Source organism: Anser cygnoides, chromosome 5 (assembly GCF_040182565.1).
Source record: "Anser cygnoides isolate HZ-2024a breed goose chromosome 5, Taihu_goose_T2T_genome, whole genome shotgun sequence".
Taxonomy (NCBI): domain Eukaryota; kingdom Metazoa; phylum Chordata; class Aves; order Anseriformes; family Anatidae; genus Anser; species Anser cygnoides.
This window is the reverse complement of record NC_089877.1, coordinates 58070184-58214362: the sequence shown is the minus strand read 5'-3', so window position 1 is coordinate 58214362 and position 144179 is coordinate 58070184. Positions and strand designations below refer to the sequence as shown.

Sequence of the window (144179 nt, the reverse complement as noted above, 5' to 3'; positions counted from 1 at the left end):
CAGACGTGTGGGGCACTGCTATGGGTTTCTGTGTGCACGCTGATGTTTGCTGGTATTCGCTATTAGGTTCCTATTCGATGTATTCTCCATGCTAAGCAGCTGTAGAGGCATGAGAGTGGTCCCCCAAACTCCACAGTATTGGCCAGACCTATGTTTTCATATTCTAGGCAATCATTTCTGACAACAATGCCATTTTTTTTTTGTGAGACTCCTCCAACTTGCTCTGCCGTACCTGTTACGTACAGCCAGCTTTGACTTTGGCAAGATTTCACACTCTAAAATAAACGAATGTTTTTTGCTACAGCACAGACAGCTCTTGCTGAAACAAGCAGCTGTGAGTGTGGCTCTCAGCCCGCTGTTCAGGACTGCCTCACCTGCGTGCACACCAGCAAGGGCTGACACCTGAGCCTGAAATCCCCAAAACCCCTGACCCTGTTGCTCTCATCCACACTTCTCAACGCAGAGAAGATAAAGAGCCCAAAGAAGGAGAAAAAGGCCATGAGCACTTTGTTTTCTGAACACAGACCTGTTCAAAAGAGATGTCTTTTTTTAGATGTTTTATAGCTTTGGATGCGACACCCTCTCAGTTGTCTCAGCTCCTCTTTCCAGAGACTTTACCTGCTTTTTTGTTCTTCCTAATCCAGCTTTTCCATCACATCTTCTATCACCTGAAGATCTCAGCCCCCACAAATAACAGAGAGAAGGGAAATCAGATATATACCTAACACAACTGGCTTGCTTTCCGTTTACCAGACCAGCTTCCAGAACTCCGTTTCCTTGTCTGCTGCCCCATGGTGAGCATCCACAGGGCACCTGACACAAATGGGGCGATCTGCAAGCAAAGTCCCCCTGATGAGCAGGGAAGGACCAGGTCGCCTGGTCCCTTCCAGAAAGGAGGACAGAAATCTTGGTAGGACGGGACAGGACACTGAGCACCATAATCTGCCCGAGCCCCCCTGTGTGAGCATCATTCAGGCTGTGCAAAACGATCCAGTGTATTTGCACATTGGCTGGACCCAGCGGTGGGTCAGAGGAAGCATCTGTTTTGGCATCTTCTTCTGACTCCCTTGGAGCAGAAAGAAATGAGGGAGAGGACACATGAGCATCACAAGGGGACCACATTCCTAGCAGTTCTTGCTGCATTTCCCTCAGTAGCACTACAGAAAACAGAGTACACTTCACGAGAAGCCACTCTGTTTCTCTGTAATTAGTCGGGCCATGATGATGAAAGTGAAATCAGTTTAAAGAAGCCAAACCAATCCTCTTAGCCACACGGTTATGAATGTCCTGCCTTCCCATCATCTCATCGTCAATAGTTTCATTAAAATAATGACTCCTACCACCCCCCAGCCCTCACCGCAGGTCCTCCTCTCCCAGGCTGGCGACTGTGCTGGGATGTGCCCCCGATAATCTTCTGCTATCCTGAGAGCCCGGGGAGGCCGGGGGCCATGGAAAGAATCCCAGCGCTCCCATCTGTCGAATTCCCGGGCGGCAGTAACCCGAGCCCGGCCAGGGAGACGCGCTGCCCTACCGTGCTCCTGGTCATGCATTATTAAGTGAGCTCCGAGAGAGGGAAAGGCACCAGCGAGAGGGCGAGTGAGCCCGAAAAGTGGAAAAGTCAAAAATCCAACCCTGAACAGCCTCAGCAGCTGCTTTCGTGGGCAGAGCCGACTGGACATGAGACGAAGATGTGACAGCCATGCTGATGGCTTGGTGCAATAATGTGCTTTTTTGTATTTTTTTTTTTTCACCCCAAGATTTTAGCAATTTCCTAGAAAGGGAAAGAGCCTGTGGAATGAGCCACCATGGGAACAGAGTGCCTAAGCCATCAGCTAAGGCCACCCCGTGCTCCACATCTGGCCACGCAGGTGCATCCTGCACCCAGCCAAACTGCTGCACTGTGAAACTGCAAGGAGTGAAATGCTTCAGAGGTGGCTGAAATGGGTGCATGGTCTGTCCTCTGGGGCTCCGTCACCCGTGGAGGTGTATGGGATTTGGGGTGGGGAAGGAAGGTGGTCACCAGATGTGTCCATGGTGGGGGGGTGTGGAATTAGGTGATCTTTAATGTCCCTTCCAACCCAAGCCATTCTATGATTCGAGGTCTCCTGCCTCTGCCCAGCTGCTGAATGTCACAGCAACACATGGAAATGACCCTGAGCTCACCTGTGGGGAAATGCCACCCAGCAGTGGGGTCCTGGCCTGGAGCTGCCAACCTGACCGGGCACGCAACCCCTATGCTTTTCCTGAGCCTGTTTGCAGACGCTTTTATGGATGTTTTGGCCAACTTTCCAGCCCAGGAGCAACAATTCCTTATATGGAGAAACAGGAGCACAGAGGATCTTAATGTATTTCTAGCATTTCTAGCATTTAATGTATTTCTATGTTTCTATTTAATAAAATATAATAATTTTAGCAGAACCAGCCCAGTGGGACCAACAAATCCCTTGTGAACCCAGGGCCCGTAACCAGACAGCCTGGCTTGGGCAGAGCAAAAATGGCCACTCCTGTTATTTGCAGAGGAGGCAAAATTGCAAAGGGCCAAGTATTGCAAAACCCCAGGCTGTGCAGAAGGCTTTGCAGGGTGATTTATAGTTACCTGCAAAGACGTGACTCAGGAGCTCAGGAATCCCGAGCCGAACAAGAGCCCATTGATAAGCCCCACAACACTGCCGGCCAAACTCTTGGCTCCCTCCCAGCTGACCCCTGGCAGTGTCCTGAGCTCGCCCCAAAGGGCAACGTGCAGGGGAGAGGCACCCGGGAGCACAACGGGCTCTGCTGGGGCTCCACGTACACCGGCTTCCATCGGCGGTGGATGGACCAAGTCCACGGCTGGAGGCAAGCGGCTTCATCACTGGGCAAGGGGCTGGTAGGAAAAAACAGAGTAGAACGCAGGTAGAAAACAAAGGCCCTGCTGAAGGTCTTCTTTCAGGGTTGCTTTCTTTCTGCTTGTGCTCCTGGAAATGCAGAGGCACACAAATGGAAGAGGACAAATCAATAGGCGTTTATGAGCCTCGGAGAAGCTTTCTTCTCGCTCAGGTAAAGTCTGAGTTCTGCTCTTTGTGTGGCTGGAATGATTCATTGTGCCTCCCTCTCCCCCAGAGGCGAGCAGAAATAAACAGGAATACTTTCCAGATTCCGCCAGGACACCCTCCCTGCCTGCCTCGTTTCCCTAGCATTAGTACGATTTTCTCCAGGCAGCTCAAATTTTTCTCTCTGAATATGCAAACTCCTGCTCGTGCTTGGTTTGCTGCAGCACAGCCTGGCACACAGGCTGTGTTCCTGCCCATCAATACATGCGTGATAGACAGCTCATTTCCCCGTGTGCCAAAAAAACCCTCCCCAGGTCCCCCAAACTCGGCTTTTGCTGTCCCTGGAGCCGGAGGCTCCAGCGGGAGCAGGAGCCCATTTCATGCCACAAGCCCAAGCGTGTCACCATATGCTGTCTTCTCTCCCCGTCCGGCTTTCCTCCCGTCCCTATCTGCTTCATCGCAGACAGGGAGTGGATCACGGCAGCCATGCGGGCTGTTTGCACAAAGGCAGAGGTAATTCAAGCCCCGGCGTGAGCTGTTTTGGCAGCGTAGCCTAGGCACCGCTTGTTGTTTCAGCTGACCTCTTCCTCCGTGCCTGCCCCAGCCTCGCTGGCTGCAGGTGGCTCTTGTTGCCACTTCCCCCCTGCCGCATTTATTTAAAGCCATTTTCCTGTGACTTCCTTGGGGATGGAGCATCTCCTGGCCTTACCAGGACATCTGAGGTGCCCGCAAAGGTCCTCCCAGTTTGCACTCAGGGTTATTTTTGAGTCCCTGCGTGGCCAAGGCGTGCTGGGTGATGTAGGAGATGCTCCCAGGCATGCTGCTGCACAGGATGCATCCATCACGGCTATCGGTGCCTCCACCCTCTCACGCTGAGGATGGGCACCGTGCTTCAAAGGAGATTTTGACTTTCTTTCACCTAACCATCCCCTTCAGAGGCGAATCCTCGCAGGGAGGCACCCAACGTGTTCTGCCTATCCTTCACATGCCCCAGGCAGGCGCTCTCCAGCTCTTCCTTTCTAGGGACTTTATTCCAGAACTGCTGCCATCAGCCAAAGTCCTCGCAGGGAGGTTGCCGGGCCCCTGACGGGTTTAGGGAAAGTGCGGGGTGAAATTCCCTTTCACTGCATGCCTGGGTTCGGTCTCCCCGCTGCGAGAAATTCCAGGATGGAAAGCAGTCAGATCAAAGGCAGACGATCCCAGCTGAAACATGCACGATTTGCATATTCCATTAAAAAAAAATCAAAGGGGAGGGTGTGTAAAATATTTGCGCCCTGGAGCATATACAATGTATGCCCCAACAAGATGCTCCATGTAGGGCTTATGCTTATTTACTCTGATGCCTAATAACAAAAAAAAAAAAAAAAAGAAAAAAAAAAAAGAACAAGAGACTGTTGTAATTTTCACATCCCAAAAGATTCTGGCTCTCATATGCAGACCATCTCCTTGAAAGAAACACAGATACCCCTAAAAGGCTCGGGCTGACATTTGGCAAATTGCTTACTTTTGAAGGTCAAACTAAATACATTCCTTGTGCAGTGGGAGGTCCCCCATTGATAGAAATCTTTATTGCTCTCGCTCTGCCGTTGCATTTACATTCGATAGGCCCCAAACCCAGGGGAGGTGAGTAGAGGATACATGCGCCTTTCTCTGCCAGATTTTAGAATGGCATTATGAAGAGCCAAAATGCCAAAGCTGAGTTTGTTTTAGGCTGATTAAAACACAGGTTGTGAATTTAATTCTGCTGCTGGCTCCGCCGCCAGCCAGCTGGATGATGGTGACAAGGTCACGGCTCTGTGACGTGGTTTCTTCATCTATAAAAAACGTTATTGATCCCTCTTTGGAGTATTTTGAGATTGGCTGGTGGAAAGATTGCTGCCTGAACTATATATCATCATTGTGAGCATTAATACTCTTTTTGCCTTATATGATTGACGTGGTGGTCATTGACATTGCTGGCCCATGTTGTGCCATGCTGATATTTGAACACAAATGTACCCTACTGCAAAAGTGGGGAGCTGGGACCCGTGTTGCTTGTCCTGAGCCCAGCAACTGGTCTGTCCTCCTTCCCTACCATTTCCAGCTTCTGTGTGAGATGGGAAGTAAGAGACTGGCAGGTCTGTGCTCCTTGTGGGTCATGGGGATGCTCTGCTGACCTGCTCCCTGATGTTCTTCCAGCAGTGGCTAGAGGCGAGAAAAGGAGAGGAGAGGAGAGGAGAGGAGAGGAGAGGAGAGGAGAGGAGAGGAGAGGAGAGGAGAGGAGAGGAGAGGAGAGGAGAGGAGAGGAGAGGAGAGGAGAGGAGAGGAGAGGAGAGGAGAGGAGAGGAGAGGAGAGGAGAGGAGAGGAGAGGAGAGGAGAGGAGAGGAGAGGAGAGGAGAGGAGAGGAGAGGAGAGGAGAGGAGAGGAGAGGAGAGGAGAGGAGAGGAGAGGAGAGGAGAGGAGAGGAGAGGAGAGGAGAGGAGAGGAGAGGATGAAGGGCGATGCCTTTCATGCACACGGCTGGATGGGAAAGCACCACTGGCAAGGGCAGAGCATCTCCTCCTGCCCCAACCCTCCCTGGGCTGCCCTGACCCTCCCTGGGTAGGGGCACAGCCGTCGCTCTGCTCCTCCTCCCCGCAGAGGTTTTCCCTCAGAAAGACGCTGGCTTTCTTCCATCGCACTCCCCTGGCTGCAGCAGCGCTGTATTGATTTGCTTAAAGGCAACGGCTCAGTCCCTCATCATTTATTGAAAACCAGCAGGGTGGTTTTTGCTGACTCCCACTCCTTATGCAGCTCACATTAACAGCAATCGAGTGCCAGCAACGAGACGTTTTTGAGAATACAATCCCTCTCACAGAGCATCTTCCAAGAAAAAAAATAATGCGCAGGAAGAATGCACCTTGAGACATCAAGCGTTTTAGCTTTGGTTTGTTTGCTTTTTCCCAACAGCCTGCCTTTAAGGTACATCATTTCTGGCATCAGGTTTCCTCACGTAGAGACCATTTAAGTACTTAAGGTGTTCTCTATGTACTCAGCCAAATGTTTTGCCAAGAAACCTAGAATTTCTTTGCTTTAAAGGCATAAAGTCTTCCATCTGAGTCTTAATTATAGGGTTGAATACACAATGAAACTGCAGCTAAGCCCCTACATGCATGGAATGTAACACCACTTCACTGCGCCTCACCTGAAAGACAACTGGGAGAAAAAAAAAAGCCACAGATGAGTAATAAACTGGAAGGACACTAACAAGAAAAAAGATTAAAAAAAAAATAATAACCCTCCAGTAAATAATTAGCCTTTTTCAGATTATGCTCCTGCTGATAAAAGACAAAGAGCTCCATCAGGAAGTGACTCCGTCTGAGGAGCCTGCTTCCAGAAAGCGCGGTTTTGGTGGTTGAGACCATCTGCTCGTAGCTTTGGGAAGGGGGGGTCTGAACCCGTCTGCATTTGAACTACTCCGATGTCAGCGCTGCACCTCTCCCGAACGGCATCCTGCATGTCCCCAGGGAGGTTTGGGGAAGGATGGAGCCCCCAGCCTCCCCCAGGAGGAGGAAGCCTGGAAGCCTTCACTGCCAGGACACAGCCCCGGTGCTGCTGAAGATCCTGCAGTGCTGGAGGTGGTGGGAATTGTTCCTGGGTTTCCGCAGGGGTCATGGTGGCTCTGGGGACATGGCAAAGCTTGATGTTCCTCCAGGGCTGCCCCGGGGCACGGCAGAGCCGTGGGCAGTGCTCATGGCCACGCTGAGGACAGCCCGGAGCATGGTGGCACCGTGCCCACCCAGTTCCCTGCCGCACCATTGCTGCTGTCGGGGTTGTGCCATGCTGTCCTGGTGGGACAGCACACCAAGGGTGAAAGGGATTGCTCAGCCCCAGGGAAGAGGACAGGGGGTCTGTGCTCTCCTTCCTGGCAAGGAGAGGGGAGAGGCATGGGGCGCAAAGCCCTGGAGAGGTGGGGTTGCTCTCTGCACATTGGCCACAGCGGCCAGCTTTGGATTCCCCACCCGATGGACAACAGAGAGCCAACCGGAGGAGCAGAGCTCCCCTGACACATCCCCACCGTGACTGGGTCACCATGGGCAGGTCCCAAAGGACAACGAACAGGGGGTTTGAGAGAAACGTGCACTGCATTTCTTTGCAGGGGAAGAAGCCTCATCAAAGCATACCTGAAAGGAGGGAGCATTCTTCACCCAGAGTGTATAACCTTCATTTTTAACCTGTAAATTTTTTTTTTCCCAATGAAAGATCAAATTAGCTGCTTTAGCTCCTTCTCTAATTAAAAATTTCTCTTTTTTCCTTTTTCCAAATGGCAAATTCCTGCAAATTCAAACAAGTTATATCACCTGGCAGAATTAATTTTAGGTCAGGACATGCCTGTCATTCCAAACAAATTAGATATCTGAAGAGGTGGGTTTAGCCGCATTTCTGTGCACCAACAATACCAAGCGGTTACGATCTGCGCCGGGCCAAAAGTGGTGCTCTGCAGGCGACAGCAACCCCTGTGCATACCAGCACCTGACTGAATCAAAGAGTAAACACCCATTGTACCAGAGCCCGGGCATCTGCTGCCATGGGTCTCTGAACCGGTGTTTAATGACCTTGTCAGGGAATGTGTGTGCTGTGCTCTTACATTTTTAAGAAAGCATAATAGTGCTTTTGTCTTCTGTTTTTTCCTGTGCGGCAAGTTGCAGCTAGTCTTCAAACTGAGCTTAAAAACTTCACTTATTACCTCTGGACAGTTGTCTTGCCAGTTCTGTGCTGTTATTATTCTTTTTTTCCTCTTCAGCTGCGTGTCTCAGAGATATTTTTTTTTTTTTTTTTTTTTTCCTGCAGTAATTGATAGTTTGCAAACCAGCTGCATGCCTCTGTGTGTGTGTATCTGCAGGCTCACAGCCTTCAGTTCATTGAACAACCACACGGCAGGGGTGTAACTTCTGCTTGGAGACCTAAAATGAGTGGCAATGCTCCTTGCAGAAATAAGTGGTGTTTAGCATCCCCTTGTTCAGCCAGGAAGTTCACTAGGTGGCTGCCTCTTGGCATGTGCCAAAGTCCAGCTAAATGAAAGACCGAGCATAGAAGTGAAGCTTTTACAGACAGGGAGAACAGTGAAAATGCAAAATTCAAGACCAAGGCCTTTCTGCCCTCCCCAGCTGGAGGCTCAGGAGAACTTAGGGCTCGCTTTGGCTGTGTTTGTCTCGGTGTGCAGAGGACATGAAAAGGGATGTCACAGCTACAAGACAGGAAAGACGATGTTTCCAGCACCTGCACCTGCCGTTCAGTTGCAGAAAGGGACACTTCACTGCAGATAAGATAACAAGCTGTGCACATACACCCAGGAAGGTGATACAGAAGCTTCATATACATTTATTGGGATCTGTCATTAGGATTTGGTGCTACAAGTGGATGGTTGGGATTAAGAGGTAATAGGAATTGTTCATTTGGAGCAGTTAGGAAGCAATCGGGTGTTTTGATGACTTTTTTCAGTGCAGATTTTTCATAATTCCGTACTTCCTTTTAACCAGTTTTAAATACTGGAAAACTATGTTCTAGGCACAAGAGTAGGATTCATCTCACCATGCTTTAGACCTTCATATGGCTGCTGTCTTAACATTGCTCCCTCACAGTCATGTAATCCATTTTAGAGAAGGATGCATCTAATTGATTTTAGGCATTAATTTCAGGATGAGATGAATCCTGTTTGAAGCCATTGATTCTAAAGAGACAACAGCAGACTAGATGGTAACCAGCTAGGGGGAGGTGTCTGGAGCTAGGGAGATGAAACCCTAGGTGCCATTTAAGTGTGGAACAAGTTTACCAGCCAACTGCTTTTGCTGCAAAATTTGTAGGAAAATTAGTCAGGGAGCTGGAGGAATCTGGCTCTGGGCAAGGAACATTATCATCTCCTGGCAAGAAGAGAAGGCTCTGGGAAGTGAACAATTAGGAAATGGTATGAATGTTAAAATCCTAATGGCTCCTAAGGTGCCTGTTCTGCTGATACCTGAACGGAATGGAAGATACGCAATGGGCCTCCCTAGAGGAGATGAGTAGGAGGAATTAGCGAGCCTCTGATAAGCTGACTTCCCTTCAAGCTCTCAAATGCCTCTCAGAAGCCATCATCCTGCTGGTGGGTTCCTCTTCCAAAACCACCTGAGAGCATCCTCAAGTGTGTGGTGTGAGGGGGCTCCCGGGTAAACCTGAGGGTTGTGAGATTTGTTGCAACGAAGTCTCAAAGAGTCACACACTCAGATGGTACAAGGAGGCAGACCCGCTTGCAGAATTCTGCTCTGGCTGCCAGATAACCAGTGCTGTAGGACACCATTGGTATCACGTCAGAGCATTAAGGCCAGCAGCTCAGGCCCTGCACAAGTGAAGATAACACTTCCTATCCCACGGCGCTTGCAATCGAAACATAAGAGCAGGGGCAACAGGTGGACACAGACGGCCAGGCTGGAGGGAAGCACATGGCAAAAAAGGAAACCAAGAAATGCATGCAGTGCTGATGGAACTGCCCAACCCTTTTGCTGGGATTGGTTTTGCCCATTTCTTTTGAAGCATTGCATGAAAAAGTTCACATGCTCCATGTTTTCTATAGATAAGGCTGGAGGCAAAAAATGGATCACCTATAACCACAGATTCTGGTGTGGACAAACACTGGCCATGCGTAAGGGCCTGCGTCCTGTACAGGAGATCCCAAATTAGATATTTTTGTTTAAATGACACTACTGCCCTTACAGCTTTTCTCACCAGCTGTCCTATGGAGGACTCTGTTCTATATCCGTTTGTTTACCTACTCTGCTGTAGGAACCGTTCCTACGACAGCTCCTGCTAGAGAGAGGACCTGCAAGGCTGAAACCCCGCGCTCCTTGGTTCGGAAGTTAATCATTCATCTTGATGGGCTAAAGCCTGAATTGTTTTAAAAAAGGCACAAGCAAGAGCTTCCAGAGAGCATATGGGGGGCTGCCTGAAGAAGATGGCAGCTTTGGATAACGATTTACAAAATTCCCCTGCCTGCCAGCACGTTGTGTGATGGATTTGAAATGGAAGCATACAGTTGCTTTCCTTTGTTAGCTACCTGTCTGATGATAAGTCGCTGGGACCCCTGGGCTTGCTGTAGCAGGCACTATGCAAACATACAGACAGGAGACAGCCCAGATTTTACAGTAACATCACAGGCTGGGCTTTTTATTTTATATTTTGTTGGCTGTTCATGGATAAGAGCTGGGGAAAGGTTGCTTGCAGCTTCTTGCAACTCAGAATTGAAGGGCAAGGCCAAATGCAGGAGAATAAATCTCCCACTCAGATGCTCCTCCTTCTGCAATGCTGAAATTAAGTTGGTGTCCTATATGAAGTTCAAATTTTGGCAGACATTATAAAGGCAATGAAAGATTGCTGCAGCAGCACATGCTCTAACAGTGGGATCTAATGCTGGTGTAACATCTTTGGCCAGCAGACAGATGCCCATGGACTGCACCATGGAGACCAGCCAGATTCAAGAGTGACACAAGACTTCCCTTCAGCCCTACTGCCCTATAAAAGCCACCTCAGGGAAATGATACTCACGTGTAAGAATCAAAATCACGTCTGGATGCAAATGCTGGCCCAGCAAGCTGCTAAAGCAAATGCTCTTAGGACTGATACTTTGCAGTTCCATCACCCAAGGAACCACTGGAGTCTGCTGGCAAATTAATTCTGGAGGGAATTACCCAGGGGCCAAAGGGCACAGGGCTACAAGGAACAACCCCCATCTCCATTAAAAATATAATGCTATGTTGCACTTTGCTGTGTGAACCACCCGTGAAAGCTGTGATATTTTAGGTGTGCAAGTTGTGGATGCCCCATCGCTGGAAGTGTCCAAGGGCAGGTTGGATGGGGCTTTGAGCTACCTGGTCTGTTGGGAGGTGTCCCTGCCCATGGCAGGGGGTGGGATTAGATGATCTTTAAGTCCCTTCCAACCCAAACCCTTCTGTGATCCCAAGTTGCCCCAGCTCTTAGCTGGGTAGCACTCAAAGCTGCTTGCCTGGGTCCCTCTGCAGAGGCGCTGAGAAGGCACCCCAGAGGACCATGCACCCCATAGCCCCAGCTGTCTGGGTAAGGTCCCTCCCAGGGAGCCCAAGAGATGAAAGGACGCCCAAAATCATGCTTCCTGCCTATAGACAGAAAGAATCCGCTCTGCTCAGATAGCTCCGTGTTTTCAATTTGCAGTATTTTATTGGCACCTACTCCTCGAGAGACTTCTCCATCAGGTCTGAGGCTTCGAAGCCTGTGCAGTAAAGTCTTGGGGATCTTGCAGCCCCGGGATGACAGCCCAGGGCTCAGATGGGACCAGCATGGTGCATACGTCGTGGCTAGCTGCCCCTTTTCAGCCTCTCACAGGCTGCCACCTCACCGGGGTTATATTTAGCGAGGCATCTGCGGTGACAGTCATTTTTTCAGTATTTAGGAAATGCTAGTGCTCTCTTCTGGTTGGCTGCCAGGTGCTACTGGGAAACATTTGTTGGGATTATTTTCGGCGCTCCCACCACCAGAGCACCCATCAATCACGCCTGTGGAGCTGCTTCTTGTCCGCCTGGACCACGGCAGCCTCGCAAAGCCCTCTTGCCTCCCCGGGGCGGGGGGAGCGCGAGCACAAGGAGGCTCAAGGCAGGCATGCAGATCATTTTTTAAAGAAATTCCTGTCGTGCCAGGCTCAGCTGAGCCCACCCGGTCCCTCTGCAGAGCCTGGGGAAAAGAGTGACGTTTAAAAGGAGAGGGCCCAGGCTGGCTGAGCTCTGTGGCTTCGTGATGGAGGCTTCCTCCAAAATGGTTCCCGGGAGGAGAAGCGGGGCGGATGATTGAGGCACTCCCCTTCCTCCTGGGATGGCTCACAGTGAGGTTTTAGCAAGAGGGCTGCTCTTTGATTCAGATCAGCTTCTTCCGAGGAGCAGCTCCCAATTGGCTTCCTGCAGGGGAAAGCAAAATACACTAAATAATTGCTCGTAGCTACACGAGGCTTTGGAGGCCAGCAGAGAGCGGCGAGCTTTACGAGCGCTGTTATTACCAAATTGATATGCTCTGCTAAACCCCTTATTTTCTTTGAAATGGGATTAGATTTATTTTCAATTAGACTTTTTTGGCTGCCACAGCATAAAAGAAGCATGGCTTGAGCAAACCCTCCCGCTAGGTGTTGACTGGCTTTCTCCCGGATTGCAACAGCCTCCCGCGTTTGCAGAATCTGGCCCTGCCTCCGCACCAAGGTCAGCCCGGGAATGTGCCTCCAGGGAGGATTTTTGCCCTCACCAGAGGGCTCGGAGCTGACGGCGAGTCCCAGCAGGCTGGGACTGGGGGTGCCAAGCCCAGGCAGCCCATGGTGACCTGGCCAAAATCGCTCCTGGACTTGCATCTTCCCTGCAGCCTCCTGGGGGATGCTCTGGGGACACATTGTAGGCATGAAAGATTGTTTCAGGAAAATCCACACCTGGGGAAATGGGGGAGGTTTTCTGGGTGGCCAAAATCAGCACAGCCCCTTCCCAGCCCGGCATCTCCCGCAGGGAATACAGCCGCGGCACGCTCCAAAGCAACCGCTGAGGTTTTCTCTCTTTCTCCCAGCAAGGCTTTCCCCTTTCTGACCACACTGTGCCTCAGTATTCTTAAAACTGCATGTAATCTCTGTGCTTTGGTCTGCCTCACAATTATTTTTTCACTGGTTTATATACATCTATACCAAACTGCCGGTGACTATAACAGTACCTTGTGAATAACTTCGTTAACAGTTACAGAGTGATGGCTGCAAATTAAAAATGATTTACGGAGAAAATCTGGACACTATTTAGAAGAACTGATAAGATAGGGAGTTTTGCAATTGGTGTGTGAGGCAGAAAAAGACCTGAAATTTCCCAGTTATATTGCTGGTGATGGATGGGTTCATCACGCTCCTGTGCTGTATCTCCTGTTTCAGTTTCTGCCACGTGTGGGCTCAGAGAGCATCTTCTCATTAAATTGCTTACAGAAGTTTTTAGATTTCCTTGATGGAGATTTGTTCATCATCCTAGTTTACATCTTATGGCGAAAGCAGACAGGGAACCGCCGGTTCAGTTGCTGGGGACGAGGGGTCCTGTTTGTGCCAAGAAAGACATTAGATGCAAATCCCCCACAGCTGAAGTGTTTATGATTCAGTTGGGCTCGCGATGTCCCTTTAGCCACGTGTGGTGTATGCTATTGTCACAAGCCAATCACACCATGCCTGCTCCTGACCAAAACTGCTGAATCACCCGGTCACTCTCGAAAACATCCGTGCAAGGGTCTGAGCAGTACCCACATCATCTTTCCACACCTAGCACTGACTTCATCACCTCACTTTTATTCCATTCTTAAGTGGAAAGAAGGAAACAATTCTCACCTCTGTCCTGGGCACAGAGAGTTGGAGGGGTTTTAATAGGTGGAAATGTCCCTGCTGAGCCATATCCCATTAGCCTCAGACTGCCCCTCCATAGCTATCGTTCCCCCTGGGATAGATTGGCTATTATCTGGCTGGATTATCAAGAAAGCAGTTTCTTATCAGTCTCTCTCCGCCCCTCCTTGAATGCAGGGTTATGGAGATAGCCAGCTTTCTTCCCAAGGTCTCCAGAAATAAGGGCTCTGCAGCTCACGTGCACTCTCACACAGGGACACGCAGCATGCTGACAGCATCCCCAGATCCCACAGGCTGGCTTCAGCCACCATCAAGCTGCATATGCAATGTGTGCTGAATGTGTTCAGTGCACCGTGGACGCCTGGGAGCTGCCATGCACACACGGTGCAGGATATCTACACCTGATCAGGAAGCCCAGTGTGTGCTGGAGGCCTCAGAGCTCCTGCACGGTGCTGGCTCCTGGGGCAGCCAACACCATGGCCGTACCCTGCCTGCGGTACACACCGTGTCATGCCCACTGCCGCGTGTCCTCAGCCGGGGGAAACCCACTGCCCCGCTGGAGCTGCAGGCTTTGAGTAGCCCCAGCCAAAGGACCTCTGAAGTGAACCTTTAAAATCCCAGGAGATTTATCCTGTTCTTGCAATGGAATCATAGGATCATTAAGGTTGGAAAAGCCCTCCAAGATCACCTGGTGCAACCACCACCCTACCACCAATGTCACCCACTAAACCATGTCCCTGAGCACCACGTCCAACCTCTCCTTGAAAACCCCCAGGGATGGTGACTCCACCACCTCCCTGGACAACCCATCCCAACACCTGACTGCTCTTTCTGAGAAGAAATGTTTCATAATTTCCATCCTGAACCTCCCCTGGCACAACTTGAGGCCATTCCCTCTGGTCCTATCACTAGTTACCTGTGAGGAGAGGCCGACCCCCAGCTCCCCACACTTTCCTTTCAGGTAGCTGCAGAGAGCAATAGGGTCTCCCCTGAGCCTCCTCTTCTCCAGACTAGGAGCATTTCCTAAATTAAACAATCCTAACTAACTAAAATTAAATGAAATATTTTGGCTTACAGGCATTTCAGTGTTGCATTCAAAGCAAAGTGCTCTGTGCCTTTTTCAGCGGGGCCCCCTTCTTCAGTGTTGTCCTGTGAGAGGAAGCAGGGGCACAGGGACATGGCAAACTCCAAACCCGCTTCTCTCAGCCATGGGGACAGCAGTGCCCCTTACATCGTCTGTCCCTGTGTGATGCATACATGGGACTCGTAAGAAACTCTGTCATGAATTTTCCCCTGAGTGGATTTTTACATCGCTGACAAGTCCCTCAACACAAAGCCTATTATTGAAAATGTTCAGCTAAAATATACCTGTATCAGGGAAAAATTCTCCGCCTTCCTGCATGTGAACTCTTCACTATCATGGCTGCTCAGCAAAGGCAAGACGTGGGTTTGCACAAGTTTCCCTATTCAAGGGAACCTCCCCATAGACGTCAGTGGGACTTTCACATGGGTAAAAGTACAGGATTCATCCATCGTGGTGAAAGAGGTGAAACTTGTATTTAGTTCTCCATGCATGTTTCATAAGGAAAAAGGGGATTTTTTTTATATATATTTTTTCCCACGTTAAATGACTTTCACTTCAGATCTACTGAGCTAATTTCAGGGAAATCTCTGTGTGTACGTGTGCGTGTGTGTGTTGTGTGTGTTGTGTGTAACCCTGGTGACTGACTGCTCTGGAGCCTATACATACGAAGACTTCAATCAAGATTAGTTAAAATGTAATAAATCTAAGTAGGCAGACGTGGTCTGCCCCGACTATTAATAGTAGGAGCGGGGAACTCAACAACTGCTGGTTGCTCAAAGGGCTTAAATGGATAAAATGAAACAGAAGGTATACGTTTTATTATAGGGTGTCACAGTGTTATCAGATGCATGGAAATCATCCTTGCAATGCTACTGCACCACTAAATCTTGCATGCAGGCTGAATGAAGAGGATTATTTCCAATATCCTTTTGCTCATGCTGCTGTCACAGCTTTTCCATATTTGACTCTGGGAAAAGAAGAAAAGGGGTTGCAAAATGAAGAGTCATGGCAACACCGAGTGCTAGCACCAAAGCAGATCAGTCATGAGATGCTTTTGTTGGTATGTCAGAAGAAGCTACCAAGCCATCAGAGATGGCACAAGATCCTTTGCAGGGGTCCATTGGTATTTGGTTTTATATCAGTTTCAAAGAGAAGAAGAGGTAGATAAAGATCCTTCTGGCAGGCAGGCTTATAGCACTTACAAACGTAAGAGAACAGGCAATTTGATCAAGTATGCCAGAGGGACTGTGCATTTAGACCTGGATTTTATTTTCATCTCTTTATATTGCCTGACTCCAGTCTGGATGTTTTTCTTCTTAATCCCTGCCCACCTTTAGTCTCCCTGGGGCAGTGGGGTTGCCAGTTGTTTGGCAGCAGGATTGCTTCTCAACATATGCTTACTCATTTATACCCAATGTGCCCAATCTTCAGATATCACTAGAACTGGTAGAAACAAACAATGGAAAATTAAAAATAAATAAATAAATAAATAAAAAGTCATAGCTTTGTCTTGTCTCTTTCAGTAAAATGACAAAATACACTACAATGTTAGAACTGGGACATTTTTGTTTGACTGCAGCTATACCTCTTCCAGTAATAGCTATTAGAGACTTCCAAAGCTCCCCATTTTTCTTTCAGCTTCCAAATTCATTGTATTATGAAGGATGGCAAGTCATAATCCTGACAGGGGAGTTTCCTTTTTGTTGGCACAACATTAAATCACATCTATCTGGCTTATGCTTTCCTTATGGGCCTAGGAGTCTAGTTTCTACTTAGTCTTCCAGGCCTGAATATAGATGTGTGCGTTGAGCCTTTGGTCCAGTGACCCTTTCAAATGACGCAACTCCCTGATAATCTACAGCAACCTTAGGGAAACCCAGCAGTGGGAATTAACAGAACAGTGGGAAACCCATAACAGTTGCCTTGGAGAAGAGTGGTTTGCCTTGAAAGGCTACTTGTTCACTTGACGGGCTCCATCAGACATGCTTACTGACACGATAGTGCACGCCTTGGCTGTCCTGAGGGACGACTCAAAAATAAGGAGCTATAGCTAAGCAGCTGAAGCCCAGATGGACCATGGGGCACCAGTGGTATGGACATCCCTCTAAAGTTTGTGCTGTGTGCTGCAGGGAAACCTTTCCACGGCTGCTCCATCCCCATCTATCATGGTCCCTACATCCAGGTACAACCACTGTCCAGATCTGCCAGCTGTCCAAGGTCATGCAAGGATCAGTGGTTCTTCACCCTCGAGTCTCCCATCACACAGCAGTCTGAGCGACACCAGCAAGGCAAAAACTGGTTGTCCTTCTATAGATGGATGGGGAAGCCATGCAGTGCCCACTCGGTGGTGGTGGACTGTCTTCTCTGCAGCCATCCGGACAAGGAAAAGCAGCATACAGCATGCGTGAAGGCAGGTGGCAACAGCTGAAGCTGGAACAGAGAAGCAGAGAAAGGCAGAGGAATCTGTGCCAACAGATACTGTTCTGCTAGATACAGGGGTTGCATTTATTTGGCAAAAAATGTCAGCTGTCAGAAACAACTACAAATTAGCCCCTATATGAAGAAGATAGATACATGAGAAATACTGAAATTTGTATTGGAAAAAAGTCATTAAAAATATTGATATTGATATCAAAATGCTTGAATTATAGTTTTCTTCCATATTTTTCCCCTTTTACTTGCCATTCCATGTCCCTTTGTTCCTCACTTGTCACTCAATGTCAAATAGTTTATATGATAGCCAAGGCTGCATTTTCTTTTCACTCTTCTTACAATCCTCTGTTTGCCTGTGTCTCATTTCTCTTCAGGTCACAAATCATCTGATACAATTTTAGCTATCTGAGGGTTACATCTACTTACTCTAGCCAATCTTCTGCACTCATTTTACAGTGGGCAGTGAGAGATCCAGCCGGCGATTTATCCTCTGCTCTCTAGGAAGAGGCAAAAGACAGAGCTTAGATTTCACTAGACATTTAATGCTAAGACAGCGAAGAAAGAGGGTGACAAGTGCTGTCTTCTGTGACTTCTGGATAGCAGCTTGTTATGGGACTTGAAAGGGAAGAATAAAAGATAATAATACAAAATGATCTCAAAGAAAAATGAAGTGAAACCAAATTTCTGCCAGAGAAAGAAGTTGGTTTTTTTTTTTTTTTTTTTTTTTTTTTTTAGAAATACTATATTTAGAAATACTCAAAACTTTTCCCAGAAATTCAGAGTTTAGGGGGAAAAGGGCTTTCTAAGCAGAAATTACAAATCAGATTTAGAACAATTATAAGAATTATTTCTTGAAAACATCTCAAGATTTGGTTGGATACTTTATGAAATGTTTGAAGCAAGAACAACCTCTAAGTTTGAGCAAAACCTCTAAATTAAATTCAATTCAGAGCCATAAGCCACGGAGCAGGTGTGCTGTATAGCAAGGCAACTCTGTTGCAGGCTGAGATGGCTGCAACGACAGCAGGGGAACATGACATATGGATTGGAAACATATTTTATCTAGAAACAAACAAACAAAAAAACATAAACCAAGCCAGTTCAGGTATTGAATTTAACATAAAATTGTCCAAAACTTGAAGAAAGTTCCACTATTTTCCTTTTTCGAATAAAATCAAATACGTATAATTCACCATGTGATTTTTTCAAGTGTTTCTATCTTCACTTCTCTGTCTGTCCCACACCATCACTTAGCATCTCTTCATTTCTCCCTCTTTGCCTCAGTTAAAAGATCAAATGTAATCTTCCAGATGTTTTTCCTTCCGGAAACTTCTACTTCTCTGTTTTCCAACATCCTGTTAAATATCTGTCTCTCCACACATACACACATTTTTTAATAAAACTGGGGGGAAAAAAAGGAATAACAAGGAAGTTTAGGGAAAAAAAAAATAATTTGCAAATGCTGGCTAATGAATGATTACTATTAATGCTGGGTGCATTTTGATGCCATAGGGATGCTCCACTCCCTACACCCTGCCCGGTCGCCCTGTCCATTCCAGGGACACACACAGCTTTGCACAGATATTTGCAAATGCTGTTGCAGGGAGGTGACAACCCGGCTGAGCTCAGGGCATCCTGCCGTGGGATGCTGCGGTGGGTGTGAGATGTGGCTGTAGGCGGTTCGAAGTCCCAGGGTGTTTTTCAGGGTTTTTCAGGCCAAGCACTTCTCTGCTGTCTCCCAAGCAGATCTGACCTGCAATAATCCTCAAAATTTGGAGATGAGTCCCCCAGAGTGGTGTTCGGTGTAACACCACCTCTCACACACTGTTTTGCCAGCTGAGCCCTGGTGTTAGCGTGTAATTGCACCGAGTGAGAACAACCTCCTTTCTTCTCATTTTACTAGTAATTTATTCAGCTGGAAATTACCCAGGCTGGAAAATCAGTATATCCCTGGCTTCTAGGGACATGAATGTGCAGCCCCTTCTGCACACAGGGGTTTAATTTACTTCTTGATTGCTGTGAGCTGCAGTGATATGAGCCACCCCAGTATAATCATAACTGAGGTCAGGCTTACTGTTTGCAAGCTCCTGCCCAACAAACACATCTTTTGCCAGTGATTTTGTCAGACAGGCCATGCAATGGAAGCATTTTTGTCTTCTAAAAGCACAAGCCTTGTGATGCACCAGGGACACGATTATTCCAGGCTTGTTGCCCCTTGTGCGCATTAATTGAGATGCTCAGACCTAGTCTGGAAAAAGAGGAACTCCGTTACTGAAGTTCTGCAGATGGGAAACTGAGGCACAGAGTGGCAGTGTGATGATCAACCCTCAAACTTTGAACCAAACCAAAATCTGCCAGCAGAGATTTTCCTTTGGTTGTGTTGCCCTGACATCAGAAATTGGCAGAACTGGCAATAAAACCGTAATTATGACTCCCAGGACATGTTTTCATTATCCTTTTTCCTGCACAGGGTTTCCATTGGTGCTGATGCTGGAGCTGAGGATCACACGCTGGTGACCAGCAGATACGGGTGGCAATTCAGCAAAGTGTGCTGGGTCGGGTCCTCCAGGACTTTCTGGGTATTCTCCACCACCTCTGACAACCTTTTCCCTCGCCACTGCCAACTCCAGGTCTTCTTCCTCACCTCTATGCGGGTAAATCAAGATGGTTTCCTCACTTCTAAGGGGTTTTATGTCTCAGAGTGCCTTCATAAACACATGAGGGCTATTACAAAAGTGCAAAATATGAACATATGCTAAGGTCATAAAAGAAGAAAATGGGGAAAAGAAAGTAATGATTTATCTGTATAGAAAGAATAATTTAAGCAACATTACCAAGCATAGCTTCAGGACATGTCTGATGACTCTCTTCCAGGTCTTTACCGCCACATCGAACTGCTCATAAATGATGTATGTTTTTTTCCTTACGTACTTCTCAAGCTGCAAATAATCTGCAACATCAGTGATGCCAATGTCATTTATTTGCAGCAATGTGATTTTAGTTTTCAGATAACAAGCACAGTGCAACAAAATTTGCCTACAGCTGGAATAAACATGTAAGTTGTTAGCTCCTAAATTTACCCGAAGGGAGCAGTTTAAGGTAAGGCTGTATTAGCATGGTGCTCATGGCGCAGCAGGACAGAACCCCTTGAAAATGAAAATAAAAACTACAAATCTGCCCTCTGTGTCATCTGTTACACTGAGTCTGGCCTCTAGTATTTAAACACGAAGAAAGCAGCCCTGTGTGATTTTTACTCCCAGGCTGGTCCTTTAGCTCAGCCCACAGATATTACTCTCTGTCAAATAACTCCTATGTAATTTGAACTCCACTGTCAGATTAATCCTCTTTTTTTTTTTTTTTTTGAGGACAACCTGACGGAAAGAGCCGCAGTCAGCAAGTGGGCTTGTGGTAAAGAAAAGAAAGAGCAAGGATCAGTTATAGCCTTGAACATAGCTGCTCAGCTATGTATCAGATAACCACCAATTCCCTTAAAATCTGTCACTACCCGGCAGTTGCTACGCAAGGCTGAGCGTGAGGCTGTTCATTCGTGTTCGTGACCGGGCCAGGTGGGTGATGCCTTTAAAGGAGAAGTGGGAGCAGGAATGCACGGGGAGCCAGGATGAACAGCCCGGTCATTTCTGCCAGAATAAAACGTACCTGGTGGCCCTGCAGCGCTGGTGTTGTCTGCAAAGGGTTTTTGCAAGGAGGGGTGACAGCGAAGCAGAGCCCTATCACAACCAGGTTGTGGGTGCCAACTAATTGAAGCCTTTTCCTCCCTTTCAAGTTTGCCTTTTCAAGTTGGCCTGGCTCAAAGCCCTGATGGCATGGATATTCAGGGGGCAAGGAACCTGTCTGATCTGGGAAGTGCTTGCTTTCTCCTGGACCCGGCTGCCTCCTGAGTACCACCAGCTCTTTCACTGCATCCTATGTTTCTGTGCATTTCTAAGAAGGGGGAGTGACTTCTCCCCTCCCACCAGCACAGCTGCATGGACGTCCTCCTTTCCATGCAGCCCCTAGCGGAGGGCACAGAAAGCTGAGGGCTGGCTTAATTGCTCAGTCAAAAGTATTGCAGGGAAATAATTTAAATTCCCCCTTATCTGTGAGGCTACATGAAGAGCTTTTTGATGGGAGAAAGAACATGCTGGTGCCACATCTCTTCTACTCAAAGGATCCCCTGAACATGTTTAGAAATCTGGCTGATCTGGCCACTGTGGTTATCTCATCAGATCTTTGTGTTCACCAAAGCAAACCAAACTCACGTCTTTACATCACCTCCTGCCATCTCACCTGACAGCAACTCTACGTACACCACCAAAACAGCCAATGGAAGAGACTGGTCAACATTATCGGGTATGGAAACAACACCTGGGAACATCAAAATCACAGCTGAGTTGTACATGCACAATATTTCCAACATCCCCCCACTTCATCCAACTTCTTGTGATGTTCATTTGTCAGGGCTGTACGAGAATTTTCACTGGGCTCTCAGAAGGGTCACTAAGCAGCCAGAGGAGTGCAGGGGTGGAAGGGCTGGGAGCTGAGGAGTGACATCCTTGACAATGAGAGCTTGGGCAGGAGCACCAAACCAGTGGTACTGCAGAGCCAGATGATCCTGTAAATAAATGAATAAATAAAGCAGGCAGTTGGACGAATGAAGAAAAGTTGAGCAACAGGTGGAGACAGAAAAGTGCAACTGGGCACATCCCTTACGAGGCTTTCACAGACAAAGCTGTCCTCATCCTGGGTGCTTTTCAAGTGCACTGCAATCCAAAGCTGATTCACAGTTGTTCTTCAGCAGACCTTTTTAAATCATGAAGCAAGACAAAGTCCTGCTCAGAGACCAGTGAAGAACAGAGGCAAAACAAGCGCAACAAGATAAATACATTTTAATGCCAAGAGACCATTAAATTCTTCAGTGCCAAGAAATGAAGCGGTTTTCAGAAGTCACACAAAGCCTTGAGACAAAGCAAGAGAAGGGACTTGTGGCTGCCACTATAAAATGAGACAGACAAAGTCAGAGACTGCTCCCAGCTGCTCTCTTCATGTTCCCCATCCTGGCAAGGCACCTCAACTGCAGAGGAAGCTGAACAGATGTCTGCCTGCCTCAGCCGTTGCGTTTCTAACTCCACATGAGTCAAGACCCTTAGGTTCCTTCTTTTGAAGATGGGGTGTAGGTACTTGCATCTCTTAGCTATGTATGAAAATACGTACCAAGAACCAGACATGGAGTTACAGGGCAGTGACTCACAATTGCATGTTATTTACTAAATATTTTTATGGTATACTAAGCACTTATTATGTTCTCCAGTGCCCTCCAAGGGGAATTATTGCAAACACATTTTGAGAGAAGGTGTCTGTCCCAGAGCACTTGGAGTCTGGACAGACAAGGCAGACAGAGGGCGTGGAGGAATAAACAGAGGGGCAGCGACGTGATTTGCATTAAAACTGGCACTGACTCTCCTGATGCCCCATTCCCTGTCTGGTACTTTGGCCACTCAGTTCTGATGTTGTATTATTTCTGTCCATGGAAAAAGTTAGGTAAAATACAAGGCAGAACAGAGTGTAACAACAAATGATAGGGGCTTGCAGTTGGTGCCTATTTACAGGAATAGTTACTTCAGAGACAATAATTCTCATAGTTCTCTGCTCCATGAAAATAGGTTGGTTGTCTTTGATCACATTTTTATTTTCTCTCTTCTGCCACAGAGAAATGGTAGTTTACCTGCACGAGATGGGAGATTCCTTACAGCAGTGCTATAGGTGGATCCTGTTGTGTTGGCGTGATGGATTTGAAAGCTAGATGACAAATGAGCATCAAAATCCAGCCTAAAGTGCAGCATAAACAGAGATAATTTAAACAGCTGCTGTTGCTGAAGGTACTACATGTTAGCATTGCTGTGCATGCTCTTGGGTCGGGGACAATCTTTCAAGAAAGTGTCCTACCCTTTGCATTTCAACATACTCTCCTTCAGGCAAGTCTTCTGTGTTTAGCTGAGAACTTCTCTGTGCTGGGTGCTAAGCAACCTAGTAAAAGAGATCAGTTTTAGTGTGCTGGGTGTAACTTAAGGTATGTGCTACTGACCTTCAGGTGATGGGAGGGAGTTTTTCAGGATGTTGGGATGCTCAGTCCATGGATACCCACGGACACTTTCACGGTCTTTCCCCTCTTCTGTGGCAAAGCGAGGCCAGTGCCTCAGGGATGTCCTTTAACAGCAGAAGGGGCAAAGAACAAACCCCTGTCTGCTCTCCCCAGCCCCCAGCTGTGCAATGATATTCTTAGTTCAGTCAGGGGCTGATTCTCGGGCGTGCACCCATGCCATCCGGTGAACCTGGGGTGCTCTGCATGCCTGCTGTGTCTCCATTCCCATTCTCATGTTGCAGAGGTGCTATTCTGATGTTTCCCATTTTACCAGGAGACAACCACACCACATGCTCGCAGGGCACTGTGAGACTGCGGACAGAGGGTGGAAGCGGAGGGGATTACATCTGCTGCCTAGAAACCTTGAAAGAGGCACTAGAAACACCTGAGCTATAAGCTAGAATTCAACACCTGCCTCCAAGAGCTCTCTGTTTTGTCTATAATTGGAATATTTGTCCTTGAACAGCTCAGCTATGCTCCTGAGGAAGAAGAGTACTGAGAATATTGGAGGGCACTGTAAGAGCCAGTCAGCTCCAGGAAACGAAAATTTTTGTGTCTTAGGCTTTAATGGTCCCTGTGACATTAAAATGACTGTCTAGATATTGTTAAGATAACCAAGTTTTAGGAACACCAAAGGATCCAGACACAAAGTAGGTAAGAATTTAAGCTCTTTGGAAACCACCTGCATTTTAATAGCATTTATTCCTATAGACAGGAAGCAAGGAGAAGAGGCACTGATGGCTCGTGCAGATATTCTGGCCCAGTGAATGTGCTTCCTCCAGCCTTGCCTCCTAATCTCCTAAACCCACAAAAGAGTGTGGATGGACAAAGGGGAGGGGAGCTCTTGCGGGAAAGGTGGAAGAGGAGCACGCTGGCCTGGTGGTGATGGGGAACCAGATATGTGAAAGGTTTCTTGTTCCTGGGGCTATTTTGATGTGGATACATGTATTTATGCATGCAGCCAGATGGGAATTTAAGAGAGCTATCAAACTCCAGAGGAGCTGTTCCTGGCTGTGGAGGCCATGGATACGAAAGAGGTCTCTCCTGGGGATGGGAGGCACAGTGTGTCATGGTAGGACCTCTGAATGGTCAGCAGGTGGGCTCAGTGGACAGGAAGAGATGGATCTTGAGGTTCTTCTAAACCAAAGGGAGATGGATCTAATCTCTTGAGGGATGGAGTTAGTGACTGCAGTGGTGGGGTTGAATGGGCAGCAGTCAACAGAGGCCAGAGCGGTTCAAGCTGGCTGGAGAAAGCTATCTGTTGTGAGACAGAGGGAAAACAATGTGGGAATAAAAGGCTTGAATCTCTGTCTTCAAAATCCCTCTGCTTGTGTTGATTGATGTCCTCTTTCCCTGGGGGCTGGGCAGGGAGGGACCTTGCCACTCCACATTTTCCCCCAAAGGCAACTCTCTCAAGTGCCTCCGCAACAAAGTCCTGAACCTGCAACGTCAACAGTTGGCCATCCCTTGGGTGAAGAGAAAAACGTCAGTGGTGTCCCTTGGTGCAGACCCCTGTGGATCTCCTGAGGCGCCATGTGGGTGTCCCAGCAAAGACACATTTACAGACATGGGGGAAAAAAATCTGCAGTTGTTCAGCTGAGGTCAGGGCATGTGTGGGACCTGTGCACCAGGTGAACCCCGCTCTGCCTCACGCAGGACCCCCCCTCGGTGCTGAGAAGCCATCTGAGCCCGTCACCCCTTCGCTGCCGCCAGCCGCGTGCCAGTGGGCCTGCCTGGCCTTGCAGCCGTTTTATCATTTTAATTAAGCTCTGCAAATGTGGAGCTGTTAGGGCAGGATTCATGCTTCTGGTATTCGCTCTTGGCTCTGGCGGGGACGGGCTCTCCGGGTGCCGGGGAGGGGCACTGTGGCGCTGGCGGGGCCCCGGCGCGTGCTGGCCAGCTCTGCCAATGTTCCCTGGGCCTGATTCCTTCTGGTGGAGGAATGGGTGAAAAATTAGGCCCTGTGAACCAGCACAGCACCGTGCAAAGCTGTTAAATGCCCCCCTCCAAAGAAATGTGGGGGCTGAACGTGGGGTTGCTTTGCTCTGGCATGGTGGGATGTTGTAGTGCTGCCTGTAGGGTTCCCCCTCCAGCTCCCGTGGCCCTGGTGAGGCCCTGCCTGGCATGGAGGCAGCATGCCCATGCCTGGTCTGCCTCCCCAGCCCTCTCCATAGGGGCCATGCCAGTCCTCTTGGCCTGCCCATGCTGTCTGGGGTGCCATCTGCAGGCACCAGCTGTGCCTTTGGGCAGGCTCTTACTCCTAGGACAACATGGAGCCATCCCATTAGTGCCAGAGTCACCACTTCAGCACTGGCCCAGGGTTCAAGTGGAAAGGGATCCTGCTCTGTGTTACACCTCCAGCAGCTCCTCAGGAGCATGCCTCTTTCTGTAGTTGAGAAAAGGATTTTGCTTTGTTTCACTTTTTGAAAGCAAAAGATCTCAGACAAAACATTTCAGATATAGTAGCCTGACTAAACTTTGAGTTCATGCAGTCACAAAAAGTGATGAACAGGTAGAAAACTGTTCAGGCATTACCCACACGTGCAGTTTTTTCCTTGCTTCCCTAGAGGCAGCAGGTGATTTGTTACAGCAGTGCAGCACATGCTCCTGCAAGAAAGGGGAGAAACATGCAGAAATAACAGGCCAAACTCTCTCCATCCTCATGCACAAGAAAATTTGGAGAAGCATCTCCAAAGTTAGTGGAGCTGCTCCAGCTCTGTGCCACGGCAGCCGAGATCACAGTTTTACCTAGCACGTTTCTGAGCATTCTCAGCAGCAGTGCTGCAGTGTACCTTGGCACCGTGAGGAGATGACGTATGGGAAGTGTGCCTTCTTCCCTCATGTGTCATGTTCATCCCTGCACTGCTCTGTGTAACCTCCCAGGGTTTTCTAGATACTTTGTTTGATTTTTTACTGCTGATGAAGGATTTATTTTGTACTTAGCGGCATGATTTGGCTTTTAATTGTTTTCTCTTCTAGGAAATGACTTCAAACTTGTTGTTGTTTGAAAAGTTAGAACAGTTTCTTTCCCATTGTGTTTCCTCCCTTCCTCAAAATAAATGTCATTTATAGGACACCGGTCTCTGCACCATAAATTATAATTGCTTGTACAAACCTGTCCACATCTGTCAGATGTTTTATACAAGAATCAGAAGTGTATTTAAAGAAGAAAAAAAAAAAGGATAAAAGAAAGTGAAGTGTAATAAAAAGTATAGCTGAAGGGTTTTGAGTGGTATCTCCATATCAAGAGAAGTTACATCACTTGTGAAAACATCAGATATACTCTTACAGTGCTACAGTCATTATCCTTATTAGCAGTGTTGTTATTAACACTGGAACAAGCGTCAGCTCAGGGCCATGGAAGCAGGGCCACATCCTGCAGCATGCACAGTGGGGGGCCTGACCTGGGCCAGCAAAAGTAAATAAACGCACATTGAATAGATGAAGGAACCATTTTGGTAGCTGCATTTTTGGAAGAAGTGTTTTTGAGGAATGTTTTAGAAAACCCTTTTCTTGTTTCTCTCTCTTGCCTTCACGTGCTCTGCCTGTCTTCTCACTTTCACCAGGCAAATTCTGCCCATTTATCTCAGAAATAAGACCAAACACAGTGAAACAGCTGGCATAAGGAATTACGCAGGTTCTTAGAAAAGAGGGAGGTTTATCTATAAATCTTTCTCCTAAACAGAGTCTGCTTGTAGCCTGGCAGAGCTCTGCCCAATAGCCCATGGGAGAGGGACGCACTAAGTCTAACTTGACCTTCAGCCACCAGCACCCCCTCTGCAAAGTACCATGCAATCTTCCTGCTCTCCCAGGGACCATGGAAAAATTTAAGTGCTTAGATAAGGGAGTTGCTTAGATTCTGTCTGTGGCAAAAAGGAGAGGTGGACGCCTCCAGGAGGGCATCACATCCTGAGGAGGGTATTGAAAAGAAAGTCCTGCTTCTCTTTGGAAGCTCCTGGCTTGCTCCACCACTGATAGAAAAAGACCAGTCTGACTCAACATGTTCCCTTTAAAATGGGTTACTCCAGGTGGGTTGGCAGAGCTCAATCTGACCATAGGTGGATATTTTTGTAAGCAAATTATGAAAAAGAAAAAGAAAAGAAAAAGAAAAAGAAAAAGAAAAAAGAAAAAGAAAAAGAAAAAGAAAAAGAAAAAGAAAAAGAAAAAGAAAAAGAAAAAGAAAAAGAAAAAGAAAAAGAAAAAGAAAAAGAAAAAGAAAAAGAAAAAGAAAAAGAAAAAGAAAAAGAAAAAGAAAAAGAAAAAAAAAAAAAGAAAAAGAAAAAGAAAAAGAAAAAGAAAAAGAAAAAGAAAAAGAAAAAAAAAAGAAAAAGAAAAAGAAAAAAAAGAAAAAAAAGAAAAAGAAAAAGAAAAAAAAAAGAAAAAGAAAAAGAAAAAGAAAAAGAAAAAGAAAAAGAAAAAGAAAAAGAAAAAGAAAAAGAAAAAGAAAAAGAAAAAGAAAAAGAAAAAGAAAAAGAAAAAGAAAAAGAAAAAGAAAAAGAAAAAAAAAAAGGAAAAAAAAGACCAACCCCCTTTCCTATGAAGCCACCCACTTTTTGCATGCCAGCTGCTCCATTGCCTGGAAGCTTTCCAGACAAAGTGCAAAAAAGTTTCTGGATGAGCTGCAAATTAATTCAGCAGCAGTTCATTTGTTTCCCTTAGCTGCATGTACCAATCCCAATAAAGTTAACAGATGATAGTTGCTACTTAGAATAGTTTATAAAACACTACGGGAATTATTTATACCCTCCCTACTCTGCATGCATAAAGATTTGATTTGAGTTTCAAGAAATCAAGATCTCCAGCACAACTTAAACCCACTCTTGTGAAAGTTTCATAAATTACCATCAACGGAGCACACAGTACAGCCTTCCTTATACCACGCCAGCTGGTATCCAGGAAGATGGCTTTGCCACTTCATCAGAGGAATCACACCAGTGTTCACACAGAAACAAGAAAACAGAGAGAAACTGATGTTCATATTGTTCCTCGTGGGTTGGGTACTCAGCTGATCTGTGCTGTTGGAGCTCCAATGGTATCAGCAGTGCCACTACAATCTGCCCCCAGCTGAGGATCCACTTGATGAAAAAGTAAGAAATGCATTTAACTTAAATATCAGCATTTTACAAATAAACTTCCAGACAAAATCCATGCACTTCTCAGTAGCACTATGTCTCATTTTTAGATAGATGTAACATCCCACTTATAGGCCAATCAGGAGATTAATTTACATATAAATCTGTAAGTACGTGTATGGATGTAGATGCAATTTTATGGCTAGCATGTTGACAGAAGAGGAGTACCATAAGCCCAGAATGCATTACTGGCAGACTCTTTGGCTCCACCAACTCATCACCAGAAATGTTTCTTCTCCAGATCAGCCTTCTCCTTTTAAAGCACTTTTAACCCATCACACTTCGTAGTTATGGGACAGCATTGGATTGGATCATTCCCACTTAGTAGCTGATAAGATGCAAACATAGAAAAGTCTTTCTATATGTACATTGAACTATTTTGCATTCAAAATGAGATGGACCACTTATCTGTCAGAATGGTCCAGAGTTTACCTACAGCATGAAGCGATTCAAAAATCAGCCTTTCTTCAGCCTCTGAAAGAGGACAGATGATGCTTTCATAGACTTCTGAGCAAGCTCTTTGCTGGAGAACCCCTTCGTAAAGAAAAACAACAATAACTAAAGAAAACAAACAAAAAACAACCAACCAACGAACAAAAAAGAACAGAAGTTCCTGTGCTAGCAACACCACAATTATTTCCATGGGGCCTACCTGCACTTATACTGCTGTCAGTTTAACTTTGGCCCTATGAGAAGAGCTTGCAGAAGTCTACAGCTATTGAAGGTAAACCTGGTTTGCCTTTCTCCTCCATCCTACCTGTGAATTCTGGTGACATCTCTCTCTGGGGGACCTTGCAAATGACAGGTGAGGTGACCATGAAGCCCTCAGATCAGATGCTGGAGAGGGCTGCCAACATTGCCAAAGGCATAAGCATCATCAAGCAGCAATCTTTGTGCAGGGAGCAGTGAGTACAAGTCATCCAGTACGTTTAAGTGCCAGGAAGTGCCTGGCATTTGAAGAATTTGTGTACTCATTTTTCACATGAACAGGCTCCCAGGGAGCCTGGACACCCAGAAACAGGACAAGCACTGTGGGGGTTCGCAGACCAGCCAGTATCACCACGCTGACTTTGTCAGAGTCAGATACCACTTGGTTTGAATCGAGGGTCTTTTCAGCTCGAGTGCAGAATCTTAGCTTCTCTTTTCCTCAGGTCCTCTCTAGGTTAGAACCAGGATGAGTAATTGGAGGGGTGAAGCAGGAGTTAGCTAAATAGCTCTTGAATTCTTACAAAGTCAGACAAAACAGTGCTTGTTTCTTTGCATTCTTTCAGGGAGCTCCTGTCCCACAGCAGGGGTCCATGATCTAGTTCATGCAGAGCCCCTGAGCTACTGGGTTTGTTTCAAAGACTGAACACACACTTTGTGCTTGTACCTCGTGTGGTGAAAGGCTTGGCATGATTACAGCAGTGGCAAGTGCAGAAGGCCCTGCTCAAAGGGAAAGTCCGTCTCTGCCCAGGGGGTCAATAGCAATGGCAGCACCTTACCACAAAACGGCTAGAAGAAACACACCGTGCTAGCTGCTGTTCAGGATTTGTTGTCATGGTGCAGGGGCTGCCTTGGGCATTTCAGGGCCCCAGGTGTGGGTCAGAAGTGAGACCCCAAATGATTTTGAAAAAGAAATTTTGTTTTCCACCAGCAACACCCTCAGCTCCTTCCAAGGCATCTTTTCACACCCCAAACCCTCTTCCTGTCCCAGTAGCACGCTGTCATTCAACTGCCACCTCTGTGGGTACCATCCTCACTCCCAGAGCACGAGGACTATGCCGTGAGCCCTGCCTTCCCCGTGAGCATGTGGCTGTGCCTCAGCCCGTCATAAGGTCACACCACTGAACCCTAGGCATGAGGGCAGAGGGGTGACTGGGAGGGCAGAGAAACACCATGGACCTTCAGAGGCATTTTCTGACATTTTCTGGGCCTTGCTGGCAGCTGCAGTTCCTCTGCATGAGCAGCAGGGCAATGATGTATTTGACCCCCCTCGTTACCCACAAGAGACAGATCCAATCACATGAAGAGAAGAGGACATTCTGCATTTTTTCTGCCAAAAGTGTCATCACCCTCATTTCTTTTTTCTGTGCAAGACTACCAGCCTCCAGAAGCTGTCCAAGTTTTGGTCTTAGTGATGGCAAAGACAAGATGAGCCAGAGTATCCAGTTTGTCTCAGCTTCCCCTCATCAAAACTTTCATTCTGCAGTTTCTCTCCCATTCGCTGAGGTACAGATACCTCCTCTCCTTTGCCATCCCAGTCAGCTGTGGTCTGAAGTCATCACAGCCCTTGCAGAGCACAGAGCTGAGCCCAGTGCATTGCACTCAGTCATGAAACAGGAATCGTACTGAATGAGGATTCTTACCAAGTGTGGCATTAATTAGTGGGAGACAGCAGCACATTTCTGAAAGAAACCTCCCTTAGTAGGAATTGGTGCTAACGTGTCCCCTTGAAAAGCTTCCTCTTGGTTAGAGCCTGCAAAAGTCGTGCAGACTGGATGTGATTTCCAGACAAAGGCTGCGCAACGCCCAGATACTGAAGATTGTTGATGGCTTCTAGAAAGGGTTGAAAACATCATCAGTGCAGCATAATCATTTGCAACACAGGCCAATTTCAACGCTCAGTACAATACAATTTCAAACAATACGTGATGAAAATTAATTTCCAAGTCTGCTGAGAAGCTGATAACATTCCTGGTTACATTGCTAGTCCCGCTGGTGTGCTCATTTTCAAGTAATCATATTAGAGGCAGATGTCGCACAAGAATGTGACTCTGCTAACCATTAAGAGACATTAAGCTCCTTTGTCTTCTGAAGCAAGCTTCCATGGGATTATACTGAGCACAGTAATATAAAATTAAAACAAACAAACAAAAAACAACAACAATCCTGAAATTATTTAGTGGGATATTTCTTTAATCTTCCTTGTATGGAAGAATCCAAACTAATCAGGGGTAATGGGACACTCCTCCCCAGGGGTACATGGCCATGAGGTGCTAGCTCACATCCATTTTCTGTCGGACTGGGACATTTAGTGGTTATTGGTATCTTTACAAATCTCCCTCCTAGGTGAAATCGCACTCTCCTATTCTCCTGCCAAAAAGCAGTAGTCATTTCTGGTTTTCAGGGGGGTTCTTTTCCTAGATGAGAATATCCAGATATTCTCATCACTTTAGAGATGCTTTCAAAACCCAGGTGCAGAGCTTTGGCATCAGCAACCTCCCCAGAGCACTTTATAGCACATAAATCTTGCTCCCGGTTAATCAAACACTGCTGGAGCTTGCCAAGGAGCCATGAGAAAGTAACACACGCTCCCTCCCTTCCCACTTATCAGAGGTTGCTGTTGCTTCTTCAGAGGCAGAGTGATTTTTTTTGCTCTGAACATGACTTCAGGTTTAGTAAAGATGATGACTTCATTGAACACAGTCGTTTTCTGTACAAAGAAACTTCTGTTTTTTACATTTTTTTTTCTAGAACTGCCCTTGTCCAGCTGCTCTTCTGCCTTCACCCTTCTCTGGACCAGGCCCTCTTACTCTCACCTTTGCAATGATTTACGCTGCCTTTAACCTATTTCAATCCTCAGCAAGGCTGGAACTGCTTTTCAGCTGTGGTCAGGGACAATCACACTTTTATCCCAACCAAAGACTTACCTGGGCACGTAGCTGCCTTCCTAACACTGGAGCAGAGCAAAATGCAAAGTGGTTAAATGGGATAGATAATGTGACAACCCTTCTGTTATGGGCAGTTTGGTCCTCCGTGCTCCCAGGGTAGTGTGGCATGGGACAATTCAGGGTACATAGCCTTTTGTTGATGAAACCTTTGCAAGGGTGGGAGAGGAGGTGACACCACTGAGACCAACATTTCCCACCAAAGGCTCGGCACCAAGGTTAACACTGCAGGTGCCAGACAGGTTTACAACCAGTGCTGCACTGCTGCGAGCTGAGCCATGGAGATCCAGTGGAGAAGACTGTGCCTCCAACCTGCCAGAAAATCAGGGCTAATGCCTGAAGCAGAGACTGTATAGAAGTTTATTCGATCTCCTGCTTAGCTGAAGTTCTTACTTTAATGTGTAAAGGCATCTTGTCCTGATGAAGTTATGCAAAAAAAGTTCTTCACTAAAAGGCCAACCCAGGATTTTCTTTCTCACCTGCAAAGCTGAGATCAAAAAGGACTGCCTGCAGCCTGAGAATGTGTTTCCTTAAGGAAATGGGAAGCAGAGAACAAGCCCCTAGGTTGGATGGGGCTTTGAGCAACCAGGTCTAGTGGGAGGTGTCCCTGCCCATGGCAGGGGGGTGGGAATTCGATGGGCTTTAAGGTCCCTGCCAACCCAAACCATTCTGTGATTCTCTGATTCTATGCTTATATTAATACTACATATCAAGCACCTCTGAATTCCAAGGGGTAAAAATTAGCTGCTGCGTCTAGGTTTTCACAAGCATTTTTTCCCACCCTGCTGGCTCCAAGGTCAGTCTGTTGCACTTCTGCTTGGGTCTGTCTTAATTCTGGCCCCTGAGCGCCGGTTTCTGTGTGCAAGACATGGAAGCCACACCCCAGTGTATGCTACTCCCAGGCATTAACAGCCTTGTGCTAAATAAACACACAGAGATACTTCTGCATCTGGTTTTATTGGCAGCAGAAAGAGACATTATACGTCTCTGGAAATCTGATAAAGCACTGACATATAAATCCTGGATTGCAAACATTGCCAGTTTAACTCCATTGGACTGAGTTTGCTGCAGTGCTTAAGGCTGAGAATAAGATTTCTTACTTTTTCTAAGCACTGTAAAACAATTTTAAAATTAGTATTTGGCAATATATAAAAATTTCTGCCCTGAGGCAATAACCCCCCAAATTCAGTTTCTGCAGTCTGGCATGCTACCATAGGGTAATGACTTTCCATTTCTTCTGCCTTATTTGTTGACCATTGCACAAGCCTGTCTTTACTCCGTGCATATTTAAGAAAGTTGGATATTTGCATGGTAGGGGCCTGGGCTGGTGCCTATGCATTCTGCAGTCTATGCCTTACTCTGCCACAAACTTCCTGCGGGACCCCAATAAGTGCCAGCATTTGTCCCAGTTCTCAAATTTCTATCATTACAGCTTGTGTTGCCTTTCTTCTACACTCTCTAAATTCCTTGGACTAGGAAATATCCTTCTAAATATGAAGTTCTTGGTTAAGTTTTAAGATGCTAGAAGGGATATGATTAAATTAAAAAGTATAAATAAAAATATAAACAAATCTGCTGTAGGTTTTGTCACAATGATATCTGAGATCATTTGAGCATGTTATATATACGTGTTTAGCTCTTGTTTGCAAGAGCTGTTCAGCTGGCACTGAAAAGAGCCAGCGATATGAACCAGTGCTTGGATGCAGGTAGGAGATGCAGCTGAGCCAGGGGAAGGGGAGCAATACGCCCAAATCACTTTCAAGTGAGATTTAATACTTGGAACAGCAGCCCCTTGCTAAAGAAGAGGACTGTCAGACCACGTCTCTGTTACGAGCTGCGTGCCCTGATCCAGCAGCATGTCTGGTGCCATGTCCAGGGCCCAGAAACGTGCCGTTCCCCACTCCCTGGCAGCAGTGCAGGCAGCCCCTTGTAGCTCAGCACGCCCTGTCCTGCAGGCAATGTTCCTGTCATTGTCCCTGCTGCCATCAAATCCCATGGGTAATGTTCTTGTTGTCCCCCGTGTCCCCCCAATCTCCCTCCTCCCTGCCCAGCCCACCCGCAGTCACCCTTTGAAACGAGGTGGCCAGAAGGGCTGCAGGGAGGAGGCGGCTCTGGCAGTGTATTTCACATTGGCTGGGGGAAATTAATGTGATTTGGGGAAACCTGGAGCAGGGATGGGCTTGAAGGATGAATTCATAGAACAGAAACAGCAGAGTTGGGATCTTAAGTGAAAAGAGGAAGGAAGCTTTGTCAGTGGAGCTCTAAGGATGAGGGAGATGGAGACTTTGCCAAGGAGAAAGACAGATAAAGAGTGGACTGGGAGTGAAAACAGAGTTTAACTTTGGCTATTGCTGACAGTGAGTCCTCATGAAGGAAACCATGTGAGCAAGCAGGACATGAGAATTTCCCTCCCCAAGGACCTCCCTGGCCTGGAGAACCCAGAAGGATCTGGCTGCTTTAACGGGCACACAAAGCTTGCATCTCCTTAAAACTGAATGTTTCTTCCCCTGTAGCTTCCATCCCTGCCCTTTTTAAGAACTGCAAGTGTTCTGGCAGGAAACTCACCTCCCTGCCACCAGAACGCAGACGTCACCTTTCTCAGCAGCCAGGGCAGACTAGTGCAGCAGTGGTGGAGGAAGATGCTGCTGAAATACTTGATGTAGCGTGTTTAAAGAGGCTTCATCAAAAAAAATTTAAAAGTAAAATCTGGCAAAGGGCAATCTTTTTGTTTAAGTGCACAAAATTTCATTATTGGTGGTATAGCCATTCACAGTGCTTGTATATAGGCTATGCTTAAGGAATGTATTATCTATACATTAAAAAAATCACTCGAAGCGTTATGGAAAAAGAATGTCTACTGATAACATTGACACAAGCAAAGCTGTGAGTACTTAACTGCTTATCTTTGCTTAAGTGTCCTCTTAGGAACACAGATCTTCATATGCAACTTAATTCACAGGCCTTAGGTATGAATGAAATTTGCCCCCAGCTCTTTCTTCCATTTGATTATTGTGGATACTGGCATGGATTCTTTTCTTAGCTCCTTGATTGAAGTGGATGCATCTGTCTGTCAAATCTGGACCTCTTCTGAAGAAATGTTGCTAGCACCCTCTCCCATATTTTGTTATAATTGAATAGCTTCTATGTTTTACTTTAGTGAAAGGGGAGAATTTGTCCTTTGGGTCTATGTTGCATTTATAGTTTCTAAATGGGCCTTTGTGGTTAAATCCCAGAGATCAAATTCATTGCAGAGCAATGGTATACAACCAGGCTTTGTTAAATAAGAAAATACGTGTTATACATGTGTGTAAGAAGAATTTGAGGGCAAAATTCTTCTGTCTGGGCCACACAAAATGGGGGCAAATGAGGTGCTGAAGATGTACCTTGGCCAGCATCTTGGGTGTAATTATGTGATGTGTTGGCTTTGATGGTAAAGCTAGCTTCAGATGTTCCAATGAAATAGAAACATTCCTATCATATTTAATAATTTTAATTTCCCCTAGAGGACGTATGTCCTTTAAAAAGGTGTTTTTGTTGAAACGGCTTAATCAGTGACAGATACTAGGACAAGGCATAGGAGAGGTTTCCCATGCGCTCTGTGGCCCAGAGGAGAATTTTGCCAGTCTGGGTTGGCCGAGGCAAACGGCAAGTTCACAAGAGAAAGATGAAAATAGCTTCAGAGTGTAATTATCATCCCTGAGCTCAGTGGGTTTAACACTTTACACCAGCACCACTTGAGAAACAGGGAGGGTTACTGCAGCTGAGTGTGAAGTACATGAACCTGAGCAGCGTAAATGTCACAGGAATAAGGCCAGTTTGGGAACCGATGTTTTTTCAAAAATGAGCCTCCTGTCTTTGTTTCTAGATATGACTAAAGTGCATCTACCAGTACGTTCAAGCATGATTTTTTTCCCCTCTGTCTTTCCCTTTTCTTTAGATAAGAACAGAGCACAGGTTATTCTAAGCTTGCAGGAAATGACAGTGATATTAATCACTGATTAATCAGGATCTCTAACAAAGCCCTGCTCTGCTGGATATTCACATCGCCATGGCATTACGGGTGTCAGAACTGCCATTGTTCTGCTAACAGTGACACATCCCCATGCTTCCCCCTTGGCATCTCAGGGCACTTTGCAGCCCCGATGAAAGCAAACCATGCTCTGCTGCCGCCTCTGAAGGGCTGCTCCTGCTTTCCAGATGGGAGGTAGAGGCACGGAGACATGAAATGACTTGGCCGGATCACATGGGATCCCAGGGAGAGCCAGGAAAGGAACGCAGGTCTTCTCAGTCCTGGCATGGGGAAGGAACTCTGTTTCTTATAAACAAAATAATTCACATACCTGACACGAAAGGATGTATCACGGTGATGAATGTATTTGTGCATTTATGTGCATGCAGATAATACGTATATAATACTTGTGAGATATATAATACTGGATGTGTAACTCATTCAGTCTTGGCCAGAAAGAGCTATTGTAGTGCTGGCTGAACAAATTTATGCAAATCAGTAGTGAAATTAATAAGCTTTACAATATTCTTCAGGCAAATCAAATGCTTGTGGAGCTGTTAGTCCTGGAGCCCCAACCTGGAAAAGATGTTATTATGGAAAACTGAGTCTTAACGGAGCGTGAAGGTGTACAAAGAGAGAATATCTGTTGTCTATCTCCCTGACGCCACCACCCCAGGGCTGTGCTTGTCCTAGACCACCAGCATTAGCCTGTGAGCCAGGACCTGTCTTGCACAGCTGGTAGTGGGCTTGGGAGGTTGTTGCTTTAGGAGGCTGTGGAGGCAGAGAGTGTCTGCAGGGCCAAGGGGATTAGACAAACTCATAAACAAATGGAGCAAGCAGGTATGTGACCTCTAATGTCTCAAGTTGGAACATGGAAAATTCCAGTTCAATATAAAGCAAAGTATGTTTACAATGAGGGTGGCCATACAGAACGAGTTGCCCAGAGAAGCTCAGGGATTTCCAGTCCTTGGAAGTGTACAAGACTGGACTGGAAAAGTCCCTCAGCAAGCCAATCTGAACAGACCCACTTTGAGTTGGACTGAGTGGTCTCCCCAGGTGAGAAGTCCAAACCTAAATGACCCCTTGATTCTCTACCTGTGGATGTGGGGGCAGCACGAGGGGAGCAGCCTGCAGAACGTGGTCAGGCTGTGTGCCAAAAAAAGCCCACCGAAGGCAGCAGGAACACCAATACCTGGTTGTGCAAAAGCTCTGTAAGTCAGCCCAGGAAGCAGAGGACACTGGCTTGATGGGGAGGACTCTCAAGGTCTCCACTCATGTGCCTCTGCCCAGGAGAGGGGGGGCTTCCTTTGCCTCCCAGGCACCTCGGTGATGCCCAGCAGGATGGCACGGCAGCGGGAATTGCGTTATCAGGCATGGGGGTGAACAGGAGTGCATGGGGCACACACGAGGCACGCACACACAGCAGGAAGCTGGCACCAGCTCTCGGCGAACACTTTGCTGCTGCTGCAACTTGCTCCCGAAGCGCTTTCTGCTGCTTACGGGTGTCCCATGCTGTGGGCATGGCAGCGTCGTGCACAGCCAGTATGGGGCCACAGTCCCAAAACCTCTTTGTCCTTCTTAGCAGAGGGCTACAAGCCATGCACTGTCCTTCCCAACGACTCCACCTCATTCAGGAGAAAGGCTGTGTTTTTTTTTTCTTTTTACTTCATTGCTTTCTGCTTGTCCAATGTATTTCTGATTTCTCTATTATTACCACATGCCTGCAGCCAGCAACAGTAAGATATTTTTCTGAGACACCCAACCCATCCCTTCACAGTTCCCTATTTGTTGTGACACTGGGAACACCTTGCTGGGCTACAACATGCCCATGCCCCTGGGCTGCTGGGGTCTCAACTCACTTGAGGCTATGGGTGCACTCTTGCACATCCCTTTTCCTGCCTAGCTTTAACCCTAACGCCCTCGGATCCAGATTCAGCTCTTGTGTGGTGTTTCCTCTCCTGATTACCTGTTCTTCCTTTTTGCTTCTCACTCTTTCCTCCCCATCTGTCTCACTTTCTCCCTGCATGGCTGGTCTTGCAGGAGGATGTGTTTGCTTTATGCTCTTGCCCAGCCTTGCTCAGGCGGTGGCATTCAGGACTCCCATAATACTCTCAAGCCTCATGACTTTTAGGGCCAATTTCTTTACTCTTCTCTTTGGTGAGTTTCCAGACCCAGCTCCTTGAAACAGAAGTACTGCCAGGATGCCTTACTTGGGTGGCAGATCCATGGGAACCCCTGGGGTTAAACTGGAGCTAGCCCAACCCTGCCACCAAAAGGTGATTTCCACAGTCATGGTGCACCAATTTCCTAATATTAACCACGCTTTTACCTGGATTTTTACCTATATTGCCAGCCCTACTATGGGAAGTCTAGAAGGATCTGATATTTTGGCTGGGCATTAAGTAAACATTCAAGCAAAAACAAACAAAAAAACAAACACAAACAAACACAAACAAACAAACAAAAAAAACATGTAATTAGTTTGGCCCATCACTTATAAAAGTGGAGGATGTACCCAGCTTGAATTGCTTGTGGTCTCTGCAGCTCAAATGCCTTGTGCTAGCTGGCAGGCCAATGCTCATTTATGCCTATATGAAGAGTTAATGATGACACGAGATGCATTAACGGGAAAGAAGACACTGGATTTCAAGTGTCTGTTCTGGAACTGGGAGACTGTTTTAATGTTTTGTGTGTCTTCCTGCCCTGAAGTATTCCAAACACTCACCTCTTGTTTGCTGAACACTCTGAACAATGCACGTGTAGTTACAGGTTGATTTCATAAATCACCTAAAGAACAAGATGATCTTTCAGAGCAGAAGGGACAATTTTGAGGAAGTTTATTTTTGAAATGGCAATATTTATCAGCTTAGGACTTTAGACAGAGAAAACCACCACAGACGTTGGGCCTGAAAACCACCTGGAAAATGTTGGAAAAGGCCTGTATTCATGCCTATATGTGAAATTATATGTTTCTATGTATGGGTGAATGCACATCCATATAGATATTTATGTTTATAGGTGTATAAAAACAAACAAAAAAGAAAGTGGGTAAGACCAAACTTCACAAGCCAAGTAAACTCCAAAGCTCATATTTAATTTCAGATAAATGCACATTTTGGAGACACTGCAGAGGTATGAAGCTAACCCAGAGCAGGCTGGATAAGCAGTGACAGGACGAGTTTCTCCTGCAGAGGCTTTGGTGGAACGGCTGCGTCGGCAGAGCCCCCAGGTGTGGGTTTGTATACACTAATAACAGGACCTCTGTATCTGGTCCGGTGTCGCACACAAGCTGTGTCAGCATAATAAGTCTTGAAAGTACCTGCCTAATGCTGATGTTATCTGTCAGGAAGATTTCCAGAGTTTGTCTTTGTTCTGACTGGGGCTGAATACCCCAAATTTCAAACTATTGCAAGGGAAAACTTCAGAAAAAAAAACAAGCAAAGATGAGCTATGGTTGCTTTATTTTAATTCAATCTATTGATCTGATTATTTTATATTTTTCAATCTTTCAATTTTCCATTATATTACATGAAGATTTTCTTACAGTATGATCCATGATATGGCAGAGTATCAAAATGAAAAACTGTTCTGTGGTGAAAAATGCAAATTGTTTCACTCTCCAAAAAGTGGAGCAGATTCTTTCAAAACTTACCTATACCTTTTCTACTGGATTTCCCAGATCTTCCAGATTTTAATAGAACCAATTAGTCTCACTTTGCATTGACATTTCTCTACCTGGCCCAATTTTTAAAGATTAAATATTTACAGAGTAAAAGACATACCTGATGACCAGCAGCTCCATGGAGACAAGTTCTGCTTGTAAGTTAGGTACAACTTCTCTCTTAATTGCAGAAGGCAATATACCATTGTAGGAGCTTGCCAAGAGATGCAACAGACTCCCTAATACTTGTATTCAGTATTCTGTAAATCCAGATCAGATAATATTTGAAAGGTATGCCTTGTATCAACAAGAAATTATGAGGGCAGCGCAGGAATGGTGAAATTCCATAATTTGTGTAAATGGTTGGAAAGCCCTTTCTTGCCCTATCTCAAGCTAAGATTTTCTGGTTCTGCTCTGAATTTGATAAAAGAAGACATATGCAATGATTTGTTGTACCCATTACCCTATCTGACAGACTGTTTTCTGGTTCAGAAGAAGTCTTTATCACAGATATACACAGCCTGCTTGCATGCCGTGTGTGTATATATATATATATTTATTTACTCATGTGTTATTTTTATACATTTATATGGGATCAACTTAATAACTCAAGGTGTGATAACTCTGAGTTTTGCAAGCTTGGCCACTAACCACAGGAAGGATTCAGCAGCTGGGATATGAAGTGGCTTCAGCTTAAAGGAGAGCATGACAGCTCATGCTGTTCCCACTGGGGAAGGTGATGTCCTCACACTTCACACTGCTGTTTCTGTGCAAGTGATAAATCGGTGCCCTATGTTTGGTCTCTGTCATGGAGCGAACAGAGGAAGCAATTATCATCGCTGATCTCTTGTAAATAATAATGAAAGGATCCCCTTCATTTTCACGGACTCTTTAGTGTTTGATCACCTGCCCCTCTCTAGTGAAGTGTCCTCTTGCCAGGGGCACATCATGGGATCTGCTGGCCATGTTGAGAGTTCAGCTCAGATCCAGCTCTTCTGTACCCACGGACAAGTCACCCTTGCTATGAAGAGGTCCTGACTTGTGACATCTTTGCTCTGAAAAGATTTGTTGCAAAGCAGACACCCAACAACCCTCTGACACAGAGGAGAAATGTTGCTGCTCTCCCCCTTGCTCCACCATGGATCCCCAGAATTCAAATCAGGAGCAAACCCCAAAAGTGAGGCTGCAGTCTTTCCTAATAAAGAGAGTGAGAGAGAAAAGTCTTATTTTTCTAATTTTAGCCAGCCACATCTGTCTTCAGCTCTTTCCAGCCATTGTTAGTGGTCAGTGACATTCTGAGTTTGTAAGCTGGCCCCAGCTGTGGTCCCCCTTCAGGCTGCTGGAGCTCAGTATACAAAAACACACATGGCTTGGACAGGATTTTCATGCTGATACTTCATAAAGGGGTCAACTGCTGCACTTAGTGTTTTCTCCAACCCTTTCTACACACTCCTACATTATGTCTGATCACAACAAACAAGCAGAAAAGCAAGGCAGAAACTGAAGACGGGACAGGAGACAATAGTTCACACTCATTCCCCGAAATAACAGCCTTCCCCCAAATCAGTTTCCTTCCCATTTTTATACTAAGGATTTACAGAGGCACACATTGGGGTGCAGGGCTAAAGCACTTGTCTTGTATTTGCCTGCCCCACTGCCATGTCCATCCCTGCCTTTGGGCTCTTTCCAAGCACAGTATGTCACGACCCAGGTGCAGTGATGCCCTTCAGTAATGTGCACTTTGGAAGAGGAGAATTTAAGAGTGTGGAAAAGGATGGGTTCTGACACAAGGAGGTGTGAGCTGCCCTCAAACCTCCACTGCAGGCAGAGCCCTGGCCCTGGCTCCCCCTCTTGCCCCATGCCAGCAGAGCCCAGGGCCACTGCCTGCAGCTGGTCCTCACCAAGGGAAGCAGCTGTGGCTCCAGCAGTCTCTTGCTTTCCTCCTTGCTACTGTCTCCTTTTACCTTTACTGTTTCTCTCCTTCTACCTTGAGCACTGGCACAGGTTGCCCAGAGAGGCTGTGGAGTTTCCTTCCTCAGAGATATTCAAAAGCCATCTGAAAGTACATGGGGACAGTGTGCTCTAGGTGGCCCTGCTTGAGCAGGGTTTGGACCAGATGACCTCCAGAGCTCCCCCCCCCAACCTCATCCATTCTGCGTTTCTGTGATTCTGTCATCATTTGCTAGAAACCAGTGCCAGGAGCAAATTTTCATCTGCCACCAGCTCAGCTGCCCTGCCAAGTGGGTGGTGGGAGGGAGAGGAACCCAGCCCCTCCACCCGCTCCTTGTCCCTCTGCACGGGAATGCTGCTCCCTGCCCTCACCAAAGGGACATTTTTTGCTCCTCAGGGCCTCCCAGAGGAGAGTGCGTGCATGTCTCATTGCAGTCTGGGACCGAGAAAATGTGAGAGGAGGAGAACAACAATCGGGAAGGAATAGGAATGAGAAGAGGGCAAAGAGCCACTAAACAAACAGATCCGTGGCATCCAGGCATGCGGCACTTGTATAGTTCCAACCCTGTGGCCAAATAGCTTCAGCTCTCCCAGGCTTTGGCCGTCATCAGGTTGGGGGAGAGAAGGAGGGGACAGAGGTAATAGTTTCACAAGGACGTTCTGTTCTTGAGCAACTTCTGTGCAGGTATAAACATGATTTCCTGCAGCACTGATTGGTACATAAGTCTCCCCGCACAAACAGGGCTGAATACATTTGTTTACTGTGCCTGATGCAAGGAAAACTTCTAACATATATTTTATTTATGAGGTGCAGTGATACTTTTTGTGTGCACGAGGTAGGGAGGGAATTGGATGCCTCTCCTGCACTCCTAATTTGAATGGCTGAGGACTGGGTTTATAGATGTGTATGGATAAATGACTTAAAAGCTGACTTGAGAGCTATGCAGACTTTGGCTGTGTCAGATGATCAGTAAAAGTAAAGGCAAGTGCCTACTGCTGGGTACATTCACAGACCCTACAGCTTTTCCCAGGGCTTAACTGCTTCTTGAGAGATGCCTGAATGAAAGCAAAGGTGGTCCTGAAAAAAAGAGTAATGAGTCTGAAAGATCTCAGTCTTCCTGAGCTGTTACAGCAGGAATTTGCAGAAGAAGTAAGATCAGTGGGAGGGGAAATTCCTTCCAGCAACTTCCTAAATTAAGGGAGCATGAGTACAGGAACAGCAGCATGGACAGGAGAGCCCAGTGCTCACACCAGTGCTTGGGACAGCAGAGCATGCCCACGAAGGATAGCTCTGGGCAAGCTGGGGACCAGACCTATGGCAGGACAAACCATCCTGAGTGGCTGTGAGAATTCCTCTCCTTTCATATTTTTCTCTCCCTTGTTGGCTGGGTATGGGTTGTGTGAAGGAGGAGTCACCCAACTTGAGTGCTGGGGTTGAGAGCTGCCTCTGGAAGGGGAGAGGGGAGATGTGAAGGAGAAGTTCTTCAAAACTTGAAGGTTTTACCATCCTACTCGTCAGATTCATCTTGCCCAGAAACCTCTTTCTTGGCGTTGACCTACTGGTTGTGGTGCTTATATATGGCAGCTGTGTAAGTTGCTGAAGTGTTACTAGCCTCTAGGACTGTATGGCACACTTAATTCTTGGGCTGGGACCTATAGCTATGTAGCCCTCCATAATTTCTCCTACTGTGGTCTTGCATTGACTCCATGAAAATGTCTGAGCTCTCCAAAACCCTGAGGCAAGGATTTCCAGGAGCTGTGAGGAGGGGACAGACGTGCTGGCATAGAGGCAGGGAGACCTTGGGAGAAGGGGCTGGAGGACATTTGTCCTGGCTGGGCACAGATGCTCTTTCTAGAGGCTGAGGAGAAGGTGGTTGCTTCACCAAGAAGACACCAAGAAGAATGAAACTGGGAGTAATTGTGGGCTAGATCAGAAAATAATGGGAAAGACAAGGAAAAGAGAAACCAACCAGATGAGGAGCTGGAGAAGAGCAGCTGGGGCTGTCTGGACCTGAGTACAGAGAAGGAGGTGGAGACAGTGGGATGAGTTTTGAAAAATAACGTGCACTGAGCAATGTGCTGCTCCAAAGTGAGTCATTTCAAGGCAGTTTGGGTACATCTGCCCTGCAGTTACTTCTGCGAGTGCAGCAAATGATTAGATGTGCTGGCATGGGCCGTTCTGCACAGGGCAGGTTACTATAGCAGTGTTTACCTTTATGGCAAACAAACTTATCCAGTGCGAGTTACCTTGGGGACGAGCCTCCCCGCTGAGCAATAGTGATGTTACAGCCCGGCCCATATCTGAGCCTTCCCTTAGGCCCTACTCCCAGGAGGATTTGATAGAAAAAGGGTTTAGTAATCACTTTAGGAAAGAGAAATGCATGTAGCTTTCTGCTGACTTGTACTGGAGCTGGATGGGGTTTCTGTGCAGACCAGTTCATTCAGACATGAAGTTTTGGAGAAACAGAATTTGTGAAGATAGGTGGAATTTGCCAAAATTTTGGCTAAGCCAAACACAAACAGGTGCTGTGTAGAGGTGTGGGCTGGGGAGTGGGGATGCAAGTGGTTGAGGAAGATGATGAAAAGATTTAAAATCTTCAAAATTTTGAGATTTTCCTCCTCCTTTTAACATTTTGTTTAGAAACACTTTTTTTTCTTTCATTCCAATCTCATCCTATTTCCATAGTTCCCTCCTTACAAATTTTTCTTAAGTGTTTAGATAATTTGCAAAGAAATCACTTTCTTTTCTTCAGGTCTAAATGGTCTGAGGTTTCCAAAGTTACTTTCTCTCCATCTCACAAAGACACAGGAAAAAGTATACACTATATCATGTAAGTGATGGCAATGAAGCGTGGTGCATGGTGGTCAGCCTGGAGCTGAGCCCTTGAGGTTGGAAGGTGCCTGGATTTGGCAGTGGCTGTGCTCTGTAGGAGGGGGAAGAAGCAATACACGCACATGACACTACCACAACAGGCTGGGGAAGGATGTATCCGAGGGTCTGGTCTCTCCCTGGGTCACACAGGTCCGTTGTATTACAGCTCCCTGACCTGCTGATGCATGTGCAGCAAGGGACCTAGACACAGCACGAGGCACTGGCTGGTCTGTATATACTTGCCTGCAGGAAGCATCAGACTCACTTCCCCAGCAGTGTTTCTTCTCTGACTTAGCCGAGAAACGTCAGCGGTGACGTGGCGAGGAGAAGTTCCTGGCTGCCACCGCCATGCCAAGCACAGCCAACCCAGGCTCCCCGAACAGCAAGAGCTAATTGCATCAGCTTCCTTATTGCAGAGACCTTCCTTCTCCCGGCAAGCAAATGGCCTGCTTTCATTTCCCCCCCGAACTATCCCAGTCTCTGAGTCATCCTATCCACAGAATTCAGGGCGAAATTTAGCCCGTCATATCCTGCTTTTTATTTGAAGAAAACAATGAGCAACAGGTCTGCCAACAGGGTCCTAGCGTGGTGGGGTAACCACTGCCAGCCCTGAATGAGGGCCAAGGGGATGTGGCCAACGTCACTCCAGCAATCAAAAGGGCTTCTTCGGACACAGAGATACACATGGGCTTCCAGACAGGCCTCTTATAGCAGGGCCACTAATAGCAGGGGAAGTTTGCAAGGCCATTACCACCAGCTTAGGCTATGATGATTCCTCCAGAGTTCAGCAGGATGCACTGATGCTTGCTTTTGGCTTACCACCTCTCAGACTTTGGCTTCCAAATCTCATCTAACTACTGAGTTTAATTGGTTTGGATGATGCTCTTTGTCCCTCCAGTTTTGCTCCACTGTTTCTAGGTAGCTCATTAACTGATAAAAATCACCACACATTTTCTTTTTTTCTTTTTCCTCTTTTTATTTTTTTTTCAAGGTAACATTAATAGGAAGAGGGTGGCAGACAATAGAAAACTTGCTGTACAATATGTTTCTGTCCCTGAATTCACTTGAAGGTTTGGAGACACCTCAGTACCCAGATGCAAGTATGATCTGGTACGTATTGTCCACTGCATTGTGTCCCCTTAGTTCTAGCCACAGGGATAAAAAAGAAACTTGTTGTCCATCACCATGAATATGTTCTGCAAATTCTATCAAGATGCTGCGTTGTCTTCTGAGAATAACAAATATATCTTCTTATAATGAGCCACTAAAAAATTCTCCTTTGACAGACTGATTGCTTAAGTCACAAGCACAAAGTCCAGGGCAAGGTTGTTTACCTGCTTTTTTTTTTTTCTTTTTTTTTTTTTTCCCCAAAACTCAGTTTGATTCTTGAAAGGGTATGTAAGCCATAGCTAAAATCTCTTTGAGTTAGGTAGTGGAGACTGTGGCTCCAGTAGCTGTTCAGGGATTTTGCAGCTGTTCTACAGTAGAGATGTGCAATAACCATCCGCAGCAACCTACATGTATTTTCTTTCATAGTGGATGTTAATTTATGACCTTGCTTAGAACACTAACTCTCAGCTGGTTTACACTGCACCTTTTTTTGTTACACATAGACAGCATTTCCTGAACCGGGATGGCAACTGGATATGGGATTGCCTCAAATCCCCAGTGAGGTCTGCTGCTCAGAAATTCCTCCCTATCCCCAGCTAGGTCTTTTGTGACAGAATATTATTAGTTCCCTCTAAAAGACTGGGAGAGTAACCTAAGATATAAAGAAAAAAAAAAAAACTCAGATGGGAGGGAGAAAATAGAAAAGGCAATGGGAGGTTTATTTCTGGTGAGAAGGTGCAGACTGGGCTATGCCAAAGGCATCACCTTGTTCCTGCTTCCTTGGCCCATGAGCACTGCCAAAGACCTCTTTGACACTGGCCCCTTTCCCCCAGAATTATTCTTTTGCTTTCCTGTGAAAGAAGTCTTCAAGTAGTCCCACATGAAATGGGTTATTAGGGCTGAAAGAACTGTTTTATTTGGTCTGCTTTTTCAAACCTTTACCAGTTTTCTGAAACTCCCAGCAAACCAGAAACTAAAGTCATTTCAGCATGGTTTGAGTGTCTGGTTAACTTTTTCTGGTTTCTAAAGGTACTTTCTACAATACTTGGAGGTAAGCACATGCCCAAATACTCCGCTGAATAAATTCCCCCATTCTTCAAACGCGGGGAGCAGACAACCACGATAGCAGTGTTGCAGAGACATGCCAAAGGACCTGTTCTTGGGCTTCAGTTTAGAGCAGCCTTCCAGAGCTTCATCTCAAAACCCAGACAAATCTCTGGAAGGTGTTCTGACATGTATTGTAGCAATAAATAAATAATCACATGGCATTTTATTACACCATCAGAACTCTCTTTGCATGGGATACCAGTGACTCTGAGTGAGGCCAATTCTAATTACAGATAAAAGGTTTGATGCATGAAAAGAAGCTGGTATTTACACCCAATTATCTGAGCGAGGAGAGATAGGGATGCGTTTCCTTTTATCGTTTTCATTAAATTTCTTTTGAAATTAAAAGGCTCCTTGACTTTCTGAAGATGCAACAGTCTTTTCAACTTGCCGTCAGTGAGATATAAGTTCAGACACTGGGACTTCTCCCCTCTCCCTCGGCTCCAGCGGGGCATTGCATGGTGCTTGTTCATGCAGTTGCTTGCTTACCATCTCTTCACTGAAGTTTAATCTCCAGGATTTGCATTTCATGTATTTCAGGTCTGAGGCCAGGCACCTTGTATTTGTAAACTGGCTCTGCCTTCACATCAGCTAACATAAATCACTTTGAATGAATGAAACCTCCATGCCTTTGGGCCTGGTCACAATGGGTTCAGCAGCCTGTGGGTAGATAGGGAGGGGTAACGCAGGCCCATCACATGCTAACAGAAGGCATTTGGACCTATAAATGCTATTTTTGACCCCAGAAGACCCTCTGTATTTGTCCAGAATGAGAGAACATAGTGAGGGGATAGGAATCATCCAGGTGGACATGTTATCCCAAAGAGAGCAGCTCTCTTGGATGGGGGAAAGCAGGACCGTAACAGCTCCATGTGCTTCTTGCAGTCCAGAAGACTTGATATTGGTCACCCTTCTCCTTCGCTTACCTGGTCTTGGTCACTCTTCTTCCTCCCTTCTGAGCACTCTGAGCCCAGCCTCTTGCCTTGATCTCAGAATAGGTCTTTCTTCTTTTCTTTGCTTCTCCAACTGCAAATTGGGGATGCTGTACGTAAAGCTCTCTGAAATCCTCTGCAGGGAGGTGCCACAGAAGTGGAAAGTATTAGATATCAGTATCCTTGTTAATATTCTGCTCGACTCTGAGTGAAGTCACATAATCCTGTGTTTGGGTCATCACTGTTTGTTGCTATGGCAATGTGTGTTATCAGATAGTACAAATTCAGTGTCTGAGGATATCTGAGGAGGGGGAAAATCCTTTGTTTGAATAGACATTTGTGTAGGTGGCATAAAACTTTGCCAGAAAGAGGAGAATTCACCTTTTTGTCTTGTGTTCTCTGAAATTTGCTGGAATGAGTCAATACCAGCTCCCTCGCTAACCCCCCAAAAGCCGGTATCTCTTACATGATGCACTATTCCGAAATGACTGCACATGCTGGGTGAATTTCCTGCAGTCATATGTGAGTGCATCTGGTAGGATCATTAACACTGGAGCAGAAGACAAATGCAAAGTATGTGCTTGACCATATGGGTGAACGTGAGCTGCTTAAGAGTGTGCACCGTAATGGAGATGGAAAGTCTTACGAGAGAAGATAAGTATCCCCGCATCTCTTTGGTAAGGGATTAAGGCAGTTGGTCTTGCAGGAGTATTCATAGAGCCTAAGGCCAAAAGGGGCAGTTAGGTCACCTAGGCTGACCTCCTGCATGTTACAGGTCACGGTATTTCATCCAGTGACCCCAGAGCTGAGCCCTGTAGCTTGCGTTAATGCTGCAGCAAAGCTTCCAGGCAGACCGAAGAGGCAAATGCTCCCAGCTCCCTTCCCACTTTGTTCCAGTGTTAAGCACTCTCACTGGCAAGGTGCAACTGGTAAGGGAGGGTGAGGGTCAAACCAAGCTTGCTGCAGTGGGCTCAAGCCACCAGAATGCTGATGGCATTGCACTGCCCTGCACCTCAGTCCCTCCTGGCTCCAAACCTCTGCACAGCTCTGTGTTACGCATCATATGCGAATGTGCCTTTTCCTTGGGAATATGTTTACTCACCAAGCGACCGCTCAGTCTTCCCTGAGGGAAACAGAGCAAGCTCTTCGGGCAGCTCACTCTTCGTTTCTGCTGTTCTCTGTTGCACCTTTGCAAAATCTGTCAGTATTTTTTAAATCTGTAGATGTCCAGCACATGTAGGTATTCAGCGTTGGTCCCATGCATTCACTCTTCAGATACAAATATCCCCTCCTGCTACATATTCAGCATCACTCTGATTTCTAGACCTTGCAGATTCCCTGAACAAAGGCTGCAGAAAGAGAAAACATGGTTCGGGTTTTGATAGTGTCTCTATTTGAGGTATTTCATGGCCGCGCTCTTATCTCGTGCCTAAAGATGAAACACAAGACACACCTTTATTTCCCTTTGGATCTCTGTATTGAGTGCATTCCTCTTCCTTTACTGGATTCTCAGGAAGATTTTTCTTCCCTGCTTCACAGAATGCTGATTTCAGACTGAAAGCAGGGAGAAATGAATCTAAAACCAAGCTGGCCAGCTTGATTTTTCATAATTGTGTCTTTATTTTCAGCAGTTCAGATAGGCTGTGAAAGCTTGGTAATTCTTGGGGGGAAGCAGCCACGGGCAGGCAGGGCTGATAAGAACTGTTGCCTGAACATCATGCATATACTATTTTTAGCAGTCAAACACCTGCACCCAGCACTAACAGAAGGCTCTGGCAGTGAGAAATGGCCAACTCATGAAAATATGTATGTGTCTTTGTATGTAAGCATATACATGTGCATGTATATATATATATATACACATACATGTGTATATATACACATATATTTGCCAAGATTTTGTTCTGTGACAAATATTTCATCCTGGAATGGAAAGTTCTAGTGAAAGCCTTTACCTAAAGGAAGGAATATATGTTATAGGGTAATTATATATCATACTCTAGAAATTCCCTGTCTGCTAAGAAAAATGATACAGATTTTTTCTTTCATTTTCTTTCTTTCTTTCTTTCTTTCTTTCTTTCTTTCTTTCTTTCTTTCTTTCTTTCTTTCTTTCTTTCTTTCTTTCTTTCTTTCTTTCTTTCTTTCTTTCTTTCTTTCTTTCTTTCTTTCTTTCTTTCCTTCCCTTCCTACCTTCCTTCCTTCCTTCCTTCCTTCCTTCCTTCCTTCGTTTGTTTTCTTCCTTTCTTCCTTCCTTTCTCTTTCTTTCCTTCTCTTTCTTTCTCTCTTTCTCTTTATCTCTTTCCTTCTCTCTTTCTTTCTCTCTTTCTCTCTCTCTTTCTTCTCTCTCTCTCTCTTTCTTTCTCTCTCTCTCTCTTTCTCTCTCTTTCTTTATTTTGTAATAGTTTCAGGTTTACAACTCAGACAATAAAGATCATGCTGGGAATCTGAACAGAGAGTTACTATTCCTGAATCTGTTTTACCATGGTGATTTTGCCATCAGAACTGAAACCACCAATTATGGGTCTGAATCATGAAATGAAACAGGATCTACTTTGCTTTTCCATCCAGATCAACAGAACCTGAAAATCTCTTGGTACTCTTAATTAATATTAACATACTCCAAGTCACATCTAAAAATCAAGAAGATACTCAGAACTGCCTAAGTTGTAGCTCATCAGGAGCAGAAATAGTGAGTTAAGACCTCATTTGCAGGAAGCCATTTTTGGACACTGTCCATGACCAACTCCAAACTACCCCAGTACAAGGGTCTGTCTCCGTGTCACTGGGAGTCTGCCCTCACAGACTGCCAGTATTCAGAGCGGGTATTGCAGGCACTGTTAGGAAAAATGCTGGGGTGAAAAAACAGTATCTGTTCTCCCATGTATGATGGGGCAATGAAGGTGCTACGTGTTTTCTCGCGTGACAAGCTGTTCTTTGCAGACCTCAGTTTTTTTCTTTGCTGAAGCACAGACCACAGTTCTGATGGTGCAGGATGGTTTAGCAAGCGTTATACAGACTTAATTGTCAGGGCTGTTGAAGGTTAAAACCCCAGATAAGCATAAAATAACACACAACAGAGTGCCACATAATTTTAAAAGTATTTAATACATACAAATTCTGTATGTGATAGCCACAATATACACCACTCCTTAGTAAAACTCTACCTAATTTAAAAAAAAAAAAAAAAGTTACAATTTTGTAGCTTTATTTCATGCGGTTTCCCTGTTCAGGATTTGTGAGTGTTCACATTGTCCTTTTTCCCTCTAGATCAACTTTTGATCATTTTGGCCATATGCAATGAACACTTGGCAGAAGGGGAGGGCTCTCAGGTACCCTAAACTCAGAAAAATTTTGTGAATACTTGTGTCCACGCTAAGAAGAGAGAAACCTCCTTAGCTTGCAGGGGAAAACTGCAAAATGACCTGAACCAGAGCAGGCACAATGGCTGTCTACAGGAGATGTTAGGATGACCCAGCCACATCTACATCTCATGATTTATTAGGCACGGGAGTCTCCTGTCACAGGACACCAAGCCCTGGGCAGCTCGGCTCTGCCTCTCTGCTTGTTTTCAAAGCTCTGGGCACACATTAGATGCCAACATGAGAAACTCAGCCTGCAGCCCGCAATTTATGAACCACATCAACAAGGCTGGATTCTTCTCTTACACATTTCTTCTCTGAAATCTCGCCAGTTTGCGCCAAATGGAAACCCTTTGCAGATCTGTCCCGACGTTGCTGAGTCTTAGCATCAGACATCTTCTACCAGGCATCAGATTCTTTTTGCAAGGCTCTTGACGGCAATGACTGCCAGGGACCAAGCAGAGTAAACCAAGGGGATGCCACGTGCTGGAGAGCAAAGCCCCTGGATGCTGCCAGCTCCCCTGTGGGCTGTTCCTAAATGCTGCTCTGCCCTTGGGTAAGGAGTTTATTCAATCTCCCATTGAGTAGGACATCTCTAGGGTGCATTCAAAGGGATATAGGTGTTAGGACCCAACAAGAGCTTCAATTTTCATTCCAGGGCTGGGCAGGGAGCACTGGGGTCTAGCTTGGCAGAACTGACTAGTAAAACCCATAGCCAGCATCCACCACTCCGACCCCTTTGGGGAGCCCTGCTGCCTGACTGCAACACCACAGACCTCTCCTCCTGCCCTAGAAATCTTGCCCTGGCTTTGCTCCATGACTAGCTGCTGTTGCCCTGGGGACCACGTACCCCAATGTTTTCTGGCTTGGCTTCTCCATGCAGCGAGGGCATGCCTACAGCGCATGCAGGTGACCTGCCCCATGTTCTGCTGGAGGTTTCTGGCCTGCTGCTGGCTGCGTGACTTCAGTCTGCTCTCTGTGTACAGACACGTGGGGATTTTGCAGAAAAAAAATAGACGCCCCCTCACCTGCTCTTGTGCTCCTTTTTGTTGGATCTGTATGGTGCCAGGTAAAGCTTAAGGGTTTTAACTGAGCAAAACAAAAGTGATGGTGAAATGAAGCCATGGGTATACAAAGTATGACTGACTGCATGTTTCCTGCAGATACCCGAAGGCAAAATTTTGTTTTTCATTCACCTTGTCTGCTCCAGGATGCTTCCCAGCTCACACGCATCTCAGCCTGGGCCTTTGTGGCAGCACTGCACGATGACACTTGGTCCCTAGTGACATCTTCCCTCTCTCCTCCTTCACTCACTTTTCACCCTCCAGCTCCAGTCCCTGCTTCCTGGCTCCTTTTCCACTTGGAAGCACTTCTCCACCTCCCCTAGCTCCTTCCACTAGGCTTCCTAGTCTCCCCTGCTCCTTCCACTCCCTCCAGCTCCAAACCTCTGCCTTTTCTCCCACATCCCGCAAAACCTGCATCCTCCTCCCTGCTGGGACAAGCCGCGGGGACAAGCCGTGGGGACTAGCTCCTCTCCAGCCCTCTCCGCTGCGGTCACACCAGCAGCTCACTCTCCGAGCCACTTCCTTCTGTGCACTTTTCTTAGGCTGGGCTCCCTTCTCCGGCTCCCCCCCGCCACCTCCGGGGGAAAAATCAGCGCTCGCCCTGCCTCCAGCCTTGGGAAGCAGACTTCCTCCTGTGCGAGCAGCCGCAGCGGCTTCCTCTGACCGCAGCTGTCCCAGACACTCTGGCTCCGCGGCACACCCTCCACGTGCATGAAAACACTCCACCAGGGCTTTGCTTTCTTCTTCAAAAATCCAGCTCGGCCCCAGCAGCCGTGCCGCTGAGGAAACACCTGTAATGCGTGCCGCGCTGCCAGCACGAGCAGCCGGCCGGCTCCACCACCACCATGACCCGCTGCCTCGGGAGTCCCATCGGTGAACGCAGCACTTGCTCGTGTCCTTATGTGTCCGTGTGTCCTGCAGGATACGGTGCCTGTAGGGCCTCCCTGATCTGCAAACTGCATCTGTCATTTGTTGCAGAGGGCACCATAATTTTAAGTGGATCTGCACCCAGCTTGGGGGGAAGCTTGGAAAAGGGATGGGCAGTATCCAGCTGGAGTCAGTGCCTGTGGACATGCTTGGCCAAGGGCAGCAGGGAAGGGCAGGAGGTGCCTTTCCCAAGAGACACAAGCTCATCTTCCCTGGGGGAGATCAGTTTGCTCGGCCGTGGCGCTGGGTGCTGTGACTCAGCCCCGCGCAGCATCAGCTTGTGCAACGGAGGGCAAATCCCCCCTGCCAGCTGCTGCTGCTGGAGCTTTCTTGAAGGCAGGCTGCTCCACATGCACAGCCACCCTGCACAGGGCTGCCTGGGATGGGGACAGGACCCCTCTGTCCCCGTGTGACCCTGCCATTGCCACAAGCACGGGGACTGCTAACCCGAGCAAAGGTTGCACTATCCCCGATGCCTGACCTGTGCAGCTGCCCACGTGGTTGCTGGCAAATGGTCAGCCGGGCTCCTGCCTTTGATGCTGCCAGCTCTTAGCCAGCTGCATGTTTTCAGGTCTCATGAACTCAGCATGCTTGGAACAAGCTGCAGCTTGGCAGAGGCATCCGAAGACAATCCAGAAGTTGCAGGAAGTGCTGTCAGCCTGGGTCAGCCTAGGACTAATTCGGTGCTGGTAGGGGCCACGGTGCTGCCAGCATCCAGTCTCCCATAGAGAAAGCTATTTTAATCTGTGGCTTGTGGTCGCTTCAGCCACCGTGATCCCAGATGCTGGAATCTGAGTGTTATTGGCTAAGCCCAGTTTTAATGTACTTCATTTTCTGCCGTGATTTCACATGGAGACGTTCTGTGGATTTCCTCCTTTCTAAGCAGTGGTTGTGTAACTCCTGGCTTGGGATAAGTGCCATGTTCCCATCCAAAGCAGCTGTGTTGCAGCAGTGGATCTCGGTGCTCCATATTACTTAGATATAGTGTTTGTCATCTGTCTGGACACCCTGCGGTCTGGGGGGAACTCTGTGATGATAATGAGTTAAATGCCTTGACCTCGTTTGGGAATTTTACTGGGGAACATGTGCAGAATTTGGCTAGCACGGGCAGGGATAGTCATCCTGGACCCTACATTTCTGTTTGCTTAAACTGTAGGTGCTCTGACAAATGCTGTCTGGAAAGCCTGAACCCAGCTGCAAGCTCTCTGTCTCAAGGAAATGCCGGGTCTACCTACAGGCTGGGCGACTGCTTTGGGAAGCAGTGCCAACCATGCTCCCCATGCAGCATCATGGCAAGGAAAGTCTGACGCCTTCCCAGAGGAATGGAAAGCGGAGCGAAGTGCAATCAGGAAAGCAATCTTGCATCTGTTACAAGAATGGCTTGTGCCAGGGCAGCAAAAGTTTTTGAAGACAGTGTGTTGTGTAAAGGAGGACCAGCGAAGCCAGGCTGCAGCTGAAAAATGAGCTTTGTGGAGAGAGGAACAGGAGGAGAGGATCCGGGGGAGAGGATCCTGGGGAGAGGATCAGGATGCTTTTTGCTTCTCAGGCAGCAGGTTGAGAAGTGACTTAATAGCTGCAGGTGAGTGATTCCACCTGGAAGAGGTCTGCATGGTGTGGTGGGTGCTCTTCCCTCTGAATCCAAGTCCTGTTCCTGGGCGCTATGGAGAAGAAGGCCACGTGCAACTGTCCTCAGTGTAGGTGTCACTCACGTGGCTCTCTCATAAGAAAATTAGAGTAATACAGGTTTGTGGCTCCTATAGGAGTCAGGAGGGAATTTATTCTCCCAAAGATGTATTCTAAGGGAATATTTTTGTTCACTTACTACTGTCCTCTGAGGGCTCGTGATGCTTCCAGTTCACAACATGACAGCAACAGACCTGCAGATTGAAGAAGTCTTGAAAATACTCTCCTGTCTGGCTGATATCCGTCTGATTGGCCTTGCCCGTGCACCTCACGTACTCCAGGAGGGTGCACAGAGATTGGTTTCTCCAGAGACAAGCAGCAGGAAGTGCGCGCATGCCTGTGGAGGGCTGGGTGATTCAGCTGGGAGTTCCCAGAAGCAGCCCGTGAAAGGATGCAGCGCTTACTGGAAACGCTCAGGTGTCATTTCCCCAGGACGGAGCTTCCGCGTGGGCAGCCAAGCTGGCAGGTTGCTCTCGGGAGCACTCACCGAAGCAGGGCGCAGAGGCAGAGGGTTGTGTTTCAGCAGCTCTGCCTCGGGGACTCGGTCTGAGCAACCTGTCCCTTGGTGGTGCGTGTCCCTTGGGATGCGAGCAGGGGTGTTTGCCAGCAGCTGGAGGCTAAGGGAGAACACCTCTGGCAAAGGAAAGGTGAACTGCTTCCTGGGGAGAAGCTAAGAGCTGCCATCCCCTCACCGTTCCCTCACTTGGAAGATGAGGACACCGCAGGGAGGCATCACTCTCTCTGAAAGATCTGGTGGGAATGTGTTTACAGACATACATGACAGCAAATCCCCTTCTGAAGCTTTATAGTATGTAACGGCAAGATAAGGCCGTATAAATGAGGAACACAAAAGCATTTATTGTCCGGGACTCCGAGATTTACTGCCTGATAACTGATTTTCTTAAAAAGTTATTTATAGCTTTCAAAGGGTGTGCACCATTTTCTGTGTGCATCAAATCTTTCATTAAGAAATTACTTCTGTTCACTTTGAGCACTGTCTGGACACTATTAACAGTTCCAAATGAGGATTTTATACACAACTGCTCTGAACTTTGGTATAACACTGGCAAATCCTGGCCAGGGCGCTGTGGGCCATCCTTGAGCAATGAGTTAAGTGGAAGTGCAACAAGAAAAGTGGTGTAACAGTTGTACATGGCAGTGTTGCCACATCCCCTTTTGCCTCTTGGCTCTCACTTACTGAGGGTCAAAGTGATTACAAGGCTTCGAAGCCCCAAACTGTTTTTTTCCTCAGCTCAGAGAGCATGGACATGGACTCTCTGCTCTCCTCTGCAATAGTGGGTTGCAGGTTGACTGCTGGTGTCACCAAGGCACCACTCACCCAAGCCCTCTGCTGCTGACGACCATCAGGCAACAGCAGCATTGGTCCATCCCATTCCCAGTCTTTTATCCGAGATCCCACAGTCTTGAGAGGACCAAGATATTCTGCCTAACGAAGTCACCGGACCCAACACCTGGGTGAAATCTGACGGTGCGTGGCTGCCAGGCCAGGTAAGACAACCTAATGGCTCCTTCTGACTTCCAGCAGCATAGCGCGTCGGGTGCATGTTGCTGTGTGCACACTGCCCCGTGGGGCTGCCACCTTTTGAGTGCATGCCTTTGGACCACCAAAGGCATCAGCCAAGTGCTCTCAGGATTTCTTTTTGGGGAGTGGATCCATTTCACCTGAATGACAGGTGACCGCTAGGAGTCTAATCCAAGCCCTCCAGGAGTAAAGGAAAGACAGTATGCAGATATGGATATCTGCAGGAGAACCTTCAAAAGCAGGGGGACAAGGTGGGACAAACACGTGCACAGGGATGCCAGGCTTTTAGATCCCACCTCGGATTTCCCCTTGGCTCCCTGGGTGAGCGTGACCGGGTTTCAGCACCGTTCTCAGATGGCTCGAGCAATCACGTATCTGCGGGCTGGGTTCCCTCTGCACCTCTAACTCCCACCAGTGTCCACGTGAGTTTTCATGCTTTTTCCTCTTGCTGCTTCTCCCTTCTGCCTCTTTTTTTCCCACTGCAACTGTGGATTTGACTCCTGCTGCTTTTGGTGGGGCTGCTTTTGGAGGGGAAGCAGCCCCTTTGGGCAGCTCTGTGTGTTCGGCAGCTCGCGCCTCAGACATGAGCGTGACTGCTGATTTCTATCACTTGCAGAGCACCACTCACAAGGGAAATTTCTCACGTGTTCTCCTTGGCTCCTCTTTATTCCCAGTCACAGCAATTATGCTGCTGCTTTTTGGCCTTCATTTGTCCTAAGCTGTTGTGCCTCAAGTGAGTTCTTATTAGCACTTCCTTCTCTGAAAAGGAGTGACTGCAAAATAAGCCAAGGGTCATTTCCCTTCCCTGGGGACCAGGAGCTGTCCTGGCTTTTAAATCAAGCTCCATAAATTTTAAGCCTTAGCATCTCATGTGCTTTGCCTAGAGTGGGGTGGAGGTCCCCGCAGAGATCCTGAGGAAAAGAAACTCTGATACAACAGTGCATTGCTTGGGCAAATATTTTTAAGGCATCTGAGAAAAACCACAGCACAGAACAGGGGAAAACCAGTGATCATTAACAGATACCCACTGTGGGTAATCAGTCAGAAGAAGAAGTGGAAGGAGGAAGTGACCATTTTCTATTTCTTGCCTCATCTTCCGTTGCAAATCGTCCTGCAGGGTGGGCATCAGCAGGTGGAGTTGCTAAACGTCAGCTGGCAAAAAAGCTGCTAGTAATCAAAATGCTGTTGTTGGAAACAAGCAAGAATAGGTTGTGCTACAAGTGATGAATGTACAATTTTAGTCTGAAAATACTCCTAATGTCTGCAGTGCTCACCGTAAGCCTGGGGACAAGGATTCAGGCTAATGTCAGAAGCTTCAAACACAGAAATCCCAAATTTCCCAGCACAAAAACTGCCTTATCAGCACTTTCCATGGGTTTCTTTAACCCATGCTTTAACCCATTCTTTTTGCAAAGGATTCGAATGGGAAAAGCCACCAGAGATCAAGCTGACCCCTATCAAGTGATGTTGGGTGTAAGTGTCAGTGGGGTGACACGGCAGGGAGGTCAGAATCTGCGCTGGCTGGCTGATTTCAGCAGTGAGCACGATATTTGTACCTCAAGGTGTTCTGGTCCTTCAGAGCAGTAACGCTCTAATTGCTGTGTTTAGCTCCCAAGGGCAGAAACAAGGGCTGAGTCAAGAAGTTCCTCTCTGCCCCTTCCCTTTCAGGAGAGGGTCAGTACCGGTGGCTGGAGGGATGCTGTCCCAGGGCGAGCCCCTCACTGAGGCAGCACTCCTGGCCCAGGTCAGCACTGGAGTTTAACCCAGTTTCTGGGTTAAAGCCAAAAGGTTCCCCATGACCTCTCACTACCAAGTCCCATAGATGTTAGCAGTAGCTTTGCTCTTCTCCAGCAAGCCGGTGGCTTCTCTTGGGCCTCTGCTTTTGTTTTCTTTCTACAGTGAAACAATAGCATTGTTATAAGTGGCACGCTCAGGGCTCATGGTCCAAAGAAGTCCAACTTTCTTAAATCCATGAGCTGCTTACTGAGATTTCCACATAGTCCAGAGCTGCAATGCAACCCAGCTCCCTCGGAGAAGAAGCTCGTGGGTAGGAGACGAGCATGTCCTGAGTGCTCTTTCACTCCGTCCCAGAACGGACCTCCTGCAGGACTGTGGCAGGACAGCGGCCTGGTGGTTTCATCCTCAGCTTGGGGTGAGGCCACCAGCACCACACCAACAGGTACAACCCACAAGGTGGGTGTTTGGGATGGTCCTAGCAGAGGAGCCACACCTGAACACAAGCTGCGGGTGGCATTCAAGCCCACTTCTGCCTGAAAATCTGAGTGTTGCTCAGGGTACAGAGCAACCTACATATAGAGAAAACCTGTCGCCGTCTTCTCTGGCAACCAATGGGGTTATGGGTGAGGGTGTGCCACAAAGAGAAGGAGAAGGCAGGGAATCAGAAGAATATTATTTCTTGATTTCTGTGCTGCAATTAAGAAAGGGTTGTGTTTTTCGTTTTCACGTGCCTCAACTCCCACCAGCAGCATGCTCCCACCCACAGCATGTGTGCCGTGTTTTTGTTACGACTGTAGCCTCAGGTAGCATGGAATTGGGGCCAAGCATACATTAGTAAAATTAGAAGAAATATCATCTGACGGGTCTGGACGGTGCTGTGGGCAGAGCATATTTGGCAAGACTCTGCTTCCTTCGCAATCCAGCCCAGAGACAGTCCTTGATCCTATCTGAACACGGACTGAACTTGCAAAACGAGTCCCAGCTTGCGAGCTGTGAGTCAGGGATGTCTTAAACACTGCCTCAGCATCCAACACCAACAAGCTCTTTTTATCTTGTTCATCCTGCTTAAATAAATGCAGCAAGCCCTCATGTTAATAGAGCAGCCTTGAGGGCTGCAAGACATAAGTCTATTTTTTTTCACAGCCTCCAGCATTTGTCCCTCTGTATTTGGCCATTTTGACCCAATAAAATGCTTTCTCCTGTTCTCTGGGCCCAGCTAATGGGGCTGCTCAGAGGCACTGGTTTGAAACCTGCCTCTACTCCATATGGCCATGTTCATGTTCCTCACTGGTGAGCCATAAGGATACACTGACACCAATGGGTTCCTCTATGCAGCAGACTTTGAAGGATGCGAGTCTGTACTCAAAAGCAAGTATACTTTCCAACCTCTTGCGAGTGCCATTCTATAATGGAAAGCCTCCTTTGCAATTCAGGATATTTCATAAATTGCCTATCAAGATGGGCAGGAGTCTGTGGAATACCCTGCGGTGCCCCTGGATGGTATTTGAGAAAAACTAATTGGAAATTTTGCATTTGGGAACCATTTGCTGAAAAACATCAGATCAGAGGAAGATAAGACTTACACTGATCTCTTACAGAAAATCCCACCTGGTAATGCTATTTCAATGGCTTAAGCTGTCTTTGTCCAAGTTCCTGGAGCTCAGTGAGGAACTGCGTATATAAATGTGTTAAGCAGTAATGACTGCAAAGCTGCATTTACCTCTTTACTAGAAGATGGAAAGAGAAAACTTTATTTACCTGGGAAGCAAGGGAATTTAAGGCAGAGGTTTGTAGTGACAGAACAGAAAGCATGGATGGTTTATTGTTAAAATACAGAGCAATGCAGAAACAAAATGTTGATAAAAACACATAAAAGGGATATGACTGATGCTTTCATAATCTTGATTTATTTTGTTTCTAAAATAAGCAAAAGACACAGAGAATAAATGAGTCCTGGATAGTAATAAACAAATTGCAGTCCTATACTGGGGGAGAGAGAGCCATGATCCCATGTGCTACAGGTGTACCAAGAAGTATCATACTCTCATGTACTAAGAAAGACACCTTCAAATCTGAATTTCTAAGAAAGGAAGAGAAGGGTCAGACTGGAAATGAAAATACAGGCAGCCTGAAACTGGCTTTTAGCTTAGATGTATTTTACTCCTCTTTCACAATACGGTGCAATGCAGACTTCATGCCCCTTTTCTCACCTTCCCTTTGTTTTGCAGTATCACTCATTGCTCTTTACATGTCAGTACTGCCCACTATCAGCACAACGCACATTCCTTTAACAAACAACACCATTCCCCCTCTCATGGGCTTAGGATGAATTATTTCAGTGATATCATTCAAGGGCCTTAAATATATTGGCTTTAGAGCTATTTTTACTTGCAAGTGCTAGAGCCAGATCTTTGATGTTTCATTTGGGTTCAGGGCAAAGTAGAGAACACATCAAAATAAGCAAGAGGTGGTGGTTTTGTTCTAAGTGCTACCAGAAGCCAGGCTGCGACCCAGAAGAGGAAGGGAAGGGGATTGCCAAAGATTTCCGTTGGATACTTATTCTCCCAGGGTTTGTAAAACTGTCCTGTAACACTCTTAATCCCTCCTCCGGCAGGGGAGTATGATATCACTAAAATCTTCACATTCTGCAAGCAGAGGCTTTAATGCAGCCCTTTGTTAATTGTCTCTGCAATTATTTGATTTTCAGGAGAAAAAAAAGTGGTCAGTTCTCTGGAGCCTGAAGGCTCGGGGAAGTTATCCAACGTCCCCTCATGCTCTGCCTCTCATCCAGCATTTCAACAGGCATGGACTAGTCCACATCCAGGCATCACCTTGCAGGATGTGCCAAGGGAGTTGAGTGCTGGAGACTGTGGCACGACAATTTGCCAAAGTCAGAGTGAAGTGAAGGTAACTACTGGACTTAAAGTCAATGCTTGCATGGCACTGCAAGGAGCCTCTCAAGAGGCCTGAAGACCATCCAAGATGCCCTTGCCAATGTCTTTCAAAGGGCTTGGGGGCTCCCCCCATATTTGCCAGGACATCTGTGGCTTGTACAGGCAATGATTCCCATCCAACACAAACTGAAATCATCCTGGGAGCATGCCTTGGTGAATGTGCTGCCTACTTTCTGTTTCAGCTAAGGAATTTTACTTACCTTTTATTGCATCTTTCAGCATGTGGGGAGACTCATCAATATCTGGAATTATTTCAAGGTGAATATGTATTAGAGGTAGCCCACTATAAACCTATTATGTCTAACATGCAGATGTAGAAAGCAGAAGAAATTTTATAAATGTATATGTATATATAAATATATATAAAGAGAAAAAGGAAAAGGAAATACTATAGACGTCTTTTTAAAGGAAGAATATTCTAAAAAGAATATAGAGGAAAAAGAAGAAAAGGTTGGGAAAAATGTGAAAACAACTCAAAAACATGTAGGCAAGGGAAATACACAGTTAAGCAAGATGGTGATGATGCTAAATTGGGAGGAGTTTTGAATATTATTGAACAGAAAAATTACCCTGTGGCACCTACAGAGATTAACAATGTGGCCAGGAAATAACATAATAAAACTGGAATAATATAGGCTACCGACATGCAGGAAAAAACAACCCTGAAGAACACTCAGAAGCAGCCATGTAAGGAAAGGCTCAGAGGTGATATAGGCAGATAATTTACATGCAACTTCTGGCAGCCAGCTTGCATTGCAAAAGGCCCGTGCCATTCTCAGTGGGCATCGCACTAACCAACCTGGCTTAGATACAGCTGGAAGGTTGCTGCTAATTTCTTGGCATCCCATTACTAAACACTGTAAAATCAGAGGCCTCAAAGAAGGGTAGCGACATGATCAGATCACTTGGTGTGGGTTTGATTTATGAAGATTAAGTGATGCTTAGATATGAGCTGGAGAAGAGATAAGAAAATAGCAGACATGAGTCTACAAGCACCTGAAGGATGTAGGCAGGGTCAGATAAATATACTTAGAGAGAGAGAAAATAAGGTGTGATATGAAGAAGGCAGAATTTGCTACCAGTATTAAGAGTAGACAAGACTTGCATGTACTGTCTTAAAGAAAATTGTCTTTTATGGGACCTTTCAAGTAGCAGAAAATGTTCTGCAGACACAGCTTTGCTTGTGTAGGGTGATAGATAGTAGCTGCAGTTCAGACTTCTAAGAGTCAATGCTTCTTCATGAAATGTGAATTTTAGAAGTGATTTCATTTCTGCCATGAATACAGTGAGCAGGAATTGGCTGACAAATTCATCACCTATTTCAGATCTCTGAATTTCCTCTGCAAAGAGTGTGTGTAATGAACAATCAGATGAAAGCCAAGAGACTAAGAACTAAAAGTTACCAAAATCATTAAAGAAACAGCAAAGAAATATGAAGAGAGGAATGTATTCAAATCAGCACAGAGGGCCAGATGGTACATACCCAAGGGTATTAAAGGAATTAGCTGAAAAACTCTTAGGCCCATTATCCATTATATCAACTGCTCCTGAAGAACTGAGGAAGCCCCTGATGACTGACAGAGGGAAAACTTTATGCTTCTCTTCCAATTAACTTTATATCATTTTCAGGTGAAACTTGGTCTCTAATAATCAGAAATTATTAGTAGATGTTCTGCAGGAAGAACAAAACAGAAATGTACCACACACAAAGACAGATCATATTAAGAAAAGCAGTTGCTTAAGAAAAGCAGTTGCTTCAAGTGGAAGACTCTACAGCTGGATTATACAATGTTGATGGGAGGAGGAAAACCACGGGGTGTGTGTGTTGGGTGAGGGGAATTAAGAATAAGCAGCTACTTCTCCATCATGTGGGCTAGAGTATATGCCATAGTAGGCCATGCTGGTGGGAGGAGAAGGGGGATGCAGTCCCTTGAGTCACTCAGTAAATTTGCCCTTAAGGGTTTCATTCATTGACAAGACAACTGGTTGTACAGGCAGCTCTCCTGCAAAGAGCTTTTGATTTCAATAAGTTATTTTATTCAGTTTCTTCAGACGTATTATTCCTGATCCATCCCTAAAGGATACCATGGAGACACAGTTGACTTTAACAGTGGTTGGACTGGACCCAAAGCTGAACAAGAAAGATGTAGGGTGGATACAGAGAATAACAATGAAAGAGATTAAAATCTGCCCCTGCAATAGAAAGTTGAGTATGCTTGTAAATATTGCCACGTTCACTTGGGCTCCTTGGGAACTCCTGCTGAGTTGGACGTTATATTCATCTGCAGTAGCACCGAGGAAGGGGTAGAAAAATATGTCAATCAAATTTAGAGATAACACCCAGCTGGAGTGTGAATTGCAAATCATTTAGAAGCACCATCCTAAAGGGATTTCAATAAATGAAGAGAGGAACATAGCGGGAATAACAAGAAATTAAACAAACATGAGTGCAAAAACATCCACGGGATAACAACTCTCACTGAAGAGAGGTCAAAACAGTAAGCCAGAGGCTATGGAGAGCAGTAATTCATTCAGAAAAGGCCCCTGGATGAAAATGTTCATGGAAATCTACAACTGACAATTCATTAAAAAGAAATGGATCCATCCACTTTTGAAGTGCTAATAGAATACCACTTAGGGCAGGGCCTGCTGAAAAGAGTGCAGGCAAACAGGTAATGTTATAGATTAACTGGTATAGACGAGGGTGGAAGGGATGACCTGTTTACTATGAAGATCAAAGGAAATAAACACGTACATAGCCTAGAAAAAAAGGGAGGCAGCAAGGTATAGTCTGATATAGAGACAAACCTTCCCATGAAAGAATGCTGCTGAGTGGGAGGGAGAATCAGGGCTCATCAGTTAGCGATGGTGGGGCTACACACACACTGGGGCCACACTCAAACAAGGAAAGGGAGCAATGATCTGAAGACTTGACAAGACATCTAGTAGAACTGGCTCTAAAGAGACACTGCTGTCCAGAAGAATAGTCTTTAAAACCTCCCTATAAACAAACCGCTTTGGTTTTGGGATTGGTTCTGCACCTTCACGAAGTGGTCCATTGGCTGACTCCAAATTCAGAGCATATTTACAGACTAATTTTCAACAGTGTTCCTTGGGGCAGTAGAGACGCAAATGGAGGGAAAATCAACATATAAGGAAAGGGTGTCACTGTGAGTAGAAGGAAAGTAGCTGCAGAAAAGGTAGGACATCCCAGTGGCTTGGCATTAGACCAGTCCAGGTGTGTGCAACCAGAGATGGGGCAACGCAAATCTGTGGTAGACGAAGAAAAGGATACAAAGGATCACATGGAGATGCTCAGTCCTCAGCACAAAGACTGTAAATGTCCTTTGCAGCAGTTTTACTTATTTCCCTTTCTTGGGGACTAATTCACATGGGGCTCACCTCCTTCTAGATATCCCTGTGGTAGTACCCTGTGGTTCTCCAACATGGGAACAGGAAAAAAGCTACCCTCCACTTCCATACCTCAAGGACTGAACTCCTGTTTGATCACAACCTCATTGAGACTCTCACCACAGACAGGAGATTGATCCTATTCTTGAATCCTAGCTTTATCCGTCATCTCTTGGTGTCTCTCCTTCCTTTGTGGACAATACTCTACCTGGGAAAAGATGAAGTGCCCTACTGGGAATCTCAGTGGTCACCTTATAAAACAGCTGTACCATACATTCTATCACTGCCTCCATTTTTCTGTGTTGACTGCCCACCAACTTCTGGCTGGGAGTCACAGTACAGGGTATGATCCAGCAACCCTAAAAAATGCATGGTCCATCTATCCAACCTGACACATTCTTCTTCTCTTTAGCACAAGCCATCTCTCAGTCTTTATCAATGTGGGGCTTTCAGGAGCCTATGGCAGGATGTGTTTGCAGCAGGCTGTGTGCTCATGAATTTGCACCCAGTAGAGACACACCTCATTCTTATCTGATCTTCATCAGAAGTGGCAGCTCTTCACCTCTCTGCTCAGGCTGTGCTGCTCACAGCAGGCTGAGGAATTCCTGGCAATTCTTGGTGGAAAGGCTTTCACTACATGTAATCTAAGTGATATGAAATCCGCCTACATGTTTGGGAGGGTGACAGCACATTATAATCATACAGCATCACTTGAGTGCCTGTAACAGTGGCTGTAGCAACACTAACGGAAGCTCTGAAGGAAGGGAATGAGAAATTCACTCCCACCACTTGACTCATGTGGGTTGCTGCTTAGATACAGGTTGAAGCAGCCGCTGAAGTCATGGGTGTCTGTGGGCTGCCGAGTTTCTAACTTGATGTTTTATGGGGCTGTGTCTATCAAAATATTTGGGATCTGCTCATCTCTGGTTACTGTACTGGTTTCAGAAGCATGTTTTGGCTGCACAGTAGCCACAGAAAGGCACTGTCTTTCTCAAATGCTAGCTGCGAGTCAGTTGCATTTTGAGCATGGTTCACAGGGAGAGGCCATGCAAGAACGACAACTGAGAGTTGTTGAAAATAGCTTTTAAGGGGCATCTCAAGGCTCCAGGATTGCTATTCTGACTGGACAATGTGGTGCTTACATAAGTATTGTTTCAAAGAAACAATCATGAAGGGAATAAACAGATATGTGAACAATTGTTGGATTTGGGACTGGTAATCAAGGACCAAAAATGAATATTATATTTTCAAAGGAAATGTTATGTTGTCTAATCTTCAAATCACACTCCAGTTCAGTTTTACTAAATGAGAGGAAGTGCAGGCCGGTGGCTGAGATGGTAGGGCAAGTAGTCTAGAGTCATTTCCCAGTTCTAGCCCAGAATTCCTGAGCCCAAGTTATTTAAACCTCCTACCCTTATGTTCACCAGTTCCCTATCAATAGATAAGAATAATGAAACCTTTCTCCACTCTTCTGTTTTATCGACTAAAAAATGGAGGGAGCTGGAGAGAAGACAATATAAAGACATACAGCCTCCAGCACAATGGAACACCTGATCTTGGTTGAGGATTCTGCTAAAATATATATTAGTGTTATTTATATTAATTTCAGCTTGATATCTGTCCTGTTGTATTCTCTTATACAGAGCAAGACTACTACAGAAACAAATCTTATATAGCATTGCTAACTAGATATTACACAGGACTGTCTCTATGATTTATAGAAGCATATACATCTGTCTAGGTGTGGGCAAGGACTGAGTGGCTTATAAAGGGGCCAAGCCTTGTGATGGAGAATTTATGGAGGTTGAATGTAAGGTTGAAGACCAACTGTTCATTTTCATGGAATGGCTCCCAGAACTAGCTCTTCACTATACATTTATGCCATGAATGGGTAACATATATATGTAAAGCTAATGTAGGTAATTGATCAGATCGGGTACTAATTGCAACGCAAGTCAGTTTTAATTCATAATCTCCCTGTTCCACATTTTGCAAGCTAGAGTAAAAGTGTAAGGTATACCGTTTTCCAAATCACGGTGAGTCAGTGGCAGACTATTTAAAACTTCCTATTCAGGTGAGCAGTTATCCCTTTGTCATATTTCAAATTTATGATCTTCCTTCCTGCCTTTAATTGTTGTAGTTTTCCTGAGGAAATCAAAACACGACGGTATAAAGCAGTCATTTTGTTGTACATAATGCATATGATTTGTTGTTTATTATTTTTTTACCTATCTAAGGCTACGAACACAATGTTCATGTGCCATGGGACTGAGTCAGTGCTGTGATAGTAATGAGCAGGCTCTGCTGCCCGGCTGGGTTTCTTTGGCTTGTTCTCCAAAGTGTTTGAGGACACCTAGGGCCACATCCAGGCCTTTAGTCATCTCATACAACCTCAGCTTAATCTATATTAGGCACCACAGTCATTGGAGAGACAACTCTGCAGAGCAATTCTGCTTTCAGCCCTGCCTTAGTCATTATAGGAGCATTGGAAATAGGCAGTTTCCAACTGAGCAGGGCAATTAACCCTTCTTGTTGGAGAACATTTCACAGCGGGGCTACCTGCAAAGGAAAAAAATCTCTGCAGGGGTGCAAAGGGGTTCACACATACCTGTACCTGCACCAGGTTCAGGGTATCCATCAACTATCTTGGTGTTTATTCAGTCACAAGGAAATAGCCTGATAGGAACCTAGGTCCTTCCACCCAAAACACTCCTGTAAGGTCATATATAGCTTTGAAGTCCATAAATAGAAGCCTAAAGTACATGCCTAGGTGTCTGCTGTGCCCACACATTCAGCCTTCTGCGGTGACTGAGTTGTAGACATTTCTGAGATTAATTCCCCTTCATCCACTCCCAGAAGCTAATAGGGAAAGACAGTTTAAAACTTCACAGTTTCAGTGTCTTCTTACCCATCCAGCATGAATTTATTTTAATAAATGGGATGGAAAGGGAGGTCTGAGTGTCTGCAAACCAGGAGTTCTTGGCAATGCTGATGTGCCTCTTTCAATTTATATCCTATACATGTTGCTTTCTGTTCCTGTTCTTAGCAGTCATAGGTGACCTGACACAGAGCACACTGAGGTCCATGAGTTTTGGATCAGTTCTGTGGTGAGCTCATTGAATAGAAATGATGGGTGTATTGATAAAGCATGAGATTTTCTGTCAAGCTGGGGAAGCTGTGCCAAACTTTGAACTACCTCAACATTACTTCCATTGACAAAGTATTTTTTAACATTATGCCCCATCTGAATTTTTCATTGGGACTGACTTAATCTTCCTTCATAAACTCTGCAGCAATAACAAGCTCAGATTTTATAACAAAAATCACAATTTTGCTTTGCATTCATAGATTATTCCAGTCTGTACAGTAAGGTTCTCATGGCTGCAGCTTCTTTAAAGAAATAAAAAGACATACGGGAAATAGAGTTGGAAATATTGATTTTTTTAAAGTAGTCAAATGTTGAATCACTACAAAACATGCACTGTGCTCTTAAACCTGCTGCCAAGGAGAGTGAGAAAGCAGACGTTTTCCCCATGTTTGTCTGTGTCATCTTCTCATAGTGTCTGTTCTACAAACAGCACTGGATGTGTATTGGATCTCCGACAAGCCTGCAGATCGAGCTCTCATGTAAACCAAGGGCAAGACAAACCCTGGCTGGGCAAAGGTCTCCAGCTTGTACTCATGTCCTGCTGAGCTTACGTTGCTGAACACAGCTGTGCTGAACACCTGTGCTTGACTCCCCAGGCAGATGGGACAACTCCGAGTGAACAGTCTATTTGACAGATTCGTCCATGGCCACTGAATTTCTCCAAAATTGTTAGCTCTCTGAATGTCTACATTTTCAACAGATTCTTTGCGAGTGGTCAGCAGTTGAGTTGCAAAAACTAATCCTTCCAGGGTGAGCATTTCTGTTAGCTCATATAAAGTTTTTTTTCCCTAAGCACACATGGCAAAGCACCATTCACTTTCCCCTCATTTGCCCCAAAAGACCTTTACAGTGAGTGTTGAGGCATGCAGAGGTTTATGAGATTTAAATTGCAATTACAGCTCATAAGATACAGATTCAAATTAATACACCTCTTTCCACTTTATAGTATGATATATTTTGTTTTCAGAATGTCCGAAATAGAGTGTCTTCCTGGAGTCTCTGCTGCTCCCATCTGCTGCTTTTAAGATGCTGCAGATGAGTTTTTCCAATTGGTTTCAACATCTTATGCTGTGGCCAGCTGATACAAATTGGCATCAGTCCATTATAAATTTGGAAATATGTCAGTCTATACCAGCTGAAATTACAGCAAAGTTCTAGTTTAAAATATACTTAACATATTTTGAATGCTTTCCTGAACAATGCTAGTAAAGTTTTATCTCACTTTCTGTCCTCTTTAAAGCATATGTATAAAAGTTAACATCTTGGGGAAGATTAAAGAGAACGGAACTTGTCCCCACTCAATCTTTAAGGCAAAATGTAAAGTCATGGTAGAATAGACTGATTTTCTGTAAGGCCAGTGGAGTAGAAGAAAATAATTTGCCATTTTTAAGCGGTTCTGAAAACAGAGCTAAATTCAAAGCAATGAAACAAATCTTTCTGGCCTCAACAATGCTGTTGTTTAAAATATTCACTGTAAACACATGACTCGACTGATTTAATGCTTGTGCTGTTCTTTGTGATTTTGTTGAATGAGATGACCCTGATTTGCTGCCTGTTCAAAGAAGTTTTGCCTACTAAATGACTTCCAAATGTTCACCTTGGGCTGTGTGAGGACATTACTGATAGGCTCACGTAATTCCTCCCCTTGAAGCGCCAGTCTAGCTGTATCAAATAGAAGTGCACACACAGTGCTCTCATGTCCCCATGTAAATTACTGTGTAGGCAGAGCTTTGTACTTGGCTGGAGTCACCACACGCTGGCGGTCCCTTGTGTGGTCTCTTCTCCACACCCTGATGTTCCCCATGGGACGTTGTGGGGGGTCTGTCAGAGACCAATAACATTTTGGGATGGGGCAGCTCCACTGTATCCTCTCTTGCTCTGGGTTCATTTATCCAGGGTGTCTTTGGGACAGCTGCTGGGACAGATCAGGGCTTGCGATGGGGATTTCAAGCTGTCCTAAGCAGAGGCAGAAACTGGGCTCCCAAATCCCAGCAACGTGTGCCAGTCGTGGGAGCAGAGTTTCAGCACAGCAAAAGCCAGTTTCCCAACTGAGCTCACTCCAGTGATAGGCAGCACAGTGTAAACTTGCAGCAATCCAGGGTGGGATATATCCTCACTTGCCTATAGTTAATAATTTAACAGTAAAAGTGGATTGTAACTGACTACTTTGATAAAATCGGAAGGATTGAACAAGAATGTAAAGGCTGGTGAAACTGAAGCATGGATAAAGGAGGGTGTTGTCAAACATGGGAGATGATGCACTGGATGAAGTGGACCTCCTCCAGAAAGTTCAGTCATTGAGGTTGACTGCAAAGGATGTCCCAGGGTCGTGTGGTCCCTGTTGTGCAAGACGGAGGTATAGTGCTTCAGCTGTGCAACAAATGGGGTTTATCACAGCTGTTGTCCTCCCAGGGTCAATGCCAGTTCCTTCCCTGAGTGCACGAGCCCCCTTTGGACACTCTCAGAGTGCTTTAGGGCAGCGTGCTGGTCACAGACCCCTCCTCATGCACCCAAGCATCACCCCAGCCGTCCCTGGAGCATCCTACCTCTTCCTTCTCCCATCCAGAGAAGTGCCTGCTGCTCTGGGGAGGACAGCTCCCGCCTTCAGGGGAAGGGAACAGCTATGAGGGAGATGAAAAAAGCACTAGTTCTTATATTCCCACTTCTGGCCATCAAATGGCCAGTGAGATCTTCCTCCTTCTCCCTCTGCTCTCTAATGCCACCCCATTTTCCCTTTCCACTCTCCTTTTGCCCTCAAGGCAGTAAATATTCTTTATAGGAGCACTGTCTTTGCCTCAGATTTCCTTTTTGGCATCAGCTAAGCTGACCAGTGTGAAATTCACTGGTAAATTCAGACATTTTAAAAACTTTTTTCTTAGGCCATAAACCTTTAAATCTCTATCCCAGTTTTGATATCTCTAAAAGCCTGTTTGGGGCCATACATCTCATAAAAGCTGGGGTTTCTGAGAATTAAGTGCTCAAATAAAGCAGATCTGCTGATCCACTTTTTTGTCTCTATCTCTATATGCCCTCAGCTTGTCTGCCAGGCAGCACACTTTCTACTTTTCAGATTCTCTGGAGATATCTGAAATCAGCTTCAGTGTGAGTGGGGAAAGCAAGAAGGAAGCCATTTGGGAAGCGGGGATCTCAACACAGGCATGTTACTGTGCTGTATTTAAGCAGCAAAATATAAAGCTTGAATGTCTCCTCTGCACATGCCATTTTGAGTGTGTTGGAGAAAATATTTTTTTCTTATATATAAAGCAAAGCAAGCTCTGGGAAGCTGCCAGCTCCCTCCAGATGACATAAAAATGATAGAACCTGAAGCGAATAAGATAAAACCCTCGAGCTGTGTGAAATAGTACAACACAGGGCATGGCTTGAGCAGTAGAAGTCTCCTCCAAAGCAGTCTGAGGATGCCAACATGCAAGGTCATGCTGCTGTTGGCCATCCCATTAAACGTCCCTCTGGCCAGATCCTACCACATAAAGAGCTTCTGCTAAGTTCTGGGCTGAAAGTTGTGTTCAGAAGGCATTTAACACACCCCTTCTGACCACAGAGAGCCCTGCTGGCCAGGTGAAGCTCAGTGTCCCACACGGGCTAACCTGAACTCAGAAGCGAACGGCAGCACTGGTGTCTGTATCGCCAAACACCGCTGAAACTCCCAGCACCCACTCCACAACGTGCTCCTCCTCAGGGCCGAGCTGAGCCCTTAAGGTGTTTGAATGTGATCCTCTCCTGGTTTAGGACGGTTTGGTTGCGCTGCAGCCCTTGGCAACTCCTCCAGTTTGCGCCAGCTGGGCGCTTCTCCCCGGCCACTGGTCTTCACGGTGCGTTACGCATGGCAACTGGCAAATTTTCAGTGGTTTTCCTGTTGCTTGTGTTTCTCCCAAGTAACCTAATTGGTAATTCACATTTTAATGAGCTCCTTATTATGGGGTTAATAACCTGCATTATTTTGTGCGGTTCTAACCATTAGCAGCTTGATGTTAAATGGTTTTAATTTGTTTTGATGCACATCTGTTGACTTAGCACCTCAAAAAGTAAATAGTTCAGCGCAGATTTGATCAGGAGCATATTTGGGATATGCCCTTGAGGTCCTACATGCAGGCAGCAACCCTCCCACTATCTGGTCTCTTTCAATTCGCCTTACAAAGCCTTTCCCCGGAACCAGCAGGATGCTTTTTTCCAGGATGCTGCTCCACAAGGTTGGCCTGCCACCGCAGTCATTGGTGGCATGCTGTCATAACCCAACAGGCTGTTTTCAAAGCATCTCCTGAGGTGTCAGCCCTGGGAATGAATTGATACTGGCACCTGGAGAAAAAAAAAAAAAAAAAAAAAGGAGAAAAATCTGAAAAGGAACCTGAATGGGCGGGGGAGGAGGAGGAGGAGGAACCGTTCCCAGGGCTTTCACACATAACTTCTGTTGCTATAGCAATCGCTCTGTCTGTCTGTACTTGTTCAGAGCAACAGCTTCATCGGGAGTGTCGCAGGCAGGCAATTTCCATAGTTCTGCTTTGGGAGCAGGGGACAAGCAACGGGGACGTTTTCTCCCCCAAAAACTGTGTGGGGGGTGATAGGGAGAGAAGACAAGTTTGCAAATACGCGTTAGCCTGATCCCTGCTCTTGCAAGGGTGAAAACTGGGGCACGTTTGTGTGCAGCACCCGGCAGCCACCACCTGAGCTTCGGCTGGAGCTTCCAGCAGAGCCACGCTGCACATAAGCAAAAAGGTTTGGGTCGGGGAAGTGAGAATTCTGCAGTCGCACCCTCCAGCATATGGAGGAACTACGAAACGTGTCTCATATCCAAAAGACTCTTCTACACATTCTCCAATTGCCAGGATGGGAGAAAGTGTTGAATCACAGATACTGTCCTTGGTAAAACACCGTCTCACCCACAAATTGCTTATAACACTAATAGAAACACGGCACAGACAAGAATCTGTGGGAAGAGTGAATCACTGGAAACGACATATTTATATAGCACCTCTCGGCGTCGTATTATGGCAGTTCTGCTTCCGCAGGATCTGATCCCCGAGGTCCTGCCGCCCCGTAGACCTTGAGGATGTACTCAGCCTTCGAGCTCTGCTTAATCACGGCCTTTCCAAAGATAGGAGCTGGTCAAAGCGTCCTCCCCAGCAGGGTACCAGGTGGCTCACTTCCCTTGACCTCAAGGCACTCCAAATTTCAGTTGTGCTTCACAGCATTGCATGCCCACAAGAACAAGAGGGATGCAGCCTAAGTCTAGCCTGTGAGTAAGTAATCTTGATTCTGCAGGAGACATTTTCACGGGGGTACAATCGAAGAAAAGCTCTCTACCTTCCCACACCCTTTTCACTGTGTGATTTCAGGAAACTGCTCCCTCGTGATGAAAAGTTCCTGCAATAACGCACCCCGAGGTGTTGGTTTTTAAGCTTTTCCAATGAACAAGACGTGTCCTGCTTAGAGAAATGTGCTCGCCAGCGTGCAGCTTGCCAAATGCTAGGATTCAGACTCGGGGAACTGATTTATTTATTTTTTTGCTAAATTGAGCTGGATCAAATCTTCATAAGAAAAGAGTATCTTGGCGCTGCCTGGATTGAAAACAGAGATACTGCCAGTTGCGTGTTAACTTTTCAACTGGCATGTGTTTTGCTGTTTAGGGCTGGTATTAGTGGGATGTGATCTTCTCTTCAGTGCCAAAAAGGTTAATGTAACTGTCCCTACAAGCATTTGAGTTAGGCAATACATATCTCAGTTTAAATCATGCTTCACATGTGGACTTAGCATACTGAAAGCATTTAGGATTTCAATCCACACTTCCTCTTTCAAGTCAAGGCTTTTTTCAGCTTCTCTGAATACCTTTTAATGACTTTTAAAAGAAACTGAGGTAAGTGGGTAGAGTGGTTGATACGATTTCCAGCACGTAGAGCAGCCCAAGCTCAGTGCTACGAGCATCGCTTCCAGCAAGCCTCCTCTGAGTGTTCACTGCAGGCAGTGCCTGCCGCCCTCCCTGAGCCCTCATTGCCACCAGCGATGGTCCAGAGGAGCCTCTGCTCCATTTCCATGCATCTTCCAGCAATATTTCATGGCCCATGTACCTTGGAGTCTAGTTTTATCTTAAAAAAAAAATAAAAAATAAAGAGAGGTGTTCTCTTGTGTTCTGGTTACAGGAGTGCATCGCAGTAAGGAAGGGAGCATCTGATCAGCAAAAAAATCCTCTCAGTTAGTTCTGCTCAGAATAAACTCCAGCCAGCACAGAGATGGGTCTGTTTTGTTGGACCACACATCTCCCCTGGTTTCTGCTTGCTGGAGTCATGCAAATCTCCCACACTTCCAGCAGAGACATGCTTTTTTTCTAAGCCGTTTAAGTATTCCACTTAAATAATAGGACCCTAACGTGCTTGCTTCCCCACTACAAGAGAGAGAGGTAGTAGGACCTATCTGGAGTGAGCTGCCTGCAATCATGCTGCTCTTTGAGAAAAATCTCATTTTTTCCAGAGGGCTCCCCCAGCCTGGAAGCCTGGAGATAAGGAAGCGAAGATAAAGGCTGCGCTGTGGGGCTGTTTGCATTGGAAGAGACAGTAAAGTTGATAGTAAATGCTGAGTGTATGAGACTGAATGGATGGATGGAAAATTACTGAGATATTATATGCTGCTTTATCTTGGGAACTCAGCAAACAAATGTGATTTCTAGCTCGGCATGATATGATACTAGCTGAGCTGCATCCTCAGATACAGGGGAGGATGGCTGGCCAGCCTGCGTGCCAGCCTGCTGCCATTCTTGAGGGTCTGGCCACAGTGAAAGTGGGGCTTGGGGTCTAACACATCTTCTAGGGACCACCAGGCTATCTGGAGTCATGTCCAACCTGTGCCACCCTTGGGAAAGCCATGCAGGCTTGGTCCTCACCTCCCTTTAATTTTTCTGTAAGTCCTTCTGGGGTTCTGAGCCTGCGTGTCAGCCACTCTAAGCTAATTTATTTTTTTTACGGAGTAACAGCACTTCCCTTCCCACAGACATTTTGTGTAGATAAATGCGTAGTGCCTGAGGGTGTACACTGCAAGCATTTCTGACAGCGTAAATCTGAGGCCAGTACGGGGAGTTTGCCACTGGGGTAGCAGAACAAGAGGCTGTACTTCTCTTAAAACAACATCCAAACTAATGAACAAATAAATGAAACACTTCCCTGCCATCTGAAGCATTACCCAGTGCTCACAGCTGCCGGAGGAAGCTTTCATCGGAGCACTAGACTGATCAAATGGGGGAACAAGGAGACTTCATTTCTTTCAGCCACTATGTTGCATCAGAAACCCAATGTTACGGTGGAAGGAATTTTTATTTTCGAGATCCATGAAAATGGATGGCTGCTGACGTAGCTGAGCTGTAATTAGGGCGGAGCCTTCGTTATTCCTTCACATTTTTGCCTTCGTCCTCCTCTTCCCCTCGTATTCCTCATTCCAGCAAGTCCAAGCAGGGTTGGAGGACAGGCGTGGGATCAGGAGTAAAAGCAAAGGACATGCTGGGACCTTCCCAGGGACCAGACCACAGCCTGTGGGCCATCTGCATGCAACAGCTGGCTCTGTTCGCCATCAGCCCCAACGTGGGGCCAAGCCTCACACTTCCACATCCAAAGCAGAGGGAAGGTCTGTGACCAGCTCAGCCGCAACCTGCCCCCTTCTTCTTGAACATCCTGGAGAAAGATGTTGGGCACCACAGGGACTACAGCCTTGATTTGCTTTATGCACCACATTTCCAAAGGAAAGCTGTTAGCCCTTGAAGCACGGGGAGAAGGGACAAAGTGGAAATAAGTGCATAGGTTGCATTTCTCTTAGGTATAAAGCAACTGGTAACAATAGGAATGAACTTGTCCCATTGCCTTCTAATTTGAATAACAATCCTTTTTACGTGGGAAGGCATATCCTTTCCAGAGGCAGGCACAGAGGTTTTCAGACGTGAGCTGAGGAACTTCTTGAAAGGGTTCCCAGACAAAGCTCTGAGAAAGGGCCCTTTTCTCCAGTCTGCACTGAGCTCCTCTCCAAAAACCAGAGAAAATTCAGAATCTTCCAGCAGTGGCTGCCCCTCACTTTGCTTTGGCTGATGGTTGCTGAGCTTTCCTGCCCGACACGACATTTCTTCACAAGCCTGGAATCTGACAGGGCTTAAAAAAATGAAGACAAAAATGATACAGATGTGCATTCCAAGCATCATTCCCACATGAAATGCCCAAATTAGCCTGGATTTACACCAGCAGAGTAGGTCAGCCCAGACATGAGAACTGAGTACACCCAGGAGCCCAGCCCTACATCTCTGCACCCCTTGGATCAGATCGATACCAAAGGGATTGGGAAGGGTCCTGGGCAGACCCCACCATGATCCCCTCTGCAGGGGCAGCTGCTGCCTCAACTCCCGTTCACGGGAGAGGCCGGAAGGTGGCTTTGTCAGGGGGTGGTTGGTCTCGTGGTGTGTCCATGGCGAGGAGGTTGCCCTGTTATTTCACATCTCACGGGTGCCTGGAAGGCTGTGAGATGGTCCCATTACCTCATCTGGCCTATATCTGAAGGGGAGCACTTGTTTTCAGTGCAATGTGCAGCTTATGTCTCTTCCCACGCTGCCATTTCATGACCCATGGGTGCTTCTCAGTATGGGCTGCCCTGTGCATTGACCCTGCAAACTGACAATCTTCTTAGCAGTTTTATGATTGATATTCATATATATAGTCTACTTGGAAAACTGGGCCAAAGTCTCCACTGCCATAAACATGTGCCAGTCCAATAGGGTCAGCTGGTGTAGACCAGAAAATATGGCTCTGTGTGACTGGGGCTGAGAATCTTACAGGAAGGGAATTGTCTGTAACATTTTGTCACATCTCATTGCAAAGCTGAGCAAAAAACTTGCACTATATAACATCCACTCTGTTGCTCACAGAGTTAGCGTGGGACTGATGAGCACTCTCCTCCTGAGCCCCCGATCTGTGCAAGGACAAGGGCTGGCCATGCACATGTCCCCCCTACCCATGGGGAGGACCCCATCAGAAAGGAAACCTGGTGTTCACATCCCCCATAGCCTAGACATAGCAAAATTATCCAGGAGCAGTGTCCAGTGCTCGCAAATTCATTTCCCATGACTCACGATGCAATAATTCCTGTCGTAATTCGTGGTATGTCTCCTTGTGTTGTGCTTCTAGGATTCACCATCTGAAATTTGAGGAGAACTGCAAGGGTTTGACTGGGTATGTGGATTACAGGTCATCTTCCAGGGATCTTATGGCCCAAGCACCCAGTTTCTGGCTAGAAATGTTTCCAGCCCAGAAGTGTGGTGGATTTCCTGTTTGCAGAGATCCCAGATGTTTGCTTTAAAATTCACTCCGACCCAAGTGTTCTTACTGGTGAACTTGTTCACTGGACTGTTTCCAGAAAATGAATGCAAAAATGGGGCTGGGTCACAGAGAGAGCGACAGGCGGTGGTTTATTTGCTTCAGATGAATCAAATGCACACAGACACCAGCTGGGATTTGACCAGCAGTGATTGGAAAACTTGTAGGAATCAAGTAATGGAGATGGTAGAGGAAATCCTGTCATTCATTGTTTCAGTTTTACTGATGTCACTTTTATGTCCACTTTATCCCTTGTCTCATCTAAGGCTTCCAGAGGGAAAGTTGTGACTGACAGCTTTGGTCAGACAAGCAGACATGACGTGCAAGAGGTCAATTCATTCTGTGTTTGTCAGAGAGGAAGAGATTTATTTGCTGTAGGTACATCCGGCTTTGACTTCTTTGCGATGCTCTTTTGTTTATGCAAACCAGTCGGTTAGGGGCACGGAGGTCAAGATCTACATCCCAAGTAGGAAATCGGTGCTCAGAAATAGCAGCCCTGGGAGTTCACGAGATGAAGGTCCCTCCAGGCTCCCTCTCAAATGTGCCTTACGCAAGGGAAAACAAAAGCCCTGTATTTCTTCAGGAGGGCGTATTTATGCTTTTAAACTGCAAAGCTGAGCTTTATCACAATGCAACCAAAAGATTTCAGGGTAGATACAGGGAGGAGGTGATCGGGAACTATTAGCTACCCACATTTTTCAAATGGAAATTCCAAGCGCTTTAGAACATGTTGTGTTTTGATAAATTTTGCCATACCAGCCTGTTTTGCAGAAACATTTGGGGATTGAGACAAGTCCCTATTTGCTATTCAAACACAGCGTAAAGGTCAGGTTTGTGCCCAAAAGAACACAGGCAGTTAATAAACCCATTCAGGTGGCTTTCTTCTCTTGATCTGCAGTTATGTGGTAACCATAGGGGTTTTTCTTCTGAGCCAAAAGCTATCTCTACATGACATAGGGCCTCTCTTTCTTTGCAGGTTACTTTTACTACTTGTTTGTAGCCGTGGCGTCTTGCTTGTTTTCCTAACCCATTGCTGTTAAAAATTGAAAGTGGTTCAAGTCTCAGGTGAAGTAACTCCCTCCGCTGACCCAGTTAATGACAGACCTATGTACTCGCCCTGCCCTGCCTTCACCAAGTTGGTTGGTTTCCTTGTGCTGCCATCTACAGAGCAAGCAACAGGTAATGCCTGGGGATTATTAGCAGACGGCTAATTCCAAATCCTCCTCTTTAAATCCTTATGATCAGTACGTTTGCCAGCCCTGATAAGCACTGGTGGCAGCTGGGTCTGCTGGTCTTCTCTCCCAAGGCTGTCCTTGAAGTCATCGCGGCAGCGCAGGCCGCCCGCACGGCTTTGCTGCAGGCCTGTGCCAGCAGCAGCGGGGAGATCCCAGCCTCCAGGCCCCTGGACAGGGACCAAGAGCCAGGTCTTGGCTCCGGGGGCTCCTGGGCTGCCCACCGAGGGGTTGCTTCCCATCTCGTTCTCACTTCATGCTCCAAACCCTTCCTTCTCGACTGCGGCGGCCTTCTGTCTGTGGGAAGCTTTCTGCCGTGGACACGCAGCAGACCTTGGGAGCAATCATAAAAGCAATAGCACAGACAGGGCATGCAGGGCTGTCTTTGACTTAGTTGAAGGGCTTTGAGGAAAACCTCTGAATCCTGTTAATGCCAGGGCCACCTTTATTGTTATTATGGTGCTGCTTGAGTGTCTGTCCTCGCCTTCACCCATTGAACTGCTGAGAACTTTCCCTGCTGTTACCAGTGGCAAAAAGAAAAAATCAGACACAGACCCCAGCCCTTTCAGCCTCTGGACTGGGATACCACCCTGCTTCTGCAGCTCTCTGTCTGCCCCATCGGGTTTTGAAATACTTATGGTGTTAGCAGTGACTTGTTCAGGGACATTTTTCTGCACATCTGCACTCCTGGTGAGACAGATAGGAGCTGGAATGCCTGCCACTGAGCCGCTGCGTGCCCTCAGCCATGTCCCCTGTCCCAGGGGTCCTCTGAGATGAGGCAGAGTGGTGATGTTCTCCTGCAAAGGGAGGAAAAGCTTTCCTGGCATCACCCAAAAGCTTTCTGTTGATTTTAGTAGGTTTAGGGCTTGGTGTCCAGAACTAAGTCTTGTCCATGCCAGTTCAAGTGGTCTGTCTGTGCACAGGTACACGAGGATGTAGCCATCCCTGTTTGCAGACCAAGAAGTGGACAAGAACTGCCTCAAGCCAATCAGGCTGATGGGAAACTATTTACTACTTGCGTTTTAGACATTGCAAAAACCATATTTTAACAAATCCTGATGGTATTTAAACTCTGTCTGGAACCTCATGGCGCTGGCTGGACCTTCTCTTTTATCAGAGGTGAAGAAAGCAGACTGGGAATGTATTGATTTATAATGTGCTAACATCTTTAAAAATCTGATCCAGCCTGAATGCTCCGAGGGTCTCTGTGTGAAACCCTACCCTGGGTGACTCCCTTTAGGTTAAAAATAAATGCTGCATTTCTGTGTGTGGTGCAAGTGGCCCAAGATGGAAAATCTGGATGCAAAGTATATAAGCCAGCCTGCAGAGAGAATTGCAGCACAGGGCGGTTTGTCATCGGGATGGGGCTGTCACCAAGTATTCCCCAGCAGCAGCGAGAAGGAGGCACCCCAGTACGGTGGTCTTCTCCTTCCTGTTATGCTTGCTCCCTCAGATGGCAGTGGGCAGGGAGGACCAAGGTCTGGTGGCAGGTTTTGGTGGCCACCGTGCACCACAGCCTCGGAGGAAGCGAGGAGGGATGGGAGGGAGCTGCGGCACTGGGAAACAAGTCCACATGCCAGCATACACAAACCTGGGCCAGCTGTAGCTCCCGGGACCTGCTGCAGGGCAGAGCTTTCACCCAGCGTATGGCTGAGCCGAGCTTGCCAAAGCAGGTAAAGATATAACCTGCAGCTCCCTCAACGTGTTTGTGCAGCTCTTTGAATGTGTCTCAGAGAGGAAGGAGGGCACTAGGCAATAACTCACATACCTGCACCGGATTGTGTAAAATGTGGCTGTGAGCACCCGCCTGCCATGTTGCTGCATGTGCATTGGCTTTATTGCGCTCTGCCCCAGCAGCGTGTACGCTGGTATTTCCAGGGTGGGGTTCATCACAGGTTTCCATGATTTATTTCCCTTCTCTTTGCTGGGGTTTCTGAAGCCTCTGAAGACGCTTTTGATACTGATGGAGGGAATCTTATTTTTGTGCCTCTGCCAGTTTTTCGCGGTTAGGCTATGTCTGAAGAGCCTTTGGCATTAGGGTCACTCTGTAGTGTCCACAAGAAAGAGTATTGCAAATGATTTTTTTAATTCTGCTGAGGCAAGGTCTGGGTGCTCTGTGCTATATCAGAAACTGCTCTTGAATAGGGTAGGAATTGGTTTTGTTTCCAAAGACTGACATCCAGGACAAGGCTCTGCAGAAGCCAGCACTGGCCAAGGACTTATGGCCACCACGTAGGTTTTGCTGAGAGCCTGCTTTGCACTGTATAGCCAGCCTACAGACCTCTCCTGTGGGATCCAAATCCATCACAAAGGAGAGCCTAGCAGGCAATAACAGCCAGTCTGGCTCTTCCCACTCGGTTCCCAGGATGCTCGCTCCACCCTACACATCCCACACGGTGCCTTAAAACCCCCCTGTGCCACCTCCACATCCTGGGCTGATGGGGAGTCACCAAGTCACCCACAACAGTGTCACCTGCCTGCACCCCACACTCCCCACCACCCATGGGTGCCTCCCAGAAGGCTGGGGTACAGGCAAGGTACTCCTCCTTCCCTGCAGAGGACATTCGGATTCATTTAAAACAGCGTGACTGACGTTAATGGCATGCACACCTCCCTGGAGGCTGCAAAAAGCAGTAGGAAAAGCTGCCGTGAGACGAAAAGAAGTCGCCTGCGGTGTAGGAAGCATCACGTTGAGCTGCTGCCCTCTGCTGCTGTGCAGCTCGGATCGAGGAGATAATCCGGGTGTGCATCCATTTCCTGCAGAACTTCTCACAGGGAGCGTCCCAGGGGCTGCTGAGCTGAAGCCGCCGCAGGACTGGGAAGCTGCTTCTCCCGGAGTTTTGTTGTGGATGAAAGCAAATATATTTGTTCAGCTTGTCCTGAAAGCTCGTTGACAATGTAGGTAGCCTACAAGGAAGTAAGCAAGATAAAAGGTTGCAATTTAATCACTAATTATCTCTTATCGTGTCTTGCTGGCCTGACATGAGCCAAAATGAATGCAGTGCTGGCGATCAGTGCTGTGCTGGTGCCCGGGGAGCAGGAGCCTCCGGGCTCCTCTGTAGAGCTTGGACAGATGGGACCTGGGGCTTTGGTGTCCTCTGAGCATTGTTTTATTCCTGATATCCCCTGCATGCTGCACACCATCCCTGTTAGGCATATAAAAGCACACGAACAGTTTTTAAACAGAGCAATCTCTGTTCGATCTACTCTGCTGTACTGATCGGTGAGTGAATGCTGCTTAAGAAACAGCAGGAGGGAGCTAGGAGGGAACGAGGAATGAGCTGCTTGATGGAGACCCAAAGCAGGCACGAGCTCCTGCCTGGCTTCCTTCAGTCTGGGAGGCACCAGAAGCCCAACCTGGCTGATGGTTTTGCCCCTGAGGCCGGTCGGAAGCATCTTGTGCTGGGTCTGGATGCAGGCTGTGCCCCCTTCCAGCTGAGCTGGTTGGTGCACAGAAAGCAGCAGAATAAAGTAGGTGGCAATGACAAGTCACCTGCCGGCTGCCACAGCTAGTCCTACGGCTGCCCAAACCAAGTGGTGTGGTGACAGGCCATGAGACTGGCCCCAGGAAATAATGCTAATGACATGTTTCATATTTGGTGATGTGTATTAGGAGAAATCGTCTCTTCACTGGCCCTGTCCTAAACCCCATATGCACCTCAGCAGCCTGAAAGGTTTTCAGTATGGTTTAGAGTAATCTATAAAGCTAGGTTCACCTTTTCTTCTCTTTCTTGAAAAAAAAAACTTAGGAATTTTAAAAGCCATATAGAAAAGCTTCATCCTCTATGACAATAACCATTAAATTAGCAAATTGATTTTCCATAGAAAGGTAGATAAACAAATACTTTTACTGAGTTGTGTATAAATTCTTAAAATTTCATAAAATGGGGAGGTTCTTTAGTAATTCAGTAATTCAGGCTGGAAATTAGGAGACATTTCTTCTTAGAAAGAGCAGTCAGGTTTTGGTACAGGTTGCCCAGGGAGGTGGTGGAGTCACCGTCCCTGGGGGTGTTCAAGGAGAGGCTGGAAGTGGTGCTTAGGGACATGGTTTAGTGGGGGACATTGGTAGTAGGGGGGTGGTTGGACCAGATGATTTTGGAGGTCTTTTCCAACCCTAATGATTCTGGGATCCTAATACTGATTCTATGATTCTAATACTGAGTGAAGTGTCTGTCACTTCATCTTGAAAGGAGCGTACGATTACAATCGGCACCCAAAGGAAAGATCACAGACTACATCCCTGATGCTGCAGTTCCTTTCACTCCAGAAACATTATGTCCTGGATATACCATAATATTTTTTCAGCAAATTAGCAAAAAAGTCTGTTTTAGTTAGCATATGAAATGTATTCTGCACACTGCTACTGTCAAAATTGTAACTGACTGCATAATGAAATATAATTTGGGATGTAAAAATAGCAATTTAATACGCTGTACTTGGGGATCAGAATTAGATACGTCATGCTGGCTTACTGGTAATGTACATTTCCCACTGGGCAGCTAGGAGACAAGTTTCTATCCAGAAAGGTGCCAAGTCATACCCAGTCAAGAACATGGTTTTCTAGACTATACCAAAAAATGTTAAATTTTGCAATACGTGGCTTAATTCAGAGAAGATAACCAGAGTCATATGCTTTAGACCAAAATTGCAGTAGTCAGGTGATTGCTAGGACAGGAAGTCACAGTCACACCAAGCTGGAAACAAGCAGCAATGATCTGGCATTGCACAGCTGAAATCTTACTCAACTTGCTGCTTGGGGTGCTGGAGTCAGGGGTTAGGCTTGGCACGGGGCTGGCAGTGCAGTCAGGTACCATAGCTGGGGACCAGTTTATTGGATATGCGACTTAAAACTTTCATCCTTGGACACTGACAGCCTCTGAAAAGGGGGCTGTTCTGCACCCAGAGGTGCCCCTTTACCTCCTGCAGTTGCCACAGACCCCAGTGGTGCATCTGTGCCTCCCCTTGGCCATGCAACAAATACCCGTGCAGGTCCAGGAGCCCACCCTAACAGCAGCCAAATCCTGCACCATCAGCAAGGGGAGCCATGGTCCCATATCCACAGCACGGGCCGCCTCCACTGATGGCCTTCGCAGCCCAAAAACCCTCTCGCAGAGTTTCATCCCAACTGCTCCTCGACCAATTAGCGAGTTTCCTAATAGGATGCCGTGTCACGTTATCTTTATTTGCACAGCGCTTCGGATGCCGGAGAGCTGGCTGGGAACTGGACGTTGATTTAAAGGAGCATCGGCCAATTTATCATCTGCTCCGTGAATTTCTGACTGCTTGCTCTGACCTCACTTCTCAGGCTCAGAACTTGGCCTCACGAGCAACCCCTTCACACCTCCTTTTTTTTTTTTTTTTTTTTTTTTTTTGTTCTGCCTTATTTCTGTTTTATTTTTGGGTCAGGGACAAGAAAAGCCGGTTCCTCCTACGGCTCTTGCTGCGTCAGGCCGAGATTGTCCTGAAGGTGCAGGGGGAAGCAGGGCAGGGTTCCACCCTTCTGGGAGCCGCTGTGGCGGAGGAGGCTCCTGCCGAGGACTGGAGCTTTCGAGTCCCACCAGAACGCCTTGCCTAGGAAGAGGGAGTCTCTGAATCACCCCAGATCCTGCTTCCCCTTGCCAAAATATCCCACGGATAATGCTGGTTCTCGCTGCTGACACCAGGCATAGTCGGTGCAGGATACAACTTAGGAAATATTATACAAGTCCCCTTCCAGAAACCATGCAAACAGTCGGCCGCTTATTATCCTGATTGGTTTAGCATTGCATTTTGGCCGATGCGCAAAAGCCGTACAGTCACACAAAGGACCCGGTGTCACATTAGCTGCAGCTGAGCAGTAACATTATATAAGGCTAAGGAAGGGAGAAGAGAGCACGGATCCCTGCAAAGGCTGTGGCTGTCATGCCAGGGACTCTGTCAGCGCTGCGGCTGCACTTTAGCATCCTTAAGGTCTTCAGATCACTTCTTTGGCCTCCACAGACTGGAATCTGTCCCACAGGATGGCCCACATTACAGGCAGGGGGCAATGGCAGGGAAACCGTGTGTGTAATGAAATGTGCATGTGCATGTTCATGTGAGCACGTGAGAAGTGGAGGTTAGGCTTGGAAGGGAGATCAAAATGGAGAGACTTTTGGTCTGGTGCCCCTTGGCCACCTGTTACTGCACTGCACTGGTGCAGAAATACTGCAGCCACCACCAGCATCTGAACCACCTGGAGCTCCCTGGTGTAACTTCTCCACACAGCCTTTTCTTATCCTTCCTGGCTGTACCTTTCCATGTCCAATTTAATGGACTGTTTGTTGAACATAAGCTTCTCGGATTGAACTGGAAACACTGTGTTTAGGTGCAGGAAGCGTGGAGAAGCAGTATGTATTACATTAGTTAACTCTTATGGCGATAGAGACCTGGCTGGTGATAACATGGCGCAAAACAGGGTGGATGAGGCTCTCTGAGACTGCCTCAAGCAGAATGATTTCAGGGAAACTGAGTCTGGGAGCAGGGACCTGGAGCCCAGGAGCGTCGGTGTTCAGTGGAAGGGCTTCTCCACTAGCGTGCGTCTTTGTCCACAGTGCAGATCCTTAGCAGTGAATTATGAAACGACTGCATATACAATAAGTCACCTCTGGGAACAGGGGGCAAAACAGATTTTTGAAAAAGATATGTAAGAACAGGGAGTCTTGGGAAATGGAGTATTTCATCCCTCTGCAACCCGAAATGTGCCCTTTCCAGTTAAGGCACTTTAATAGCAATGGGGAATTGTCCTGTCCCATCTGCAGAACAGCACCTTTGGACTTCTCCTTTGTTAATGGATCTGAGATTTCCCCATCCCCCAGTGATGACTGGAGTAGGTGGCCTGAGGAAAAATTCTTTATTCATGTGAAGACAACCCATCAGGTTCATTATACTGCAGATTACATAGTTTGATGACAGAAATAAATTAAATAAGGTTTAGATTCACTACTTCCTTATTTTTAATTGAATAATAGACAATTAATTTGATTGAAGCTAGACATATTTCTTAGGATATCATTCGGAAAAATGCATACTGCAGGTTGCCCTGTGACTTATTTACCTCTTTGGTAGTCATTTGGAGTTGCCCACTGAGGTACTTCTACTTTTTTTTTTTTTTTTTTTGGATGTTGGGTGGTCGGTAGGTAAGGTTGTTACCATTATTCCATATTTAGAGCTGAGCCAGGGGCAGAGGAAAAGCAATCTGGTGTGACAGTGGGACAACTCTGGTGAGAAATGGGAGGGAAGAGGGCACAAGGTTCAGGCTGCTGAAATGGGGAAGGTCCAGGCTGAACGTCAGCTGGACAGAGCCCCTCTCTTATTCCTTGCGCTCTTGCCCACACCAGCACTAGTGCAACCAGTGGGAAGTTTGCCTGGACACGTGAAAGAGTGCCTGCAGGAAAACAGGCTGAGTGCTTTCCAGCCCACGTCTGCAAAGCCCATGGGGGTGGGCAGATGCTCGAGGAAGACTGCCCTATGAGTTATGGATGGGCAAGCCACTTCCTCACCTCAGTGCCTCTGCCAGCACCCGTGCCAATGCCCAGGCTGATCAAATCTCATGTGGAAATGAAGCACGAGCTCAGTGGAGAAGGAGCGTGGCCAGGTAGCTGCCCCTCAAGGAGGCTGGCTCCCTCCCTGCTGCAGAATGTGGAATACTGTTTTGCTCCAAGCAAGCATAGTTTGTGTGGGTGTAGATTTACATTTCGTTAAGGAAAATGAAATAAGGGGGCCGGTTTCAACTAGCCTGCAATTTTATTATTTGCAAGAGCCCTTGCCTTCATGTGATGTTTTACGTAACAGCCTTACACATCTGCAAAGTATGTAAAGCATTTCCACTGTTGGGAAAAAGAAAAAAGGGGAGGAGAGTCCTGAAAGGTATTGTATCTCCCAGGAGGATTTTATAAGGAATTTTTAACTCCCACCAGGCAAGAAAACACCAGTCATTGTGGGTCTGCTCTCTAGAGCCAACTTTCCCAAGGCTTTTGGGAGAGCAGACCACATTCCCAGCGAAGACCACAAAGTATGCTTGAGAACATACCCGATAACGGCTTCAGTTCAGAAATAAAAAGCTAAACTGAGACGGGCTGAGGGGGAATAAAAGCAACAGGAAACTGGGACGTGCTTCCTGATCTCAAGGAGAAACAATAGTACCAGGAAGAACATGAAATTAAGAAATGGACAGGGCTCGGGGAACAGGAGAGATGTTGCCACGGGCGGTCTGAGCAGCTGCAGAGCTGCAGAGAGCTGAGCTGAGGGCTACATTTCTGTCTTACATCACCTGGAAGACATGAACAAGCACACTCCTTCTTTAATGTTGATTATTACCCTATCTGATAGTGGAAATCTGGTGCGATGTATATACATGTAAGGCTGTGGAAAAAAAAAATAGCAAAAATGTTACAAATGCCGCCACGGAGGATTGGAATGAATGAAAAATGTCTGAAGCCGTTCAAGTGCAAAGTCTAGTGAATCAGCCCATCCACTTTTCTTTGGCTTCTGAGTCTGGGTGGACCCAAACCACAAAGAAAAGAGGAAACAAAGGTGGAGTAGACGTTGAGAAAGATCTTTCTGAAACTTGGCATTAAAATGTAAGAGCTCCCAATCACTGCTCAGCCCACGCGATGTGAAGCAATTGGAGAGGACTGGAAAATCACTGCACGGTGCCCCGAGATGCAGGGGGTGTTTTGTCTCTTTCTTTTCCCCAGGAGCTGCTTAAGAGCTAAATAACTTCTGAGGACTTGTCACTGAGTCCCCCTTCCACTGAAGTCTTGCCTAAAATGATTTGAAAAAAGAGACAGGGAACGTGAATGTTTTCTTCAAGTCAGTAGTTCTGCTTCTGCTTTGCACTTAGTTGTCTCCATTCAGAGATGTGTTACAAATTCTAACAGCCTTCCCCATTTTTACTGTCAGGCATAAATCTCAGACTGTGGGACTCTTTCAAAACAGAAGCTTGTAACCTTGGCATACAGAGACTCGGTGTCCAACACAGGACACAACCCTGCAAGTACTTCCAATAATGAGCACGACTTGCCCCTGAGAGCACTTTTCAGTCTGAACCACCATGGGGTGGCATGCTATTTAATGTGGTCCCTTTGCTGCAGCTCTGCTCCTGTGCCACGAGCCAGCAGAGGGGCAAAGTAACCCCTGCTCCCAGGACACAGGGGACAGCCACCAGCCTCTTAAATCCTTACTGGGGTGACCAGAAACCCTCCAGGCATGGTGCAGAGAGAAGAGATAACTCTCGCTGCACCCTGCCAGGGCTGTAGCCACCTGAGCAGGACAGACGTTGCATTTTCCAGCTAATGGAAAGAATGGTGTTTCTTCTGTGGGTGTCTTCAGGTCCCTAATTCTGTCATATAAAAGCCACCATGAAACACCTTGCACTGCTGCCCTTGTGACTGCACATCACTCTTCCCTTCTTTGCCTGCACATTTTCTTGGCTGGGAGCCATTCACCGGGAGCTTTTCCTTCTCCCAGTTGTGTGCTCGATTCATTTTCTGTTTTATCTTCTCCTCCTTCCTTCTGAAGCATTTGCCACTCAGCAGAAATATTTGCATTACTAATCCATCTCAGGTCTTTTTACTGCTGCCCATCTCCGCAGCCTCTGATCCTCTTCCTTATCACTTTTCTCTTTATTACTTATCCATGATTTATACAGTACAGGGCTCAGAGATCACCACCAGAAACACCCCCAATTGTGCCCATGCCCAGGCCCACACAGGGAAACAGTTCATCATCCGAGGACTTTACAATTGGCCAGGACAGACGGAGACCTGGCATGCAGAGGGACTGACCACCATGCCTGCACCCCTCATCTGGACCACACGAGTGTCCTCCTTGCCACCAGCTGTGGTTTCCCCTGCCTGCCACATGGTGGTGGAGCGTGACATTGACAATATCTCACTGCACCAGCAAGCACCAAGAAGCGGGAGGAGACCTCTCCCTTCCGACCCACCCCACCGCACTATCTTCCCGGCATGGTGCAGGGTCAGCTCTTTCTCCACAGGAGCTGCATCCCAGCATGAGCACAGTGCAGCTTATTCAGCTTTTAAAAATGATTTGCAGGGCCCAGTTTTTACCATTTAACCCCTGGGTTGCAGCCTTTCCCCACTGTGTATGCATATTATTCTTTTGCAAAGCAAATGGCAATTTTTCTTCACTGAAGGGATAAAAGCAGAAATTAAGTCCCAGAGAGAAGGGGGAACTTTCCCCATCCTTTTTTTTTTTTCTTTTTTTTTGTCATTTTTTGTGACGCTGGCACCAAGCCAACTTGCTGCATTTTACTTTCTTTCCTCCATATGTGTGAATTTTATTTTATTTTATTTTTTTTTTTGCACAGCTCCAGAAGAAAAGGATCGCTGCGTCTTAACATCCTGTTCAGTTCTGCATACTTTTGAATGCTCGTTATTAAAAGTTATCTATTTATACACAAGAACAAAGCACATTCCCCTAACCCCTTGTGGCACAGCTCTGCATGCTGACTGCTAAGCCCTAGAAAGGTGAATCATATATATGACAGAGAGCTTTTTATAGGGGTAGAATACCCACCATACATCAGCACAGTAATACCTGTTTAAAATTCTCTTTGCTATCACGTCTTTGGAAATATGAAAGGAAAACCTTTCAACAGCCTCATTCCCTCTGACTCTAATCTTGATCATGTTGAGAGGGATAGGTGCCAGATAACTATTGGTGGAAACAAAGATAAGAAGGCTGTGCATACCATAAACAGTTATATCGACTGAATTATGTTCTTGAACAGATGCAGTGACAATAACAGGGCAGCGTTAATAGGGTGAGTGGTTAATTTACCTGCCTGATGTCTTTCAAAGTGATCAAGTTGCATTTCATTGCTGGAAAATTCCTAAGGACCTGAAATGAATCAAGAACGAGAGCATTATCCCATAACCACCATCTGACAATGCAACACAGTGGGCATCTTGCAAGGAGAGGTTAATTTAAGCGGTGCCTTTGTGCACCTCACAAAAGGGACTGGGGTTGAAAACAGGATGGCAAAGCAATCTCTGCCGAAGAATAGAAGGCTCCTTCAGGGAAGTTTTGAATGTTTTGGGTCTATCGGTTCTTGGAATATCTTTAAGACAAAAGGTTGGTGCCCAAGGTGCAATTCAGCATTTTTGCTTTGATTTCCACCTTTTTCATATTCCCATCAAAGGATACCTATTGCCCTCTCCAATTCACAGCTGGCACATTGGTTTCAAAGCCCACTAAACTACACTTCTAGTCATGATGGAAGTTTCTTCCACCTGTCTGCCCCAAGAGCACTTTACTGTATGCACAGTTGTGATTGCAACTCCCCTTGGCATTCACCCACCGAGTGCTGGCTCTGGGCCTTCAGAAAAATAAAATCGTAGAAGCACAGAATCATTAAGGTTGGAAGAGACCTCCAAGATCATCTGGTCCAACCATCACCCTATCACCAATATCACCCACTAAACCATGTCCCTAAGCACCACGTCCAACCTTTCCTTGAACAACCACAGGGATGGTGACACCACCACTTCCCTGGGCAACATGTTCCAATCTACCCACCTGCCTCAAATCATGAGAGTGTCTCCACAGAGCACCATGCCCTGTGTCTCAAGAAGGGGATTCTTGTGAAACCGTGTTTCTACTTCCGCTGGTACATCGTAGGCAATGGAGCAGGTATGGCACTTCTTCTGAAGTCCCAGCCTCTCAAGAGGACGGAGGCTGTAGTGCCATACCACCTCATGGTTAGGGGCTCTGATCAACACATCGCCCGTTTTTCGTAGATCCTCCCTCTTGTACTCTTCTGCTACAAACTGATTCAGGAAGCCTGGGCAAGAGAGAGCAGAAAAAAGTAGCCTTTCTTAACCCAGTTTACTTGACAGTTTCCATAACAACTTGACACAGCTATTTTTATATCTGGGAATATCATTTGCGTTTTATCATTTTTAGAACCTTTGTTGCCATATCAACCCAAGCGCCATGTAGCACAGCATAGTACCATTCAGTTCTCTCTGGTTTTCTCAGAAACTTCTCTCTCAATGAATTGAAATTCAGTTGGGTTCAGAAGGACCCTTGGGAGGCCTACATGTCACTTACAGTATTGTTCAAGCCCTAATTTAAATGGAATTTTGCGTACGTGACCTATCTGCACCGCAGGGGTGGGAACACCTGAGTGGGAAGCCAAGATGAGGGCAGAGTGGACAGTTAGACCAGCAATGCTAGCAGGTTACTGATCTTTCTTAGGAAACAAATTATCAGAGGAATACGGTAGCTGCTGGCTTTCTCCGTGATGGGTGGGGAGGGAAAAAATAATTCTGAAATTTTAGAGTCTCAAAGGTTTGGTGTTAGAGTTGGCGTTTTGGGAGGGAGGTTGGCTGTTGAGGAATTTCACCAAAAAACAGGGCTAGGATGCAATGAAGATAAAGGTAGGCACAAAAGCAGCTGAAGACAAATGCCAGGTAAGAGACTGGATTCCCCAGAGGAGAAGAGGAATCTTCCCGGTGTGGGTTCACATGCTGCTCATTGGATTCATCCCACCCAATGCCAAGCACCAAAAGTCAGCCCAGAAGGAGAAACACCTCCCCAAAGCACAACTCTGATGGGGATTAGGTGACTCCCTATAGCTCTCCTGGGAGGAAGCCATGGTGATTAGGTACTTCAGTTAAGTCCTCACAGCCAGGGAAAGTGAATCCGGTCCTCAGGTTCTAACACGGCTTTTCTCTGGTTCCTGCTCTGGTCCAGCAAGTGTTCATCAGTATCTACAATTTCTCTGGGGAAGTTCAGTCTTGCAGATACAAACCATGGCACCAAACATCCCTCCCAGGTCAGAATACAATTAATTTTAAAATACTCATACAATGTGCAATTCGAAGTATCTATAATCCACCTGACACCTTCAGTTGACTAACAAGGTTCAAATAATCCTTCATCTGCCCTGCATTTTGTCACTCACACTTCCTACTCCCTTTGGGAAATGGCAGGTCTGTTGTCCATGCCCTGACACCCCACTGTCTCAACCTATTCAAAAAGTCCTATTCAAAATAGGTCCCCCATGTCCCCTTCTCCTGAGGTTTGGGGAAGGTCTCTGCAGAGCAGGCATCCATTTGGCGTAGCAAACTCCATACAAATAAGGTGACCAGCTGACACGGTGCCAGTGGGTTGGACTGCTTTCCATCAGCAGCGATGCACACAACCGCGTTCGTAAGAAGCGGAGTCAGTTCCTGGTTTGCATTAAGTTGCATTGTTCTGTCTTGTCTTATTTGTCCCCGTGTTTCTACAGGGCCTCCAGTGAGTCTGGGAAGCACGTTAGCAGCTCTGGCACGGCTGGGTTTAGCTTTTTGTTGAACACTGTATCAGCAGATGAGAACTTCAGCCTCACTGATGTGTTTTGTCATGTAGCAGGGCTAAATACAGACTCTGCCGGCTTTATTAATAGCAGCCCTATTATTTTAACATGATGTTCCACCAACCACTTGGACTGGGGACAATAGGAAATGGCACTTACATGTTTAAATCTGCGGCACATTGTGAGCTGCTTGAATCGGCATGATTCATTGTCAGACAGTACTATGTCAGGCACTGCAGGCAAAATAAAATAGGCTGCATGTGCATGATCTATACGCGTTCCACACGTAAGCCCTATGAAATGCACCCTACCCTCCTTTTGATTGAAGAAGCTGTAAATGAGCTCCATCCACCCTTAAAGCATTCTTGGTAGGATCTTGGGAATTGCCAGCCTGGTGATTTTAACCGTGACCCCAGACGGTGCTGGGAGCTCTCTCTTTGCTTGTCTGCAGGCACTTGGAGGATGTCTGGCTGGCTGCTGGAAGGAAATAGCTTTAGCTATGTCCTGGAAGAGATCATCCGATTGCTGAACCCAGCAGTTACCGCCTACACTTCAGCAAAGACCAGACAGTTTGGAAGTGGGTTTTTTTTTTTCTTTTTTTTTTCTTTTTTCATATTGACGAGTAGTAGCTTAGCTCTTAGAAATCTGGAAAGCTCTGAAAGTTTGAAGCTTGCACTGTTCGCATTCCCCCAGCATCTGCCATTGACTGATCAGCGTTCAGGGATTTCATTTCTCTCTCCTCTCCACTAAACTCTGCTTGATTTGCAGCATAATTGCTACTATTTAAAGTCAATGAATTCAAGAGAAAGTTTCACATTTGAAAAACTGTATCCTGAAACTACTAGTCTTCACACCAAAATAATGATTCCCAAATCTGACATACCGTGAAAGTTGTGGCTCACCACACAAATGGACCAATGGAAGAATTTTCTAAAACGATTTGCCTTATTATTATTTGCACCTCTAGTCCTGTAACAAAAATGGTCCTAAGCAACATGTTTGTGATCCTTTCTTTAGCATCTTAGGCCCAAATACAAGCGCCTCTTTCTTGAGAGCAACGTGTCCCAGGAGGAGACTGAGGCAGACAGACTCCACGGCTGCTAACACCCTTTTGAAAGACTGAAAGCCTCATACCCAAATTAGGTTTTCTCCAAAAGCTGAACAATGCTTGCAAACTAAACAAAACAGATCTGATAAAAGCTTTCAGAGTGTTCCCCAGTAATTTCCAGCCCAGCAACATGCTCCATCTCTATGGCTATTAAAAGTGTCTCATTCTGTGCTAGTTGCTTTCAGTATGAAATTAGACCTTACACACAGTACCTCTTTTTGTACTTGTCTGCAGAAAACAATTCTCAATTTACATTTGTATGACAGTTGTAGTCACCATTTTGAAGAGGAGTCCATTTGTCTGAAAGCTGTGATAAAATCGCTGCCTTTCCCCTGTCCCTCAAAGACAGAGAGGTTTCTGCTCTGAGCATCTTGCGTTGTCACTATTTAATACAGCTTTTCCCTGCTCCCAACCCTGCACTTGAAATTGTACTGGTAGCTAAAAGCCATCCTAGTGCATCTTTTATTTGGAAGGCAGCAGGGAAATCTGGTAGGGCTGCAGTCCCGTAGCACAACACATGCACAGCATGTTGTTTGCCTTCTCTGCTGCAGTGATCCATGACATAGGACCTTCCAGAGATATTGAGCCCTTGGCCTGATCAGAAATCTCAATTTCCCCACTGTCCTCCTTGACCTTTGGTGTCTGCCCTCCTGCTGCACGTTGCCCCCAGCCTGGCACCGACCTCAGCCATAGGCAGGGACCTGTGGGCATCACCTCCCACGGAGAGCTGCCCAACTTCACACCTGCCAAGAGCACGACCTCTTCTCTGCCCTTCGTACACCAGATGGCCTCTGTGTCTTTGGCTTTTCTCCACCTCAAAGAAAGAAAGAAAAAAAAATCCACCCTCCACATGCCAAGGCAGGGGCTGGTACACTCTAACGTGATCCATCCCATTTATTTTATAGCACTTTAATGCCTCTCTCAGTTGTCTCACTACACAGACTTCAGGCAGAGTGGAGCCATGTTACTTAGCAACTCACAGTACACATGACAAAATTAACCCAAACAGTTTTGTTTATTAACTCTTAATAAGGAGCAAACAAAACAGCAACCAGAGGGTTTCACAACAAGAATGCTTTCCATCTGGGGCACGTTACTAATATTACGGATGACAATGTTATCTTGGGTGTTCTGTGGGATTTTTTTTTAGCCTTTTGTGAAGCCCTATTTGAAGCACAAAAGTCTTCCCAACCCTCCCCTCCCCAGTGCCTGACCTTTTTATAATGGAAAAAAATATAGGTAATAATAGAAAATTAAAAGACAACTGGACCTAACAAGCTCTAGCTGATGCCTGCTTTGCCCTGTGAAGGCCAGGTCTGGAGATGAGGGTGCTAGCCATCAGACTTCTCCAGGAGTTTGGACAAACTGCAAGGGGGGGTTCTCAAACTGTTGTGATTTACTCCAGGCTCTTCAGGAAACAAGGCCATCAGTTACACTGTCCGTGTTCACCAACCCTTGAAACAGAGTCTTGCTTCATAGAGATTTTGTGAGGACAGATGTATTAACACATGAAAAGCAGCACAGGCTTGGTTTGAAAAAGTATTTCAATGGCTAACTAAATCACACTGGCTTCAGCAGTGACTGAGCATCGATGTGAGCAAGACCTGTCCAAAATGTCTCTTGTGGTATATATTGCTTTATGTTTACCATATAAAAATGCTAGCTTTTTGTATGGTTTTGCATTTATACGGTTCTCGTAATTTGGAAGTAAAAAAATATATTTAAAAAATTGCTTTTCAAAACTATGTAAAACCTGCCAGGTTCTACCAAAGGACGAGAGTCCATTGCCTTGCTGTCCCAGGGGATTCAAACGAAAGGCTCTTGCCAAGAATTTCAGCCTTAGGAGAGACTTCTGCAAGATTATTTCCAGATATGAAACCCTTTTCCTGCTGTGCCGCTGAGCCCTCCCTGTCCAACACTTCATGGTGACTGCTGATAATGGGAGCGCAAAGGGCTCCCTCCCAAACATTAACCACCGCAGCTGATCCAGGCAGTCCTTTCCGGCTTTTATGGAGAAGAATGAGTGACTTGTGCGTTCTTGTGAGAAACTATTTAGACACCAGATACAGCATCTATAGGTTTTTATGGAAACAGAATGCAGATGCTTATCAGCCTCCATTTATTTTGCAAGTAACGACAAACGAATTCCTTGGAAACTCACTCCTGGCAATCCCGGTGCGTAGAAGTGCTCGGCTTTGAAACGGCTTGGAGGCAGGGTGGTCAGAGGCACGTACTCCAAGGGCCACGCTCTGCCTGATGCCAGCTGCCAGGAGGGGTGGCAGGAGGGGCGAGAGGAAGGGAGGAGGGAAGGGGAGCGGGAGGCGATGGAGAAGGACCCCTGGGCTCAGGCTCATCGATGGGTTTCTGCCCAGAAGCAGGTGAGGATTTACAGGCTGGGAGGATGCCAACAAGCCCTCGCTCCACACAAGGCGGTGTGAGTGAGGAGGGAGACTCTCAGGGCCTGATGGGAATGCTTCTCTTATCCAGGCCATCCTCTGTTCAACACAAGAATTTTTCCTTTTTGTACATTTTCCAGTGCGTTAAAACTCACTGGATGTAAGCATTTCCCTTAGGAAGTCTTTCACAAGTGACTTGCTTTCCCTGCCAGGAGGTCTCGCACTGTCTGCAGCTAGAGCCCTGCAGCCAGGTGTTCTCGACAGGAAGAGAAAAAGGGGTAGGTTCATCTGTATAGGGGATTCCTGCTAAAATTAGCCTGCAGCCTTGCTCACCTCCCCACCCAAAATTCTGGCAAATAACTTCCAAGGCTCCCTGAGCAGACAACATTTTTCCTTTCATGAGCAGGTTCAGGGGGGAAACAGTCAGCCTGGGAAGGCACAACACAGTAAGTCGGCCTATTTATGCATAAAAAGTGTAAGGCAGATTCCCCTCCTACAGGGCCTGCTCACATTCATTTGCTACACGGCCCCTGGGCTTTTCTCACTCTGCTCCTACCCTTTCCATGCACCCCCTTGTAGTCCTGCTGCTGGCAGATGTGAGATCCCAGGGCGCACCAGGAGAAACGGCCCCATCCTGCCTCACTGAGCAGGCAAGGACCTTCGGCTTCCCCAAAAAATGCCGTCTCTGTGCCACTATGGCCTTGGCACAGTCTTGTGCTGTGTTCTTTCCTCCATGGAAAGCCAAGCCAGATTAGTTTCTACATCTCATGGAAGAACCCAACCCTCCCTCCCCACTGTCTTCTTCCATCCAAGCTCCACAGCCCTTGAGGTCCTTGACATTTGAAAGGAAACATCTCTGGAGCACATTAGGGTCAGGTCCACTGCTTTTCAGTAACAAAAAAGTTGGCAAAACTGAGGGAACCTCAAAATGGAAACTGAAGGGTCCTTCAACTTGTTCTCCCTAGGACTAACATGACTGGGTTGGCACAACGTGGCACTGGCCATACTCAAAGGGTACAAATTCCCTAGCATGTCTACAACTGCAGCATCTATAAGGTTGAGGGAGTGACAGGACAGCAAGAAAAAGGACCTTCGCTCCCTGATCCAGGCTGGGCTGCAGCTCTCTTGGCTCCTGTGGATGCTTATCTCGACTGGTAGCTGCTGGCTGTTGATGCTGTATGAAATACCAGAGCACCAAGCTTTAGAGCATATGGACCAAACCTGGGGTAGATTTTAAACCTCTCCCAGCCTCTGCAAGATATGAGTGTGACCATATCCATCCATCACTACAGCCTGTGCTTACGTGAGCCTCTGGGAACAAAGAAGGTGCTGGCATGTGTCTCAGGAGCTCAGACCTGTCATCTGCTTCTGCTGGCTCCTCTGTGGACCAGCTCTGACAAGAGACATCAGAGTGGGTAATTCATACCTGGTCCCCCTTAATATGGCCAGTCTGCTTTCTTGCTCAGCACCCTCACCATACCCAGCAGAGGAGTAAAATGTGCAGCCAGTGTTATGCCCCCAAATCAGGATCAAAAAAGGAGAGCCAAGTTTTATTTGAAGTGTTGCTGAAGAACAGGACAGGATGCCCTGGGGAAAAGAGGGGTGATCCTGGAGTGGATGGACATACCATCTCTCTCCAGAGTCCAAAATGCCTTGCTCCTCTCCACTCACCAAGGTTTCTTCTCCTTCTATTTTTATTTTTTTCCATTTCGTCTTTAAGCTTTCTCCAAGAGGAAATCAGAAAGCTGACACTGCCTCAAAACCTCATTTTAAGTCTTCCCCATTCCCCATTTCTACTTTTTTCCCTCCGTGGCTCCCTCAGTTACACCCATGTAACTCCATGCCTTGCAGCAAGAAGACTTGGATACACATGAAGGTAGATTTGAACTATTGCCTTTGATAGTTACAGGGTCTGCTTCTGCAAGCCAGGCTTGATACAAAGGCTTCTGAAAAAAGTTTGCACCATTCAAGTCTCTCCTGGCTTGGAGAGCAGTTACAGGTGCAGCCTCAGCCCGGCTCAGAAGGACATTTGCAAGTTCATGCTCCCTTGTCAAATCTGTCTTATGGAGTCTGGGGAGAGCTGGGATGTTCAAGCCACCTCAGGCCCCTTCATGCTCTGCCCGTCACAAAAACTATCCAGGTGAAAAGCCCTAGATCAGTGAGAAATGATCCCTGGGGGACTGGGCAGGTTATTCTCCTCCACCCCTTTCCCTTCTTTTCCTCTCTTTGTTCCAGGCACTGGTCAGTCACTGGCTCACCACCCTCGCACACGTGTGCACACAACCAGGCCAAGAGAGGAAATGAATCATTTGCAATGAGAGATCACGGTTGCAGGATTCTTATCTTGAACACGAACGTGCACATCTTCAGGAGCTACACAGAGCCTGGCAAGGCAAAAGAAATCTTGGCCAACTCAGGGACCTGAAAACAAGATTTCCTGGGGATCAGGAACAAGTTTGGTTTGTTAATTCATCATGACCTTCTTCACCAAAAATAATAATAATAATAAAATTAAAGAATCCAAACCTATATACCAACCTTTTCAACTGCAAAATATGCACACTGGGAATAGGGATGTGGGAAAATCCCTACCAGATCAGCAGCTCCAGGCAGGATATCCTCTGTGTTGTGAGCTTCAAGGGTCTTTCAGCTTCCCAAAGGCTGGCTGGCTGCTGCCATTGTACCAAATTGGATTACATGGGCAAGAATTCCTGATCTGAATGTCATTTGGCTGTGGTTGCTGTGTACAAGCCAATGCTATGTAGACAACTATCTGAAAATCCTACAGGTCCTCTGAGAACTTAGAGCTTCTCAAGGCAAAATTAATTAAGAAGTAATGAACTGAGCTTTTGATAACACAGTGGAAGTGTTGCTGCAGGCGCAAACACTAAGAGAAGGGCGCTTTCGACTGATTTTTAATTAGAATTTAATAGTGCCCTGAAGTTACATCTCTCATTAAAAAAAAAAAAAAAAAAGCCTACCTAGCCTAGTTCTATGTGATGAACAACTCAAATTAGATTTTAACAAATGCAAATAGCTGGTCTGAGAGATCTGTGTGGGAGTAATAGAGATAGGACAGGTTAAATCCTTGACCCTTTACAGTTGATTTTTCTTTAACTGATCCATCAGTCAGTTTGTTTGCAATTAGACATTAGCACTAATGGAGTTTAAAGGCAGCACTGAAAAGCCATGTGAAATGCTGGCATTGAGGGCTTCAGCTGAGGTAAATTAACACAGCCCATTGATTTTAACTGCATTAACTACATTGCTGGAGTGTGCAGAGCTTAGCTGCATGCAACGTTTCGAAGTCATGGCCAGTCCTGAGCCCCCACTTACACCGAATAGCCCCTTACTCTCTGGGATGTCCCATCAGGTAAACACAGCTCAGCACGGAGAAGCCTGAGGAAATCCGCCCATAAAGTCATCCAGATGTCTCAAAATATGCTAGCTGGAAAACAGTCTGTGTTAGGGTAACTCCAAGGGCTCCCAGGGTGGCTTAGCCAAGGAGGTTTGTATCTCCGAGGTGTTTGCAGGTATGTTGCCACTGATAGCATCAAGAAACCCTGCTGAGCAAGAGCCCGTGGGGTCTGGCCCGGGAGGAGCTGCCCGGACAGGAGGCCAGCAAAGTGCTGTAGCTCATCCTGAGCAACCAGCTCCTTTCTCTGCACTGTAACAGAATATTTGTACTACAGAAAGGGAGCTGATAAAACTGGCCCTCTCTGTCTGGAGTGCTGTGCTTTTACTGCGCTTCTCTCAATAAATCTCTGTCTCAAGACGAACCACATTATGCAACTCTAAATAGTAAAATTAAATAGTAAGTGTGAACCCCCTCAAATGATCCTGCCTAGCAGAGACTACCACTTTGCTGCTCTCCAAGAGCTCCTCATTCAGAGGCATAATGTAACTGCTTAGCTATTTTAACATGAAGACAAAACTCTGTCGTCTTCTTACAGCGTCTGGTGGCATTGGAGCTTTTCACGCAGCCAAGCAGGAGGGAGAAGAGCTGACAAAACCCACAAAAATCACACCTCCTGTACAAGCCCAAGGGCATTCGGGTGCCTAATGTAAGCGCCACAGCTGTTTTTCTCCGCTAACTGTACCAAATACCTTGCAGGCATGGAGAAGTGACCCAAATCTCTTGCGGCTGTATGCTACAGCAGTTGTCTGTGTGCAGTGCCAGCAGCGGGCTGGATGCGGCCCATAAGCTCCGGTCTGCCGTGCTCGGGAGTCTTGTCTCTACAGTTCTCTGCTCCTTAAGACTTCATTAAGCATGGGGGGAGCAATAAAAAGTGGTGCTTGTTGTGGTTTGGGGGTTTTTCCTTGCTTCTTTTTAATTAAACAAGAATTTAAAGGTAGTGTAGAAAGGCCACACCAAGAACCTGCATCTTTCCTTGCCAGTTGTGTGTTAGCTAAGCCCTGATTCTGCAACAACTGAAATCAAGTTTGCATCTTCTCTTCAAAGGGACCGTGGTCTGCCGGGAAGGTTTCTGTTTTTTCAGGCTATTGCCATCGTAGCTCTTCATGGGACAGAGCACGGGACCATTGTTAATGCAGATTTACAACATCTAGGCCGTACTGAGGCCTCCATGGCCCATGGCAGGCTGTGTGCCCAAAGACAGGCTATGGAGGGCTGAGGGAATGGGCAGCGTGAGGGTTTCGGGTCTCGGACAGGTGATCCCTACAGGACCGGGAAGGGGGCTGGATGTTTGCTGTGTTTGGTTCGATCCTGTGCATTTGGTCTGCTGCTGAAGCAGTGTGGTGGTAGGAGATGATGCTTCACCAGGCCACGTGATGTACGTGTGTCTCCTAAATTTGAATCCTGTTATATTCCTGTAAATCGCCACCTGTTATCTTCTATAAAATGACACCAGTGTCAGGCAGGTCTCTTTTGTGACATCCTGAGGAACTGAGTAGGGACACAACAACTGAGGGGTGTAGCAAATCCACTGCAAACACCTCTGGTGAAACATGGGCTTTGTGGGAGTCCAGGGAAGGGCTTTGCTCACTTTCTCAAGAGGCAGGATGTTATTACTAAGTATTAGAGATATTTTTAACTTTCCCTGGAAGTCCCTACAAATACATTTCCAGAGGCATTTTTCGCTTTTTCAGCTATGGGACTTTTCCACTCTGCGTTCAGATTTGGCGCAGAAACTGAGGCACTGACCTTCTCTCAGAGTGTTTCTGTCACGTCAGCATCTAAACCAGTTCGTATCGGCATCAGAGCTGCTTGCTTGGCTGGTTGTTTCAATCTCCGAGATCCCAGATCACCCCTCTGACACTTCTCCCAGCAACCCCTGCCTATTTTGTACCTTGATCCTGCCAGGCCCCACAAAATGTTATTTCCAAGGAAATGGGGGGCATCCCAGCAAGCAGCGGTGAAAGCAGCATCTGGATGGTCAGGACAGGCAAACAATCAAGATGAGCCCATTGGGTTTGGAGAAGGAGACGGGAATGAATTTGGGCTTGGGCCACTCTTGTGTGGCGAGAACAGCTGGGAAAGCTCGTGGGTAGATCTTTCCCTTTTGGTGTTTATCAGGACCTCTTGTCACTGGTTCATATTTTCTCCTTGAGCCTGGGGAGAATGTATGGGTGCTTGACAGGTGGATAGTGATAAGAGCTCCTCGGCGATTACTCTGTGTCACCCCCAGCATAATGTGCAGAGAGAGTGTCTCAGGTGGGTGTTGCTTCATACGGACAGAGCAGCTCCTCAAACAGTTTTATGGCTTCGTAATTTATTTACCAAAGCAAGCTCAGGTCAGTCACACTATCTATTTCTTTTTTAATGAGGTACTGTTTATTTTTCACTCTCATTTTCTGGATGGGCTGAGACACGAGAAGGTCAAACAACTTCTCCCTGAAGTCTCTAGGGCTTCCACAGCTAAGTTATTCTGACTTTTCATGTGTTAAGCGTGGAGCTTGACTTTAAATCAGAGGAACAGCAAACAAGGTTGAAGGTCCTTAAAAACCTTCTTAATGAGGAGCCTCCATCGGGGCTGTGGTCTTCCTTCTATTACTGAGTTTTACCATCTGTGCAGCCTGACTCACTTGAGTTTGGTCTCACTGATAGCTGGGGTGATCTGAGGGTACCTTTTGGGAAAAGTCTGCAGAGGAATATTTTTGATTAGCTCAACTACTGATCTGGACTAATTCAGAGACTCCTACTATTTTTCAGGTCTGAAATAGAAGCTCCTAAACTTAGCCTGGAGTTTTCTCTTTCAGCCCAGTTAAGGCCTGGATGCCTGCCTTTCTGTCCAAATATACCAGAGGGACTAAGAAAAGACACTGACTCTTTCCACACCTTGCCTCCACTTTAAAAGTGGTGCAACAGAGCAGGGAAGTAAGAGATCCTTTGATGGTGCATGAAAGTTAACTATTCAGAGACTTTTTAAAAAAGAGGCACTTTTCTTTATGCCCTTTTCTTTTGCAAAATAGGTAGGTCAAATCTAATCTGAGACTACCAAAAAAAAAAAAAATCATCCCAGAGGCTTCTGTATAACAACGACGTTCAAGAAGAGCAATAGAGGCTGATGTCACTTATGTGGGTGCAGCCCAAAGCCAGCGCTCACGTAAGAGTTACAGCAGTGCCTGCGGGCTTCAGACACGCACGGTGCTGGGTGCTGCACAGCAGCACGTCTGCAGACGAGCTGAGTGCCCACCTGGAGCACTGGAATACCCCACGGGGAGCCCAGGAGCAGTGATCATGTGTTTGCATCCATTTGGGAAAGTCAGCCCTTCTGGTGCGTATCCTGGGGAGGTATCACTAAGGATTTACTCCGTGGTTTTGCCCTTCCACTAGCACCTGCCTTTGGCCAAGGCTGGAGACAGACACGGAGCTGGGAGGACCCTTCTGCCCCAGTTCATATTTCAGGCTTCATGTGAGGTAGCTCCAGTTCTTCCCCCCCCTCTCAGCTCTTGTTGTATCAGCAGTTAGGGTGCTTGCAGTCTTCACAAGCTTTTGATTGCCTTGATTCTTTGATGGCTTCTGATTTCCTCTCTCCCCTGTCTCAGGGACATGCCCAAACAAGCAGACTGCCTGGTTTTGAGAAGGGGGGTCTCAGCCTCTGCTGTTGGAGCAGGTCCAGTTTGTGCTGCTAGTTAGCTGTTCAGTGGAGCAGTAACCTATAACCTGACTTTCCCACATCACACACGTGAGTGTCCTGACCTATGGGGCTGCCGAGTCCATCTTCCACTTCTCCTTTCTGCTCCAGTGAATGTTTAATTATTTATATAACATGGTACAGCTTCTGCACGACTTTGAGACCAAGATCCAGATGATGTATCAGTTGGATGCTCACACACTTTCCCAGGACATGGGAACCATAGGAAATGCAGGCTCAGCCTGGGTTTCCAAGCTGGGAGAGGGCTGCAACCAGTGGCATCTCTTGTCAGTGCAGATTACTGATGTGCTTAGAAATGCTCATGGGATGTAGCCATTTATAGACTTACATGGCCCCTGTAAATTTAGAGGATGAAATTTTAATCAAGCCAGGAAAGATGCTGGATTTCCCATTTGTTTACACAGGCCAGGACGTCATCAGGCAGCGTTAGGCATGATCTCCCCAGCCAAGCCAAGATTTAGGCTGGTTTGTGCACAGGAACATGTCAGAAATGCCAGCACTACCTACAGCTAGGTGGGGCAGACACTCCTGTGTCAAGTTAGGCTCAAAGTATCAGTTAGACCCTACCTGCCTTCATGGAGTTAACCTGCAATAAGTGCACTACACTAAGCTGCAGAAATGCTATTTAAGTGATTGTATATATACGGTTAACACAAGGAGGAGGGAAAGATGTGAAGGCACACAAAAACACTACCGTGAGTAAGACTTTCCTGCAGCATAGCCTTTGCTTAGGTTGCATATCGCAAGGAGAGGTTTTATTAGAGCTCATTAAATTTTAAAGCCTTAATGGTACCTTCTGTGCTGCGTGACTGGTACATAAAGGAGAGCTCGACAAACCATTAATGCAGCAGGGCGAAAGCCTCCACTGCAGTGCCTGTGGCTGGGAGATAAGCTCGGGGCTGCAGGGCATCTGCAGGATTAGCGTGACATCGTCTGGTGAGAGGCGGTACGAGTCCTCCAGCGCCAGGCTGGAGCATCCCTGGGCTGGCAGGAGCTGAGCAGACAAGCCGAGAAGACCTGCGAGGTGGCTGGGCTGGTCCTGGTGCCTTTTAGAAAAGCGTCAGAGTGTCAGGTCGGAGGCAAGGACAGCAGCAAGGCAGGTGAGTACAGCAAACCTAGTGTAACAAAAGTGTAAGCGACACACAAGTCCAGATTCTCTCTTCGTATAAATGGGCTAGATATGTCTGCTCAGTCTACTGGCTCTTTACTTCCTTCTTCTCCCTCACTTTACCCACTCTTGGCTTATTTTATACTTTAAAACTTCAGCAACAAGTTGACATTTTTTTTCCATCCCACTTGTCTGCCACCTCCAGCCACACTTTGCAGAGCAGAGGAAGCGTGCAGCTGTGGGACAGGGCTGCTGCCTGAAGCAGAAATGGGCAGAAGCAGGAGGAGTGAGCCCCCACCAGAGCGAAACGCTCTGAGAAGGATGCTCTGTGTGCGACTTGAGTCTTTGCATTTAGAACCCAAGAACTCATCTGTAAGGCCAGTGCAATTTAGGGGCACAGGGGAATTTTCAAAAATCTTTAAAGGTACGGTTTCACATCTCCAACTCAGTCTCCTCAGACGTTGAAGGTCTAAAAACACTCAGTTCTCTTTCTCTCTGAGCTGAACACCCACAACAGTAATCTGAAACTGTGCATGTTGGTATCCAGGTCAGGGAGATAGCATAAGAGCTCATTTGCCTGACTCACCAACTTCCTTGCCAAGTGAGCATGAAATTTTCATGACACTGCAAAGCAGCAGATCCACAGCCTCCTAAATGTCACTGCTCCAGAGATTTTATACCCAGGAAGCACCCTGACAAGTTGATTTGCTTTTGGGATGCAGGATTATTTTTATTATTTTGTGTGTGTGTGTGTATGTGCGTGTGTCGGTAGTGCTGCTGGTTTGGGGAAAGCGTATCAGTTGAGTAGGGGAAAACAAAGCCTCTATAAAATCTTGGGTGGGATAAGAGCACCTACCAGCTCTGTATTGAAATTCCTAACACAAACCAGAGGAAGATGATGCATGGATGTGAATTTAAGCTTGTTGCTGGACTGGAGGAACAGTTTCCAGTCTCGGACATGGAGTGTCTACCAGCCCATCCTTTTAATACAACCAGTGCCAATTGCTCAGATGGAGACACTGTTCTCCTGGGCGTGCTCAACATCTGTCCCAAAGCCTTTCAATGGCAGCTTAAAGTGGCCTCCTACAATCATTCACAGCTTTTTCATGTTGATGTTTTTGTTGTTGTTGTGTTTGGTTTTGGTTTTGTGTTGTTTGGTCATGAGTTTGTGCCCATTATGTTTTGGCATTCTGCAAGATGCTAATGAAAAAAAGTAAACAGACCAAGCAGGGAATCTGTGTGTTATCCATCATTTTCAAATCACAAGGGTTTGAATGACAAATGGCCTCAAAGACTGAATGCTGGCAGTGCTTGTCCCAACTTTTTCTCTTCATTGGCTCAGATGGCAACCACAGAGGCATGTGAAGCCTTTCTCCATATCCCACTTTCATGGGCTAATGCTCACAAGTGCCTCCCTGCCTCAGACACTTTCCCTGCAGCACTGAGCAGTTTCCGTGACCAGGTGTATCCAAGGGGAGCTACAACTCTGGGGAGTGGGGCAGGGGGAAGGATTGAAGCCTCAGCAAGAAGAGTCATGCCCACGTCTATTTAACTGGCAGCACAGGTTAGGCATTAAGAAAGATGCAGTGCTCTGCAGCCTTTCATAGCCCATTTCATAGGGCAATTCCTTTTTCCTCCTGTTATATATACAGCACTCAGGCCATGATACGAAGTGTCCACAGTGCCCAGCAGGGACTTTGTGCTCTGCAGAATGTGAAGCATCACCTCCCTGTGAGTACTCGGTTCACTGCTCCCTTAGCCAACAGCGGATGAGACAGAGAATTTTCCTCCTGTCCTACTTACATAGCTTCTTCTGGACATGTCACAGCGGATGGTTTGTTTGGTGCCCATGTCAAGAGACGTGCCCTGAAGATGACATCCCTTCTGCAGGACCACTGTTATGTACAGTCAGCCTGGGACCTTCCTGAATCCCTCTGCTTTGAGAGGTTCAGACCAAAAATCGGCTATCAGTTAGACTTACAAGATACTTCGAAGCTACATGTTGCAAGCTGGGTCTTGCTTTTAACACTCAGTGGGGCCCAGACTGGGTGTCTTTATTATTCAATTGCACTACATCTTAGTCACATTATTTTTTCAACATGGAAACAGCTAAATTCCTTCTGTGAGCAAAGAGGCTGGATGTGCAGACAGCACAGCCGAGGCATGTCTGAATTTGCCTCTTTCAAACTCTTTGATAATTTTCTCTACCCTTGAGTAATTCAAATAGTTTTACAAAGAGTGACCCAGAAAAAAATTATATAGTATATATATATATGTATGTAAGAAGCAGCTCTCTGTGAATGCATGAGTTTTGAAAGGTTCCCTTCAGACGAGGAGATTGCGACGGCCTTTCTGTGCCACCTCTGAGCTCTCTGCAAGAAGAGGTGCGAGCTTCCTTCAGTCGTGTAAGAACAAGAAGAGCTCTGCACGGCTAACAAGCATTTGAAGATATTTATCGAGGCAGCCAGCCTAACACAACACGGGCGAAATGTAAATGAGCGCTGCCTCGGTGCTCGCACACCGAGCATGCACGGGCTCCTCACCGCAGCTGCAGGGTCTCTTTTTAATAAATAGCCGAGTAGAAAATTAAAAGCGGCTTGGTACCAGCAGCAGGGAGCTCTGTTGAGCTGCTCCTGGCCCGGCGTGAGGCCTCCTTCCCTGGGGCTGTCTGGGCAGCGCTCTCCAGGCACATGGCACCAAGTACGTGTGTCTGTGAGGAACCCAGGCACCCACACCTGAGAGGGGCTGTGGTGATCATCCTCCAGCCCCAGGGTAAGAAGTGAAAATTGTCTTTCCTGACAAAAACAGGGCTGCTTTCAAGATGTCTCTTGTGCAGCCTTTTGGGCCTGGACCCGGTGACCAGGTGGTGGTGGCCCTGGCTGGAACAGCTCTGATTCCTTACTGAGGGCACCTCTGGCGGGCTGTCCAACTGGCCAGCAGGCCCTACCTGGGGACAGATGGACAGAGAGACGGACAGTAAAAGGATTCCCCTCTGACATGTGCTTTCCCGGCGACTTACTCTATTTCCCAGTCATACAGACAGGCAGAGAGGAGCTAGAGAGCTTCATTTTCGTTTTGAAACCCTCCCTGATTGATTCCAAGCAACAACAACAACAACAACAACAAAAAAAGCAAGTTTGATGTCTGCAAAGAGAGGACTTTCAGGGCAGTCTCAGGAAATTTTCTGAGTCAGGGGGAAGGCAACGTGGTACCACCAAGCTGGGTGGCAGTGGGAAAGCCCCGCAGCAACCCCAGCACCTCTGGTGTCCTCCTCCTCACTCCGGGCTGCCGGGACTTCACGGGCAGAGTGGGCGCTCAGAGGTTTGTGTTTCTCATGAGAGATGTCTACACGATGCTGAGAAGAGTAGGTAGAAATAGGTTGTCTTTAAAAGGTCCCGTTTAGCCCCAAGTCCAGGGTCCTTGCTCAGCCCTGAAGCATAGGATCCCTGGGTTGACAGCGATCCTTCAGCCTGTCCCACTGAGCTAGCTGGCACACGTGGGCAACAGAGAGTTTGTGTGAAGGATTTTGTCTGGGAACTTGCACCTTTATGTTGCTGAACTTCTTGGGTTGTGAAGTTTTCATATTCATAAGCCTTTCCTCCAAGGGTTTCTTCACTCAGATCTCTGCCCTCTCCATTTCCCCCAAAGCTTCTTGACTCCCTTGGGATGAAAAGGGTCTTCTACAAGGTCCACCAATTTCTCTTTTCATTCTTCTCTGAACTGACATGATTGTACTCTCATCTGAGAGATTCTGCCATTCCCTGCTAGCCAGGTTCTTCTCCCTAGCTCCCCAAAGCAGCTCTCCGTTCCCGTTCTACGTTTCAGGCAGTCATTCTGAGCTCTCTTGCAGCCAGCTTTCGTTTCAGAAAACTGGTGACTCCATGCATCACCTCTCAGGACAACTGATACTGCCTGCACATCCACTTGCCTCCTGCCTCTGAGCTTCTCCATGCCCCTAAAGCTAACACAGCCCTGGTGGCGGGTCCCACCGACTCCACCCAGAGCCTCCCTGGTGAACCTTCATCCCTGTCTGCTCCAAGAGTCACATTTTAATCCTTTAGTACCTGTCCCACAGGTCATCTGTGCAGTCCTTACCAGTGGTGGCAGCATCACCATTTGCCAGCCCGCCCACCCCCAGCAAACTTTTTCCTATTCCCTTTCACAGTAACTTTTTATTTGAGGATATTTTCACCTGTGTTGTTAGTCTGTTATCTCTGTAGCTATGAAGTCTTACTTGTCCCACAACCATTTCAAATACTGCCTTTCCTATAATAAAAATTACTTTTTGAACTAATCCCATTCCTTTTAATGTCTCCATGCCAAATCCCTTCTCCTTTCCTTCTCCTTTCTTATTATTTCTCTGCAGGCAGATTTGATAATTTCTGCCCTTGCTTTCAGCAATGCCAATCTCTAGGACATTTCTCATTGTGCTCACACTAAAACCTCCTGTCTTCACACCCTCTTCATCTTCAACAGCCTTCACTAGCACAAATTCCTGTTCCCTGACTTCCTAGCCAAAATGCCACAGGTGAAGAAATCCCCTTGCCCTCCCTACACCAGCCCACTCTTCGTGACCTTTTTGTGCCTCCTCTGACTGTAATACCTTCCACTAGGTCCTGACTTCCTAGAGCAGACATGGCGATGACTCCTTCATCCTTATGTCCCTTACTACTCCCTGCAGGCTCCATCTGACCCTCCTCACCCTACCCAATGCAGCACCCATGCTCTGGGTTGTGGGATGCAGCAGCCACCTGCCTGGGTAGCCTTCTGCCTTTATGCAGAAGATGCCTGCATCTGGCTCAAGACTTTTACATTCCTCCACCTATATTAGCCTCTGCAGCCAGGAGAAAGGCCAGTCCCTCAATCTTGGCAAGTGCTGGGTAGACTTGGTCATCCCGTTATGGGATGGGATCCAGGACCTAGGAGCCAGGACCATGCTGGTGGCTACCACACTGCCCTGCAACGTACTGCAGCAGCTCCCAAAGTGGGAGGCTGGCTGGCTCACAGAGTTTCTCCCTTTCTCAAACCCATGTTCAATCACTGCTACTGTCTTGCACTCTTTTCTCTCTCCTCTTCTTAAAAGACACTCCCAACTTCACAGTTTGTCTCACAAGCGCCTTCCCTTGGGCCAGATATTGTAAATGATGTTTCATTTTCTATTAATTACTGTAACAGTGATGTATGTGACCCAAGAGTGGTTTAGAGTCAGTCTCACTTGTAGATGTGAATGCCTACAGATTAGCAGAACTGATCGTGGAAACTCCTAAAACTAGGTATTTTCTCATGAGCATTCAGGTCTTTCTTGTTTTCATGCAAGTAGAGCTGATGTGAAACAACTAGCCTGAACACAACAAAAAAGATTTTGACTGCTAGTCTGACATATGAAGGCAAAGCAGAACAACTTGGGAATCACAGAATCATAAAATCATGAGCTGTAGGTAGGCAGCACAACAGGTATGAGGCAATCTAGTTTGGTTTTGCTTGTTTTGTATTTGTGGTAGAGGTTTTACATCAGGAATAGAAAAAAAATGGCTGTTGCATAGGTCCCACCTATTTTTAGCGGGGGGCAATAGAGAGGTGGTTAGACTAACAACACCAAAGAGCGTCTGAGAAAGTGAACGTCATGCAACTCTGCAGGCAGACAACTCAGCAAGGCTGAGTGAGAAAAAAAAAATAAAAAATAAAGCAAGAACTTGTAGTCATTTATATCAGTGCTAGAAAGCTCGGTAACAACTGAGGCAGACAGGAAGTTATGTTACTTGTGAAGAAATTTGATGCAATTAATGCCTGTGAAGCCTGGTGAGATGACTTTCCCGATTACAGTAACAAAACTGCTGATAAGGAAGGGCCTCCTGGGTGGTGGTTCTCTACATCGTCACTATCAGCTTGTGAGTTGCTGTGAAGTCAGATTTACAGAGATGCTGAGCAAAAGAGGAAGAGTATCTGGAGAATAATCTGCTGCAGACATCAGGCATAGTGAGGAAATCAGAAAGAGTTATTCCTTAAACCCATTATTCACTAAACCCTTGTCTGATTTGTGGAAATAAAAGTTCTGTATTCATGGAGGGCTTCAGCATGGGCAAAATATGCTAGTGATGCATGCAGGCGAAAGAAAAACAGCATTCAGGTGGTACAGCAGGTACTATGCCCAAGGTGAGATCCTTCATTACAGCAAACCATGCTGAACTATTCACTGAATGGAAAGTTTGTCACCCTCTAAATACCAGCCATCATGATTGTGATCTGATTACTTGAAGCATTAGGTGCCCTAACTGCTCTGAATTAAAAAGTTAAGTTCTCTAACTTGAGTGAAGTTACTGTCCAGATTCACCAGTAGAAGAAAATGTGGGTAGAAAAATCTGAATGCAAGTTGTATCCTCTGATGAAGAATTTACCAGATAGACAGAAAGTCAGACAAGTGTACAAAGATAACATGCTAAAAATCTCATCCTGGTTCAGCGACAAGATGAAGGAATCACTACGAAATAGAAAAGCTATCTACCACAAAGGTGAAGGGGGGAAATAGCTGCCAATCAATATAAAATAGAAGTAACAAAACGCGAAAAATAAGTCAGTGAAATTAAAACTATCCAGAAACAGTTCAGAGCAAAGAAAGATTGTGTATCAACATCTATTAAGACCACAAGAAGCTTAACTATAGCACTGGAATATCACAAGGGAGAAGTAGTAAAATTAATAATGACATAATAAAGGAGAGAACTTAATAAAAAATTGTTGTCTGTATTCAGAAAGAAGACAGATCATGTACATGTATAACATGGGGCTGATGACAGACTTTTCTGCTTGGTAGTATCTCGAGAGGTTAGTAAACAATGTACTAGGGAACAATATTTTCAATGAGCAGTCTGATTAGTACGCTTAAAAGATATGATGTGATATCTTGCCTGGTTCAGTGTGAAGAAATGCTTACACTGTGTCAACACTACTAAAAGGTAGAGATGATGAACTGAACAAGTACAGGAAAAAAAATGTCAGATACAACCACCTGTGAGCTAAGGTTGGAACCAAGGCAAATGCTCACAAGCATCTTTCAAAGAACAATGAGATTTATTTCCAAACTGAGTTCCAGACTTTATGATTCTGGCCTAGATGTGGTGGATTCAGGGTTTTAAAAGGCATTGGATGCTGTTCCATAAAATAAACAGGAGAAGTAAGAGATTTCGAATAGAAATGAATGACCACTCCCAGGACAGCACTACAGCATGAGGAACTGCACCTGTGAGCATGTATACATTGACAAATTTAGGCAGGGTTGTAGAGAAATTATTTTATCTTTGCACTCTCATGCATAGTATTGGAAAGATCAGTGCTGACATAGACTCTGATCTGCAGCCCTGTGGGGTCAGGCAGAGGCTTTGGGGAGAGGATGCTGCCCCGTGATACGGCTTTTCCCCTGGGAGTGCTTTTAGACACTGCTGGAGACTGAATCTTGAGCTAGACAGACCGCTGGGCCCCAGTAAAGCCACTCTTACTGTTTTATGTTACCTGCACGCCTCCCATGTGTGCATTCTTCAGAGAGATCTGAAAGGGAAATCAGGGACTACCTGCACCAGCCCAGAGACCAGAGCAAACACCCGCCCGTGAGAGGCTCAGGGCTCGCTCTGCTCTTCAGCACTTTATTTGCTTTAGTCCTTATTCATCCCCGTTAAATCACCTCTCGGCTTTCAGTGACCGCGTGCAGGCTAATTGCACAAATATTTGCACAGAAAAGCTTCCTTTCTCAAGTCCCAGCTATCGCCACAGCCCGGCCTTTGGCGTGACCTTTGGCAGGCAGCAGTTTGTGCTTCAGGCACTGCTGTCAGGGCTGGTTCTTCAGTAGATCTGACACAGCTGTCTGCTGAAAGACAAAAATAGCCCAGGGACCGGGACTTCCTTCTGAGCGCCAAGTTCCCCAATCACCAGGTCTGTTCCCCAGCCGCTTTTCTTCTGAACTGTAAATGTATTTCCCACGTAGTTGTCCTGCTTTTGGTGGGAGAGATACGGACCTCACCCTCTTCCACCCCCCTCTTCATCACACCTTTTGTCCAGAACAACCAAATGCTTCGTAAGAATCAACAGGCACAGACAGGCACTCCCCACCATCTGGGGATGCCAAGAACTACAGTTGTGTAATTGCCATACATAAAAGAAAAAGACGACAATAGAAATTTGAAAGTAAATCTCAGCTGCAGCAGCATTTTCTGGAAGGACTCATTGATGCGAGCAGGATGGGTCTCCCTTACTGAGGCTTTTAGGAAAGGTGACCATGGTTTCTCCATGCACACCTTTGAATCCAAAAGTGTTTTGCTGCTCGGCACTGGGCACGTGGAGAGACTCGGCTGAAGCTTTCTGGGAATCTCAGATGCTGAAGAGCATGATTTCTAAGTAAGGAAACAGATTGTGGGTTAGATGTGGGCTAAACAGAAGGTGTGTTCATATTAGGTTTCTGTGTTTATACTAAAAATGGGTTCCCAGAGTTATGCCTTTTTTTTTTTTTTGTACCTTGAATTCGCATGCGAAGAAAATACCAGGAACTAAAGACTGCTTTATTTTACATGAGAACGCTGAAATAGTTGTGCTCCTTTTGTATGAAACAGGTGTTCTCCTTACATATAAATGATGTACTGGCTTCAGTGGAGCCCAGACACACTGGGACTGGAATAAAGGAGGCACTTCTGAGGGATGACAACTGGGACAAAACACCATGGGAAGTGACCAAACTGGGGGGCTGGTGGAGTCTCCATTCTTTGCACCTCCGGAGTGAGGCCATGCATCTCTCTGCAAGAGATGCTTCAACCCAGCATGATATCTTTGAACTCAGCACAGAGCACTGGGGTGAAACAAACAGCTTGTGAGGCCCAGAGGCCATACTCCAAAGCCAGCAGAAACCTCCCCAGCCAAGGACCTGGCCCATTTTTATGCATACTGGAGTTCTAGGGAAGGTCTGGGGAGAAGGAGATTGTTTGGGCTGGTTTTTCTTTTGAACCCTGTAATAACACTACTCATGTGTAGTTGCACATGCTCTTTAAAGAGCTGGGATTCCCCCTGCTGATAGAAGATACGGAGTACTCTCGCTTCCTTTCATCTCCATCAAACTATTATTTCAACATACCACCTACACAGCCAGATGAAAAAGCATCGGTAGAAGGGAACTGTTGTTTTGTTTTTTCCTCTTCAGAAAAAAAAAAATAGCAGAAAAGCTCAGAGTCCAGCTTTGTAAGTACTAACTCCTCCTCTCCATCTGGAAATTCCCCTTAGTTATATGATAAATATACTCCCCTCAAATATGCTAAAATAAAGTGAACTGAAATTCAGTACCAGACACGGAACAGCCTATTAGAACCAGAGACTATTTGTAATCTGGTGGTTACCAAAAAAAAGATTGAGAGCAGATAGAATCTGATTTTTCATTTAAGACTATTTTAAATTACTTATTCAATGAAGTAATAATTCACTTTATAAAGTTGCACTTGAATACAGCCTTTCATGTGATTTTGTGATTGAGCTTCATAAGGTTGTTAACTACAAGAGGTTGCTTCTCTTCATTCCCAAATAAAGGATTAAACTTTGAAGAGTAAATACCACTGTGCTGTTAGTATTTTTCAAAAGGATTTTGGCAACATAAGATGATAATTTATTGTTTTGCTGTCCATTGATGCTTCCAGTAACACCCTCCTCTAACAGGGAGATAACAGACAGTATTCTAAGAGAAAGCATACTTTGCTAGGAATAGGTGCAAAAATTTTAGATCACCATGACACACTCATAATTTTTTATAACACACCAGAGGATGCCTTTAATAATAAATAATATTCCAGCTTTTATTCTCTTCCCCTGCTTTTAAGCCTTTGGGTTGCGAAGAAGCTTTCTAGAGACATCATCCAGGTATCCAGTCTGTATTAACATGTCAGAGCAACAAAATTAGTAGAAACATCCCAGGCTGCCATTCAATCAACCAGCAGATCGAGACTGCATTTTTTTTTTTTTCAAACTGCTGCCACGTGCTAATAGGAACAGCCACTGGAGATCCTGATTTTGTTCCAACAGAGGTCTACTTACTAAAGTGGCTCAGATCTAACTGCATAGCTCAGGTCTAGAAATAAGACCTCAAGTCACAAAACATTTGAAGCGCACTCTTCAGCCTGACATAAACTGCATGCAGCTGAGCCAGCAAAACAATTTGCTGCCAGCCACCTTTGTACAATCTCTGGCATTTGTCAGACCAAATCCTTCTCACTGAAATGGCAGAAAACTATCCTATCATTTATCTTTCCTATCCTATCCTATCCTATCCTATCCTATCCTATCCTATCCTATCCTATCCTATCCTATTTTTCCTATCCTATCCTATCCTTTTTTTTTTTTTTTTTTTTTTTTAAAAAGGGTAGATTTAGATTAGATATAAGGAAGAAACTCTTTACTATGAGGGCAGCAAGGCACTGGAACAAGTTGCCCAGAGAAGCTGTGGATGCCCCATCCCTGGAGATACCCAAGGCCAGGCTGGATGGGGCTTTGGGCAGCTTGGGCTGGTGGGAGGTGCCCCTGCCCATAGTGGGGGGCTGGAACTGGATGATCTGCAAGGTCCCTTCCAACCCAAACTGCCCTGTGATTGCAAGCATCTTGAAAACAAGCAGAGCAAAGCAGCTGCATCCTTTCTGGACCATCTTTCTTCTTCTTTTGTCCTCACAACCCTTTCCCACTGCTCCCAAAATGCTGTGATGTCGCCAGAGGTGATGGGACATCACAGTGTGTGGGGGCTGTTGTGGCAAAAATGAAGTCAGGCTTTGTGGGTATGCTCGTATTGGTGCTTTCCTGGATATCTAGCACTGGGAGCCTAATGCTAGATACCCAATAAAGCCTGTGCTTTATTTTGACCTGCTTATCTGCAGCTGGACTGCAACCTGCCTTTCTCCTGCAACAGGTTCTTTTTGGCTGAGGTCTGAGTGGTGACACCGGCAGCATCCTGTGATACCTTCGCCCAGTCAGGTCAGCAGGAATCTTGGCATTGATTTCTGCAGAGTTCTCTGAATTTCTTGCCTTTACACTTAGCTCTCTCTCTCTCTATATATATATATTATAATTTGTACTAATTTCTGGGTCTCATATGGTGGGGTTGTGCCACCTCATCTCAAAATATCTTCAAAAGAAGCAGTCATCACAGCTGTCCCTCTAAATAGAGCAAACAAAGATGCAAAGATGTGATTAATGAAAAGAACCCACAAGATCAGTCCAGCACTGAGCTGCATCTGTTTCCTTCCCATTTTTTTGTCCACATACTCTACCAAAGCTGGTGGAGAATAACCAGATATTTGCATTTCTCTACATGCTGAGTCTTGCAAATTTGCCTGCACGAAGGTTTACTGCAAAAGGGCCCCGCATCTGAGCAACCTGGAGCGCGCAGAGCTTTGCTTCCTCTTTGCAAACTCACGTTAAGAAAGCTAACTCAGGTGTCGCTCCCACACACCGCAGACTGCAGGGCAGACAGACTTCCCGTCTCCAGCCCCGTGTGCTAAAATACCTCTGTACCACACCAGCACCAGGTGAAGTTACACCATTTGTCTTTCTGCAAGTAGCTCTGCGTACGATGCGACTGAAGCTGCTAGAGTCTTAGGAGAAAAGGCAAGGGAAGGGATCCTTGCAGTACTGCAAAGAATCCTCCTGTGTAACACGGTTGCTTCACAAATACAATTTCAAGAAATACATTCCCAGCACCAAGTAAGGTATGGAAACCATGTTAGGAAGATAAAGCTGTAAATTCATTGTTTAAGGGAAAGGAAACTGACGAACACAAGCCAAAATCCCGAGTGTCTTTAGGAAGACAAATTTATAGGAAGATCTATTTATATCAAAAAAAAAAATGTTCCAGACTCCAGAAGTCAGCATTTTCAACGGTGATTTCCAGTGGATTTTTCTGTCGACTGTTCTTTCTTAATGATGGAGTAAAAGGAACTGAAAAACTGGTGGGAAAGGAAGGGGAAAAGGTTGGATTTTTTCCCCTCAGTGTGTGTACATAACTAGAAATCTCAAGGAAATCCATACTTGTTATTTCTGACTCTATCAGGGAATTTGCTTGAAAAAAGCTGAAGAAAATACTTCAAGATATGTGCTCCACTAACTCCCTCACTTTAACTGCATGTCAGATCTTAATTAGGCACTTTCCTTTCTCCAAAACAGTAAGTCGCTCGTGACAATAGAGCAGCAGAGGCTGAAAGGGGCCTCTCACACCTACCAGCATCCCTCGAGGCTCAGAGAAGATGCCTCAAGAGGAGCATCATAGGTAGCTGTGTAACTGCAGGAGGTGGTTTCAGGGCCTGGCCACAGCAGCGTGGTGTCAGCACCCAGATCATCACCACGTGTGAAGCTCAGTTTCCCCAGTGGAAGCCGACAACACGCAGAAGGTAGAGCGAAATGAATAAACAAGCAGAGCCTGTGTAAGCTCTCAGGGCTCCCCACTGGAGGTGCAGTTGGATATCTCGCAAAATACCTGGTAAAGGCTGAAGAAAAATGGTTGTGCAGAGGAGAAGTGTTGTGACACCTTCTTCTTGCATATCCTAGTTTTTTGGGATGGCTGAGGCCTCCTCGACCATATCCATGTTTTGTATGTGTCTGTTTATTGCTGTCAACAACCTGGTTGGGCTCAGCACACGCAAGGGTTTCGCCCCCAGCAGGCTCCCCCTGATGCTGTTAGGGAGGGAGGTACGTGCTGCTGGCACAGCTGTGTCTCCTATTGCCTGCTGCGTGGGCTCAGTGCCCTGCAGGGAGGTCATGGAGACCTCTGAGATCTTCTTGCAAAAAGGAGCTTTTTGAGAAAGTCAGAGAAACGGAGCATGGGAGTACAACTCCACCTTCATGTGCCGGCTCTGCAACCACTTCTCCATCACCCAGAGGTGTCGAAGTTCAGATTTGTGACTCAGGGGCTGGTTTGCTCTAGATAAGGGCTAGCATGCCCAGGGTGTTTCCAACCATACACACGAGGGAATTTCTGGTGCAGTAGAAGCCCAAGATGACGCAAGTTGCCCATCTTGGTAAATAAATACAGACATTTCCTTTTAAAGAGTGGACTCGCATCCTCAGCATTCGTGTGTGATCACAGAGGTGCACAATGCATCATGCTCAGGAGAAAACCCAGAACATGAAGTCCCGTGCCCGATTAAATCTGCCGACCCATTTTGTTGTCCTCATGCCCTTTTCCTCCCACTCCTCCTCCGTCCCATTTCCTTTTCCTGTGATGCTTACATGGCAGCTCCTGCACATGCGAATCAGTAAATCAAACCATTAGCCGACTACTATTTTCAGCGTTATCTCTGCTCTGCAAAACATTTCCTGCTTTCCTGCCTGCGGCATTTCTCTAAGGTGCCCCTCGGCAGTGAAGTCCTAGCACAGATGTGACAGGGTAACCCGCGGGCACCGGTCGGCTCTGTGGCAGTTTCCCCTGGCAGAACACAAGCTTCCTAAAGCCCCTCACCCCCAGAGCACTTACCGCAGCTCCCCGAGGGGGTTTGATAGGGTCTTTGCCACGGAGAGTTGGCAGTGAGGCTCCCTGAGCATGCGAGGAGGAGGTGAGGTAGTATCAACACCAAAGCCTGTTGAACCTCTTGTTGAGCCTGTTTGCAGAGGAACAACAGGAGAAAAAAGCCTTTTGGATATACGGTTGAGGTCTTTGAGTGGGGTTTGGCTGATCCCAGGTTTGTCCAAGGCACCTGCTCTCTGTGTCGATTCCCTGTCCTTGAGCCATTTACCTCCCTGGGGTTTCCAAGCCAGAGGACAAATTTTATGACACTGTTTCCACTATTGACACCATTTTCCCATTAACCCGAGATATAGTAATTAAAAATAAAAAGGACCATGCAACAGCACCAGGCTTTGGGTTGCCAGAGGATAAAGTCCAACCTACTCCTAATTCGTCCCCTCAATGTATACTGAAATACTGCAAGTTCACCAGCTTTTGGCTCTACCATGGAAGGCTTGCAAGGAAAAAGAAAAGCAAAGTGAGATTTGAAATTACAGTGCTGTGCACAGGAGGTGCAAAACCAGCTTGAATTTCTCCATATTTACACCACAGGATAAATGTGGTTGCTCAGGAGTTCAGATCGTGTCGGAGACCTGCAGTTGGCTCTTCGCTCAGCGTCTGCTAAGGTTGACCAGAGTTCAGGTGCTGCCTCTTTGCCTTGGTAATAAAATCACACATGCATATTCTCTGAGCCGCACCCTTTTCCTGCACACACTGACAAGTGTAACCTTCTTCACCCTGAGGGTGTTATAATTTCCTAGTATGAGGAGGTGTTTTCTTAAAAAAAAAAAAAAAAGCCAGACATATCTGTCTATTGTCTGTTGTCTGCAACCTGGCTGCATGTGCAGCGGCAGCAGCAGTGCTGAGCCTACGCTGCATCTCTGTGGTCCAGGCTGCAGTCTCCACCTGCTATCTGGATGTATTCATGGTTTTCAGCCACTTTTTGTTGTGGCAGTTTGAGCCATATGAAATAATAATGTGAATGGGCGGTAAGGCCTGAGGACGCAGAGCCAAATCCATTCTTGCTGCAGCACTCACTAATTTCAGCCTGGGCTGTGGGTGAGCCAGTGGCAGTAGTACGTGTTGGTGAGGTTGCTGTTTTTAAGGTAGTGATGTACCCCATCTGGTCACGAGGACCTCCACAGGCACACTGATGCCTCTTTACTCTTTTCATACAGAAGATAAATCTGTTATTGCCCTGGAGAAATAAGTAAAGTTAAAGGTCTCTAAAATGCACTGTGTGACAATCAACCGCACGGTGCCAGGGAGCTCTTGCCAGGGTAGATGTTAATCCCAGTGCCTGAAGGCAAAGGACTGTGTAACCAAACAGGGCTTTGCTCTTCAGGGTGAGAGGCTTCTGCCTGAAGAGGGCACGATCAGTCACACGTTTGACTTACAGATTTCCACCCCCTAGGCACACGGTGCATCACTGCATCAGTGAAAGCAGTGGAAGGGCAGATTTCGATGTGTCACTCACAAAAGCAGGTGAATTGAAATCAGGAGAGCTTTAAAGCACAGAAGCAGGGTGCAGGCATTACGCAGCCACACAAACCAGAAGTGACCTGACTCTGTCATCCTGCCCTATGACAGCGCAGTGCACATCATGCTTAGAAAAGCCAGCGCGCTGAAAATCTCAGCAGCTGACACTTCTGCGTCTCATTTCCAGCAGCAATACAGTAAGGTTTCTGTACTCCATGCAGGATGTGTGCTGTGAGATGGATGTGCATGGGAAGCCAGAAAGCCACGTTAGTTCTTTTGCCACTTACCTGGCCTGTTTGCAAAGGTGGAATGGAGCAGCCCCGCACGTGCAAGGGGAAGACTGCACGCAGACAGTTGCTGGGAGGAAACTGAGCTGTGGTTTCATCACACTGCTCATCCCACAGTATCTCGTTTGAGGGATCCAACCTGCGGTCGATCCTGTTATCAACTCAAAAAAAAAAACAAAAAAAAAAACAGCGCTGCTGGGTTTTGTCCCTGCCTCAGATTAATGGCATCACAGCCACTGTCACAGCTAAACTGGGCTTGTGTCACGAGCTACTGAGAGCCTTCATTAGCACAGCTGTGTATCATTCCTGTGCAGGGGGACTTGTTCGCAGACATTTCCACCCTGTTCTTGGTGAGACGGGCACAGAGCTCAGCAGTCCTCCGTGCTCCTTAGCCCTGCTCTGGCCATTGCTGTCCTGGAGAGTTTTGTGGGGAGGTAGGACAGACAGGGAATCTGAGGTTTCCTCCATTCATAGGTTCTTGTTATTCTTTATTTTGGTCATGAGCAGGGGAAGATAACACTGAGTATTTTCGTGTGCTGTGGAGCAGAGAAACGCCAAATATTCTACCAGCTTCTCTGAATAGCTTCCAAATGAAAAAGAGGAGTGAATAACTCAGCCTGAAAGTCCTTCAAAGACATTGGACCCCACCAGACTTCCATGGTTATTTCTGTTTTCTGGTCAATGGTGCAAATCATTTTCTCTAAAAGTGCTGGAAATATCCCAAGAAAGGTCTGTGTTATGCAGACATGAGCTAACACAAAGCTGGACTCTTTTCTCTTTAATTTTTTGAAAGTCTGTGTACCCCAGTATGAAGATGATGAAGAGTGAAGACACCTTATATGCAGTTCAACATGCTTAGACATGGTACCTGCCTCAATAGCACCCAGCAACTAAAAGGTAGGAAGAAACATGCTCAAAATGCCGTATTTAAACTCCCTGAGGTGCAAAGAAATGTTTCCATTTACTTCAATTCGATTTAGACAGAGGCCAGAGAGTTTCTGCCTTCTGCTACAAATGGTTTTTTATCTGCCTTCTGCTACAAATGGTTCTTTATCTGATCTTTTTTCTGCCTGGATATGGCATCAGTACAGTATAATTCAGGCCAAAATTTATATTGCTGTACTGCTTGTATTATCTCTACTGAATACAGACTAAACTTACTTGAAATGTTTGATTTCTTTTTGCCACACATGGAAGTGCTAGCTGTGTTTTCATCTCCAGTCACTGAAGATCTTGTCGAAAGCTTTTGAAAGCATCTTCCAGTGTGAAATCTTGACATCTGACCCTAACTTGCTAGGGCAATAATCGTGGGTGATGTTGATTCAGGCCATGCGCTGATAGAGGCACGAACCAGCAGTGACTCTAAATAGCAATGTTTTTCAGGTTCATATGGAAGATTGGGGGGCACAGAGAGCTGTTATCTTCCATTTCTCTACGGAGGACCACACAACTTTTAATGTGTCACCATAACGTCTAGTTGGCAAATGTGTATGTGCCTCTATTTGGGTATTCTCACTCCTATGTCAGTGTGAGCACATAAACATAACAGGTAGCATAATCATGCAGGTATCTATCTGAGTGCACGTTTGCTCTCTAAAGCAAGCTGTGACCTGGTGCTCACATGTATCACAGAGAAGCCCACCAGTCCCCATGAAATTTCCAGTTCTTCAGGTCAGATAGCACTCCCCTCTCTCCTGTCCCACGTCTCTGAATGAGGAATGGTCATCTACACAGAGAAATCAGCTTTAGCCATCTCAGAATCATGCCCAACCTTCTCCATGGTTTCCTTTGAGTTTGATATCTACACACAGAAGGACAAGGTGGAAATCATGGGTGTGGAGCAATGCACAAACTGGATCCAGTGCTATGCCCAACCAGTCTGAGCTGGTGCAGATACAAATTTCACCAGTCTCCTCCACAGACAGAGGCTCCCAAGCTGGCTTCAGCCTCTTACAGAATCACAGAATCACAGAATCACAGAATTGTCTAGGTTGGAAGAGACCTCCAAGATCATCTAGTCCAACCTCTGCCCTAACACTAACAAGACCTCCACTAAACCATATCACTAAGGGCTACATCTAAACGTCTTTTAAAGACCTCCAGGGATGGTGACTCAACCATTTCCCTGGGCAGCCCATTCCAATGCCTAACAACCCCTTCAGTAAAGAAGTTCTTCCTAACATCCAACCTAAACCTCCCCTGGCGCAACTTTAGCCCATTCCCCCTCGTCCTGTCACCAGGCACGTGGGAGAACAGACCAACCCCCACCCCACTACAGCCTCCTTTAAGGTACCTGTAGAGAGCGATAAGGTCGCCCCTGAGCCTCCTCTTCTCCAGGCTAAACAACCCCAGCTCCTTCAGCCGCTCCTCATAAGACTTGTTCTCCAGACCCCTCACCAGCTTCGTTGCCCTTCTCTGGACTCTCTCAAGCACCTTCATGTCCTTCTTGTAGCGAGGGGCCCAAAACTGAACACAGTACTCGAGGTGCGGCCTCACCAGAGCTGAGTACAGGGGGACAATCACCTCCCTAGACCTGCTGGCCACACTGCTTCTTATACAGGCCAGGATGCTGTTGGCCTTCTTGGCCACCTGGGCACACTGCTGGCTCATATTCAGCCGACTATCAACCAATACACCCAGGTCCCTCTCGGCCAGGCAGCTTTCCAGCCACTCATCTCCCAGCCTGTAGCTCTGCTTGGGGTTGTTGCGCCCCAGGTGCAGGACCCGGCACTTGGCCTTGTTGAACTCTTCTACCCCAGTTCCTCCTGGGCACCAGGAGTGAAGTGCTTTTTACAAGAAGACCCTTCCCCAGAAACCTTCTCTGGCAGAAGTGAACCAAAGTTACTTTTTCACCCCAGAATGAAAGTACACAGCAAGCATTTCTTTTATTTTCCAGAGGAAATATGTCACTTTCGATACAGCTATAAAAAGCAAATTCAGTAATCTGCTTGCCCTTGGTCGTAACCCAGTTCCTCCCTGGCTTACCTCAGCCCCCAGCACTCTGCAGACACTGACAGACCCCCAGGGAGGGCTGCAAGCACCTCGCCACAGCTGGAATCAGGGGAAGTTGATCGGGAAGTTGCCCAAAAATCTAATAAATCTGGTTCTAACTGCTCAGGGTCACACGTTATCTGGCATGACACATGGAACAGGTCTCAGAAACGAGGTCTAAGCTGGCATTGTAACACTGATCTCTCCCTCCTCTGTCACTTAAAGCCTGACCTAAGGCTTTTGCCCCTACAGTCCTTTTTATCATTACTCTTCACTGCCCTGCAAATCTGCTTCTTCTTGAAGCTGCTCAAACCACCATCTCATCTTCTGGGTACTCTGTCTTTTCTAGCACCACTGGCACCAGAAAGGTCTTTCCCTGATATTACCACCCCCTTCTATTGGGCTGTAATACTGCTCCTCATCCATCTAAATGCCTAACCTAATACATATTCAAGTGACTATATCTGTAACGCCCAGGGTGGGTTTATCTCCACTCTAGAAATAAGAAATAAGCACCCTGCAGATATCCCCTTCGTCTGCCAGAGCCTGGCAGCCCAAGCTGCTTCAGAAGACTTTTTAAAATGTTTGAATTTGCAGCAATGATGCAGAAACTCTGATAACTCTTTGGGGCAGTTCATTGCTCTCCTGTCCCTCCATAGCACATTGGCACAATGGCTGAGGTGCACACCCAGGACTGGACTCCAAGAGATGAAACTCCTGGTCACAGATGCAGTCTGCAAGTTACAAGATCTGAATTTACATCTTCTCACCCCTCTACAAGTGACTGAATTTGAAAACAATTACTTCCTTTGTTAAGTTCTTTTTTTTTTTTTTTTTTTTTTCTTTTTTTTTTTTTTTAGCTGCTTGCCTGACTTCACTGGTCAGTCTCTGCTTCCTTTGTCAGCCAGCCCATCGTGCCATGGACACACATGCCCAGCAGTGCCCAAGTTTACCTCCTGCATCTTGCAGCTTCACTGAAACAGCAAGAAGGATGGATTAAATAGAGGCTGGAGGCAAAGAGCAACAGCTCAAATACCACTAAAATGTGCTGGGCTGCCTGGCTGGGCATGGGGGGGCAGAAAGCAGGGTCTTTCTCACGAGCCTCGTCCTAAAATGCAGCCATGGTTCCTTAGCTGCTAACTTGTGAAAGGCAGCAGCAATGTGTGGATAGTCTCATGCGTGCAAGAGTCCACGGTGCAAAAGCAGCGCTGTGTGCAGGCACCATTTAGTGTCTGAAGGCAATGCGGGGGACATCCATGAGAACAGACTGCTTCACGGGACTTCTTGAGACCTTTGAATCTGCAGCAGCGTTGCAGAAACTCTGATAACCTCTGTGCTCTGATCAGTGGAAACGTCATAGCCCCCAGTCCGGGGGCTGTGCTTACTCACAGGCCCACGAGCATAATGATATTTATTCCTCTGTCTTCCTACTAATGTCACATTTTCCTGTCCTGACCATTTGTTTTTTCCCCTTTCTGAATATCCTCTACTTACAGTAATTAGTAAACAGTTTCTTCTGCCTCTTCTCAGTCTTTCAGTATATTTTCAGGAGCGGATCTTCCCAACGTGGTTAATATAGATGCCTTTTTACAATGACCTTCTCAAGTCATGACAGGACTACGATTTTCAAGGCTGGGGGATTCCAGTCACCCTCCTATCTATAACTGTGCACCTAGCTACAAGTGACACTGGTACCCTGAGGAAGTCACCAGCAATGTATTTTCTTTCGGCTCATGACACTTATGACTACGTGGTGTTGCAGGCAACTTCCTGAAGTGATTACAGATCAGCCTGTGAGCGCAGCACAAGTCGGAGTGCCTTATCATCTCCTCTGCAACGGCCAGGGAAAAAAAGAAGTAAGTGGTTTCTAACTCTGAGATAAGGCATTCATTCTGCTTAGCAGCATTTGGCTTCGTTCTGCTTCGGTTGCTGCTTTTCCATGCTGCATATTTGTGCTTCAGTATCGTAGACTCTAGTGATGTTTCACAATCTAAAACGCCTTGTGATTGATGTAACAGGCATAAAGTGCTGCTGGGTCTGTGTTAGTTAGAGCTCATTGCAGTTGAAGGAATCTTTTATTCATCCTTGAGGGTCTCTTCCAACTTGGGACATTCTATGACTATGATTCTTTGCTATCTGCTTTCCTTACAAATTCCCTTTCCTGTACAAAATATATTCTTTCCTTACAAAACGATTTCAGTTCCAGTCAGACATAAGTGATTACTAAGACTGAAAGACTTTGGGAGGATCCAGGTTGCTGTAAGGTTAGATATGATGATCACTGCAAGCACGAGGCATGAATACTAAACTGCTTTAAAATGCCAATGGCATTGGCATTGCCAGACTTCATTTGGTAGACCATTAGAGAATTCACACCCAGCCTTTCCTCTCATCCTTCCTCTGATGGAAAAACTAGACAGGCATTTTATCGTGATGCTTGCCTGATGGTCTATAGTGCCTGACTGGATATACAAACTTCATTTTTTTTCTCCATCTTCTGTTCACACAGTACTGTTGATCACTGACACGCAGAAATATCAAGACTAAGTTGAGATTATTTTTTTTTCCCACCAAATATATTGGAATTTGCCTTGTTAGAAAAAAAATTCTGTGACCATGCTCAGTGTTGTCCTCTGCAAACACAAGACCTTGCTTTTAAATAAAAGCAGATATGCTTTTGCATTCAGCATAGCCATTGCTCAGTGTAGTAGCTACAGTTTTAAGGAGACCACACGTCTTCTGATACAGTCACAGACTGGTAACAGCAGTTGCATCACGCTGGCAGATGGGCAGAATGAATCAGTATGAGACTTTAAAGGATCCTAGTTTTGAGAAATTTTGAGAAATTCTGAGGTCAGAACGGATCTTTCTTACATCAAATGAAATTTAGCAAAGGGTAAACATCCTACAAGAGCTAGGCTCCCCTAATGACTAGATCAAACTGAACTCTGTTTCCCATATTTAGTTTCTCATAGGGTCTTCTTAGTTGATTTTTATCTCCCTGGTACCTTCCCTCATATTTATTTATTTATTTATTTTTAATTTATTTTGCAATAGAAAACACTACAGATTATAGATACAAGCTCCTGTGGAATTTTTAAAGCAAAGTTTGCTCCTCTGCCAAAGACTGACGTGCACCTGAACTGTTTTCACCTGCTTTTCCTGTGATACTATTTAGACCCATCTCTGCATTCAGACAAGTGGATCTTCAACTTCCAGTAACCTCATTACTCTGCTCTTCAACAGCCAATGGGCAGGCTTATTTTCTTCTGAGGAGCTTTCCATAGGTCTGTACACAGGACACTACATTTAAACAAATAGTCAGAGTATGAATTGAGCACCTCTTCTGTAGAGGTTTCTGCCTGAAACTGCAGATGACTCTTTCAGGTTCAGCATTTCCCATGCCTCTTGGACAGACACGGAGTTTACAGCCTCATCATGATCACACAGATAGCACTGAATCAAGGACTGTGTTTTGACTACCTCTGGGTGCCCTGACAAATCTCTTCTGAGCTGAAATGGAAATTTCACAGTTTTATTCAGAATGATTTTACATTCCCAGCCAGGTTCCTTTATTTTTGCATACAAGAGGCTATGAAAGTGCAGATAGGTCACCGGTTCCCAAAACAGACAGAGCTGGGAGTGGGGAAGCAGACAGCAGTACTGCTGCAGTGACAAAGAGGGTCATGATATGGCTTACATTAATAGTTGTGGTCCCAATGCAGCGGGAACGTGGCTGGAGTGATGGCTGCAGCAATATGAGGACAGGTTTCTGTGGCTGCTCTCCGCAGCTCTACCTGTACATCTGACCTGAGCTCAGCACGAGCTCAGCACAAGCTCAGGTTTTGCCTGCCTATTCTTGACATGCATTGTGTTCTCGGTGTGCCATGGGGTGTATTTAGATAAAGCAATGAGCAGTTCAGTGCTGAAATTAATCTGGGTTGTCGTTGTCCTATTTCCACCTGAGGCTGTTTTTCTTTTAGCCTTTTTCCCTGGCCAAAAGCACCTGGATATCTCCTCACCACTCCAGGGTTGCTGTGAATGTCTCACATAGGTCTGACTGGGTTTACCAGACGTCCCTCTACCTCTTGCCTCCTCAGTAGGCTGTGCCTCACTGTGTGAAAATCACTGCTTTAAATCAACTCTTTGGGGCCAGTGTATACAAGGGACACTATTTTTGCTTTGTGATGTCTCCTGTGCTGGGGATATATTGGAGCACTGGAGTAGGAGGTAGTCAAGGATCCCATCATATTGGCAGAAATCCCATCATCTTTATGGATGCTTTCTGTAAGGCATGTCAGGCTCAACAGAACCTGGCTCTTAATTTATTGTTACTTTGATTTTATCTCTCTTCATGGATCAAGGCTATTTTAAAAGCAGGGTATTTAGTGCAGATGCATGCCATCAAACACATCTACAGTTCAGACCTGGTTGCTGCATGGTGGAAGAAAGCATGTGACAAAAATATTCTCCAAGAATATCATGCTGTGGACCTGAAGTCTGTAAAGACAAAGGGTTGAGTACTCAGTCTCATATGTGGAAAGTGAGGTGGGTTACATCATTGCATAGGAAAGCAGGGTCTTACTGGAGTGGAAAGGCTGAGAAGTGGGAAATTCAGAACAGGGTCCACTGGAAATAATGCATGATTTTGATATCCCTAAGGAAGGATACTGTGAGGAATAGCTGGTAGCTGGGATTTTTACATATCTTTCAGTGTAAAGTCTAAGGGTCCCAACCACGAATGAGATACTCAGTGGTAGGTGTACAAAGGGCTGAAAGAGATGTCTGCTGAGGATATGGACAAGACACAACAGGAGATTTAGCAGACAGAGGAGTGGGCTCACAGACACGTCAGAGACACTTGGTTACCAAGAGGAATCTTCGAGCGTCACAGTTTTTACTGGTATAACTAAAGTCTTAAGGGGAAAACCCTGCTGCTGGTACATGAGTTATCTCTATAGGAGGTGACCCGGCTGGCAAAAAAAAAAAAAAAGGAAAACAGTAGTTCTCCAATTAGTTGAGAGTGAATCACAGAACAAGAAGGAACAAAGAAAATGAGTTTCAGGGTAAATGGAAGAGGAGGAAATACTGGTGTCTGAGTTCAGAGCACTCATAACTACCATCTTTAACTGTTCTGTTAAAAATAGGATTGCTTCAAGAATAGAAGGCACTGCGGTTTTCACAAGGCTTTGCAGATCCCACCTGCTGAGCCACGTTCACTTCAGCCAGAGTAAAACAATTTTCGGTGAAAACTAACTAGAGTTATCAGCAACAAGCAATTTGTCAGTGAGCCTGAGTCTGGAAGGCTGCAAAATTATTTGGGGCATATTTTTGCTCTGTTTTTTTCCTGCAGCCTCTTAGTTAATATGACGCTACCAGCAGCAGTGCAGCTCCCACATGGCAGTGGTTCCTGCACAGATCCACAAGGGCAGTACCAAGACCAGTAAATTGCCCACAGCAGAGAGAAAATGTAGTGTCACGAGGGCAAAGCTCAACAGCATCTTTGCATTTTCCTATTGCTGGCAGAAAGTATTTCCTATTACTGACATCCTCTCTGCACTGACTTTTCAGCACTGTTACGCCACAATCGGTCTGTCGAATTGCAGTGGGATGAAAGGGACAGCCATATTTTCTGGTTGCAGGGAACGCCTGTGATTCCTGTGACTGCCACTGTTGCAATAGAGGTGTCAGTGGAGGAAGGAGGGAAGCTTGTGAATTTGTGAGTTTGACCAGGAGATGTGTTTGGTTATGAGTAAATATTCTCTGCAAGTGTCACTGCCTGATGGCAGTGGACACTGTTGTCCCCTGAGCCAGCATCTTCTGGCTTCCATGGGAACTTGAGCAGCAAAGTAGGTACAAGTTACCCGATGCTGTTCTCCTGGGTCAGCAGTGGATTGCAAATCACTGACTGAATTGGGATAGACATGGGGAAAGCAACTGCAGGATGGCAAAAGGCAAAAGAAAACTATGACAATGCACAGGCCACATATGGAGAAAGACACAACCAGGTGAAGACAGGCTGGCAGGATGTGACCTGATCTGTAATAGAGAACATACTCTGGCCAGGGCTCAGTGGTGAGGCCAACAGCACGCAAGACCAAGCTGTGGTTGGACAAAACCCTTGGCCATTAATAAAAAAAAGAACAACCAATACAGGGAAACAAATTGAGCCATCAGTGAGCCGCAGTCCACAGCCATCTTACAAAAAAAGCAAAGAAGCTTACCACAAGGTAGGATAAATACACGTCACTAAAACACGTGCCATCTACCTGTCTCTGTTACAACAGCATCACTCTGTTTACGTGTGTCATCAGCAGAGCCCAAGGGGCCACATAGCTTCTGTGGGTCCAGGAGCACAGCTGGGTGCCAGCTTCAGGCTACCACAAGCCATAGGCATGGCTATGCCATTCCCACACTGATTGCCCTGCCTGCCTGAGAGCTGATGGGATTGAATGTTCACATCTCTGGACATGATGCAACCCAGCTGCTCCTAGCTGGGACAAGCGTCTCTCTTGGCTGCAGGGTCACTGTTGTCCTTTGCTTTCTCATGCCCAGACTTAAAGGCCTTTCTGTAGGCCTTGTGTTGGTCCAGGTGTCACACATGGCTACCTGCCTGCGCTTACTGAAGGGTGAAAATATACATGGCCTCATTCCAGAAATCTCCAGCAACTCCAGGCAAAGAGTTGCTGCCCCAGAGATGATTTAGAGTCTTGGTAGTTTGAGGTGAAAATGGCTCTAGCACAGGCCTTTCTGTGTCTCGGTGTGCTTCTTTCTGACCAGAGACGTTGGAGGTTTGGCAGGAGTTTGCTGTTTGAAGGCCTGGATGACTGAGGCCCAGAAGGAGGAAGGTGTCCTTAAGGAGCTCCTGGGGAGAAACTAAGGGCAAGAGGGTGGCGGCACAGCAAGCTGTTTGTTGGCATTATTCTCGTGGCATCTCTTGGGCACCCACCCAAGAAATGTGAAGGAGGCCCAGAACTGTCAGTAGACAGGGATGAACAAAGAAGAGATCACTGAAGAGCTACGAGGAGAGAGCCAAGATTTGTCCACACCTTTGTATCAAGGGTTGCAAAGTGGGCCCCGCGAACCACCTGGGCCACAAGATAGAGCACTTGGGTGATCCCAAAACCCCGGTGTGTGCTGTTGTTAACGCAGCAGTAGGAAGGCTCAGGCCTGAGGGCTGAAGGCAGACTGCAGCAGTCACAATCTGCCTCACACGGCCACCACACCACCAGTGAGGGCCAACTCCCTAACCCCTGCCTGTTCTTTTGGGAATCCAGAGCAGTATTCATCTTCACATTAGCTCTCTGTGACAAATTTTCTGGTGATTGGCTGTTTTAAACATCCGGGAGCACCCCAGGGGGTTCCAGAGAAGCTGTACATGGGAATCCCCTTCTCAAATCTTTCTTCCAAGACTCAGTGATTTCGGCATGAGCTAAGTAGACAGTCAAGTTAATTTTTTAATAAGCCACTCGAGTAACAGAAGCCTTATTTAAATAGCCTCCACTCCCAAGGCTGTCAGTTATAGCTGGGCTAGCTTTATGGAGGCATCAAGCATGAGTGCCTACTGGTTTCATGTCTGGGGAAAAAGTGGGTGTGAAACAGCAGCACAAAACTTGCCAGTCTCCGGGCTGTTCTCAGCTCTTCACTTTCACCACATCTGCTCCAAAATCTATGCTTCCCTCAACCTTTTGACATGACTGGCTTTGTAGTTTAACCTCAAATTTATGACTGCATTTCTGGGGCTCCTGATGGCTCTCCTGACTATGAATCAATTCCTCTGACCATGGTACATTTTCTAGAAAATCTGGTAGGTATCATAAAATAAATCTGGCTGGCAACATCATTTCTCTGATGTTTTCAAGGAGGACTTTTCTCAGCCACCGGTACCAAAAGTCCCAAAATCATGAACCATGGCCTCAGAGTCATGAGACTGGGGAAAAAAAAGTCCACTGATATGGGGGACTTGGGAGTCTGTTTTTCATCTGTGAATTTCCCCTATCTACTCTCTCTTCCTTTACCTTGTATGACGTGTATATAGTTTTACCTACCACCTTGACTGAGGTAGTTTTAAACCCAGTAGCTGGAGCTTTCATTTTTATATTTCTCTCTTATCTGCCTGGCATTGTTTTTTCATCTACAGTCCCTCCCCAGCCAGTGTAACAGGAACATACGATGCCCGTTTTATGGAAGGATTGCAGTTTTGAGCCACGTCATTCATCAACCCTGAATTACGTGACAGTTCACCTCATTGTCCCCACAGCTGCTTATTTTAGCACAATAGTATGTTTAAGGAAGTGAATGTGTGGATCTAGGCAAATGACCACACACACGTATTTAAAACCTCTGGTTACTAAGAGTTCACATGTATGAACAGTGTATCACGAAATAAATCAAACGCCTTCTTCACTTTCTTCTCATCGGAAATGGTTGCTCCTCTTGAATGGCAGATGATGGATATCTTCTCTCTTCTGACAAATATGTTCCTTTAAAAAAATAATATATATATATTTAATGACCACTTATATATGCAGTATAAAGTTATTTATTGAGACTGTATAACTGATCCCAAAGTTCAGATGCTTCCTCACAGCAGCTATTTGTGGTTCCTGGCAGTGGTCTGCAAATGCTCTATAGCTGTTTTAACCAGCAGTAGTCAACAGAGAGACTATCTGCTTTCACCACAATGCTCTCTGTCTGGTGTCTCACAGTTGGAGAGTGTTGTAACCACTGATGTAGGAGTGCTTACTTCTTGCAAAAAGACTGCCTAAACTTCAGGTGACTACACTTGATCATCAAAACAAAGCCTATGCCTTGCCTTGGTTCAGCAGAAGGATGCTTAGAGATATTTCTTGTTTCCTAAGAGTCTTCTCTATGGCCACAACAGCCAGAGTGTTCAAAAGAAGGCAAAACTCAAATAGAAATCTAACAAATGGACAAAATTGCCAGTTTCATATCTCAGGAATCACATGGAAGGCTTTTGTTTGGTTTTGTTTTTCATGAGTTGGTATTAAAGATGCCTCATACAGTTTTCATTTATCTCTGCATTCAAATCCCGTGAATGCTTTCCCCTTCATTAAGCTAGGATGGAGGCAGCCATTGTAAGATGGAGCTGCGCTCCGGCTGGATTCCTCATATAGTCCTCTAGCTTTGAAGCACCATTTTTTTTTGACTTTCTCTCTCTCTCTCTACAGGACTTTGAAACTATATGGTTTCAAATCCTACTGTCTTGTGTATGTCATTAAAAATGGTCAGTCTGCTAGGTAAATAAGTGCCACTTATTTCCTTAAATAAGGAGCCACTGCTGCCTTTCCTTTACCTGCTGAGATTGCCTGAAAGGAATGACTTTATGTACTAGTCTCTTTATTACTAATGAAGGGAATAATAATAATAATAATAATAAAGCAGTTCACTGACTTGGTGGGCTAATAGGTCATAATCTTTTTTTATCCACAGAAATAGCAAAAACATTGTTTACTTTCAAGAACAGCAGAGCAACCAATCCACAGCAATTTCTTACTTTCTATTAAAGTTAACAGACATGAAAGCTAGTGGCTGGAAACTCAAGAGACAGGTAACATAGTTTCTGCGTGAGAAAGAGGAGCCCAGATTCAGAATGGGAGTGATGTGGCTGGTGATGAGTATTGTAGGTGGTACGTCTGCCATATTTAGGAACTGATGACTCACGATACTAGATTTGAGCGGTCAGACCAACATTATCTTTGTAATACTGTGTCAAATAGTTATGGTACCACGTGCTACTAAGGAAGGCACACAAAACAAAGACAAACTCAGGTCCTGTTTCATTAAAGGCTGATTTACACTTTAAAACATGAAGACTGATATCCTTCACAAATACTGGGGGCAGGAAGGGAGGTGTGAAGGGCTGGTTTGTTTTTATCTTAACCCTTACAAGGATAGTTTTATTTTATTATTATTATTAATATCCAAATAAGCCCCTCAAAATTCTCATCCCTACCAATATTTCTTGGCATAGAAGGATGATTGGAAAATGATTTGAAAATGAAAAATATATAAATAATGTGCTCTGCTGATATCCTTGTATTCATGTATTCATGTTACGGCTTTCACTGTGTCTTTTTTCTCTTCTGCCCTTCTGTATCTCAGGTGAATTAGTCCAAAGGCTTTCAACCAGTGCTTTGTTCAACTATTGTGTTTTTTTCTACCTCCCCTGAACTGTATCTGAAATTTGCTTTTTCACCTTTCCTAATAATGGTTATTTTATAACTCCAACTTCTCTGTTGGAAATCAAAAGTTATACATGAGTAGCTAGTAACAACAGACAATGGCAAAATAAAGCCTTTTGCTTTCCCCCTCATTTTCACTTCCCTCTTTGCTAACACCTCAGTGTTAGCAAAAGCACTTCAGACTCTTCAGGGAAGATCAGATATTAATGCAACTGGCCTGGATACGCAGCAACAGCACTCAGTGAAGTTCGTCAAGTCTCCACACTTCTCAGGACCCTTTTCTGCTTCATGCAGGACCAGGCTCCAGTGAGGATCTTTAAATCTGAAACAATAAGCTCTAAGTCAACAGGCTCACAAAAGCTCACGTGTTCTTCAGGACTTAGCAGTTAAGTTTTCAAAGATATCCAAAAAAAAAAAAAAAAAAAGAAAAAAAAGAGAGTGATGTGGTTGGAGTGGCTGTCCATCTGCCATGCGGCTCAAATGACCACAAGCACTGCTTACCCAAGGGGCTTTACTTAGGACTTGCAGCATCCACAAAGGTGCCTGGTGGGGTAGTTTTGTTGCTAAGGCCTCTAAATAGACAGCAGAGAACAGCAGCACCTCTGGAGGTTGGTGGAGGGTGCAGTTCACATTCAGGCTAAGCTGCTCTCAATACAGCCTCTCCCTCCATCTGCTTCTGGCTGCTCTGCTCCTGGCCACATGTTACTGCTAATCCCCTTGTGCCTGCCCAGCTGCTGCTGTGACCCTGGAGGGCCAATTCAGAAAGGCAAACCGGTGGACAACTGACCCAGATAGAAAAGGGGAGGCATTTTCTGCTAGCTTACCACTCTGTATAAGTTCATTGCAGGGTCAGGCTATGTACTGGTCAGGGAGAATGCAGAGAAAAGATCAGTCCCAGCTAGGCTGTTATTCTGATGTGGCTGTGATGTGAAACCACATCCTCGCAGCATCCCATGGTCATGGTCTCACCTCCAACGAACTGCGTGGGGCATCTCTGCAGGATAGTTCAAGGCTCTCATTCCGGGCAAGCAAGAGGACAGATGACCACCATGCAGGCTCTCTTGCAAAACAGCATCGTGCTTTGGCCTCTAGCCACAAGATGCGACATCTGATTCCTATATCAGACATCAGTCTGGTGTTTGAACTCAGATCTGTCACTGTGTAGCAAAGCCCAAGAACTCCTCCTTTCAATTCCTCCCAGTAAACCTTGGCCGACAGCCACAAGCAACACAAAGTGCAGTGGATCAAGGACAGAGGGAGGAAAGGGCAGGCAATGTCAAGAAGGTTTTATGGACCCATTTGGTAGGCTGGCAGCAAGACATTTCTGCTGCTTTCTTACCACACATCAGGAAAGTGGGATTTCACATCCAACTTGCCTCTTTCATCCACGTCCCTTTTCACTTGAGCACCTCAATGTGCCCTGACCTCTTCTAGGATTTTCTCTGTGTAAGATCTCAATACATTAGAGGTAGACACTCCATTTTAGGAGCAAGAAATGTAATTACCTATTTGTCTAACAAGTGGGAACATAACACAGTGAGATTAGAAACCCTACCAGAGATCTACCTTCCCCAGTATTGCGAGTATAACCCAGGCCAAGAGCAGATGTCCAACAAAGAGGGTAAATACAGAGCAGGCTCACAGCAAACCTTCTGTAGTAGGTTATCCCATCTTCCCATGATTTGTGCTCAGGTGCTTAACAGAGGTGTTGTCTCTGTTCTGTCAACAAACCAGGAAGATGAGATATTTTATAGGTGATAAACATGCATGTGCTGACTGAGGTTTGAGTCTTACTCGGTGAGCCTCACAGAACAAGAAGCTCCCGCATGCTGCTAAGTATATGTTGAGCTGTTGAAGCAAAACACAACCAGCATCTGATGTTAACACCTAACAGTAGCTGGTAAGCCCCAGCAAAAACAGAGCTGTCACAGAAAGGAGAGGACAGCTACTTTGGACAGGCTCTCCTCAACAGATTAGCCTGCTGCCCCCAGATGAGGTGCCCACAGGTAACCAGCTGCTTCTTTAGAGAAAGTAGTAGGGTCATGAATGCTGCATTAGGGAGATGTGGGGATTCAGCTATCTCAGCCCAGCCACCACAGAAGACAGGACTTCTGGGCTGAGCAGAGTATGAGAACAGCAGACTCTAAAGGCCTGCATAAAAACGTGCATTCAGTTCCAGCGAGTCAGTATTACAAGGAGAATTTTCATGAATTGCCTGTTGAGTGCTGCTTTCTGATTTTCAGTTTAAGGGGAAAAACCGTCTCCAGTCCTGGTGAGCTGAGCAGAGAGTTGTCAAGCTCAGGGCCAGAAGACTGCTCTGGATAGGGCCCAGAGCCAGGAGAAAGGCAGGGGGCAAGGGGAGCAAATGGATGCCCTCCCCTCCTCCTTCCTGGAATCGGGCTGTGATCGGGAGCATTACTGCTGGGAAGGATCAAGGCTCCTGAGCTGCCAGGCCAGACCTTCGCAAAAGGCACCAGGCACATGTTTTTTCTTCCTGAGTGTAAATTCATGCCTACGACTGCTCTTTGTCAGTTGAGACTTTGTGGCTAGCAGCTGGCTGGCGGAGGGTCTCCTGAGCCCAGCATCAGCTCTGTGGTTGAGGCACTGCACCAACAGCCAAGAAAAAGAAAAAGAAAGAAAGAAAAAAAAACAAAAAAACATGCCTGGTGAAGGCAGATTAAAAAGTCACACGCGTCTCCTTCCTGAGGCTCTCACAGGTGCCAGACACAGGAAGGAGACATGGCCTGAAGGCAGGGCCTTGCCTCTCCCTCATCACTTGGCTGATGCAGAGAAGAGGTACCGGGACGGGCTCCATGCCTCTCCCTGCGCCCTTCCTGAGGAAGAGCGTGGTGCAGAGAGGAAGCAGCAGGCTGGGAGCAGTGGCTATGCACAGCAGAGCCCTGCTGACAGGCCTGCGCTGCTCCGTCCCCTCCTTTCTTGTCCTGCACACGTGCACAGACATCGCGGGGGACACGGGAGGAGGCCAGAGGCCCAAGAGCCCTGAAGAGCTGGGCCTGGAGAAACTGAGGAGCAGAGGGGGAAGAGAGGAGGCAAAGGAAGGTGGCAAGCGAAAGAAACATTGGGAACCATGTGTCTACAGAATGTCTTCTACCACTTCCTTCCTGCTCTGCACCATAACTGGCTGCTTGCTGGTGAGGCAGGTACCTCAGGGGGAAGCATGCCTTCGCACAACGAGTGGCGAACAACAGGCGTAGGCAGTGCAGAAAGAAGAATTCTCAAACAGGGCCAAGAAGCGCATGAAGCCCTGGGGGAGGGGAGGAGAGTGCACCTTCAACCACTCGGAGAGGTTTTGTGCGCTACGGCACCGTTGCTCATGGCTGAGACAGCATGCGACTGTGCCACGTCCCCACATCGGCTGTCGCTGCCTCCATCACCTATCAGTTTCATTCACCTGCTGTGCTTCACGGCTCCGTCTCCAATACACCTTTGTGTTATGCAGGCTCCCGGTGGTCTCGCATCGCTCAGCCGCAAGGAGAGGTCAAGCTCTCCTATGCCATGAAAGGGTGAGGTCTGGCACAGAACCTCTGCTGACCCAGAAGACAAACACTGATTTTATCCCCCCTCCACAACTGTTTGGTTGGTGGCCTGCAGAAGGCCTCATCTCATTGACCCAGGGTGGCAGGTGCCCAGAGGCAGAAAAAAAATGAATGTCACTCCTTATCACAACTATCACATTTCTAAATTAATACCAGCTATGAGTACACTTTCACTGCTAGCAAAAAAAAAAAAAAAAAAAAAAAAAAGAAGGAAGCAAATTCGAAAACATTGCAACAGCCCTGCTGAGTCCTATGCCGTCTTCCCCCCACACAGTAGTGAGGATCCTCTTCTTCAGTCATGCTGAAGCTGGGACATTTGAAACTAAAGGAAGCTTCAGATCCTCATAGAGAGGACCTGAACATATCCATTGGACACCAGACGGTCCAGCTCTCAGATTAGGAGAGATGAGGGATGTGTCCCTCTGGCACTTGGCTGGATCAAGGTGCTTTGGCCTGACTAACGCAGCTACCACTGCCTGCTAACCTCTAAAGGTTTCCGCATGCAAGCGGAGCATGGTTTGCCGCAGAGGGAAGTGGAAGGTAGACACTGAGCAGGTCACACCCTCCAGTGTACTTCTTCCACACCAGCAGCACTTTCTCAGTTCCTGTGTCTACAGAGTCCCCATTCCAAGTGTCACCCTGAGGAACAGCTTTCTGTGCCACCAGTGCTGGGGATGGCAGGTACTGCTGCCTCTGCCCCACCTGCTTGCTTACCAGGACTGGAAATGCATCTTCAGTCAGAAGCTGCTCTTATTGGGGCTCTGACAGTGTGTACTTGCTGCACATGAGCACATTTTGGCATGGGCCAGGAGAACTTGGTCTTTATGGCTGTGGCTAGCACATCACTGCTGTGAGGATTTTGCAGCCTAAGGCAGCCTGTGTCCATTTCCTCATACCATCCTTATCATGCAGTAACTAAACTAAGTCAGGGGACTGAATGTCCCGCAGGCTATCTTGAATGATAGGTGCTCTGTTAGGCATTCAGGTGGAGCAACTTATGCAGCACCAGGAAGGGGAAGGAACGGCCCCACCAGCTTGCCCACCCTCCCAGAGATGTAGGAGACAATGCAAGTCCTCACGGCCCTGGGAGCAGACTGCTTCCCCCTAGGTCTGCTTGAGATTGGCCCAAACCAACAAAAAATAAACACAAGCTACCTTCTCCCCTGTATGAACACAGGGTTAAAGAAATTGCTCGTGCACAGTGAGGACGAAGGCTCATACCCCACCTCTGTGTGAAGGGACTCAACCTCTACCAACACATCTCCCCTTGGCAGTTAGCTGACTGTTCCCTGGAGCAGGTATCCACCTGAGTGCCCAAAAGATTAGGCCAGGCAGGTTCTCTTCTTATTAAGTATCTTGCACCGCGGGCAACTTCAACTCATAAATGCAGGTAAGTACAAGTTTTAAGAGAATACAACACCATTACAGCACTTTCACCTCCATGTTCCTCTCTTCACTTGGCAGGAGATTTCCTTGTGGAAGTCATGTGGCTTTGCCAGAAATGCATCTCCTAGCACTACATAACACTAACCAAATACCAAGTCTGCTCTTGTGTATGGTTGCCTTGGAAAGGTGGAGATTTTGTAACCACTCCTTTTTAAGGAGCATTAATTTTCTTCACCACCATTTCTTAAAAGCATACATATTCTTCTCTTCAGTCTTGTTTACTTCCTTTCACTACATATTTCCTGTTGTTTCCCAGAGGTATCAAACAGATGTGGTAGGCAGCTTTGCTGACTTGCTATGGTGAATGTTATATAGCACTACAAGTTTATGTTCCTCAGCTACAGCTATTCATTAAGAGGAGGGAGGTGTAAATTATCTAGATTGGAACCACTGTGCTTTATTACAGTGTGGAAGTACACACCAGTATCTGGATTCTAGTTTCATGTATGCTGGGTAGTCTCTGATACAATAACTGCCCCCACCCAATTGAGATGGTTGTCCCATTTGACCAGAAATGATAGCTTCTGCTACCAGCCTCCTTCTGAAATCTCAGCAGTTTGCAATTTTTGTTATTGAGTTTGAAAAAAAAAAAATAAATAAATTGGAGATTTATGCCCTTAATGCTGTTAATTTCCTCTGCAAAGTGACTTTAGTATTTGATCAGCAGCTCAATTCTTATGTCTTATTTATGAGGCACCCTAGTTTAAGGTCAGTCCCCAGTCCCTGTTTTAGTGACTAGGCATGCTATAGTCAAGAAATTCCTTCTGAGGAAAGGCACTTTTTCCTGGAACTAAATCAAACCTGGCTTCCAGGGGATGCTACAGGAGAGCAGCAGGTCTTGGAAAGCTCACCTGTCCTAGATGGTTCCCCAAGACAAGCATCCCATTTGTTCCCCTGCGATGCCTTTGCACCTATGGAACTATAACTTTTACTGACACATTTCTAAGTGATACAAATGTTAACTTTCCATTTTGCCTTTTCTGATTCTCAGGAAAAAAACAGCTGGAGAGAAATCATGGCAAATTCTACAGACTGTCTCACAACTGTAAAGGATAATGCCACCATTTGCACAGACATTTCCTACAAAGACAGCAAGACACTTCTCATTGCTGTTTACAGCTTTGTTTTTGCAGTCGGCCTTCCAGCAAATTGCATAACTTCCCTGCTTACATTTATGCAAATCCAAAGGAATAAAGTAGTTGCCATCTACATTTTCAGTTTATCTTTGTGCGAGCTGATGTATTTAAGTACCTTGCCTCTCTGGATTATCTATGTGCAAAATGAGCACAAATGGTACATGGGTGAACAGATTTGCAAAATAACAGGATTCATTTTTTTCTGCAACATATACATCAGCATTCTGCTTTTGTGCTGTATTTCTGTGGATCGCTATGTGGCATTGGTGTATGCTCTGGAATCAAGGGGAAGAAGAGAACGGAAAAAGGCCATCATAATAGTATGCTTTCTCGTTGCTGCGGTTACAATAATCCACAGTCCAGTATTTAACATGAAGAGTATACATAATGATACCTGCTTTGAGACTTTACCCCTTGACAAAACACTGGCTTCTTTCGGCTTTGCCAGATTCCTATTTGGATTCGCCATACCTTTCATGATCCTCATTTTCACAAACTACAAAATTTTCCAAAGTACAAAAACAAGTACCAGCTTGACTTGTCACCAGAAAGCCAAAGTAAAGTATCTGGCAATTGCCATTATTGTCATTTTCCTGATCTGCTTTTCTCCCTACCATGTGGTACTCTTAATAAGGTCTGTGTACTTTCTGCTTCATACAGATTGCTCATGTCCATTTGAAAAAGACATATACCCAGTTTTTACAGTGTTTCTGTGTTTATCCACTGCAAACAGTGTTGCCGATCCAATTATTTATGTGCTGGTTAGTGAAAACGTCAGAAAAGACGTTTTAAGGAGTCTGAGAAGATGGAGGTCGAACTCATCCAGGTTCAACTCATCTGTTAGTCATAAGACTGAGAGCGCCAGACTGAAAACATCAAAAGAATTGCAGGAAGGAGTACAAAGAGAAGAAAACAAAGAAATAGCAAATTCATCCCACGTTGAAAAGACCTGTCACACCAGCAAAGACCCAGAAGGTGGTAGCTAGCAGTTTGCTGCTGCAACTAGCTGCTGACAGCAAATAAGAAGTTCTAAACTTGAGCTGCAGACTGCATGCTGTGGCACACAAGTATTTAAATGCTGACCTCTGAAGGAAGGTTTTTTTTACAGTACATGAGCCAGCAACTCCTAGTGGACTCTACAGGAATAATGCTTCTTATTTATGTTTCTCTCCTACGATAAAGTTTGCCCACCAGTATCATCAACGCAAACCTTGCTTGGTGAAGGATGTGTGGAATAAACTATGAAATTTACTTTGACTCAAACTGAAGTCTTAAAAGCTTATTTTTTTGGAACTGCTCTTCTCCTTTCACAAACTGAGAGACGGTTTTATCTTCTGAGTTGGACAAAAAAGAAACACTGCACCTAGGAAAACAATGTAAGGCCCATTCTTCTGGTTGAAATTACTAGTTCTCGAGAAGGTACATGTTCAGATTCTCATACACATGCACCGTTGTTAACGTTTGCGGTTAACCAGTGGAAAATATTAAAAATGAGGAAGTCTTTCAAAAAGAGCCTTGAAAATGTTCCTAATGCAAAAGTATGCAGCTTTACCTAGCTTGCACATTCTGAATATAATAGAGGGCAAAATAGTGTCCTGAAAACACATAGCAACAGTACTTCTACAGTATTACTTGAGAAACGGCACTGTCCTGATATTCTTAAAAATGTACATTTCTAATGCTTAATATTTTAGCATTAGTAGATTTTACTTGTTTTGCAATAAATTCTGGAATGCGCTGAGGTATATAGAAAATGTATAAATTTCCAAGTGGAATTGGGGACTGTTTTTATGCCATCTCTGAACATTTGTTGAAGCTGTGTTTCATTTCTGACTAAGATAACATTTCCCTCCCGGTATCGATCTGTTGTTTTTCTTAGTGTGTAGGAGTCTGTACAAGAGGTAAGAGCCTTACAGAAAAACGAAGGGTGGCAGCATGGAGAACGTAGTCCCTTTTGCACATAGAGAGGGACTGCCTTGGACATGCTGGTGGTGCATAATGAGACTATGCTGGACAGATTTCGTTGTTACTGCCTCTGCTTTTGTTGTGAATAAATTACTGATGGCAGTATCCTGTGCCCTCAAGACAGAAATTACAAAGTAAGAAGCATATAAACCTGCCACCTGGCAAGATTTAACTGAACACTTTCTTTGTATTTTTATGTGATCAAAATAAAACAGGAAAAGATCATGAACCAATTGCATGTTTATTTGAGTACAAGTTTCTAAAGTGTTCCATGGTGTCATTCTGCTTTATCTGCAATGTTGTATTTCAGTGATATTTTTAAAATGCCATTAATGTCCACATTTCTGAACCAAACTAATATTAGCCAAGGTTAATGTAAATATTTGCTAATGTTTTAAAATTGTCATAGATATTTCTGTACTTTATGCTTGATTCTTACACACTTTTTGAAAGAAGCGTTGTGCCAAAACGGCATTTCCTCAAGTTATTGTATTTATGATGTATTTAATTTTTGTATTATTTAACGACTCCTCTGGCATCTTCCTATGAAATGTTTGTGTCCTCAAAAATTGTTCACATGGTACTGAATGGACTAGAGTATTGTTTCTAGGAAAAATGTGAAATTCTGTTGTGATGTTAATTAACAAATAGTGTTTTTCTATTTCCATATGCTTCCTAGAGATCAAACTCTCTAAGGTTTAAAGGAGAGATTCGTGAAGTGCTGAATACCCACAACTTTGCTGAAAATCAGACTTTCCATTACTAAAAAAAAAAATCAGTAGCAGGCGTTGCTCGTAACAGCCCCAGTGGTGTTGGTTAATCTCTGAAGATGCGTATGCAAACTGCACCAACCTCAGGACTTTCGTAGTCTGAACGTAAAACTTTGATGAATAACAGCAGTGAATTTGGAAGAAACCAGAGAGACAGACTTCTGAGCTGACTGAAATGGATGCAAATTACATATTCACCCTGATGAATTTAGAAATCTCTCTTTGATGTTTTTTCTCTGATAAAAAGTGAGTGTATTTAGAGCAAACAATATCGGAGTCCAGGGCCACAGAAGCAGGGGACAGGAATTATCAGGGTCCGATGCAACAACAGTAATTCTTTTTCCTTGCCTAATTTACTTGCCGTTCCAAATTACTTTATCATTGTGCATCTTCTCTTAATGAAAATCCTTGGAGCATCTGTGTCCAGACACACTCTGAAATAAACCCCTCTGCAACCTGATCTAACTTCGGAGATGACCTACACGATCTCCAGTGGTCCTTTCCAACCTAAATTATCCTGTGACAGAAAGCTGAAGGGATTACAGGAGCCAGATACCAAGCAACGTATCCATATGGGAAAACTGCAAAATCCTAACTTCTTTAGGAGTTACAAGTAGAAAAACAGTTTTATGGCTGAGTGAAGACACCAAGAAATGCTATTTCCATGTTGTTAAAATATCCCATCAGGTACTGACTGTTCCCATGTGATAAGCTGAAGCGTGTGATCTCAGTGTTTTGTCACACAGTATCTGAGGCACAGTATCATAAGGCAAATGAAGAACCTCAACACTGAGACACTGGCTAGAGACCCAGCCAAGGACACTATTAGGATCAGAACGGCTCTGAAAGGTTGATTGATTGTGTGGATCTTTCCATCATTCCCCCCTGGAAGGAAAACGCCAGTGAGCCTGTAGGGACCGCTTCAGTCTGTGAGGAACAATTCACCTACTACATCTTATCTGCGGTTCTCAGCCCAGCTGTTTGGATCTGCCCCTGGTAACCTGCCAGCTTTCTCAACTCATTTTAAGCTATAAGATGACTTGGAGATAGTACAGAACCAACCCTAGGCTGTGCTTCCTAACTTGATCTTTAGATGGCCAGGTTTCCACAGAAACCTCAAAGCAGTAAGTTGCTTACAAGCATAACAGGGGACAGAGTACAAATTCCACTCTATTTTGTATTCACCATTTACTCAGGTAAGATTTCCATAATTTGATTTAAAGACTAGGCTACTTAGAACCGTAGAATCACAGAATCACAGAACGTCCTGAGTTGGAAGAGACCCATGAGGATCATCGAGTCCAACTCCTGGCTCCACACAGCACCACCCAAAAAATAACCACGTCTGAGAGTGGTGTCCAAACGCTTCTTGAGCTCCGTCAGGCTCGGTGCTGTGACCACTGCCCTGGGAGCCTGTCCCAGTGCCCGACCACCCTCTGGGTGCAGAACCTTTCCCTCACACCCAGCCTGACCCTCCCCTGTCCCAGCTCCATGCCGTTCCCTCGGGTCCTGTCACTTTCACCAGAGATAATAAATAAAAGATTATTTTTACATGTGTCTCAGCCATTCTTAGAGTACCTGGGAGATAAGTGGATTGCTGATTATTTTAAGTATGACTGTGAAGCGTAAAGTGAATAATTTCTGACTATCAACTAGAGCTGGCCAAACTAGTTTTTGCAGATAGTATATATTTTTCTTTATTCATCAATTTTAAACTAATTGCAAATACTGCACTTTTAAGTCTTTGCTTGTGGTAACACTCTGAAATCTCCACTCCTGTCTAAGAAGCAATCAGTATGCTCAGTAGCAATTTTTGCCTCAAGAGGACAGTTAAACTTCCTCTACAAAACATGCAAACCCAGATATGAATAAACTCAGACTCTCAGAGCATGACAAAGTTTCATCTGCAGCTGGTGATCCTGTAGCTGCTCTGATTCAGTCCCTGCTGTCATGTACAACTCAATGCCAAATTTCTGTTTGGTACTGAGTGATGAAACACAACTCAGAACCAAGCTTTCAAAGAATCTTAGTTTTCCTTTGTGTGTTGCCTCCTAGGTTGGAATATCTGTCTTGTTTTCAAGCCAGTCCAAAGTCACGGAACAAATAAGAGTGGGGGATTGCATCAAAGAGCTGTAATCACTTTTTGAACATCTTTGGTGTGCAGGGGAAGCATTCAGGTGTCAGCATCCCCAAAGCTGGATCTCCCAGCATGTTCTCTGTGACTGGTGTCTAGAGATGAGGATATCACACCTACCAGTCCTCTCCATCCCTTCTGCTCTCTTTTGGGGTGTTTTGCATCCTGCTGCACTTCCCCTTGTTCCCTGCACAACAAAGCTTTGCACAGGAGAGGGCGCTTCTCATGCTCCATTTGCACTAGGAATGCAGTAAGGCCTCCTGACAGGCAGTTTTCAAGCGAAAAGGAGTATGAAGAATAAAGAGAAATCTGTTATCCCAGATTAGACTAATACTAATATCCTGAGAATAGTTGCTAGTTGCCGCTCTCGTGAGCAATTAGTAAGAAAAAGTAGGACCCTAAACTCAGTGTAATTTGGATTACCGATAACTTCTAGGGTTTTACTCTCTTACTCCATCCTGTAAGAAATGCTCACAGATAATGAAGCAAAAACCAGCCATTCAGGCAGATGAGAAGTCTGCTGAGGAGGGACGATAAGCTATGTGGTAAGAATTTCACAGAACATCATATGAATATCATCTACGCAAGCAACCGCAGGATAAGACTTCTTAGTACACCATGAAATGATCCATCCTGTTTGGCAGCTTCAGTCTGTAACAGGGCCCATACATGATCACAGAGCGTCCCCTGCATGTTCAAAGGTCTGTCTTGAAATACTTTCTTGAGGGAGGTGAAGAATCAAAGAGAAGAGATACTGTGGGAGAATAGTGCTGTATGATATACAAAGTCCTGAAAAGCTTCATAACCCTAAAAGTCACAGATGTTCTGAACAAGTATGCAAATACCTGGGTGTTCAGAAAGTTACTTATAAATTCTTCAGTCTGAATCACAGTTCCCCATCTGTAAAATGGAACATTTCTTCCCTTGAGCATTGTCTGTCTTCTCTGTTTAAAGCACAACCCCTCGCAGGGGATGCTAGAAGGGGCGAGCAGGTGTGTGTGGTGTACATGTTCCGTGCGTACTGCAGCGGGGCAGTGAACTGCGTGGAGGCGAATTTCAGCTACTGAAACACAAATTGTACTGAGTCAGCACTTTCAGGGTCAGCTTCAAAGCACTTTATTTGCTTCTATTTATTCTGGTCTCTAGGGGGGGGGAAAAAAAAAAAAAAAAAAAAAAAAAAAAGCAGACTTTCGTTTAACTTATTTAACTTTGTGCCTCCTGCTAGTGACACGGTTACTAGATCCTTTGGGATTTCACTGGGATTGGTCCTCAATGGGATATTTTAGAGTTTGGAGGAGTTTTGTTGCCTCCAGAAGGTAAGATTAAGTTAACAACACAGATCCACAGATTTGACTTCTAGACTGGAAACACTTAAGGCCAAGTGCTCGCGAGGCTCATGGTATCTGTCTAGGTACAGGACTGAAATCAGCCGGTAATGCTAAGAGCATTTGCGGTTGCAACTTCTGCACATAGCAGGCTGCTGGTGATAATCTTTCAAATCCTCAGTGCTTAGAGATCTGTCCATGTGGACACTGCTTCTCAAGCTCTTCCTTTCCTGGCAAAGATTTTGTAGTTTGGGAAGCACTTCCTTAACGCCGGATTTCTGGAGTACGTGGGTCTCTGACAGCCTGATACACCTGAGGCAACAGCATTGTCACTTACCTATTTGATTAATTTAGGGTTGCTTTTTCCCTTTCTTAATTACTGTCGAGGACAAGACTGTGCTCACACTACCCACTACAGG

General features: G+C 46.1%; 1 protein-coding gene and 1 long non-coding RNA gene across 6 annotated transcripts; both read left to right on the top strand.

Annotated features, from left to right (window-relative positions):
* The first annotated feature begins 34855 nt into the window (after window positions 1-34855).
* Window positions 34856-40713, top strand: LOC106037185 (uncharacterized). Of its 2 annotated transcripts, none has more exons than XR_001207849.3 (3): window positions 34856-36680; window positions 38943-39069; window positions 40397-40713. It is a non-coding gene; the product is annotated as an uncharacterized lncRNA (long non-coding RNA). The 2 variants fall into 2 exon arrangements; XR_001207847.3 differs by having other exon boundaries at window positions 34856-36896.
* Window positions 40714-55159: 14446 nt separating this feature from the next.
* On the top strand, window positions 55160-141545 carry GPR132 (G protein-coupled receptor 132). 4 transcript variants are annotated; one of them, XM_048069699.2, is made up of 3 exons: window positions 55162-56014; window positions 122985-123078; window positions 137422-141545. In XM_048069699.2, exon 3 carries the CDS (start codon window positions 137446-137448, stop codon window positions 138550-138552), a length of 1107 nt encoding a protein of 368 aa, XP_047925656.1. In that variant the 5' UTR covers window positions 55162-56014; window positions 122985-123078; window positions 137422-137445; the 3' UTR covers window positions 138553-141545. The 4 variants fall into 4 exon arrangements, 3 of the variants coding, with proteins under 3 accessions (XP_047925657.1, XP_047925656.1, XP_013038541.2); XR_010832020.1 differs by lacking the exon at window positions 55162-56014 and having other exon boundaries at window positions 122089-123078; window positions 137422-138942; window positions 140211-141545; XM_048069700.2 differs by lacking the exon at window positions 122985-123078 and having other exon boundaries at window positions 55160-56014.
* The last annotated feature ends 2634 nt before the right edge of the window (window positions 141546-144179 follow it).

Bases quoted from the DNA above. Each gene is read 5' to 3' on its own strand.
- GPR132 (XM_013183087.3), top strand. From the start codon at position 122,956: ATGACACTTATGACTACGTGGTGTTGCAGGCAACTTCCTGAAGTGATT. The intron at 123,079-137,421 runs GTAAGTGGTTTC...TCTGATTCTCAG, and splicing joins ACGGCCAGGGAAAAAAAGAA to GAAAAAAACAGCTGGAGAGA.